This window comes from Cibotium barometz, chromosome 16 (assembly GCF_041138505.1).
Source record: "Cibotium barometz isolate CiBa-2024 chromosome 16, ASM4113850v1, whole genome shotgun sequence".
Taxonomy (NCBI): domain Eukaryota; kingdom Viridiplantae; phylum Streptophyta; class Polypodiopsida; order Cyatheales; family Cibotiaceae; genus Cibotium; species Cibotium barometz.
In genome coordinates, this window is record NC_141061.1 from 30,892,091 (window position 1) to 31,036,269 (window position 144,179).

The following is a 144,179-nucleotide window of genomic DNA, read 5'->3' on the forward strand; positions in this document are numbered from 1 at the left end:
GTTTAAAGACCATGGTTTTTTAAACTAAAAATAACTAAAATTCGCATATAAGCTTGATCCGGTGTCCATTTTAGATACTGTAAAATCCTATACTAGGGTAAAATCATACGTAGATTTAAAATTTGGGCTTGAAATTTGAAGATTCTAAGTAGAAATGGCTTGTTTAATAAAATCACTGATTTTTACACCATAGAAACTCATAAATTCATCTAGTATAGGGACATTTCTTTATTAATGAAGATGGGCATGTTACATCCTTGCATAAACCTTGGCTAATTTCTTTGTATTAGTACTCCTTTCTAACATGGAAGACAATGGCTACAGGCAAATATGCATACGTACAACAAGCTAAACTTCTGAATCAAATGGATCATGCTCACACAAACCTTATGGTGAATCCAAGAACTTGTTCTTGAATATGGTGAAGCTCAACTTGTTCACCATTGGCATGTGACTCAATTCATTTTCTGCCACATTAAATTTACCTCTTTGGGTAATAAAGTTTAAGGTCAAACTCTTGTAGGATCTCCACACACCTTACTTTTCTACCTTTCAACTCATTTTGACTAGAAACCATTTTAGACTTTCGTTGTCCATATAGACCTCAAAAGTAGCACCATATAATGTCACCACTTTCTAAGAGCATGAACTATTGCAAGTAACTCTTGCTCACATAAGTTGAGTAGTTATGTTAGTAAGCACGGTTAAGACTTTTTCTTTTAAATGCAGCTGGGCATCCCCCTTGTATTGAAACTGTTGTAATGGCATCCCCTCTATGATAAACAACTGAGTAGGGTCAATTATTTTTAACAGGTGTGACTGCAATCTCAATCTTAAGATTTTCAAATCTTTTTCAATGGATTTCTTTCCAACGAACTAATTTACCTTTTTTTTTAAATTAATCAGTCAATTGATTCCGATCTTTGCGTAATCCTTTACATACTAGTCAATGGATTCCGATGTTTGCGTAGTCCTTTACATACTATCGATAAAATCTCGACAAACCAAGAAAACTTTGTAATTCTTCTAGCTTTTTTTAGGCTCTGTCCATTTGAGAATGGATTCCACCTTCTCTAGGTCTATCCGAGTTGTCAAAATTATAAGGACATGAGGAAATGGGACACAATGACCAATACATCTAATTAAATGAAGAAGTAAAAATTGAATCAGCACTGTTTATATTTTTGAAATAGATTAGATACAAGAGTGATAAATTTTGACACTAATCTATATATGGGCTAATCTAAAAAACCCTAATCCTAGTACTAAGAAGCTCAAATACCTTAGATCTGACAATTCATACAGTGTTGTGAGTGTCAGCTTAGGCTACACTCAGTACGTGGCTTCTGCTCCCCATCTTGTTCACCTCAACTCACTGTGTGAACTTTGACATTAGTAGTTGTATACAAAAAAGGCTTTTATAATGATCGAGGATGAGAAGTTCGTTGTTGCTAATAGTAGGCGCATTGTGCTTCATCTTCGTCGATGTAGTGCAGTAGGTGTGACCAGAATTCTATAGCTAAATCGTGAAGGTCAGCTATGCAGAATTATATCCTAAGAGGATGGCAACCTACAATTCCTCCTTTGATGTAGGGATCAATTTCTACCAAATAGGCAACACATCTACAAGGCTTAGGAAACCATACTAGAAACATCTAGAAATGCCACTGATAGCATATGGATGGGGATAACAGACGAAGTGATACCAACTTTGGAATCCATCACAATGAGGAACCAAGGGGGGCTCACATAAGCCTTGAGACACAAGAAAAGGAGGACAACCTACCTAGGGCACCTGCAGGTGGTGGTGAGGATCATCTCTATACAAGAGAGGATATACAAGAAATGATCAATGATCCCACATTCTTGTAGAGCATGTAACTCTTGATCGAACAAAGATGGGCTGAGACTGCTAACAATGAGCCCGACAATGAGAAATTACTTGGACCTAGCCATAGGCTTGAACTGAATAGAAGAACCTATCCAAGAAGAGTACGTGGTCTAGGTAGGAGGAAGGAGCTCCTTGAAGTCCAATTGTAGATCCCAACGTAGATCTAAACACAGTCACGAGGGCGGATCTGCTAAACATGGCTACGAAAATGGGCCAAGAAATGATTAGGGAACTAGGCACTGCCCTGGAATCCTGACCATCCCAGATAAAGCCACATATTATTTCAAAGCTTGTGCAAAAATTCTCAGGAGATGGGAACCTGATCCAACTTGTAGAAATATTTGAGTCTACTTGCATGTCAGTATATTTGTATATCAAAAATATCATTTTCTACTTAGAAAAATGGATTTGTGTTAAACCTGCAAAAACAGCAAAGTTTTAATAGTCTCTCTCACTCACTCCCCCCCCCTCTCTCTCTCTCTCTCTCTCTCTCTCCCTCCCCCCCCTATGAGGATCTCTCTGCTTTAGCTTCTTCCTCTGCTTAGCTATGGAGCCTTTACAAGCTGTGTGTGTAGCCCCTTGTGAAGCTAGAAAATAGAAGGTTGATTTACACATTCGTATTCCTGAAGAGTATAGTAGCTCTAAAAAAACCCATCCTACTGATGCACAATCTGTCCAAGCTCGTAGGATAGCTAAGGAGAAAAATGTAGATCTTTGGGTTGATGGGCATCTCTATCCAGTTCACCCTCCATTAAGAGCAAACCCTCCTTTCCGCAATTTATCATCTTTTATGCAATTTGTTGGTGAAGGAGAGCTTGTCTTGTTAGGATACTACAGAAGATTGACTACAAGTGGAGCTTGGCAAACCCATATTCTCCATGTGGAGTACCCAAGGGATGGAGAAATCACATTATAAATAAAGAGGGGTTTATTTTAAAAATACAAGACATGGAGGTGGAGCTTCTGCAGCACGAGGAACACGTACAAACTATCTACAAGAGATGTTCAATTGGTTTTATCGCACAACCTTTGGAAGGGTATTGGTTAGGGAGCCGGCCCAACAATCTAAGCTTGCGCAAGAGGCACGCAAGGCTGCAAAAAGTCATGCTCGTCTTTAATGGTTGCAGACCAATGCTCCCCATAGGCATGGTGCTTGGCATGCACGAATGAGGAGACAAGGGAGGTGTTGGGTTGTGCACGCACCAGCATAAATGTAGATGTAATAAGGCTAAGAAGATAAGTTTAGTTAGGTTTTTTTTGCCCTAAAAAAAACTATTAATAGTTCCTTCTCTCACTTCATTTTCATTTCACTTTTTTAGAGAGCTTGAGCTCAAGATCTACGTAGACACCCACGTACGGACACCAGCACATCACCATGTAAGCATAGTCATACATGGATATGGCACGCACCAACAAGAACACCACACGTGTTACCATGCCTTCACAAAACACAGTACAAGGCACCCAACGACCACAGAAGAGAGTGACCCCTTGGATTCTAGGACATGCCCAATGGGACCACCAGAGTCCAACCCTCCTCCCACAGCAACACCAGTGCACACACATGCAGGCCCTTCTAGTGGGAGCAAGCGTGTGAAGAAGACCCCACAATGCAGCCACCCCAGAGATCAAGACACAGAGAGGCTGATGATGAGCAGTTCGACTAGGTTGGTTAAAACATTCCTACATTGCGCAGCACCATAGGTGGCAAGACCCTACTACCAGGACACAGGGTCCCCTTCCTACCCGGGAGGAACTTGATACACAGGTACCATAGAAACAAGAGGAAGAGGATTCAGACTATGAGAGAGACCAAGAGGAGGTTCCTGCAAGTGCGCGCAAGTGTAGAAAGGTCAAGCTCTTCAAGCCACAGGAAGTCCCAACCTCGCCAACGCACTAACACAACACAGAGAGCTCCAAGGAGAAGGATGCGCCAAGGGCATAGGGCTCTACAAGAAATCAAGTTTTATCAGAGGAACACTGAGTTGCTGATAAGAAGATCCCCTTTTGCTCGCATAGTGAAGGAGATTCTCCAACGATATAGAACAAAGTTCCATGTGCAGGGGATTGCCCTTGAAGCATTGCAAGAAGCCTCCGAGGCTTACCTTGTTGGGCTTTTTGAAGACACCAACCTCCTTGCAATACATGCAAAGAGGATTACCATATCTGCCAAGGACATGCAACTAGCTCGGCACATTCGAGGGGAGCGAGACACAATCTAGAGATCTTAGATGTTAACCTTTTTTTAAAGCAACTCTTTTGTTTCAAACCCCCCTTTGTAACAAGCCTATCTGGCTTTCATTTTAAACCTTCTGATAATTAAAATTTTAAGTTTCTCTTACAATGTCTCGGTGTCATCATGTTTGTTTAACATGGAGTGTCTATCATGTGCCAGTTTGTCACCCAAGGCATTAGAAATGCTCCTGGAGGACTGAGGAAGCTGTGCCAGAATAGTGCGAATTGGGCCTCTGCAACAACGGGCGATGTAGGCTCAAATTCGCACTGTTGTGGCACTTCTCCCCTAGCCACTCAGGATCATTTTTCTGATGCATTTATAATGAAGTTGAGCACACTAATTGTGAGAGAAACAGTAGTTTATAAGATAAAAACACCTTTAATCATGTGTAAAAATATAGTGTTTATCATCCAATGCATCAGAATTGCTCTCCTGGAGGACTGGGGAAGCTATGCCAGAATAGTGCAAATTTAGGCTCTATAGCGGTGGTGCAAGCTCAAAATTTGCACTGTTCTGGCACTGCTCCCCCAGCCACACAGGATCATTTCTGATGCATTTATAATGAAGTTGAGTACACTAATTGTGAGAAACAATAGTTTATAAGATAAAAACACCTTTAATCATGTGTAAAATTACATTGTTTGTCATCCAATGCATCAGAATTACTCCTAGAGGACTGGGGAAGCTAAGCCAGTACAGTGCGAATTTAGGCTCTGCAATGGCGGTGCAGGCTCAAAATTTGCATTGTTCTGGCACTGCTCCCCCAACCACTCAGGATCATTTTTGATGCATTTATATAATGAAGTTGAGCACACTAATTGTGAGAAACAGTAGTTTATAGGATAAAAACACCTTTAATCATGTGTAAAAATATAGTGTTTATCATCCAATGCATCAGAATTGCTCCTAGAGGATTAGGGAAGCTATGCCAGAACAATGCAAATTAAGGCTCTGCAGCGGCGGTGCAGGCTCAAAATTCGTACTGTTCTGGCATTGCTCCCCCAACCACTCAGGATCATTTCTGATGCAACAATAGTTTATAAGAAAAAAATAGCTTTAATCATGTGTAAAATTACATTGTTTGTCATCCAATGCATGAGATTTGCTCCTAGAGGACTGGGGAAGCTATGCTAGAATAGTGCGAATTTAGGCTCTCCAGTGGTGGTGCAGGCTCAAAATTCACACTGTTCTGGCACTGCTTCCCCAGCCACTCTCAGGATCATTTCTGATGCATTTATAATGAAGTTGAGCACACTAATTGTGAGAAACAGTAGTTTATAAGATAAAAACACCTTTAATCATGTGTAAGAATATAGTGTTTATCATCCAATGCATCAGAATTTTTGTTGGAGGACTGGGGAAGCTATGCCAGAACAGTGTGAATTTAGGCTCTGCAGCGGAGGTACATGCTCAAAATTCGTACTATTCTGGCACTGCTCCCTGAGCCACTCAGGATCATTTCTGATGCATTTATAATGAAGTTGAGTACACTAATTGTGAGAAACAATAGTTTATAAGATAAAAACAGCTTTAATCATGTGTAAAATTACATTGTTTGTCATCCAATGCATCGAAATTGCTCCTGAAGGGCTAGGGAAGCTGTGCCAAAACAATGCGAATTTGGGCTCTACACAGCAACGGTGCTCGCACTGTTCTAGCACTGCTCCCCCAAGCTCTCCCAAGGTCATTTCTGATGCATTCACAAAAACATTAATAGTACAAACTAGAGAAAACAATGATATACTTGATGAAAATAAGTTTGCAAAAATTGTATGGTATTTTATAAGAAGTGATACATCATCTTTACAAAAGCTTTCTTACAATATTGAGCATCCTTCTCTTGTTATTTGGCAGAGTGTGCTCAAGGAGTGATTGGGCTATTTGTTTGGTGCATTGGCATGGAATTGAACATGTGCACAAAAATATGTAAGGGACAGAACCAATTTAGCCCTACTGACCTAGATGCCTTTGAAAACTTGAGTGATGTCTTGATATCACTTACCATCTTAAACTTTAAGCATAAGATGGTCCAAGCATCAGGTTTGGGGGGCCATTCCGGATTGTTAAGAGGGGGGTTGGGGATCTCTTCTAGCTTGCCAAATAAACCTGGTTTTTTGTCTACAAAATATGAGTGAGAAAAGAAAAAGATATTGTTCTGTACAAGATCACTTGGGCTTTGAGATACAAACATTGCCTCTCCAATGGATGCATGCATAGCATAGAAAACTCCGGTGAGGCTTTGGAGTGGTTGTTCCTCAACATAATTAGAGGGAAAAATATCTGTAGAGAGACATAAGAAAATGGAGAATAATAAGAAAATTTGAAACAAAAAATCCAATATTAGCATGTTGTTAAAGCTGTGTTTATGTTACACTGACAATTTGAAGGAAACCTTGGTTGTTGGCCTTGAATGTACAGGTCTCCAAGGGTATACACATGTTGCACTATGGCAACCAGTCCTTCCTTCTTAGTATGCTTGAATCCTTGTAGCCGCCCCTTCTAATGATGTAGCATATTCCCCAGTTGATGCACTCGATGTGGTCCCTTAGAGCTTGGCTGCATGTAGACCCAAGCCCCAACCCTGAATCTTGTTGGAGCCCAAACTCCCTTCTCATCTCTTGTGTTATGCAGCACAAGCTCTTCCAACTTCTCTCTAGGTCTTCTCACATTACTAGAAGAGGCCATGGTGGTAAGGAAAGAGAAGAAGGGAAAAGAAAATCTTGTTTTACAACAGAGGAGTGGAGAGGAGAGAAAGTTCAAGGTTTTCAGTGCAGCAATGGAAAGCTTAAAAGAGGGTTAGAGTTTGAGAATAGGCTTCCTGAACCTAGAGTAGACTAAAGAGGGATAGAGTTTCTGCAGCAATGGCGAGGGAGAAATCTTGAGAGAGAGAGAGAGAGAGGGAGGGAGCTTGAGAAGGAGGGAGAGCTTGAGAGGGATGGAGTTTCTACAGCAATGGAGAGCTTAGAAAAGGAAGAAAGAGGGAGAGGGAGCTTGACAAGGAAGGAGAGCTTGAGAGGTATGGAGTTTCTGTAGAAATGGAGAGCTTAAATGCGGAAGAAAGAGGTTCAAAATGAGCTTTCCAAACCTAGAGTATGTTGGGGGGAAGTTTGAGAGTGAAAACACACTTTTGGGAAAAATTTAAAAATTTTCAATTTTTAGGATTTTTAATCTGCGCGATTCTAGGTGGGGGGACCTCTAAGTTTGGGCCCAAGAGGTAGGGGGACAAGAGTAGTAATTAGGCCCCATTAGCAAACCAAATCCTAGGCCCCTTAGGGGGTCAAAGAAGTCAAAAATGTACACCCAACCCTCTTCCTATTGGTCCATTCCTAATCAAAAGTTAATCCAAGAGGCCCTCTTTGGGTCCAAAAAATTCCTAATGTGTGCATCCTGGGAGTACCACGCCGTTGAATGTCCTGACTCGAGCACAAAACGAAACAAGTGCACAAAGGGAAAAACCCAGTAGGTGTTACAACCTCTAAAACTAGGAGAAGAAGAAGAGTGAAGAAAGTGGGCAAAGGTGATACCATGGTCACAATTCAAGATGGATCCGAAGAAGATACCATTGACACCGGATCCACCCAATCAAAGGAAGGAGATGACCAAGTGGCAAAATAGGATGGGCATGCCCGCAAGGGAGAGACCAGCTACCCCAAAGGGGATTGGAGAATATCCAAATGCTCAAGAAGAAATAAGGAAGCTTGAAGAAGTTAAGGCTCTGGTTGAGGAGTTCCAATGAAATCACGAAGCCAAATTAAGGTCTAATCGGGCTAGGGATATAGTGTATCCAAGAAATGAGTTGTTGAATGAAAGGAAATTGGATGCGCCTACTCCAATTCTAGAAGGGTCCGAGGAAGGGACTCAGAGTGACCTCATGGCAAGAATGTTTGAGGAAGCAGAGCAAGAATTGTCCACCCATTCATTCCCTAGAGTTGAATATGCGACAAACACATGGAAGGAACCATCACTTGCCACCAAGGAGCCTAGAGACATAGGCAGTCTCGCAGCCATACTATCCACAACCGTCAAAATGCTCCTGGGACCATTGTTATGTAACATGCCGGCATTGTGGGAAGATGTCAAGGATTGGATAGAGGGAGGATTAAACCCAATTTCCACTACAGAGGTGACTCAATCACCTCTAGCAGAGAAAAACCTAGTGCATGAGAAGGGGGGAACTCCCAGATTTGTCCAAAATACTTGTCAATCAACTGGGACGGTATTATGAGTGATGATACAAATGCCACAATTCTAATCCACCACAATGGGTACCAAGCACTCATTATCTTAGATGGAGGCACGGGTGTAGCATTACTACCAAAAGGTGTTGGGAGAACTGGGAAAAACTAGAATTAGAAAGAGTAGATCTAATCGTCAAGATGGTAGAAGGAACCTCCTCAAGACCGATAGGGCTATTGAAAAACGTAAGACTTAAGGTCTTTTTGTTCTTCTACCATCATACATTTGTTGTAATGGACTTTCTGCGGTGCCAACTAGATTCATATGACATTATCTTGGGTAGACCTTTCATGAGGAAAGCCAAATTGATGCATGATTGGGCATTAGATCAAGTGCATGTTCGAAAGGACTCGCAGATTCTAAAGATAGATCTACAAACATGGAAGGCACACCCACCAATGGAAGGGAAATTGTTTGGAAATGATTCGGTCACCACCAAATGAACCATGTCCCTACAAGTCTACCAACTAGTGGTGGACGAGAATTCACTGGAAGAGGAAGAGGCCGCAATGTACGTGTGGCTTCCACCTCCAGATTTTAGTGAAAACTGGGTGCATGTGCTTGCCACTATAGACGTGTTGCCTAGAGGAACCTAGTACATTGAATCAGGCAACATTCCTACCACCTCACTGCACATGGTCCCAAGAGAAGAAGAAATAGAGGATGAAGCCTCCAATACGGAAGGTGCAAGGGTCTGGTTGAAGTTGACTGCAAAGCTAAGAAGGTGATGGCTTAGACAAAAGATGAGGAGGATGACAGGCCAGACCTAATCTTAGTGCCAGACCATTTTAAAACATACACCATTAATGAATGAAAAGTGGTCCAATTGACAACTAAAAGAGTAAAGAAAGCTAAAAGAGTAAAGAAAGATGACCAATCCACATCTTACAACGGTCTAGCTAAAGTTAAGGAGGTTGATCTTATAGAGCCAGGGGAGGATCCCAAACCTATCTATATTGCTAAGGACTTAACTGCGAGCGACTGAAGAACAAGAACTCATTGCTCTCCTCAAAGAATTCAAGGATTTCTTTACTTGGAAATACACTAAAATGAAGGGTGTACCACCGGAGGTGGTTCAATACACAATTCCAATCATGGTGGATGGATCAAGACCATCCAGGAAAAAGCCATACCAGATGAATGCAAAATATGCAGATTGTAAAGGAGGAAATTGATAAACTCATTTGTGGATTTCACTAGGAGATCTAGCACACAGATTTTCTCTCACCAATCGTGATTATTCCAAAAAATAATGGAAAATTGAGAGTCAGTGTCAATCTCAAAGAGGCCAATGCAGCCACTAAGAAAGACCACTACCCACCACTGTTGTATACTGCACATGTATTGAAATGGGTAGAAGGTGAAGAAGCTTATAGCTTCTTAAATGGGTTTTCAAGTTATAATCAAGTGTCCATAGCACCATAAGACAAGCATAAAATGGCCTTCAATACGATGTGGGGAACATATGCTTATAAGGTTATGCCTTTTGGCATCACGAATGCCCCAGTAACCTTCCAATGATTGATGTGCATGGCCTTCAAGTACTATTTGCAAAAGTATCTCGAGGTATTCATTAATGATCTGTGTGCACACTCACGCTGGACTGAACATTTGTCTTTCTTGAGAAAGGTGTTTGAGTGATGTCGATTATATCATAAATCCTTAAATCCTTTGAAGTGTCAATTTTGGTCAGGCACGGTGTAATCTTAGGGCACATTGTGTCTAAAAATGGTATTTCCCCATAGATGAGAGCAAGGTAAAATTGAGCTTAGAATTACCCCCACCAACCAACTACAAAGGTGTACAAAGGTTTATGGGCCACATTGGGTATTATCGATGCTTCATCATATTCTATGTTGAAATCGTCAGACCATTGTATAGACTACTCATTGTCTTTGAATGGACTGAGGAATGCCAAGAAGTATACGATAAGTTGAAGAAAGCACTGGCAAGTGCACCTATTCTAAGACCACCCAAGTTAGATCTTCTATTCTATGTGCACATCGATGCATCAAATTTTGTGATAGGATACGTATTGGCGCAACCTACGAAACTCAAATTGGATTACCTAGTTTGCTTTTGGAAGTCGTCAACTAAACGATGCAAAGAGAAACTACACCACTACGGAGCGGGAAGAGTTGGCCATGGTTTATGCTGTAAAGAAATATCGACATTAACTTACTAGCCAACAAATTTGTATTCTTTGTGGACTATCAGGCCCTATTATATTTGGTGAACAAGCCTTGCACCACGAGAAGAATCACACGCTGGTTACTTCTACTCTTGGAATTTGACTTTACGGTTACGATAAGAAAAGGGACACAACATGTGTTGGCCGACCATCTATCTAGAATTCCAAATGGAGAATCTGCAACTGGCACTGATGATGATGACCTGCCAGATGCTTGTCTATCCCAACTTGACATAGTGCCTAAGTGGAGTGAGGAGATTTTAGACTATTTAGCTCATGGTTTTCCATAAGATCGACCGTTGAACAAGGATAAAATGAGTTGACTTATTAAGCTGGCCACATCCTATCAATTGATTGTTGGAGAATCATATAAGCTAGGCAAGGATGATATCCTAAGAAGATGTGTGCGAGAAGATGAATTTGTCATGATATTAGAATAAGCACACTCAGGAATAATCAGGAGGACATTTCGCTAGAGAAGCTACAGCTCACAAAGTGCTTCGACTATGGTGGCCTATGTTATTCGAGGACACCATAGAGCTTGTGAGAAGATACAAGAAATGTCAGAGATTTGCCATTCTACAACAAAAAGATAGGATGGCAGCCGGTAACAACGTGGAGGTGGAGCTCGGAGGAGTGGAGCTTCCAAAGCGAGCTTGGGGAGCCTTAAGGGAGGTGAGCTTGAAAAGCAATGGTAACTACCCAACGATTGTTTTGTTTATTGCTTCTCCCATTTACGGTTGTGTGGAGTTCCCTCTTGGGAGGTGTGGTAGCCCATAACAACAATCAAATTGGGAGTACCTGCCACTTTTGAAATTTGCTTATATTAGTTCAAAAAATTTGGTGAGACTAGATTTAGCCCAGTTATGTTGTTGTATGGTTTCCAGTTGAGATCTCCTCTAGTCGTAGGGATAGAGAAGGAGAAAATTTAGTCTTTTAAGGATTTCCTTGAAGGCATGAAAGATATGCTAAAACTAGCAAGAGATAGCATTCATAGTACACAAGGTCATGCAAAAAATTATACTGATAAGAGCCGCAGAGAAGTGACCTTTGAAGAGGGTGACTTTGTTTTCTTGAAAGTCCCTATGAAGTCGAAGACTCTGAGATGGGAAAGTTTCAAAAGATTTCTGCTAGATGTTGTAATCCATTTGACATCCTTAAGAAGACATCTTGGTGGTTGTGGTGGCATCCTTTGGGTAATGTCACAAGTGTACTTTTGGCAAATTTAGCTCCAAAATCAATAGCCCAACAATATCAAAGACCCCTCTGAAATATCCCTTGGGCTCAAAATAGCCCCTAATTTTTTTCTTGGGTTTTATGGATGATTTGAAGTTAAATGCTTGTAGAAGCAATATCCATCTCAGCAACCTTCATTGGATCACCACTTTGTTATGTACAATAATGCCTAGTGATCAACATAGAACAAGAAGAAGATAGGAAGTAGTTCCTAATTTTTTGGACACTCTATACCATCCCAGAGCCTCTTGCTTTGTTGTTATGTACAATATGATCAAGAAGAAGATAGTAAGTACGCGTTTTGAGCACCTAAGTTTGAATAAGCATCAATTGTATCATTCATAAATTATCTCATAATGAATGGACACAATCCCCCTTTGTGCTAAAATGAGTTGTTTACTATGACCCTATCTATATATGCCCATAAAGAGAAAATACACTCCACTAAAGTTTCAAGGTGAGAGAGAAATGGAGTCCCATCTTTGCTATTAGTTTCCATATGTTTAGCAATGTTCAACACAATACATAATCAAAAGAAACATACACTACTTTGGATTAGAGCTTGGCAAAAGATACCCAATTTAGTAGTGGTCACAACACGTAGGCCCTTGAAGCTGATTGTGGTACTTATTGATAGTGAAATGAAAGGTGTGAGGCCTTTGACCTGAAGATTCTCTCCTTTTACATGAATCGAGGCCCCACAAAAGAAGTAATGATGTACTACTATCATTGAGAGACTTTGATGCTTGCCAACATATATGTATCAAATTTTTAAACATGTGGTCGATAATACTGGCTTCTACGGATGCCATATCCATACTTGAGGAGAACACTCAAGAGACCCTAGGAATGTCCCCTAGGAATGTCATAATCACTATCGCTAAAAACTTGATGATGAAAGTTTTAGGTTGTAAATATATTTCAAGGACAGAGTTTGCGACACAATCCCCCTTCGTGCTGAAAATGAATTGTCTGAGCTTCTTACTTACTCTTACACTTGTATGTGCACGTGTGTATGTGTTTGTGTGTGTGTGTGTGTGTGTGTGTGTGTGTGTGTGTGTGTGTGTGTGTGTGTGTGAGAGAGAGAGAGAGAGAGAGAGAGAGTTGAAAGTAGAGGTTAGTTTGATTCTTAGTACATGTTTCTAGCTTTGTGTGTGAGAGAGAGTAGAGAGTACTTGAAGGTGAAGCAACTTCCTTAGTGACAATAATGAAGAGAGAGCTTGAAGGAGAGGACATGGCAAACCACTAGTCAAACTTTGATAGCTTCAAGACCTGAGCCTAGATGCAAGGTAAGTTCACCCACAATGAGTGTTGCTTGTTTTTTGCTCTTTGCCGATGAATGAAAGAGTTTTTGAGAGAGTTAAAATGGACCATAACAGGGGGCTCGGGGGGGTCACTATATGTAAAATATCCCTATCGCGTATATTTTAAATCCCTTATTTATGAATTTTTTAATCTATATAATATCCCCTTTTCTTTATGAATCTGTAATTTTTTTTGAAAAATTTTAAATCATACCCTTATGTAAATATATTTCTATAAGTTTCATAAATTAAAATTATGCTTCTGTTGAACGCATGTGATATTCACATTTTTTTGTGAGTGACCCCCCTCCCCCCCCCCCCCCCCCCCCCCCCCCCCCGAGAATAGGGGGGATAATGCCATATGGGTGATTTGTAGTCTTTTTAGCTTGCCAATTTACATTTTCAATAATCGAGGTTCTAAGAGTGCAATTTTATGCTTACTAATAGGGATTAGCTAGTCTCATAAGAAGGCTAATGGGTCTACTTTTGATAATCCAAAAAACTCTCAAATATAATGCAAACTGGAAAAGACCGTACAAGTTATCCACAAGTTACTCTAGACCTTATATGATCTTGTGGATGTTCAAGTGTACTCATTGCATGGTGGATGTTTGTGTGTACTCACTAGTACTACATGGTGTCCACAATGATCATTACATGGTGTACATAGCAATTATATTACTTCAAACGTGTTGCTTGAGCTTTCTTTTGTGACTATCAATCTTCGATGGACACATAAAACAATGCTGATTTCATATATTATGGTTTCCAAAAAGATCACTTGCAAGCTTTTAACTGTATATAAATTGTCTACATGTCTTGAGCAAAAAAAAAAAGGTGTCACTGAGTTGTCTTTACATTATACTTTAAATATTGCAACCTTTAACATCAAGATAGTCAATAACAACACTTATAACTCAAAATATTTTGTCATCAACTAGAACTTTCCACTTAAAAGGCCCCACTCTAGCTCGCACGTGACGTTCAATGTCATTATCACCACACTCCCTCCATTCAAATCTATGTTCATTAGTAATTGAAATATTCAGAAGAGCCGACTTTCAAGGGAATCTTAACCAGGTATGCCACGGTTGAACGTTTTTATATTTTAACCAAGTATGCCACGGTTGAACATTTTTATTCAATCCCTACATACAATATGCAAATTTACAATCTTTCAAAATGTATAGCTTCTAATAGAAGAACCATAACTTCAAACTTTAAGCCTCTATGCCATATTCAGCTCCTTCTCATGAATTTCTAGGCTTTTTAAAAAAAAAAAGTCTTTCACTATAGAAGGGTTTCTGTTCAGAATGGTCTTTTTCTTGCTATGGGAACGGCCTCCAGTCATGAGCATTGCTTTGCCACAAGAATTCTGGCTAAAGCGTCGTCGTAGCCAAACAAACGGATATGCACTAAATTACACACATGATGCCAATAACAAAACCTTGTATTTTGTGCCACACTGCGAGGCTACTGCTTGGCTTTGTATCAGCAGAGTGCTGCTAAGAATTTTGCATCGTAATTAAGCCACATATGATTACCTGGGCCTTGTTGAGACACGGGCAAAGTGATTAATGATCGGATTAGACCCTTGATTAGAGGGCTCTTTGGCTTCAAAAACGGGTAAATCACGCCTGTAGAGTCCCATGCCAACCGAAGCCAAGGTCTCTATCTCAAAGAGATCCGAGCTAGAATCGCTGTCATATAAGCTTGATTCTTCGTTTTCTATGTTGAAATGCTGAACTTGCTTAGCTGCTAATCCAGGCGAGCTATATCCAGAATAAGGAGCTATATTCGGAGAGTCATTAATCAAGCTGGCTTTAGAAAGATGCAATTGATCGTATTTTCGGCTGCTGTATTCGGATACTCTGTCAGAATAGCCATTGCTGCGTTGATAATTGAGCCTGTTGATCATCCGATCAATGTTAAGCTGATGATTAATGTTGGAGTTTAGTTTGCAGTGATTAACAGTCGATTGCTGATCTTTAACTACTCTGAGCATCCCCTCTGCCAGTTCGGCATCTTTGTCCTCGACCACTAATTGATCTTCTGCATGCAACCACCTCCGCCGCCCCCTCTCTTCTATATCCTCGGTGATCTTGGCCATTCCGCTCTGCCGGACGCTGCTGTCGGGAGGCGCTCCAGCGTTGCCGGAAACCATACTTAGCTTCGGTAGCCCCTGCTGCTCATGATGAGGACGGAAAAGATCACTTCGCGATGGACGGTTTGCAGACGGCTTCATGGCCATCTTGCCAGACGCCGTTAGGCTGCCGTCTTGCTTGCCGAACCGATTATCGCTGGCTGGTTTTTCCGGCATGAGATAGGACTTGAGCTTGCGGCTGAGCAAGGGGAGCTGCTTGAAGCTGGTCGCGCTGCCGAAATTGGGACCCGAGCTGTTGCGCCGTCCCGCGGCCGGGATGGGTTTGCAGCTGGAGGCGGTTCCTTCGTTGTTGTTGGAAGTTAGAGAGGTGGAGCCGGAGCTTGATCTGGTGATCCTGCCGAAAGTAGGGGTGGTGGAGGCGAAATGGGTGACAGGGGAGTAGAGGTCGGGAACGGAGCGCCCAGTTGCCGGCGAGACGGGATAGGAAGCGGCGACGGACGCATGGGCCGCAGCAGCGGCGGGGAGGTGACGAAGGGAGTGGCCAGAGGGCAAGTGTTCGGCACACGAAGAGGATAAAGAACGGAGGAACCGGCCACGAGGGGACGGCGGTTTGCCGTTGGGCGGCAAGAGTTGGGCGTGGGAGAAGAAACTTTTAGCAGGGCTTATGGCGGTTGGAGGCGGCGTAGTGGCGGACATTAGATGCAGTATTGGGTTGGGATTTGCGCGAGGTAGGCGCCTTTCCATCGGTGGAGATTTTGAACTTGGCCAAGAAGCTAGCGAGCCGGGTAGAAGGCGACGCGGGCTTGTTGCTTTTGCTTTTCCTTTTCGATTTGACTGCTTCGTGGACGCGCTGCGGCGTCTCCAGCTCGCTGAGGCTGCTGGCGGAGGACGTCCGAGGAGATGTAAACTCGCTGCTCTCCACCCGCCGCCGCGCAAAGGAGGACGCCGCCCACCCTCTCGCCTGCGGCAAGCCAGCCGCATCGCGCCATTGTCCTATCTTGGCCTTCCCAAATTCAAGGAGCGGGCTCAAAGGCAAGTCCCCACCCCCCTTCCCGTCTTCTAAAAGCTGCTCCACTTCTTCTCGCGTCTGCAGCTCGACCGCCCCAGCTCCAAAATACCTTTCTGCATCAAAAACGCCAATCTCACCGCTCTTTTTGATTTTGTTCCCACCTCCTACTGCGCCCCGTCTGCCCACGACCAACTCTTCACCCAAACTTGTCTCTACCTTGTCTTCACCCTCCTGCTCTTTTATTGTCTCCTCCCACGCCTTAACCCTTGGCGCTGCCCTCCCCCTCGTCGCCCTCTTGGGTTGCATTACCACCTCCTCTTTAGCCCTGCCAAAACTCCAATCCCTGCCATTCCCTTGCACAGCAATACTCCCCTCTTTTCCTAGCTGCTTCAGCTGCTGTCTGCTTCTCACCTCAAACTGGCTCATCTTCAAAGAACCACCACCCCCTGATCAGAACGCACTCATGCTAGCTTATTTCTTCAAAAGGCTCAAAGTATCCTAGAGCTTTCCTGATTCACGTCTACATCAAACAATCTATTGCCTTTGCTAGAAGAGGGCCCTTCTAAACATTTCTCATAATTCCAGCCACAATGGCCACATCGATCTAGAAAGGAGATGATCGTATAATGAGGCCTAGGGCGAAGGAACAATAATGAGTCCCTTCTTCACTGATCAGAGAACCTCATGCTGTTTAGAGAAGAATAATCCACTGCATGTGCTTTAAGCTTCTTCAAGAGCTGATTAGAGAACGGTAGGCTGTATAATTAGAGGACCTGAAGAGGTATAATTAGAAGAAAAAAGGCGCTAAGCCAATAACCACTGAAAAAATAAAAGCTCCACTATGCTATTGAAGAGGGGGCAATTAGTGTGAGTATTCACAAGCAGCTTCCTTCCAGTTTGTCACGGCTCCTAAAAGTGAGCTCTTGTCAAGGCTCGTCTTCTGATACTCCAACTTTGGCCATTCACTGCAACAGCAACAGGTAGCATCAAATTGAAGAAAAAGGTCCGGACAATCATAGACTTATCGAAGGCCCAGGTTGGCACCCAATTTTCTACATGGTGTGCATCTTTCAACATATCAAATTGCAAGCTCATAACCGAAGAGACAGTGGCCGGACGGTTCTTTGCATTTACACCAAGTCTAGCCACATACAACAGTCCCATAGGCAGATAAGAGGGCTGAATATACAGGTCCAATGATGCAACAGAGTGTTCGTTCGAGTATGCTATCACGCTCTCTACCTCTGAACATGTACTGCTACAAAAGCTATCTTGCAGTTAAGAGCATCCCCCACTATACTTTGCCAGATGGGAAAAAACACACACACACACACACACAGTACACACTTTTTTATATAGTAAATACACGTGTGCACACACACAAGCAAGAAATTATTTGGATGCTGAGAATAGGGGAGAAGAAATTATTGCCTTTTCAGCAAGTCTAGGATAAAGGCTTTACCTGATTACCATCCATCCTATCTATGGAACAAGACCCCTCTTGCATCACAATCTTCACTATTAACAATGGAGCTGCAGAGATTTTTTCCCCATCTGCAGGGTTGGTTATAACTTTGTCTAAAACTCTGCAAAATTGACATTTGAAGCTGTTACTGAGACAACTCCAGAAGGCTCGTAAAACTTAGTCTAAGTTTAAATAATTATGGCTAAAATCTCTGCAAAATTTGGCAAGAAAGACTATAATATTTTCCTTTGGTGTGTTGTGCTCGTTGGGGCCACAAACCCAGCTGCCCCCTCTTTTTGCATGCGGACACAGCTTCACGTTTATGGCGATGGTGGGCGACGGGGGATGTGTGACGTGTGTGTGTATATCCTTGGCAAAAAAAAAAGGAAAAAGAGAAAAAACGTCTATTTATGTGCTTCTCCGAAGCAATGTTTTACTTCCGATAATCATGAGGAGGAATTACCGTGTTCTTTTTATTATTTAATGTTAAAAAATTAAATATATATGTGGGCCCAGAATATATTGCTTGTTAAATTGCGTCTTATTGAAAAGTTTTTCTTTCTCTCTCTCTCTTGTATTTTGATGGTTTATTTATTTATGGTGTATGTATAAGTTCTAACCGTGGTAATCACCTGCTCGGAGAATGTGACAAACAAAAAACCTACGGAGGGTGAGGCCAGGACGACCACACACTTCCCTTCGGTATTTATTTAGAAAAATGATCCTGCAGCTTCCTACCCAGGAAAACAATTTTCGAGGAAATAGCCTTATGCATAGGCTATGCATAGCTTATGCATAGCTATTGTAATAAGGCTATACATAGGCCTTATGAATAGGATATGCATAGGCCTTATGCAATCGGGCTTTATGCATGCCTATGCATAGGTTATTGTTATGCATAGATATGGGGCATTGTTATATGCCATCTAAAATGTTGCTTATGTCAAGTTAGGAGTGGTTATCTGCGAGAGTGGGTGGTTATAGTGGAGCCCACGGGAGTCCTCAATCGTCTCACTAGAGGAGTTGCCTTTTGCTTTGATAGTGAGGAGCGTGTGGAAAGTTCCCAGAAGCTATCATCCGAAAGGGACACTATCCACCCTGCTTGTCTAAGAAGTATTATAGGAGGTCTTAACAATGTCCTAATATCACATGTTTGTATTTTTTATCTAATCTTGTGTTGTTGTTTTCTCTTGGTTACACCACCTTCCTCGACTAGACCCACCCCCACTCCCTCACATCCGTCTTCACCACGATGACGACGTATTAGGGAGTCTGGGGGGTAGTAGACGTGCTAGCGGGCGGGGAGCAAGCTGCTTTTGCTTTGGCAAAAGTAGCACTAGGTCTCTTGATGTGTCTCCCCAACAGGGGGGCTCTTCATCTACACATTATGAGCCAGGAGAGCAAGCTGCTTTTGCTTTGGCAAAAGTAGCACTAGGTCTCCTGATGTGTCTCCCCAACAGGGGGGCTCTTCATCTACACATTATGAGCCAGGAGACCCATTCCACCCTTCGATCCACACATCCTACCATACACCGTGGATGTGGATTGGGATGTGGATTGTGCCCTCATGATGGATACACAAGGAAAGCAAGTCATGAACTTTGTGCATGTACTTGCAAACCTGGAGTTCGTAAACTCCTTCAAAAAGCGAAAAGCACAAGATGAACTTTTTAAGCAATACGTTATCGATGTGCTTAAGTCAGAGTTCCATGTACCACGTGCGAGTCTTTGCTTCTCCGAGGAGTGGATGAAGAGGCGGATCAAGAATTTGCTCTCTAATAGGAGATAAAAATATCAAGAGAGCGGCAAAGAATAACTTGGAGAAGCCTAGCATTTTCACGGCCGAGGAGTGGAGGCACGCACGCAGCTTCGTGAGAGAGCACCCAGGTGCTTTTCAACAACAAGTGGCAGGGCGAGTGCTTCCCGACTACGGAAGAGAGGGGCTTTACACTTTGGCTCTAGTAGAAAATCTTCCTTTCTTGCTCGTATAATCATTTCTTCTCTTCTTTCCTTTTTATTTGTACTATATTGTTTTCTTTAAATAATTGTATATTTTCTTAATTGTTTTTTATAGAGAGAGGTTGTTGGGCGTGACCTAACAAAGGAAGAATATGACTATGGGTATAAAGCCCCTCGTCCGCAATTATGAGCATGGGTGCGTATGCGAGACGTACTCTTGGATGAGTCTATCTTGGGGACTCAAGCAGATGAGGTAAGTGAGTCTAAAACATTCTCTTTTCTACATCTAATTGTATTTTAATGCTCTTGCTTATCTTGTGCTTAACATTGCATGTATGTAGGAGAAAGGGGAAGATGAAGAGGAAGATCTTGATTATCAGCATGAAACAAGTGAAGAGAATGAGGAAGACGATGATGATGATCACTCGGAATCCAATGAGGATTCCAATTAGATACCTGTTCATTGTAAAAACTTTATGTATATATGGCCAAAGGCCCAACACTTTCAAAAATATAATAAATTTTTGGACTCAATTGCATTCTCTCTCCACGATGTATGTGTTTCTTATATAATAAATTTTTGGGCTCAATTGCATTCTCTCTCCACGATGTATGTGTTTCTTATATTTGTGTTTGTGTTATAAATATAAAACTCTGACTCTGTTTTAATATTTAAAAAGAGCTAGGACAGACTCGGGAGTCCTGTGCAGACTCCCCAGTCTGCCTCGGGTCTTTTTTTGCTGTGCAGAGCTTTCTCTACTCAGCAGCAAACACGTTGTAGCGAAAATAGTAATGTTTGTAGCAGTGAAAATGGTCTAACATATCTACCTACCCTTCTAGTTATAAAAACGCTACTATTTTCGCTACTAGACCCTCATTCTGTTATAGTACAATGGAAACGATGGAAGCTTGCTCCCACCTGTTCTTACTGTAGTGGAGTGCAGACCTTCACCTCCGCCTAGTCTTGCACTCAAACATATAAATGTCACTGATGGAGACCTTACCATGGTATACTCCGCTTTGAAATTCAAGGGTTCCGTGAACTGGCTAAACCGGCTAAGAGCTACGAAGGGTTTTCCTGTAGATCCGGACCTCAGCATTGAAGAGTTCTTGACGTTGCGAGGGTTTTCATCCAAAGAAATGCAGGGTTCTTGTCATAAAATAAAAAATGCGAACATGAAGGAGGCTAAGGTTGATGCTTCTCTCTGCGTACCTCTCTCTCTCTCTCTCTCTCTCTCTCACACACACACACACATACAAATCGTCACCCACACACATTACGCCACCCGTTCTTGCTGCAGTAGTGGAGTCCAGACCTTTACCTCCGCCCACCACAGATTTTGCTGCCACTCTACCTCACGTAGCATTGCCCCTCCTTTTCTACAGAGAAATGACATGCTTGCCACCCATCACAAACTTCCTTGTGCTAACCTCCACGATGATGAGACAGCCATCTCCTGCTCCTGTTGACATACATTGTGGAGCTAAGCCTTGCTTACTGCTACACCCACCCGCTCACCTCTTCCTTGTACTAAGTTGATAGCTTCCTTGCTTGCACTGCACCATGGCACATTCTTCTTCTCTCCGACTGGGTAGCGTGCCTTGCTTCTCAGCTCATTCATCATAATGGCCAACCGAGCTCATACCAAAGTCGAAGAAGAAGAAGAAACCTTTTCCTCCTTGTGCTGAAGAAAACGTGGAGTTTTTGTTGTATGGTGTTGCATGCAATCCTCCAATAAGGCAGACAGAGAGGACGACCCAAACATCTAGTTGAATTTGAAATCACATATTTTTAATCTAATGAAAAGAGAGAGAGGACGTGTAAATGTTTCATACTCTTTAATATTTCAGACTACTGGGTCTTGACTGCCACCTAACAGACAATGAATTCAAATTTCGAATTTCTAGGAGGAGAATCAAGAGACCCCTAAAATGTTTGCCACGTGAGGTGAAGCCCTATAATATACAGAAAGAAGCTTCAAAATCAAAACTAAATACTAGGGTTAAGGTTTAAAGGGGCATACAAAGTTTTTTTTAAAAAATTTGCGCAACTAATTCCTAGTTGATGAGAGAACTCCTCTCAAGCCCCACATGCCCTTTTACAAACACCACACCCTGGGTAGCATCATTCGGGGTAGCAAGCATCATTCAGGGTCCATACAAAATATTTATATACATACACACACACACATAAAATTTTGTCTGAAATCTTAATACTAATCCGATTCGAGCACTAAGTAGTCCACCCTCGAGGTGTGACCCTCCAAGTTGGAGAAAGCACTAAATTATTGTAAAAATTACACTAAACTCGAGGTTAAGGAAAAAATTATGCTTAACTCAAGCTTAAGGCATTAGCAAGCTTGAAATCATATCCCAAGTTCCCTCCAAAACCAGAGTCACAGCTCCACATCACGTTAAGGTCCTAACTAAACAAGCCGACAACTATCCTTACAATCACGTTGGGCTTCTCTAGGTTTGCTTAAGCCCTATGATAAGGTGATGTTTGGAAAAAGGAAGCCCCAAATCAATGCGAAGGTGGCATTTTGATACCCACAAGAGATGGCAAAAGGGTCTCTAAATTTTTTGTGAAGGCTAGCCTTGGACTTTAAATTTAAGGCATGCTTGGCCACAAGATGGCAAAAGCATCTCAAAATTTTTACATGAAACCTAGTCTTGGGCTTCAAATTTAAGGCCTACTTGGCAAAGTGTTCGGAAACCCTTTTTTTTAGGGACACTTCATCATTTTTCACCAAATCAACAAAAATCTCAAAAAATAAACCATACCTTTTGAAAAAATTACACGATCATTGTATTCTTCCATTGTAATTCCTTTAACTTATAAAGATCTCAATTGGCCAATTATACATTCTAATCAATTGAGGTTGAGGTGAGGTACACGTTTCTCAAAAACTCCATCTCTTAAAACTATTGATATTTCTTACAAATTTGAAGGTATTCATAACATCTTTGTATATATCAACTCCCCACCACCACCATCAGTATATGTATGTTTTGACATCAATAGTATTCAAAGAAAGTCTTAACTTGGTGGGTCTTTTTTCTTTCAAAAAAATACTAAGCATCAACCAATTTTATAATTAGAGAGGAATAGTATAGATCGTCTTTTGTTTTGTGGCTTTAACATTGGGAAGAAACTCCATGTTGCAAGTGTGTTTAAGGCATAATTAAGACCCCCTTCCATAAACTCCATTGGGCTTTAACATTGGGAAGAAACTCCATGTTGCAAGTGTGTTTAAGGCATAATTAAGACCCCCTTCCATAAATTTTGAGAAGATAAAAAGTCCCTTGTCTATATTTCAAATGCTACAAAACCCTTTATGATAAAAGTGCCTTTTCTGTACAATTCGAATCCTACAAAACTCTTTGCATATGTAAAGTTTTTGCAACTCCACGAAGAAACATAACCCCCTTATGTTGAAGGTACAAGCTATCTTACATATTATTTATTGAACCCCCTCACGTTCTTAACAAGTTGGATGACGGAGTTATATGATGATCTTATAGAGCACGATTACCCATGTTTGCCATAATATTGCTTATGATGATCTTATAGAGCACGATTACCCATGTTTGCCATAATATTGCTTATGATGATCTTATAGAGCAAGATTACCCATGTTTGCCATAATATTGCTTGCTAGCATTGGGGCAAAGAGTGTTGTTCTTGAACCACTACTACTAGAGAATTGATATTTGAAGGTTGGAGTGGGCTTCAAAGACTATTATTATTATTATTATTATTATTATTATTTTAACCACCTTTAAGAATTGGGTTTTAAGAAGAGGCCAGCCAAGGTACAAGCACATTTTGTTAACTGGCTTTGAGTTGAAGGCCAAAGTACCGTGAAGGCTTTCATAAAAAGTCTGGACAACGTACCTGTAGGCCTTCATATCAACACATTTACAAGTTAAGCCCACATATTTACAAGTTAAACCCATGCAACCCACGCCTTGATTGGAAGAGGTTGGCTGATGTGGGGCCGCCCAATTGGAGGCCTGCTTGACGACGCCTCTGCCAGCTTTGCAAGGCAATCAAAACAAGGTGTTGGCACGACCTCTCTCTTAACCCTCACTCTCCCTCCTTAATCTTAAAGATTTTGACGGAGTTAATTAGAGGATTATTAATCCCGTATTCTCCCAACTAAAACATTCCCTTGGAGCCAATAAGTTGTTAAGATCTAGAGATTTCTGCTCAATTATTGAAAGGTTTTCACTCTATCCATCTTACGGTACTAAATTCAAACGATCAATTCGTTTTTGAGCGCATAATGCGACATGAGGAGGGCCAGTGGACGAGGTCCCCACACTTCCTTTCGGTAGCTAGTGGAAATGACTCTGCGCAGCAAGCCTGATATTTGAAGGCCTATCCTGGACTTTTCTTTTAAAGGCCGGAAAGAGGCTTTCAACAAATTTCTTTTAATTTTTTTTTTCACAACTAATTCTTAGTTGTTGACAATGCCTTTTTACAAACACCACACCCGCATGCCCTTGTAATGTTGCCCCCAGTGTGTGGCCTTCAACAAATTTTATAAGTGTAGGTCGGTTGGTGACTTCTTATATAAATTTATAATTATAGAAAATGGGGCAAATGTTTTCAAAAAATACCCTAAAATGTCTAAAATTGGGCGAATATTTTCTAAAACCTTTCAAAATTGCCAAATAAATTTGGGTGAATATTTTAAGATGTCAGGTGATGTTTTTTGGAAAAACTCCCAAAAATAGCCAGTTGTGTGTCGAAGATTAGCCCTTATTTGTTTCCTTTCATCATCTTTAGTGCTGTTTTATTTTTAGAAGCCATGCTCACAATAAGATATACTTATTAGAATTAAGAGCATTATTTGCCAAAACCTTATCAAGTTAGGGTAAGAGTCAATATACTCAACCTCTCCATCGCATTGCTCCCAAGCTTCAATGAACCCATAACTTGGATAGGTCTTAATAATGGTTGTAAAAAAATGTTCCATTTCATTTTAGTTGTTTGCAACCAATGCTTTAACAAGAGCTCTATCTCAAGGTGGCTCGAGAGAGAATATACTTCCTTTCAGTAGCTAGTGGAAATGACTCTACGATCGCAGACATACAACTTTCGAGAAGATCAAATAATTGAAGAATAAAAAAGATTCTCTATATCCTTAGCAAAGACAGTTAAAGACTATTAAAACTGTCATTCCAATCGCTCTTATGCCTTGGAAACAATGTGTGAAAAAAATCTCTCCACCCAAAAAATGGTTTTAGAAAACCTTTACTTCTAAATATTGGAGGTATTTTTGGTAGATTTCTACAAACTAAAAGGATCGAATTTCAAACCTAACTCCCATTTTTGGATACTTGGGTTTTTTTCACACTGGTAGGAAATTGCAAGATTATAAACAAGAGAAAAATTTGCATAGACTCTAACAGGTTCAATAAAAAATACCTTCTCTCAAAGGCAAAGGAAAAAAACTCCTCCTCAAAAAAATCAAGATTTTCAAGATTTTAGGTATGACTAAATTAAAGTGTGAAGACTATGCTAGTTTAATATCCTCTTCAATTCATGCAAATGATTAACATAATTCTTAGTAAAAATCTTTTCCTAAACACTGGTTAACGTTTATAGATGTTAAAAAGTTATAGATATTTGAATGAGGGACCTTGTAAAAATTGAAAATCAATTACTAATTAGATCATAATTAACTAAAAACTAGAGGTGGGCAAGGAGGAAGAAAGCACATGAAATAAGCCAGATAGGCCTCAAGTTGCTTGCCTTGTCAACAAAACAAGGATCCCATGCATAAGCCCGCCGGTGGTTTGCTTCAACCTTTGCCTATTCCCCCCGATGGCAAATGGACACACATCTCTATGGATTTCATCATTGGGCTTCCTTATACAAGGAGGGGATGGGATAGTATATGTGTGGTGGTAGACCACTTGACAAAAGTAGCACATCTTATTTCTTCCAAGGTCAAATTTTCAACATCTATGGTTGCAAAATAGTTTGTGGATCATGTGTTCAAGTTACATGGAGTGCCACAACAAATTGTTAGTGACCAAGATGTGAAGTTTATAAGTTCATTTTAAAGGACATTGTTTGAGATCATGGGGGACTGTTTTGACACCTAGCACTGCCTATCACCCCAAAGCTGATGGACAAATGGAAAGGGGGTGGAAACTTACTTAAGGCACTATTGCCATAATACGCAAGGTGTTTGGGATGAGTGGTTTGCTGCTTACCGAGTTTGCTCATAATAGCACCCATCATGAGAGTATTGGCATGTCACCTTTTGAGGCACTCCATGGGTACAAAGTGAATATTCCAATGATGGTTCAAAAACAAGAAGGGGTGAATCCTAATCCAAAAGAGGAGATGGAAAAGTTGGATGCACTCTTGCAACAATGCAAGCTAATATATGAAGCAAGCTCAAGAAAGAATAAAACATTATGCTAATGCTCATCAGAGGCCATTGGAGTTCATGGAGGGCGATTCGGTATTCTTGAGGATTCCCAAGACAAGATATGGTTCTCTCAAGAGCAACACAAATACAAAGTTAGCTCATCGCTACTATGGGCCATACAAGGTGGTGAGGCATGTTGGCGAAGTTGCTTATCGATTGGACCTAAGGAAGAATATTCTTGGCAACCCGCCTCTACATTGGAAGGATTTGAAGGGTTTTTTAATGCATTTTGGAAGTCCAACAATGGTCATAAAACAGTGAATTAACTTGCTAGAAATTACTATAAATTCACTATGGACAGCCCTATACCCTTGGAAATTGGATGCATAATGATTGGAAGCTACTCAAGGTTCTTGTGCCATTATGGGACAGAAGTTATGGCTTGTTTTGATTGAGTAGTTCACAACCATATACATGTGATTTTGGTCTCCCATTCATGATGTAAGCATGAGCTTCAAGTTTGACATGAGTCCATTGACATATACTCCATCCATGAGGATTCTAATTGTACATATCAATGGTTTCAAGGACGAAACCTTTTGAGTGGGGATGGTTTGTAAACAAAGTGGAATGGTCTCATATGAATAATGGACCCAAGGCCAATTGACCATGCCCATGGACAACACTTATGATAGTGTAAAAGGGGAGTCATGTATATAGGTCACATATGCCATATTTTGGGTACCTTTTGACAATCATCAATATACAAGTCAATTACTCTCTCTTCTCTCTAAACCTGGACTAATCATCTTAATCTAGACTAATCCAAGTCTAATTAGGCTAAATCATGGCTAATCTAGATGCTACTTTCTTTCACGATAACAATTCATCATGGATTAACCTCTCTCCAAGTTTACACACCAAGATTTTATATATTTAAGTTGAGAGACATAATCCCTCATTGACTCATGCTCTTATTGATATTATGAATGTGTACCATTTAGCTCTATTTATCACCACTTGTTAGCATGAGCACATTTTTAAATCTAAGTGAAGTTAATTTTATCATAGGCTTCATGGTTCTATACCATTGGTAAGCCTTCCCATCTGACATTATGGAAAATGAAAGAATCTTCATTAGGTCATCCATCGGCCCACATGTCTCGCAGTAGAGCCCCAAAGATTTCTATACATTTAATTAGGTCTCTATCACTCATAAGTGTGTTGGCCTAGGTGCATGAGTTGTGCACCAACTCCCGAGTCACCCTATCAAGACCTTAAGACCCTTGGAGAAGGAATTCTAATTTTTCAACATAAAAATTAGAACATAATATATATTTGTACAAATTAAAAACATAAACCTTAAGAAACAAAATTAAATAAACAAAGAGAGAGATGGAGAATAGAGTAAAATTCACCGTCCACATAAGATTAGGTTGAATCTCCCCCAGGATAAGTGTGGCCATCTTCCAAAAAGATAATTTCAAAACAAAGCACAAGTGCTTTATACCACTCACCCATATTTATATGTATTAGGAAAATCTCTTACTTTCTAAAAAGATCATTTTGAAAACAAAGCACAAGTGCTTTTAAGTTTATGAGCGTGTAGCTCTATAAAAATATAGCAAGAGTCTTGGGCCTACCAAAAGTATAAAATACTATTTGGTATGTACAAAGGTATGAGGCCTTAGTCTTACAAAAATATTTATGCCTAAACATGAAAGCATAAAAGGTATTCACATGTCTTTTAAAATATCCCATAGTGGTCCCACACATGTTCTACCCATGATTAACACATGATCCACCACTCAATCATTACCTTAATCCAAAATAGTATTGATCAGTACACACATCTGATTAAATACATTAATCCTAACCATAGCATACCATCGCTCATACCTGATTAAACACATTAATCTTGGTAGACATCATAACAATGCACCCAAATTTATTAAATACATTAATTCTAGTAAATTCTATAAAAAGGTGCATCCAAAATAAAATATCTCAAAATAGAATAATGGGCATCCCCATAGAGGCTACATTCCCTCTTGCTTGGGTTGCAGTTAACCTCAATTGCATGGATGGTATGAGTGGATGAGATTTGGTAAGAACGAAAAAACTTTTCTCGCATCTATTTGGCATTTCAATGGTATAATTCTTGAAGGTCATAAGATACTTCACATAAGTGTTGCTTGTGCGTGTAGTGATATTCTCATGGTCACTGATAGACTCAGGTATAAGATATTCTTGGTGTATAATGTTGAAAAGTCCATAAAATTTATGAGATAATTTTAACATATGTTATTTGGTTTTCCTTTCTTTTTTAAAATTTTAAATTTTATTATTATTATTAGAAGCATATGAGGTGAAATTTTATTTTCAATAAGTTTAGGCATAACATGGATCATCAAAAATATTTTTATATTGAGAATTACCATCTTGCTCGAAAGAAAAGTCGTCCATCATCATGATTGAATCGTGGAGAAAAAGATCTCGTAGAAGCACGAAATGTTAATGTTGAGACTAGCCATGAAGCTTTCATTTAATGTGTGAAGCAACCTTCAAGAAAAAACTTTTGAAATTGTCGTCTTGCTTATAGCTCTTGATTTGCTAGAGATGTAGCACTTTGGAAGAAGTGTCAAAAAGAAGCATGAAAAATGAAGGACATTTGTTGATGATATATTGCCTTTGAAATCCTTGATTCTGTTGGTAAAAATCAATCTCGGATTTAACTTTTAAATTTATTTTCTTTCTTTTCATTTTTGTTATCCACCTACAAGTAGCTACTTCTCCACCCACATTCTAATACCATTAAGATATCATGATCTTGATTATTATGGAGGGGTTTTCTTTTTGGATGAAATGGAAGGGTTGGGTCTCTCCCTCACATTGGTTGGCGCTAAGGTTACGGGTTTGAGACTCATGGGCTGTTAACCCATTCTTGGGGTTAACGAGATCAACTACCATTATCTTATATCAAGGAGTAAAGGTGGATACACGAAAATGTCATACATTCAAGCTATGAAGAAATGGTGTGCAAATCTACAACTTGGACGGGTGCTTGTAATGGTGTGACAGAGTAATTATGGTGATTCCCTGCTTCAAGAGCATGTCGTAGTAAACTAAGATGAATTCCCAAGTGATGTACTTCATGGATATATTATGATAGTAGTCATTGTAATAGCATTATTCCTCTTATAAGCAAGTGCATGACCGGCCACAGTTTAAGTGAGTGTGAGCACTTATGGCCATGTATATACGTGAATTTCTCTCATAATACAACAGACTCTTCCATTGTGCAATTGAATCTTGATCTTGCTAATCTCTTCCTAATGTATGCTAGTGAGTGTGTGTGAGTGAAGTGAGGTGAGAGGAGGGACGAGTACCCATAGTGCAACGCGATGGTGTGACAATGCTCGTGGGAGGCATGGTAGATTTGCTGGTGGGGGGATTGTTTCTCTAGTTGTCATCATCATCATCATCATCAGTGTCGTCATCTCCCATTGGGGCAGCAGTAATAGGTCCTTTTTGGAGGAGAAGAAGGCTTTGTCATGTTGAGCCTCTTCAACGGTGAAGTATTGGGAGAAGCCACATGTGAGTCATCAAACTATATTATGGTGGTGGATGCAGTGATCTCTAGTTGGTGATAGACCCTACTATAAGGTACAAGGAGACCTTGGGGAGCAGGGTTTGATGGCACAAAAAATGAAGAGCTTTGTAGGCCATGTAGATATTGGGCCATCCTTTCCATTCCATATAGGCGAGGGTAGTGAGTGACTTGGAGGAATCATATGGGTACGGACAAAGGCCAAGGGGTACGGTGAGCTCGATGCATCATTGGCGTGTGGCTTTTGTATCCTCCATGAAGTGGGCCCAAGCAAAGAGGTTGGTGGTAAGAAGATGTATGGGGAGGGTGAAGAGGATTTTGGGGTTGTCAAAGGAGATTTTGCTCCAAAGGAAGAGGAAACATGCAGGTTGATGGAATGGGGAGGGATTTTGGTGATGAAGTAGGAGAGGGTGGAGGCACTGTTGATGGGTTCCTCCAAAAAGATATTGTGTTAGAGAAGGTTGAACTGGAGGGCCTGAAAATGAAGCTCGAGGATGTTGGTAAGGTTTTGGGGTGGGTAATCAAGGTGCCAACCTTGCATTCTATTTCAATGGATGCCTACCCTAGAGCTATTGGTTGCACTTGGCTAGTGCATTCCTCATCTACCGCCAGCTAGTTGTGCATCCTTTTGCACCATCATCTTCTCTATGACATGTTTGTAGGAGTGTAGCAGGGTTTCCTCTAGGAATTGGGAGGCTTATCAAAGCTCCTCCTCTTCGGCCACCTTGCATTGTGCCTCTTCTTCCTTAGTATCAAGGTGTTTGGACAGGGGAGTGGTGGGGGAAGATTGGCATTTAGGGATGGGGTGAGGTATAGTGGTGTCCCCCTACAAGAGGATATTGGGTAACTCTTCCTAGCCAGCTGCATGATATGTAACTTTGGTTAGAAGGGATGAGACTTCCATCTTGCCTTGTGGGTTCGAACAGACTCCAATTGACAAGAACGACTTGATGTGTTGAAAACAATACACCAAAATATTACAATGTAACATTGGGGATAAGGGCATATGGTCCAAGGTTCTTTTAGCATTAGAACATCTCCATAAACTGTTGTTAGGAGCATCTTTAGAGGAATATTCTAGGTACCTACTTGTAGTGGACGAGGATCTCCTTTGCATTCAAATCTAGGATTTTGGGTCCTCTCTTCAAGAACTTATTAGGGTTTTTCTTAAGGGTTAATCATGCCTTAATCACTTCTACTCCAATCTATATATGAGGCTCACATCTAATGGAAGAGAACATCTCACTCACTTTATTATCATCTTGTTGTCACTGCCCTTTTCCTTAATCTTATGTGTTGTTCCATCAAGTGGAGAAGCCATAGTAAGCAGTTTCTCAATCGCCCCTTCTCCACAAAAATCGGTGCCTACAGCATGTTTTTTGATAAATCCTTTAAGGTGCCTAATCTCCATCATAAGGGCACTCCACAGTTAAATTTTGGTGAGCATTACTCAAGCCATTGGTGAGAGTCGAGCATTTCTCTCAAATCTGTAAAATTTGCTTAGCAATGTCATTAGCACTAATCATAGTACTTAACCATCTATTTGGGCATTCAAACTTAACATAGGGGACTTTCTCTAGCATTCCATACCCTTATTTCATAATACCCCCTTGATTTGGTTCTTGAAAATTATCTCCCAAATTTGCCCTATTTTAGCTCTCATAATAGTGGGTTTCCCTCACTAATTAAGGATTTATGAGCTTGTATGCATCATGAAAATCATTGATCGTGCTCATTAATCAGTTATACAGGGGCAAGACACTAGTCATGGACTAAGAACCCCTTATCCATATTTGTTGCATTATCTTTTGAAAGGAATGGGCATCATCATCATGTAGGCTTTATAAACACATTGTTAGATATCTGTAACGCCGCTACGGGCGTTACCACAAAAGGGGACGGCCTCTGGCTCACCACATAGCCATAGAGGAAGAATGAGGATTGCCCCTCATCCCCGAGGCTATATAGTGTGTGGCCTACCATCCACACTAGCCTGGCCGCCCATGACTCCGCATGGGCGTCCTCTCCCACTGAACCCCGGACATGGCCATCCGGTCTGCCGCGTCGATCACAGGCATTACAGCCTACGTGACATTACCCCCCCTTAAGAAGAGTTTTCGTCCTCGAAAACAAACTGCACAATAAGGGCAAGTACTCTTTCTCCCAATTAGATTGCTTCTTACTAACATAAGAACACAACATATCCTCTAGAATTTGGTTAACTCTTTCAGTTTGACCATCAGACTCCGGATGATCTGCCTTACTCATACTCAGAGTAGTATCCAACTTTTTGAAGATTTCCCTCCAAAAATGACTGTTGAGCTTTCTATCTCTATCCGACACTATATCTGCGAGCAGACCATATAGTATGTGTGGAGATGTTTGATAAAGATTCTTGCATCACTACGGGTGTTTGGAGTTACATCCAATCACTTACAACTCTTTGTTGCTATTACCAGACACATCCCTTCAAGTATTGTCTAGACTCACACAACTATTCGAGTTTATGTGATATTTGAGGATATCCCTCCTTTCCCTCAAGAAAGGTTTTTGTCCTCAAAAACTCTACTCTCAAGCGGACTACGCGCTAGTGTCATAGGTCCAAGAACAAATCTAGACCATGTTTAATATTATATGTTATATCTGAACTCTGTAACTGGGTTTTATCCCAACTTATGGCTATATTTGGTAATTTTCAAAGTTTAAATTTTATCTTGCACACTATCACTACAGACAAGTGTACATACAGACCTGCCAAAGAGTCAAGTTACATGCACAAGCCTTGGCGTCCCATTCCACCAAGACTACAATCCGTGAGAATTTGATGTCCCATACCATCAAATTACCATCAAACCAATTGATGTGACATATAAAAAGGCTCTTTCCCCCCTCGAAAGATCACCACAAACTCTCGAGCAGTGGGATGTCGACGCATGGCAATAAAAAGAAGAGAAAACCATGCTAGTAAGTTTAAGAACAGTTCTCTTCGTCGATCAACTTCTATAAGGGCATTGAGCATTACATCTCAAGACTATACCCCTTCAGATTTACCTTTGATTTCTACAAATCAATCCTAAATCTGCTATTATTATCTAGGCGTATGCTAATCCTTCAGATTAGTACTCCTAGATAAACCATTCAATTGAGTACTGCTAGCAGCACTGCTAGCCCCTTTATCCCAAGTAATACACACCTTAGGGATTACTTTTACAAGGCAATCTACGTGACTAAATCAAACTAGTCACTACTCTGTAGGCCCAAGTAGTGACACTATTTTGTTACTACCAAGCAAGGGCCAGCTTGCCTCTACGGGCCAAGGCTCTTTTGTTGCTACAAACAGTAAGAAACTTGTTTGGACACAAGGCATAACCACATCAAGACTACGCTTGTACATGGTTCTCATTTGCCAAAGTTTATCACAATCTTCTAGCAACTGTTAAAAGATTGTGAAGGGTTATGAGCACTACGGCTCAATTAGGCTTACCTTGATTTCTCGTGATAAGCACTTTGTCTAATTTGGGCACAACTGATGCCATTGCCGGTCCTCTTAGCCCAAGTAAAACACACCACAGTTTTAGATTTACACTATAGCCAAACTACGTGACTTTGATGGTCAATACTAAGTCTATGCTCAGCTTAAATTTAGTCTCTCTGAACCAAATGTGTGATCACCACATGTGCTACCCTTAATTCACTTCGAACTAGGACCAAGTCACTCCGGACTAGACCTGAGTGGTGGTGACACTGCAGAGAAGGTGTGTCTACAGAAGAACACATTTGTTTGTCACTACAAAACAAACACAAATTTGTCCGTAACAAAAACTTTAACTCTAGCAAGACGACGTTTGCAAAAGTGTAAATTGAAAGCTGGCGAGGCTACGCTCCCAGAGTCTTCATAACAAAAATAAAAATAATCGAGAGGCTGTGCCTTGCCGGGATTATCCCTTGCGGGGATTATCTTTCCTCCCCATCCGAGAGACGATTCGTTTGAAATATTCTCATTTTTAATTTCATAAAAATGAATAATGAAAATATATTTTTAAAAAAATGATTTTTTAACCTTTTTTCTTTTTCTTTTTCTGGCCGCCTGCAGCGCTGGTTGGCTGGCCTGTTGCTGGCCCGCCACCGGCTGCTCTGGTGGTCGTTTTGCCGCCGCCTCGCTGGCCTGGCTGGCCTGGCTGGCCGCCGTCGCCGCGCCTGGCTAGCCTGGCCTGGCCGCCTCAGATGGCGCCACGCAAGTTTCTCGCTAGTTTTCTCTTCAACGCAAGTCGCCGCCTCTCACAGTAGAGAGAAAGCTTAAACGCAAGCTTCCAGCAGTCGCCCCCCTCATACGATGCTTGCACTGTTCCAACACGGTGCTCTTCGCCCCACCCCACACCAAACGTTGATTCCTCCAGCCATTTTTTTTCACGCAGACTCTTCGCCCACCTCAAACGGCGTAAGCAGGCGGTCTTCGGAGCTTCCTCTTCAACGCAGAATCGCTTTTCAGCATTCTCCTGTCCACGTGGGGTTGGTCTCCGCCCCCCCCAAACAATAGAGACGGGTCGTGGGGCTGGTCTTTGCCCCCCCCACCCCCACACACAGTAGAGACAGAGCTTCGCCACTCACCAAACGATTTTATTTTTTTTTGCACACAAGCTTCAACGCAGCAAAAAAATGAAAATTGCTTACCTCGAATTCGCTTGCTGTGTGTGACGGGGAGAGAGAGAGAGAGAGAGAGAGAGAGAGAGAGTTCTTCCCTTCCATTCTTCTTGGCCACCTCTCTCCACACACTCCATTGGAGATAAGGATGAGGAGATGAATGGTTGAAAACCATTGAGTGGGCTCCGGTCCCCCGTTCACGCGCGGACTCTGACGATCCCATCGAACCATGCTCTGATACCAGTGTTAGATATCCGTAACGCCACTACGGGCGTTACCACAAGAGGGGACAGCCTCTGGCTCACCACCCAGCCATAGAGGAAGAATGAGGATTGCCCCTCATCCCCCAGGCTATATAGTGTGTGGCCTGCCGTCCATACTAGCCTAGCCGCCCATGACTCCGCATGGGTGTCCTCTCCCACTGAACCCCGGACATGGCCATCCGGTCTGCCGTCGGGCACAGGCATTACAGCCTACGTGACACACATTGAGAAAATGTTTTATCTTTGCCTACGTGGATTTCATAACAATGAAATCAAGGATGAATACCAAGAGCTACATCTACAGAAACATGAAGAAAAGCTACATAGACAAGATCAAGAGCTACTTCAACAAGAGCATGCTTTCAGTTTGGTCATCACCTAAGGTCAATTTTAGAAAATTAATGTGCACCATTGAGTTGGTCAAACAACTCATCAATGCAGGGCATTGTTCTTAATCATAATCTAATTAAGAGCATGATAATCTATGCACATATGCATAGAACCATCTTTCCTTTTTAGGTTTTATGAAACCTTTTCTCACATAATCGACCAATTGCCACTCCACCACCTGTGCTTCAGAGTGGCTAAGTCTATAAGCAAGCTTGCTTATGGGCTTGGAACCTGGTAGGAAATCAATGGAATGGTCTGCCACCCTAGATTGTGGGACACCATCTAACAAATTTTTGAGAAAACATCTTGATACTCTCGCAATAAAGAATTTAAAGTATCTACATACTCACTATTTTTTATTGTCTCATTTTCAGCCTTGGATTTTTTCAAGTTTTGCTCATAAAATAGGGTTCAAAAAATAGGGGTCTTGTCCAAGGCCATCATCTATGGAAACAGTATTCACCGCTGTTTCATCTACGAAAATTAAATTATACAAAAGGTTATAAATGTATACCTACTACTAAATGTCATCAAGTTCATAGGCACAACATAAATCCATGGATGATACCAAGGGTGTAGTTGGCACATCATGCTTACCATGTAAAGGAATACATCTAGCCTTATGCATGAACTCTGGGCTATTATCCTGGTAACTATGACGTAGGGTAGGGCCACCAATCCTCCCATGTAGATGAACCAAATGATGTGGCCAAAAAAATGGCTATCACATGTCTAAGAAACACAACAAACATGGGTGATATTCATATGGCAGACTGTTACCTCTCTAAACTCTGCGGATTGAATAGGTAACACCTGCATTGTATCAACTTGCCACCAAGAGGATTTACCATCCTTCTTGGCATTGCTAGAACTCCCTTTAGCTCCAGCACCCATCTTAGAGGAACAATCCGCCTTGCTATGTCGTGCCTCAAAGTATAGTGAAAGCACATATTTTATTTCTTTTCTTTCTCGTATTACTACTATTTTTGGAGTTTTGTAGGGTTTTTAACTCTATTTTTTCATGGTTTTCTAGACCAATATCTCCCTTGTCTCCATAGCTCACCCTGACCATGTCCCTTGTTGCCCTAAAAGAATTTTCTTTTAAATTGTGTACCCTCACTCTCATTTGTCATCTTCTTAGGACCAGATTTTTACTTACAAGTTATATCATTGAATATTTGAGCGCATTTTATTATCTCATTGAAATCCTTAGGCTCCTTAGGTTGTACGTAACTCTTATAGTTTGGGTTAAGACCTCGCATGAACCCACAAAGAGTTTGGAACGTATCAATTCCCTTTAACTTCAACACTATTTCTCAATAGTTTGAGATATATTGGGTGAGTGAAATGCTATGCATACAACATTTGTCCCACTCATGCCAAGATCTATGAAGCTCATCATTAACTAGTAAAAACTCTTTGCAGAATTCTGTCTCAAACTCTACCCAAGTATGAGGGTGTTTGGTGCTATTGGCCAAACTCATCCACCATTTATATGCTTTTCCCATTAAGGACATGCTTGCCTCGATGGTCTCCTCACATCCTATGGTGGTTATGTAAGTCTAACCACTTATGTAAGAAAATATTGACTACATCTTTATTGAGTTCCTTTTCCTCTCCCCCAAATCTTGGTGCTTTGATATCCTTGAAAATCCCAACAGATGCTATGGACTTCTTGGCAAACTCTACAGGCCGTCGTGTAGAAGTCCCAAGCTCCTACTGAGAAAAATTAAATTGTACTCTTCTCTACATGGGCATAGGAGATGCAACATGGAGTGGCTAGACGTGAGTCTACACGTTGGTGCAATATCCTAAGGATGGTTAAAATTTGATTTTGATTTAGTTCTAAGGTTTGGGACCTGGCAAAGCTGCAAAATGGACTCTCGTGAGACCTCCTAATCTGACACTTGAGCCTCAATCATGCATCGAGATCTACATCACCGAACTTGTTCTCATTAAGGAAGCCATCATATGTGCCCCGGTCCAATAGTGTACTGCTAGTCTCTACGAACTGTTTGACTATCAATGGTGGGTAGTGTTCAGTCTTTGTGGATGGAGCCATGGAGCCATCTATACAGACAAGAACAAGGTCAGGGACATGCCTCCTACACAACTTGGCTCTGTGCACCAAGTCATGAGGTGGAGGGAAGACGAACAACCTCTATATCTGGCATGCAAGGATAGCTTGCCACATGTGCCTTGGCCTATGTAAGGCCAAAAACAGCCAATAACACTTAAGGCACACCCCCGAACCCATGGAGGTGGGTATGCTACCCAAGTCGCATTTTTTTAAAATAAATAAAAAGGTGGGAGAGAGAAAGAGTGCTCCTTTCGTGTGGGAAACTGGTTCGCTATCATTTTCTCTCTATAGATATGCTTTGATGACGAGTGTGATGGTGCCTACATTTAGAGATCCATCTCACTCATAAATAAACGCCTTTAGCTGCTTCAAAGAGGGGCATAACTCCTCCCAATTATGATGGGGTGTGTGTAGAAGCTTACACATGGCCAGAACATTGTTAACCACAATGGTTAACATTACTCTTATCATTTTTTATCAAAGCATGGTTACACTTCATGGAATTTATTTCTATGTAAAACCTCCCTAATTGCTTCATGTTAGCTTGATTACACCATTAATCCTAGGATACTAGGTTAAACTAGGCATTCATTGCATCATTAGGTAGCTTAGGACTAGCCTAAGCTATGCGGTAACATCAAAATAATTTTCCATGGCCTCAACCCACTTCTCCACCACAGCCTCGCCCAAGTTCTCCCCTTCACCTTTGAAGGGTCCTGGCTGAGTTCTGTGAAGAGCCTTTGCGCGAACGTCGGGGTCAAGCTCTTCCTCATCAGTGAGAGGATCTGGCTAATGGCCACGGTTCGCTCGCCTCATGATTCTGCCAAAAATGATACATTATTAAATTTTTATTTTTATTTAGTCAACGAGATCCTAAGACTTAAGAGGTTCGGAAAATAATTTCTTAAACAAGATAAAAGATCTCATTGGAGATCTATGACATATGTCCGAGTAGCACATTTTGCTTCATCAATTCATCATATAATAAACAATCACTTATACAACAGGGAATTTTTCCACAAAACATTTCTTTATTTATATAAATGTTGCAATATGTACATAGAGCATATGGCTCCAGAAAGTCAAAACCTCCTCGAGAAATGCATAAGACGGCGATATTGGGCTACAGACATGCCCCGATACAAGCATTCCCTTACTGCCAAGGGAGTTACTATCGTCTCCTTTGGAATAAAGCAGCTAAGAAGTCTGTAGATATGGTAGAAAAGTCTGAAATCTTGAGGCATAGGGTGATATAAAATAACACCATGAATCCCTTTTAGCCTCATCAGAATCATGGCCAACGAGATATTTTCCCTCAGCATCACGCACTGGTCGCAAGAGGCGTGGACATATTGCCCTACGAACCACTTGTGCTGCCGTCTCTCCTCCGCTAGGTCTAGGAAATATAAATCCTCGAAATGGCTTGCGAATCTCGCTCGGCTCGTTTGAGTTGTAGCAGAAAAGATGAGATGCTCAAAGGCGAAAGTAGTCATATCTTGTGACTGGGTGAGATCGGAAATACCGGATAAGTGTGGAACTTCCATCTATAAAACCAAATTCTTTGATTAAAAATCTTCATTAATGAAGCTTAAGGAAGGAAATACCATACATAAATGCTCTTTCTGAGTTTTTATTATAAATTTTTGATAAGAATCAATTTTTCCTTATTAGCTTTCAACAAAGCTCTGATACCAGCTATGATACCCCCACCCCCTCCGTGATGCCCCCTCTCCAAGGGCGCTGGCAGTGGAAGCAACGAAAGCCTTTCGCGCAGGGCAGGGATCCACACTCGGGGCCTTGCCACCCACGGATATCCGGACAAGAGACTAGCCCGGTGGTTCCTCCAAAATCGAGCCCAGAAAAACATCCCTCGCCCGGAAGGCACAGGCGATTCCGCTAGGAAAATCATCTAACGGGAGAATTGATCTAACGAGTCAAAGTCTTAACTATCCAAACTGATCCGACCGAACCTGAAAGTCACATGGTCAACTTAAAGAAGAGACTTGCACTTGGTCCATAGAATCACCACTTTTTTTCTCCTTTAGCGAGGCACAGCTGGCTGATTCCCTCCCACAGAACAAGGGTCTTCTAGGACTTAATCTAACTAACATAACTTAATCGTAACTATTTGTATCGCAGGAATCTCCCGATCCAGCCAACCCGCCCAAGCAAAATTTAAGGTAGGCATACCACTTACACACCCAATATGAAATTGCCATTATAACAGATTCGGCTATCTTTAAAACAATCTTTCAATGAAATCATAGTATTACTGATCGTAACAAAATATTGAGTCAATTGTTTTAAAAAATATATCATCCAGACTCTCCGTTGAAGACCAGCTGGTCAACCAACGAGATCCAATATCAAAATTCAGTTCACAAAAGTCATTCTTTTCAATTCATCTGTATCTTCCTCGACGTACGTATGGGTGTCCTAGCAACCGCAAGCCTATGCATCACCTAGTCAAAATAATCTAGTATCCTACTAAGGTGTCCTAGCACTTCACTCAGGGACCGCTTCGTCAGTCCTTGCCCATCGTACCGGAAGCGCACCATTTTAACAATACCGAGGCTAGTCAAGACCTCGGCAAGTTTTGCGCGGCAACCGACGTACCTCAACGACTCCCCGCCAGCTGTTGCAAAAACGAGTCTCTCCTTAGTTAAACACACACCAAATTCTTCCTCCAGCATTCTGGCGTAAAACAATCCTTTAAAAGAAAACAGAGGTTCTATGCAAGTAGAATTCCCGATTCGCAATTGGTTCCACAAAACCCTTTTTTCTTAATCCATATTTTCTTAATGAGAATCATTGATCTCTCATCAGGGTAATCTACCCATCATTGATCTCTCATCAGGGTAATCTACCCATCATTTGACTGAATTTCCAACTAGATTCGTGGTGATTTTGGTTAAGGGAAAACTATGCTAATTCAACGGTATTCTATTCTTTGTGTCAAGAATTGGAATTGGTCACGAGGTTTTTGCTTGATTTAGATTCAAGAGATGGGCAAGTAGTTTACTGGCCGTCCCTCTCGTAGTCGTGGTCTAACCAAAATTATTCAGTTTACTTCTAACTTTGATTCCTAAGGATTTTCTTCAGATAAAAATATATTGAACTTCTAACCGTAAGGAAAATTCAAACTTTATGAATTTCATTCTTTCCTAATCATAATAGATTAAGAATTGGTTCTATATAAGAATATCGGGTTTTTATAAAAATACTCTTCTTCCATTAATCGAATTTTGGGTAAATATCAATTTGGTGATTTATCCACCTAAAATACCTAAGAACACTCTTTCTACCTATTTAATTATCAATCCTAAGTTTCTAGGTGGAATTATGGTGAAAATTCCTCTTTTGTCACCAAAATTTAATTTAAACCTTTCTCTACTTAAAATACCATAAAATTTCTTATTTTAATTAAATATAAATATCTTTTTTTAAATATGCTTAAAATCCCTCTTTTTGCATTTAAATGATTGAATTCCAAACGTCATGGAAATTCCTCTTTTTTTATCATATAAAAATTTCTTATGCATAAAATAAATTTATCTAAAAATTCTCTTTTTTTAATTCAATAAAAATATCTATTATTTTAAATACACCAAAAAATTCTCTTTTACTATTTAATTACTTGGATCTCAATTATCATGGAAATTCCTCTTTTTTCATAAAAATAAATTTACCAAAAATTTCTCTTTTCTTTTAATTAAATATTTATGCATAAATACTAAAAGATTATTTCTCATGAATATGATGAAAATCATTCTTTTTGCATAGGACATCCAATCCTAGAATATGGTAGGAAGTCCTCTTTTAACATTATGCATAAAAATAAGATATGTATTTTTTTTAAAAAAAAAATCATAGCTTCGCTGCTATTACTGATAATTTTTAAATTTTTTCTTAAAAGAATAAAACATTGTAATGCAAATATGATAGAAGATCTATTCTTAAAGTTAAATCTAAACTATGAATTTAAATTATAATTTTAACCATAATCATAAACTTAATTATAATTATTCTACTAGATTAAGCTATTTCCATTATTCCTCTTTTCTCAAATTGAATCCAAAAGAATTTTCCATTATTTTGTTAACATAAAAGCATAAAAATAGCATTTTCTTATTCTCTAGCTTAACAAGCTTAGAGTTTGGTTTTGAAATAAGAATTTATCAATGCGAAGCATTCTTTTGTTAAAGAATTAGCCATAGGAATGACTATTCTTTTTGAGAGAGAGATATACATAAGAAAGCATTCTAAATAAGCATAAAGATTAACTTTTTCTTGATTGCACATTAAAATTCTTAGGGAAAGCTTGACAAGATTTAAACCAATTTGTCTCCCCTTTTGATCCAGTTTGATCCAGGAGAGCCTGAGAGATAAAAAGATCACAATTTTCTTAAATTAAAAAACCCTTCCATACATGTGAAGGAGGCGCCTACCTCAAAGGTCCCCCTCGCCTTACCAAGGTGTCAAAAATTCATCTTTTCTCCAAAATAACTCATTTTTTTAGTAATATCTCTTAATTTTTAACTAATAAACCTTGTACTCAGTCGACTCTTCATCGTATGTGAGCATTTACTCATTTTTGGGTATTTTCTTTTATTCATTAGATTTTTCTCATCCTAACACTTGGATTAATCCTATTGGCCGATAGGAACCTTAATTGGACCATAATCTAGAAATTTCTAAAAATCTAGATCCTTAGGCTAAGGTCCCTTATATCATTTTTAATTGATTCCTAATGCACATTGGAGAATTTTTTTTGAACTTCTGTTTCAGGAAAATATATTTAAGATATTAGGATAATTTTTATATCTAAAAATATCTCAAAATTGAATTACCTCTCTCTAGAATTTTTCTTCTCTAGGCAAAAATAATAATAAATAATATTTTCTTGCATTCTAAAATAGGGAATGATTACAAGGGATTGAGGTAAAAGCTTTTTCATTATTCAGGCTGAGGAGAAATCTTACAAGGAGGATGTACTCTTTGTTGAGCCCGTGTGGATATTAACCCGATCGTCTCCGTGGCCAACGTGCTTAGAGCATTGTTTCTTTTGGGATGTTTCCTTCTTAAGCTTGGCCTACAACTGTGTGATGACATTCAATAGGACGGTGGATATCTTCCCATGTTGAACGCTCAACACGTTAAGGGATGGCATGCCTTTGACTGTGGAATGAGAAACTAATTTTGCAAATGGCAATCCTTATAGTAATGGTCAATTCCACAGCCATGACATTGTGGTTACATTGGCAGACGTTTCTTTTGAGGGCATTCTGCCAATTTATGGGATCCTTGTTTGGCAAAGGAAACACATAAGAGGTGGTTTCCTTTTGTTACGGGTGCACCTATAGTGTGCACAAGTAAGTGGTTTAGGGTCCATGTGAGGCACCAGCAAAGGGAGATGAGGTGTTAGGAGTGCCTTGGGGATGACGGAGCGCATGGGCTCCACAAGTTTAGCAATGGACTTGGTTGGAATCTTTCCATGAGAAATAGGGTATGCCTGGAGGCAACGGTTGGGATGGAAAGATTGGTAGTGGAGAGGGGCGTGGTGGCCAATTGCATGGAATAGCTTTCTCGCTATTGTCATCAAGAAAGATCACCCATTTACATGCTTGTTGCTGATCAAAGGTGGAGGGGTCCTTGACAACAGGTGGTCGTGAAGCCTTCGATTGTGCAAGCCTAAGAGGAAACAGTCCATTAATTGCTTATCTATAAATTTTTCCCCCTCTTTGCAAACTGATGTGAGCAATGTAGTCGCGTAATGTTTCTTCTGGTTTTTATTTCAATTGGAATAGTTGGATGACGGGGTTCCATTTGGGCCCGTAGGGTACAAATCTGAGAATGAAGAAGAAAATTTAGAAAAAAAAGTTCTTTTTTGAAGATTTGGTACAGTCGTACGCCCGTAGCTTTAGGTTGGTACGACCGTGGCAAATGTGGAACGACCGTGGCAAGTTAGAATTTGAATCTGGAATTTGGAATTTGAATTTCAAATTGGAGGGAAGTGAGTGGGAGACAACTAAGACCCCCTCATTAATGCCAGGTAGGTGGGGAAGGGCTAAAGTTAGAGACTACCTCTAAATTAGTGGATTTTGACTTATTTAGAGGCACTCTAGCTTAACTAAAGAATAATTCTCTTACTCTCACTGTTAATCACTCCTTCACCCTCTTCTTTGCTCTCAAATTACTCCTAATTTGTGAGGAGTTTAAGCATGGAGATTTGATAGGTGGATTAGCAATGTTTATGCTAATGCAAACATGTGATTATCCCAAAATAATTTCACTAATTAATCCACTCAAAAGAGGAAAATTAGACAAAAGAGACCAAATTAGTACTAATTCTTGCTAATTAAGGCCTAATTAGAGTGAACTAAACATAGATTTGAGTCAAGGCAAGTGTTTAGAATACTAATACCACTCCAATTAGTCTAATGACATGCAATTAGGCTCAATTTTTTAATTTTTTGCTCTCTTTAGGTCCACTAATCACACTAACCAGTAGGTTAGTGATAATTAATAAAAAATTAAGAGATAGTTTATGGTTTTTTTGATTTTTTTTTATTATCTAGTAATGCTAACCTACCTATGCAAAGGAATTAAGCAAAAACAAAACTAGACTAAGCTAAAAATTAACAAAAAGAGTTTAGATCTAAGCAAAAACCCCCTTGATTAAGCTCTCTAATCACCCAAATCTCAAGTTTTCTCACTCAAACAAGCGATAATCCTACTCTAAACACAAATCTATACGCGAATCTCAACAAAAACATCAAAAACAACCAAACAGAACATTAAAATACAACAAAAAATCAAAAAACCGCATGCAAAAGAACTTGCCTAGCACTAGGCTATGGGAGCTCCATCGGATTCAAAGATGGCATAGACAAGTAGCGGATGGCGCTCTTCGGAAGCAACGCCAAAGATGTTAAGGAAACCCTACCTAAACGTGTTGTGGGAAGTTGCTTATCTGCCAAGCTCGACCTTGGCTCAAGAGCTCCAACGTAGCCACTCGTCACACCGCAGTCCTCCCGCACTCATTGTCACACCGAGGCGGTTGCTCTAATCCAACAGGTGATGCAAGCTCTCTCACAAAAATCGTGTGGGATGTCCGCAAAGATAATCGTGTTGGTTAGCCTAATCACTTGAGAGAGAGAGAGAGAGAGAGAGAGAGAGAGAGGGGGGGGGAGGGAAAGCAAGAGGGAACAAGTGATTAGCACTAATTACTCCCAAACCCTAACCCTAAGCAAACCACACATGCTAGATTAGAGTTGCAAGAGAGAGGGAGAGATAGAACACTCCACTTCTATTGCACAAATGGGAGAATAAGTTACGAGCAAGAGAAATTGGATTTTATAGTTCCAACCCTTTTCCCACTAGGCCGCCCAGGAGTAAGTGACCCAAGACGCAAAAACATAGTTACAAGGCTTTTCTCTATGGTTTAGCCAACTGACCAAGATCCTCTTGTCTTTCCTTTGAAGCTCAATACTTGGGAGCGTCTTTAGGGCATTTCCCTCATCAAAATGACAGGATTTACAATATAGCACGGGTGCCCATTACATAAGTGTGCAGACATAGTTGTCATAGGAATGTGTTAACCATTATGTGGTTAACAAAGAGCAAGTCGGGGTCGCCGTCTACTACCAGTGGAGAGAAAGGAGGCCCTGCCTACTTCTGCCAGAGGAGATGGAGTACCCAGAGAACATGGTTAGTTTTCTCCTCTCTCTCTCTCTCTCTCTCTCTCTCTCTCTCTCTCTCTCTCTCTCTCTCTCTCTCTTGTGAGACGCCTTGTGTGACCAACCGATTCTTTCTTCATCTCCTTTATCTACAACCATTGACCTCTCTCTCAATGAAACCCCTGCAAAGATCAAGCGATATGTCAAAACAAAACCTAAACACAAATTCTAAGATTGCAGGGTATGGTCAGAAGGGGCATGGTCAAGATGCGCTAAATTGTTTTGAATAGATGCACTAAAATGTTTTGAGTAGATGTCGCATGAGGGCCACTCTCCAGATGTAATGACCTTTGCTTGCATCAAGAAAGCTTGTGGCAGCATAAGGACAGCTAACAAAGAGAAACAAATTCATGATAAGATTGCTAGACAAGGGTTGTTTGGAAATGATATGTGCTTGGCAGGATTGTGCTTGATATGTATGCCAAGTGTGGTGCTCTCACCACAGCACTACACTTGGCAATGTTGTACATATCTTGAAACAATCAATGCACTCCAAGATATAACATCCCAAGAAAGAAGCTCCTCAGGTATGCCCTCTTTAGGCTTAGCTATTTGATCAAGCTGCCTTGATAGCCACTTGCAAGAGAAGCTTTGCTTGCATCTTATTTTTTTTTCTCTTTTGAATATTTTTTTATAAATTACGGCTTTGTTTATGAGGTTGAAGATAACTTGTGCACACACCGATAGCAATTATAGCTCCAAATTAATCAAGGATCATGAAATAATATCACACGAGACTCGTTACATCATCGACTTTAGTATTGAGGCTGACAAAGGTATTCCTATTTTTCTCTCTTTTATATTTGAAAAAACTAATGGCCTTTTTCAACACTGAAGGTGTATCTTTGGTCCACTTTCGATATCGAGAGTGTTATTTTGGAAATGAGCGAAGGGCATGCTCCCTTATGTTTATAAAATTTTGGGAGGACTGTGCCAACTCCTTACCATACTTTATGTATGGCTTTTTTTTAACACACACAAACAAGCACAAAATTTGTATGACTTTAACAATGACATGTAATGCAAACTCATATGTGCTAAACAATTTGTAATTATCCTTTTTGCGAGGTACTTCAAGATCTCCATTGATCACATAAGCGTAGGTGTGTAGCTCATCTCGATAGTGGACGTACCTCTAGCACCCTTTCCAAGTATGTTTACAAATTCATGTTCATTCGATCACTTCAAGATATTTATAAGTAAAACTATACGGTTGCATGAGCATCATTTCCATGGTGAATGCCATTGAAAGAGGCATTCTAGAGAGAAGATCTATACTAGATAACTCCCTAATCTATTGGTCAAGTGATTTCAATGAGGCTCGCATATCAAAAGACCTAGCCTCCGAACTAGTTGCAAGCATACTTGCATACAATATAGTGAGCAGTACAAGTATAAATAAGTACAAGACACTTGCAAAACGTCCTCACACAAGGCTGGACCTGTGTGTACTTTTGCCATACATTGTAACCAACATCATCAAGAACCACATATAAGATGACCCATTTCAGCTAATGACAGAAGCAGACACATAGTGAACTATCACTGTTGTAAAATTTAGCGGAGCCTTCAAAATGAAGAGCGTTATGTACATCAACAAACGTGAATATCACTATTGAAACTGTTGTTTTCCTTTTCTTTTACCCTTTGGACATGGAAACTACCAAGAAGATGTCCATATCAGTGACTATATTAGAATGAGGATTGGAACATTGTTCTTATACAAGTCGTACCTGCTAATGACGTACCAACTCAAGTAAGCAATATTGATTTGCAAACAATTCAAATAGCACGTTGTTATAGTAGTGCGACATCGATACATACAAGAGATTGAATAAGATAGCAAGTGATCATGATGCTATGAGGAACATCCTGCGCTACAACTTACCAATATCTTTTCCAGGCACACCATCTTGGCATGGGGAAAACTTAAAAGACTTGATTGCCATAGTGTTTATGTGGGGTCTCCCAGACTTTTTTGTGACGTTCACAGCAGACAAGGTGACTGAAACGAATTGGCAAGAGATAACATCAATCGAGAACATAGCTCATGAATTCAACCCAATTTTCACCTGGAAAGACTGCCCAGTTGAGTGTGCTCTGCTATTTCATACATGGCTTCACAACTTTTTGAATGCAAACATACTTGAAGGAAATATAGTTTTTGGCCATGTAGAACATCACCTGATCAAGTATGAGATACAAAACAGGGGTTCTCTACATGCACATATCATTCTCTTGATGCATAAAAACGATGCGCAATGAGTCTCAAATGAGATAGCCGCATATATTCCTACAACAGAGGCAGACGGTGCATCCAACATCTTCACAATATCTATGTGCCAACTTGTTCTCTCCAAACAAATCCACATTTTCGGGGAATCTTGCAAGACAAGAGATCACAGTTCTTCATGCGAATATGGTTTCCCATATGAAACGCATTCGCAAACGGAGCCTACATTGCACCCACAAACTTTAAAGTGGTTGTATTTCCGCCCAAGCCATGAGCACCATAGCGTGGTGCAATGTCACTCAGCTGCATTATTGCTATGGAGTGCGCACACGAATATACAAAGAGTGACAAACTCTTCTATCTCCCACTATTTATTAAAGTACGCAATGAAAACTGATCCACAAGGAACATTGAATATTTTAGCAGAGGATGCTACAAGGCTTGGACTACAAGGCCTTAACAAAGTGAAGTTGAAGCTCATCGTCGCGACTAGAATCATGTCAAGACCGACATCAGCTACTATAGAAGCAGCCTTGAAGTACCTTGAAATACTAATAATCACAAAGAGCGATAGTGTGCAGTACATTGACGTGTCACCACCATCGAAGCTATGACAAAGGTTGGTTTCACGTGGGCTGAACATTATCATGCATCCTATTAATTTGTATTGCGCACAACTAGTGACCTTGGAGAATGTCACTTTTTGTGACTACTACAAAACGTACAAAATTGACAGACAACTCCACATCAATAAAAAACCAATTGCATGATGCATACAAGAATGTTATAAGAGAATGCAAAAGGGTTATCAGATTCAGAATGCAAAAGGCTTGTCAGATTCATAAAATATCATCCAGGCCACCAAACAGAAGGTTTCTTCTTCAACAACCTCTATAAACAACGGCTTTTAGGAATGAATCAGAGCTATTTTTGCTAGAAAACACATCATCGTCATACTTTGTGAAATCTCAACTACGTCGTCTTATATTATTAGAGGAAGATCTTGAAATATACGTAACAAAGTACATGCAACGGAACATTAGGCAAAATATGGACTCTCATTTTTGCCCCTTAAGGATTTCCACACCTCCTCTCTCTAGAAAAATGGGTTCATGGTGAAATTTTTGCAAATCAACTCAAAAGTGAGCGGAGTTTGGACATTTGGAATCTACTCTTCGAGACCTTTCCAATGATATATAGCATAATAAGCAATTTTGAATATTCAAGAGGTCCCCAAATTGGTGATGATGTGGCATATTACATGCCACATCATCACCAATTTGGGGACTTCTTGAATAATCAAAATTTTTTATCATACTATATATCATTGGAAAGGTCTCGATGAGTAGATTCCAAATGTGCAATCTCCGCCAACCTTTGATTTGATTTGCAAAATTTTCACCATGAGCCCATTTCTCTAGAGAGAGGAGATGTGGAAATCCTTACGGGGCAGAAATCAGAGTCCATATTTCACCTAATGCATGATGCTTTGCGACCAAATGGGCCACATGTTCAATTTGATTCAGTAGAAAGTATCATTGAACTGTGAAAAATCTTCGACAACAACAGCGAATGCAGAGCCCAAAACCAATAAGGAACACAACCAGAGCAAAATGTTGCTCATGCTCCATGAGTTCCATGAAGTTAAAAGCATAGCACTCACATCAGACCAAGTAACAATCTACACACAACTAGTGACCCACTCGCAATAATGGGCTACACATCATAACAGGAACACCGAGTAGTGGAAAGAGTTTCCTCATAAAATATCTGGCATGTTAACTCATAAAAGAGAACAAAATTGTCATTAACAGCACATCTACTGGAGCTGCAGCTACACGTCTTAGCAGTATTGCTACAACCGTCCATTACCAATTCAAAATCCCAACAAGATATCAGTAATAGCCATTGTCTATACACCAAAAAAATGAAAGGTTCATAGCGATCAAAGAAGTCGATGTAATAATCATACGAGATGTCGATGCTAACTAAAATGACATTTGACATGGTTGTTTGTCAAATTGTTAACATCACAGAGGGTACACTTCTAAGCCCTTTTAAGACAAGTTGCTTCTCCTCATCGGGGATTTGGCACAGCTCCCACCAGTATGCAAGCATTCAACTAACCTATGCACAGCATGCCATATTACCTAATCGGTCCACAATGCACATGCAATTGTGCACAACATAACATTCTCTATGCACCATGCTAGGGATATTCCCTTGCTTGAATTCCTACAAGCAATACGCCACAAGCAACCACAAAAATTGGAGATTCAAAGAACTCTTTCCAACTACATAGTGCATAGTGCAAGAACTCTTTCCAAGTGCATAGTGCAAGAAGACGATAAAGAATAGTCCATCGTCGACAAAACCAGACCACTATCATTTGTACTCACAAGGAAGACATTCATTGATACAACGGCATAATGCTCACAAATTTGTAGTCAAAAAAAGATATAGTCACCTTCATCTTGAAAACCAATAGCCTCGATGAACCTTGCTTGTTGCAGCACTGGATTGGCATTATCAACTTCAACAAAATACATAAAGTTGCAGTAGGTGCTAAGTGTATGATAACCGAGAACATTGACTTGATAATCAAAGCAGCAAACCAAGCATCATGCAACGAAGAGCAGATACTTGAAGATCCTAACATAATAGTTGCAGCAATACACATCAAAATTGACACAACACAAAGCACAATAACACTATGATGTATGAAGCATGCCAGAAGGGCCGTCAATGGTATATGGTATCACAAGTCCACATTCCCATTAACATTAACATATGCCATTAACAAGACACAAGGCACAAGGAGCAACACTCTTAAGAAAATTCATCCTTGTGATAAAAGAAGTATTCACACCAGGACTAGCATACGTGATGTTCTCACGTTCACAAAACATCGCCATTTGAAGATCCTACAGTTGCCCACACCCAAAATGTTCATCCCCATGCCAGACCTTTTTTTCACTAGAAGACTCGAACGACCCTAAATTCAAGTACAATGCAAGCACTATATATCCTTTTTCTTTGTTTGAAATCAAATAAATGCAAAATAGAAAATACAAACACAACACTCACTATACCATGTACACATAATTCGATTTTGCACTATAATAATGAATTGCACTTCATTACTTTTCGTTCATTTATTGTCAGTTAACTTACATTTTTATACATCAACAAGGTCCACACACTAAAGTCATCAACAGTAGCTACGGACAGTAACAAGGTATGTTTCGAACACATTCATTCATGTAATTATTAATATAACGATGCAGCACATTTTCGAACACATTCATGTAATTATTAATATAACGATACAGCACATTTTCAATAATAACATCATTTTTAACATACTTATATTTGAATTATTTAAGAAAAATGCAGCAACCACTCGACACCCCAAACCAAAGTCAGGCCCATCATGCTACCTAACAACAAACCACATGTGGCTGGCAAACCTTACTGGAGATCAACCAATAACATATATCAATGGATTTTTCAACTACACTGAGCTACACTCATACATGAACAACTACAGCAAACATCTAAGTGATGACAAGAAGAAAAACTTGAAGCTAGCAACAATAAGTGAGCTGCTATTTACATAAATACAAACTTTTTCCTCCCCTTACCTAATAAATCGCTAACTGACCAAAAGAATTGTAATATTACCAACATTTTGTAAGAATACAGAACGAGATACTTGCAGAGATTGGCATTGAAATAGAGGAGACAACTAGACAACTATTAGACATAGAAGCCCAAAAACTTATGGATGATAAAAGCAAAGAGATAATCATGTACACAATGGAAATGCTCCGTTATGGATATAACATCAACATCAATCAACTCTTGGATGTTGACAAGAAAATCGTTAGAGCTAGATATTGTCCCATATGATGAAAGAATACGACCACACGATGACAATACCCAATCGTTAATAAATGATGAGAAAATAACTTGGCACGTCGGTAGAAAACTCTTCAACCAATGGTTCAGGAAAAACACAGATCCATACAAGAAGATTAAGAATACATCAGGTAACTAAATGACCAATGACATAAAATGTAATACGAAAAAATACATATAAAATGTACTAATTAAAAAACAATTCCAGTGCAGCTAAAGCATTAGAAGAAACAACAACCGATAAAAAGTATGACAACCTAAAAGGACATCTGACACTGCACCAAATACTATTATTTGAAGCATCATAGAGAATGATAGAATTTAAATTTTTGTATGTACTCGGATCTTTCTTGAACACTTAATGCGTACGTTTATCGTTGCAACATGATTAATCAACAAAAAATGGAACGTCCGTTTACATCTTCTATTTTACATGATATATCTTTACATCCCAAAATTTGAGAAAAGATTTATTAATTTTGAACAACGCTTATCTTTGAATGTTCTGAGTTAGCATGAATTCAACTTCATGTCTATTCGAGCACACTCGTGCACTTGTGTAAGCGGATAAGGCAACCAAGCATTCTAGTTTCACACATCATCACTTATGTCATGGATGGGTGGCTAAAGCCCTTATTCCCATGCGCATAACACACATATATAAATGGTCACACAAATAGTGGTACACATGTCGGGAAACTCACTTATACGGCTCTGATTCTCCCAACAAATCTCCCTTTGGAGAAAAGGTAAAAGTGTAATAAGGAACTTTCACTAGGTAGGAATACACATGCTCCAACTTTGGTCCGAAGTTGCATGTTCTAGTTGCAGGCTCAAAGTCTCATGTGACTTGGCTCAGAGGCTGGTGAGCTTGACCTCAACAAGCTCAGAGGCTCAACACTAGCATGGCTCAGAGGCTTCTCATGGTTGTCTCAAAGGTTCATGTAGCTTGCCCCCAACTCTGACTCAGAGGAGGCCAGGGTAACACTGGGAGTTAGTTGTCCATGTCTTACATTGGTTTCAATCACAATATCCCCCCTTTCTTTAAACAGGGGTAAACAAGATAAAGGAGCATTACAACATATAAAAACAAAAACATACACAGAGATTATTTTTCAGATTTTGGGAGACATCTCGGGCAGAGAAACCTTACGCACACACATTATATGTTGAGATAGATTCCCCCTCGATGCCGGTGATGTTGCCCTTTTTTACAGAATTGTTTCCATGACTCCGAGACTTGGGTCTCGTGCAGCAAAAAACATTTTGTCAATGTAGACTTTTCAATGATGATAATGTAGATGAAGACCCAAAATAGTACGGAGATGACAGTGTGGAAGCCCATGAAGACCTCAATGTGAAGGTATTTAAAATACCCATGTGAACACCTCTTATGTGACACACCAAAAATTTGAGACTATTTTTTAAACATTATCTTTCTAGGTATTGTAGGCGATGATAGGCGGTGTCAAAAGGTGACGATGGACGGCGACGAGGGCAGCAACGAAAATATGTCAATTGAAGCAGCGCTAGTATGTCATGGCGGTGGTGGTGGCCAGTGATGCCCTTCTTAGGGAGGAACAGTGGCAACTGGCAGAGCCGAGTTAGTGCTGGCAGCGCCGCTCAAAGATTCAGAAAGCAGCAACGAGATACTAGAGGCTGTAGATGATGCTAGTCGACCTCCACTGGCAGCATCAGTCGTCGTGGTAGGCAGGCCAAACCATAGAAATGCTCGCGCACAGCTGAAACAAGAGGTGAGGGAGTCGGCCAAGTCAGTGTGTCGATGGGCACAACAATGATGAAGACTCTGCAAACTGCAAGGGCAAAAGGCATGCAGTAGAGATAAACAGAACCACTGTTGGACGTCGACGGACAGTTCACAGTCGACGAAAAGCTTGATGGAAATAGTGATGAATAGAGACAAATATTGCTGAGGTAGAAACCCTAAAAATGTAACCCTGAAGCCAATGCTCTGATACTATCTTGGCCTCCTAGGGTCAGCAAGCTAGGGTTTAGCAACTATGGTGTCAAATAGATCCATGGTGTGTGTTGAGAGATAGAGAGAGAGTAATGCTACCAAGCTCAAGAGAGAGACGAGTTGCACTACTAATGAAGATTAGATTTTGATGGATACAATAACTTCATAGTACATTGCTTTTATAGGCAAAGCAACCTTATCTTTTCACACATCATCACTTATGTCATGGATGGGTTCCCATGCACATGAAACACACATACAAATGGTCACACAAATAGTGGTACACATGTCAGGACACTCACACATACAGCTCTGAATCCCAATAGCCAAGATGTCCCGAACTTCCATCTACCACTCATTCCATCAATCACAAGGTACGGACTACTTCTACCAACTACCTCATGTTGAAGGGTCCACACCACTTCCATAACTAACGGAGGCCCGACATGAAGCACCTCTACATTGCCCATCACTTCCTACACCGCCTTGACAAGCTGCCTATCATCAGGGCTGCCCAAACCTTCCCATCACTTTGTTATGTATCTAGGTGCAGGTACCACCTAAACTTGGCCACCAACTCTGTGGCATATCCTAGACCATCCATGCGATCCACTTCCCGTAGCCACAAAGCAATTTCACCACCGAATTTGGTGATGCGAGGACGTGATCGCCATTAAGAAGGGAGATATGTTAACCACTCCGTTGGTTAACACGGTTTCACTTACAATAAGGCACTTCACCATCTTACCCACGTAAACAGACATTGTCTTTTGTAAGACGTCACTAAAACCTATAAAGCAACGTTACTCTGCGCTTAATGTCAAATAGGAAGAGTCTACAGACTTCATGTACATAGTTACTTAAGACTAGAGGTTGAACTATTTTTAAGTTTGACCAAGATAGTATAAATGTATGTAAGTCATTTTTTATAATAAGCAAGACACAATCATTTTCTTGCAATAGTTTTCTTGTGAGGTCTCCTTCTTCCCTCTTTTGAATTCATGCTTGTTACATGGAAGCATGCTTGAATAAGTTTGATCATAAGTTTCCCTCTTCGATTACCTTCTTCTTCCCTTGCTTTTTGTGAGAGAGAACCATTTGAAGGGCCATCTCCTCTTGCCTTCATCTAGGCATTGAGAGCTCTTCCTTCACCCCTTTGGCAAAGGAGCATTCCGATGTGAACGGAGTGAGGAGACGATGGGCAAGCTAGCGCACCTACATTGGGACGTTGCAGATTACGGCACTAAGGCAAAACCCAATGACACATCTTCAGCAAGACTAAGATAAGCTCTTGACTTGAACATAGTGGGACCTCCCTCGCATCTCGTTTTATATTGGACACTTGAAAAGGCTCTTATAGATCTCGTCCTCCCTCAAAAATGCCCTCTACTCAACTCTCGGACGATGTGGCGAGACTCAAATTTGTCCAATTGCTATATCAATAGCATGTGAAGTGTCTATTTGCTATATGAGGTGGTCAAAGCATAAACATGTGAAAAGGGTAAGAAAGAGGGTTAAAGACAACCCTGATTTGTTACACATTTAAGGCCGTCCATTGCCGAGCCTAGCCGCTACTAGATGAAATAGATGATTCAATAAGTACCAAAATCAACCCAGCTCCAAGGTAAAAGCTGCTCTGATTTTCTTACTTCATGTGTAGGTTATTAAAATAAAAGCATTTGGATTTTTAAGCACACTACACAGTTCCTACTGTACCTAAGATAGCACGTTGCAGGTTCCTGCAGCCTTGTGCCTCACCATAATTCAGCCATTTCCATTGCAGGACATGATGATACCTTTATACATGGGAGAACCATACTTCATTGTGTACACCCAAAAAAATTCAGGTACAATTACATGATTTACGTCCCTCTTCTGTTATAAGATTATCATACAGCACCAAAACATACATGACATACTTTTATCTGTACATGGTACCTCTTTTGTTATAGGACTATCATACAAATACATGATTTACATCCCTCTTTTGTTACAAAAATTATCATATAGCGCACAGCATAGTGGCATACTTTTATCTTATACATGGTACCTCTCATAGCTTCATAAACAGTTATCCATAGAAATGAACTGTTAAAAATGTATCCCTAACTCTGACAAGGTAAGAGGGTTCCCTCCCTATAAAGCATCTTCAAATGCAGATGCAAAAATACAAGCCCCTATTTAGCACTCCTATCTTCTTCTATGTATTATATTTTAGTTACAGTGCATCCAGCAAGTTTAGGCTAGCGGATATTGAACCAGGTCCTTCCCTTGGAAGGCTAAAACCTCGTTGACCACTGGGCTTACTTGCAAGAGGTGCATTTTGTAAATTATACGTACAGCTTTAAGTCATTTGACCTACACGTTCTTTTGTACAGTTGGAATGTTTTGTCGAGACCAACCAATGTGGCTTCAACATATACTACAGCCAGGTAAACCCATGCTGGTTTGTGACAGCAACGGCTGCTCTGCACTCTTTCTGAAGCTTTATACGCTCATAAAAGACACAGCACGCAAGAGAGATGCAGCCAACTCCCTCTTCAATGTCCTTTTCATCACCGCCTCCACAGTGTCTGCATATCTGTAATAAAGGAGTTCAAAACAAGGTTCAATCAATGCCTTCCACATAAAGCTTCATAATGGGTGCAACAATTCATACTTACTGCTTGGAGATGCTTGAACTCCCTCTCCAAACGAGAAGATCTTCCCAATAGACTCATGCCAACAACCACTTGACTAGCTGAGCAGCTCTCACAGACTGCATTGGAGGCCTGAATCAGGTCCCCGCACACCATACAATGCTGTGAGAGATAGTAATGATCTATAGTGCGTTTATTTAAGGACTTCATTTGTCCACTGTCCATTTCATACATGGCAAGCTTTCCATCATTCATATGCTTCGGAGCCTTCCCAGATCTCGAAAATGGAGACGATGGAACCGGCCGCTTTGTTATGAGCGGCCTAAACAGACGAGGCATTTCATTGTACCAAGCATTCAAATCAACACCGATGAGACCAAAAATCCTTTGTAGAGCCGGAATAATTTGCTTGGTTATGTAATATGTGTCATGTAGCCGAAATGCAGAGCTTGTGCTTACAAGCACATAAGGATCAACAACCATATCAACAAGGCGTGCACCGGGCTCTCCATGAATCACAAGGTAAGGAACCCTTTCTCCGTAGCGCGGCTCTGCACGAGGATCAACTGACATTGCCTTGGTCGCCACTATTGCTGCCGGAGGTAGAACTGAAGCTCTTGTACTATAGCTTCCCAAACGAACTTCCTTGGCAAATATGAAATCTTTAATGGAAATGCGGCCACTCAAAATTCTCCCCCATTGCCTTCGCAGGTAATCTTTCACCTGTTCAAATGCCCCATTAAAGTCAAACAAACCTCCCTCCCTCTTCGAATCCTGGTTTGTGTCAGATAATCCTTCAAGGGTTCTTGGCATAGTTGCCACGACATTAAAACGGTCTTCTTCTTCTTCCCCCCTCCCCAAACCACCCACCCCCCTCCCCCCTTCCGCCCATTTTCAATGTCAAACAAACCTCTCTCTCTCTCTCTCTCTCTCTCTCTCTCTCTCTCTCATGTATAGGACAAACATGAAGTTGGATGCCGACTCCTTCAAGCTACTGTACTTCATGGCTGTTTTGCACAGGCTTGCTCACAAGTGTAAACCAAATGTTGCGTAGATTGTGCATGCAAACATACAAATAAACAAATATGCAAAAACCCACGCAGAGAAACATGCAGGATACACATCTCCACACAAATATAGATGTATGCATCCATGCAGAGATGCACATGCTCAGGTACACATGATGGTAAAATGCTAATTTTTTTATTATAAGCTGCAACACTCACTTGCGATATGTCACGGGTTTCAAAGAGGATTCTCAGTGACTTCTCCAAGGTCTTAGCAACAGCACCACAACTATCTCGCCGCACTGTCTCAATCCCCTTTGCATCAAAATTTGGTCCGGCTTGTTTGGGACTCTCATAGCTGTAACCGACATACCTTTTCTTGGTGAGAAGCACACATGGATGGTAAACCTTCTCCATTTTCAAAGTGACAGGATGTGGATTCAATGCTGTGATGGCTGCAGCAATCTCCTCGCCAATTTTGAATGCCTCCTCCCTTGTACGGCCTCTTAAGAGGACAAACATACTGCACATACCACATGTTCCTTGGAGATGCCAATATGAAAACCTTCCAAAAGGTTAAAATCTGTTTACTATCTAGAACGTGAAAGAAAGAAAAAAAGATCCACAAATTCACAGTGAGCTATACCTAGGCTGGAGAAATCATTCATTGCCACGAAAAGAGAGAGAGAGAGAGAGAGATTATACACTGGATGCAAAATACAGGCTATGGGATCTGATCCCACATTGCAGGACCCCTCCCTTTCTAAGCACAGTACGTGCATGCATGTGTGGGTGCAATGAACATGGTGGATGCCAGACCTTGATGAATTTTCTTCAAATGCTCCTTGGAGGGCCGTGAACTCAACGCAATGGGATTACAAAGATGCATCAGAATCTCATCTTTCGAGGGGCTGTGAGCTCATCCTTTCATGCATTTAAGTGCATGTCTGTGGTCGTGGTCGGGGAGATCCTTGGTCCAGAGGCCAGGGCGCTTGGAGGCAACAAGCTGTCTGGAGGTTGTGACAAGGACTCTTTATGGGAGGGGTCTCTCAATTCGTGCTCTCGTTGAGTGTTCCTATGTCTCCTCCTAGCATCTGGCTCTCGAACTTTACACTAGCCAATGTTCTGGAAGAACAATGTAAGCAGTGTCTGGCTTTGGTTCAGGCCCCTCGTGATTCTACCTTAATGCCTCTTATCACATGCAGAAATAGTGGCACACATCTTTGGTCCTCATATTCTATGGCCCGTCCACAGGGGCCCCCCGAAGAGGCTCTGAATCAATAGTATGCTGGCCATCTAAGATGGCATGCTCCTCAATCTCTACCTCATGCACATCACAATTTGTGGAGAGAGAGAGAGAGAGAGAGAGAGAGAGAGAGAGAGAGAACCCATGGAAGGCCAAAATATGGCATCATATTGTGCAAGTGTTGGGCTGCATCCACGAGTGCATAGCCTCACCAGAGAGTTACCCTTCCATCTCTAGTCTATGCGCCACATTTACCTCATGCACGTCACAATTTGGAGAGAGAGAGAGAGAGAGAGAGTCCATGGACGGCCAAAATAAGACATCATATTGTGCAAGTGTTGGGCTGCATCCACGAGTGCATAGCCTCACCAGAGAGTTTCCCTTCCATCTCTTGTCTATGTGCCACATCTCCTTAGAGGACACCAGGAGATGGCACATAAACAGAGCAAAGCACTAGAGATTTGATAGCATCCAATCTTCGAGTTAGACACTTCTGCGAGTTTGATATTTTCAGGACTTTGGGTATCTCATTTCACTAAGAATAAGAGCTCTGTTTGGGAGAATCTAGTTTTAGACCACACGAATAACACTAGGGTAAGAAAAACGAAAACAAGCTTGTCAAAGAAAAGCACATTAACCACGTAATCCCTAATGTGCAAATTTTCGTAAACAAGGCTGACCGACAAGGGGAGACTAAGATAAAAATGACTATTAAACTAGCTTGCTTTAAACAGAGATGTAGTGCACAAATCGTCAAAAAAAAGGAGGGATACCTATCCGTGTCTCCATAGACGACCCGAGCATTCCATTGTGTGTTGGAGTTCACAAAGTTGATTGCATTTTCAAGTGTGTATCTACCACTTTGCACAATACTATCAGCAAGCTCTGCACAAGGCATCCGACCGCTGAATCCTGCTGCTGTATAGCCATATGTTACGTTTGAAATCAGCTTCAAGGCAAGTTGCCTCGCATTGAGCACCTGAAAAAAGCCATGAACACAGCACGTCACTAGTAAGCTTATATGATCCTTCACAGATAACAATCATCCACGGGCATGCAATTAGGCTGGCTTCACAAAGGGAAACCTCATCAAGGCTCACAGCTCGATTTCTCTCCACCTGGATGGATTGCTACCCATGAAAATGTAGAAAAAGGTAAAAACAGTGGTGGGTGGGCATTCGTTTGAATGCCATCCTTACTCTTTGTAAGACTTTTTGAGTAGGCATCAACTTCTTCATTGACTGTTTCACCATGATCCGAGTTGATAAAATCTCATCTAGCAATCTTGGGAGAACACCAGGACGAATCTGCAAGAGAAGAAAAAATGAGCAATAGAAAGGTTGACTGTACAAAGGAAAAACAAGTAGCCATCTGCGATTACAAAACTAGAAACTAGAAGTACTCATATTATAGAGCCTCGATTCCATACTTATGTATGTATAAATGCATATATACATAATACACACACACACACACACACACATATATATATATATATATATATATATATATATGTATGTATGTATGTATATGTGTGTGTGTGTGTGTGTACACACACACACACACACACACACACACACATATATATATATATATATATGTATGTACATATATTTATTTATTTATTTATTTATTTATATGTATGTATGTACATTTATTTATTTATTTATTTATTTATTTATGTATGTACATACATACATACATACATACATACACACACACACACACACACACACACACACACACACACACACACACATACATATATACATATACACACACACACACACATACATACATACATATGTAATATATACACATACATATATATAGATATAGATACACACACACACACACACACACACATATGTATGTAATATATACATACATACATACATGTATGTATGTAATATATATATATATATATATATATATATATATATATATATATATATTACATACATACATACACACATACATGTATGTATGTATGTATATATACATACATATTTCTATATACATATAGATATGTATACACACACACACATACGTACATACGTACGTGTGTACATACATACATACATACATATATATACATATATATGTATATGTATATATACATATATATGTATATGTATATGTATATATAGACATATAGATATGTATACATACATATTTCTATATAAATATAGATATGTATACACACACACACACACACACACTTTTTTTTTGTGAAACCACTATTTACCCGAAGCGGGTGGAACTATGAGAACGAACTAGAAAAAATGGGAAAATTCTTCAAAAACTGCTGGAGAGAAAGCTCATCAAGATCATAGCAAGCTCAAAGAGACTGGAATGGGGCAACACGAAAATAGGGGAAGAGATGAACAACATCACCAGAAAAGTGCAGATGATTTCTAGTGGAGTAGATGGTCCAAAGAGCCCAGAAGCGCACCCATGCGAAGAAATCATCATACCCCGGTAAAGCCAGGGACAATCTGCCAAAAATCCAAAAAAAAGCGCCCAAAGCACTGTTGAGGGAATCTATACTACAGCAGTGCTGTCAAATGTTGAAGAAAATCGCGGGAATGCAAGCAACTCCACAACAAGTGAGGTGCGGTCTAGGGCATAAGGTGGCAGCACCGACATAAAGCTGGAGCAATACGCCTTTGGGCCAGTAGAGTGCCAACCTGTAGCGCACCCGTAATGCATCGCCAAAAAAAGACCCGCTACTTAAGTAACAACTTTGACTTCCACACCTTTTTTAAAGTCGATTTCCACCAAGGCAAAGGCTTATCCAAGTGCCATAGCCTATTCCCATGTTCCACTATCCAAGGCTGAGGAATGAGCAAACGGTAGGCCTTGGAAGCAATGAGGAGATGGAATGGGAATGAGGCATAACCCGGTTGTTGACGATCAAAATGCCAATTCTGTAATGAATCCTACTCATCAAGAGGGGGTACCGGCTGAAATGGAGCCAAAAGTTCAGCTATGGCACGCCATATCGGCCTATGATGCATGCCCAAATGCCATTGCCTGGTGGCCTTGGGGAAAGAGAGAACCATACCATGCTCATCAACCACATCCTGTACCATACCGTATACGTATTCCCAAAGTCGATAGATGATAAGCCTTTCTTGGGTGATCCAGCGCTAAAGGCCGAGGAAAGGCTCAACTCCAATGAATGCTCTGGCATCGGAGTGAGTTCCCTGTATGTGGAGGTCTACCTGACCAATGGATGAAACATAAGATCTATTGCCAAGCTGTAATCAAGGAAGTGGCATAAGGGCAACCAAGTATGCACCCAGTAATATGACCAAAAATGACATCCAAGTGATCCAAAACCCAGTGACCATAAGCATCTACTTTCATGTGTGCACACATGGCTACCAACATCTTTGTCCAGGGCTGCGTTTGACAGACAAAGTCAATAAGCAATGTGGCCTTACGTGCCAGCATGTGATACTGAATGTCAAGAATGATCAAGCCCCCGTGCATTTTGGGCGAGCACACATAAGCACGTTTGAGTAGATGAAGCCCTTTGCGATCCGATTGTGTTCGCCAGAGATAGGCAATGGCACGAGACATAAATGTATCAATCTGCTTGCTAGTCCAGGGTAACAAAGGAAGGTGAAACTAAATGTACGCCATGATGATCGACTAGACAATTCGCAAGCGGACACGCAAAGGCTAAGTGGATAGCTGGGAATACCCCATTTGCAACAAGTCTCGCCTTGAAGCGATCAATGCTACCATCTACTTTGCGTTTTAACTTGTAAACCCACCAATCGAGTCAGCACCCATGCCACCTCATCTTTCAAAGAAACATCCTAGCCGATCGAATATCCCAAATGCCTGACCAACTAACTAGTTCGAACAATCTGACCTAGCCAAAGATTAGAATGCCAAAGATAGTGGCGAACAGATAACAGCTTTGACTTTCGAAAATTGACATGCAACCTAGCTGCCAACCCAATCACATTTCGCATTTTGGGTCCAAAGCCCATCCGATCCATCACCCCACCTTTGAAGTCCCAATGGACAGTGTCAAATGCCTTAGCAATATCCACTTGCACGATCAGGACATTCTGGTCAGTGTACTTGGCATACTCAATACCATTTATGACGTATCAAGCTCTGATAATCCTTTGTAGGTGACCACAGCAATACATGAGTCATTTGTGCCCCAAAGTACAATGGCAATTTTTCCAATAGCATTTGCTTAAAACGGGGCTCAAAACACAAAACCTCATAACACTAGTTGGGCGGGCACGATGCTCGCTGTACACTGCAATAGGCTGCAAAGAACTGGAAGCCATTACGAAAAGGAAGAAAACGCAGCTACTCCTACCCACGCACTTTTTTTCTGCTCCTGCACGCACAGTCACTGTTGTTCTTGCTACATACACATGCACATGCATGCGCGCAAACACACCCACACACACACACACACACCACACACACATATATATATATGTATTTTCTAAGGATCTTGCTATAGACCATCAGATATATAAGTTTTCCAAAAGAAACGCATTGTGACCTTATCAGACGCAAACATGATACCGTTGGGTGTGAAAGTCAAGCAATCCTTCAGATCTTTTAAAATCCTGGGTCCCAAATCCAATGATGTGACACCCAAAACTTTTGGATTATCAGGTACAACTTTCCCTAAGCAAGTTGAAAAGCACAGATTGTAGGCAATCATCATAGATGGGTACAGAGATTGGAAGTCCAACACAACCACTGGATCTGTATAGAATCTTGATTCTGGCTCCATTACAAGTGGCAGACATTGCATTGCTGGTTGTGATGCCACCTGCACAGAGATGCACAAGATGTTTTGTGATTATCAAGACTTGTGCTCTAAAAATTAGCTATAGAAAGACCTTTGCCTTCATGGGCTACAGAGGATGGCGATGTGGTGCACAGATATGCATTGTGATTATCAAGACTTGTGCTCAAAAAATTAGCTATAGAAAGACCTTTAACTTCATGGGCTACCAAGGCTGGCAATGTGGGGGGTGTGGGTAACTTCGAAAAAAAGAAAAACGACTATTGTTCAGTTCAACAGGCACAAATATGAAAGCAACATGATATAAATATGTAAAATAAGCAGCTCTAGTTACAAGTGCTTTGTTTGGCTGTGTGATCGTATGAGTGTTTCTCCAGTCGCTGTGATGAATACTTGCCCTGCTCACTCATATGGACAAAAATAGAAACACACTTAACAGACTCCTCTTCAAATTAATTTAGAAGAGACCCCTTTGGGAAAGGTATATGAACATCTCGCATGCAGCAAGTTTTATTACATAATGTCAACCTGATTGACCTCTTGGCACTGGAACCATTCAAACTCCTTGTTCAAGAACATTAACACAATTTACACCTTTTAACACAAGCTACACCAGACGAGTTTGCTGATCAAAATGCTTATAAGAGCTACAAGTGAGGCTTAACTTGAATCAAAATGTGTCTGTGTCCGACGTGCACTCGCGCATGCACTCACACACACAGACATGCCCAGCAGCTCAAAAGACATGAACATGTTTGATCAAACCTAAATAAGCCTACACACCACACTTGCCATAAGCTATCAAAAGTCATGCTGGGGCACTCACTTGTTGCCTGCTTGGAGAAATCAAAAGATAATTTTGAGAGTGTGCGATTCTGAGCATCATAGACTCAACTCGATATTGGGAGCCACGAGACAGCACAGAGAAAAAATCAATGCCAAACACACGGGCAAGCTCTGAAGTGCGGTTAATCTGATAAGAAGGTCAAACCTTGATTAGTTGATTGGCATGACAATATGGGCACAGAGCTCTTGAGCTTGGACGGGTACTATTACCCATCCACTTAGCTACTTGCCCGCTTATAATTTTCATTATCTCTAAACACCATAAGAGATTGGATGTCAACAAGAAAACTTTCATGACCTACCAAATCAAGCTGATCTATTATTTGCAGATTTAATCTTGCTCTATCCATGCAGTATTCTATGCAAAGATGCTGCTTTCTCCCAGAGCCACTTGAGAACCACTGTGTCAATGTGCGCCAAGGAATCAAAGGTACTTTCCTCTTCAGAACTGCTTCGGCCACAGCTTCAAGGGTATAAATTCCCAGCTTGATTTCGCCCCGGATGATTCGCCAGAGGTTCAACACGATCCTGCCACCGACATGTATCCCGCTTCCATGTGTCCGGCCCCACTCGTCATCTATAAAGGATGCTTCTGCAATTCCCGCTTCTATACGAGCGTTGGCAAACAGATTGCATCCAATTTCCCCACCTGCTACATTTTCCATGTCATGCGGGATTGTTCTACTTACAGGTAGTCTGGAAATCTCTCTCAACAAACCTATACCAAAATTGGCGGCTCGTTCTGCTAGGAGACCCAATGAGAACCCTTGGATCTCCCATCCCACCAGCATATCTGGATCATATATCCGGATGAGCCAGACAAACATTTGCAGTAAGGAAGCCTCGTCCTTCATCATGACTACTTCACAATCAATGAGAGCATCATGGTTTCTGCACAGCAAGCTGAGACGTAAGCGCACCCTGAGATCAACTGTGCTTGCATACTAAAAGTACTGTATAACATTACAAGACAACCGACCTGCATGCTCCTCCATCCTTTTGGTCATAAAGAAGTGCTATGGTATGACTTGCAGGCAACTGACGATCACTAGTATCGTCCTGCAGAACCACTGTAATGCAATTGATTGCATCATATCTGGGATCAGGCCGCAAGTCTCCACGAGTGCTTGCAAAGACCTACATGTGCACTCACCTCTTGTCAAGCTCAAATAGAAACCAAAATACACATTCAAAAACAATGCATACAAGGCACTAATAAAATCGACCTCAACACTCATCACAGAGATTTGTTGACCGCATCCAGTGCTGGCCGGGTCTCTGAAACCAGCTTGACTAATTGGTGTGAAGTGATTTTCTGCTGCAGTGGGACCCGAGATTTGTGACATATCCCCCCTACTTCTAGATGGCTGTGCCGGCAGTTTCTCGGAGAAATTCCCTTGAAAATCAGAACCTTTGTTTGATTCAGTCCCTGTTGTAAGTTCTTGTTTCAAAGTTTGGGGGCTACTGTCAGTTGGACCTGATTCTGAACTCAGAATCCTGGATTGTTTTAAAGGTTGGCAGTTGATCTCTGCAGTGTTTGCCCTGGTGACTTCATCCGATGAAAATGGAAGCATGAATGTTTCATCATACTTGGGAGAAGAGGGTCTAAATACTTGACTCGGTTGCGATGCATCTTCTATCTCTGTCCAGCTACCCTGACTATCCCCTGTGCAGTTGCCACTCTGTTCACACACCACCTCGTTTTGTGGAGACTGACCCTTAGGCCATTGCCTTAGCCAGCCACAAACCTCATTTACTGTGGGCGGTAGCTTCGCTGGAGACAGCAAGAACAAAACAGTCCCATCATTTTGAAAATGTGAAGGTAACACTATGGAGTCATCTTCCACTGATGGTTCCCATATGTCAGTAGACGCATATGTTCTGGTCAAAGATCCCCCTTTTATATCCTTGGCAAACTGATATGGAGACAAATGTTCCACATCCTTGGACATTACTGATACCAAAAGCAAAAACAAAACAAAACAAAACAAAACAAAAAAAAGAAAGGATGTGATATTCCACATACAAACCTATGGCTTCAGAGATTTAGAAAGGGTTTAGACTAGTAACCTTCAAATACCATGCCAGCCATGACTGCAGGCTGGTCTGGTAAATCCTCTGGTTTTCCATAAAACGCATGTCCATGATCAGCCGAAGAGAGATTGTAGCTCTCAAAAGTCATACCCAGATGTTCTGCAGTCGGCGGTTTCTTGCAGAATGCTAAGGTGAAGGGTCCCTCTTTCAAACTTGGACATGAGCATGCCTCCACTTTGTCGTCTTGAGGCGGTTCAGATTTTGTACTTGATGTCGTATTAAGGCTGATTCCTTCACTCCTGTTTTTGCTATCTACTAAATCACAGTTTTCACAACCTGCTGGCAGGGCAGATGCTTTTGCAGATGCATCACGCCCAACAACATCCTCATGACAAGACATTTCAGAGCCTTGCAATGAGCTTGTAAGGTTTTTTGGGGACTTCAATGATGGATAGCATTCTTCTACAGCAAGTTCCTCTTGGGCTGTAAAACAAGGTATGGAGCTAGCAGCAAGAAGGCCTGTTTTCACAAGGGGCAGACGCCCGAATCTTGAAGGATGATCCGACAGTGGTACAGGTTTCCTCTGTGAATGATACTTGCGTTTTGCATGCACCTCTGGATATCTGGATAAAATCGATTCATTTTCCTCCAAATATCTTATCACCAATGATGAAGACGCCAAAGCATCACGACCATAACCATCTGCTGCACAAGCTCTTTTGCCTCTGACGAGACCCTCCTCTGTGTTAGCAGGATTTAAAACTGGTGATGAACCTTCTGATACCACTGTACGTGGTTGTTCTCTCTGCATTCGCTTCCTCCGCATCATATTGCGCAAAGACTGCTCTTCTATCTTCGACCTAAGCTCTAGATCTTCCTTCTGTCCCCCGTCAGAAGTGTCCAAGACATCCTCTTCATGTGAGTCTAAATTTCCTCCCTCCAGTTTGGAAACATTGGGCTCTTTGCTTGCAATAAACTGTTTCTGACGCTTTACAGAAAGTGGGCCCCATCCAACTTGTTGGTTCCTATCCCCATACACAGAAGGATCTATAATATCAAGGAATGTATTGCCTGACTTGGATGCTTTTTTCCGTTCACCAATCAATGTATGTTCTCGTTCTTTTGGCTTCACCCCCATAACTTCTTGAACAGGCATTTCCTCCTCACAAGAACCATCAAACTGCGGTATCCCAGCCATAACATCTCCCCTTTTTGCTCCTACAAAGCCTGAGAATACATCAACCTCTTTATTGGTTACTTCTTGAGGAGGTGACCCTCCAGCTTGCCGTTCCCCTGCATCTTCTTCTAAACATTCGATAATTGCTTGGCACTCTTGTTGGGAACAGAGTTCATAATCTGAAATAGCTTTTGCTAGAGCTTCGTCTGCACACTGGAATACTTGACTCCATGATGTTTCCTCGTCCACTTTCTCGTGGTCGCTTTCATACCCTGTCAGAGTATCGTCTTGCTGTGAACTTATCATCCATCTCAAAAGCTCCACTGCCTCCTCATCTGTGTCCTACCAAAAATCAATGAAAATCGTCTCTCTCTCTCTCTCTCTCTCTCTCTCTCTCTCTCTCTCTCTCTCAGTTTTACCACCTTGAGCACCATGTCACAGCGGCCCATGAGGGATGTATTAGGGTGATATGAGAGCTCTCTACTCATGTACCTAGATCAGATTATATAGTTCTAGATTTTTGTTATCTTTATTTATTACTATTTTGTACCCAGGATGATGTACCTCATGGATATGATGTAACCTTTTGGTCTCATAGGTCATTTTGGCCTTTTCAAGACGTTAATATAACTCTCTCTCTCTCTCTCTCTCTCTCTCTCTCTCTCTCTCTCTCTCTCTGCCTGCCCGCCATCTGATCTGCCCTGCTTTGTGCGCACCCACCAGCACGCAGCGCCCTCTGCCTGCCCGCCATCCGATCTGTCCTGCTCTTTGCACACTCACCTACGCGCAGCATGCTTGCCTCCTCTATGCGTAGGCACTGAGTCCGCCTCCCTTTTCCCACCCACTCACCCACCTACGCACCCACCCTTGCTCAAGGCCCCAAGGCAGCAACTAGGGGGAAACATGTCTCAATCCCAGGAGGGAGAACAGGATGGTGAAACAATCTTTCACACCCCCACAAAGGCACCAAATGCCTACCGTAGAAGACTGAGGGAAGGGATCATGTCCCCTGGCTCTCAAAGGCTTGCAAAGATGGCCCAACGAGATGAGGCCCTTTATGAGGAGAGACAGTTGCACATAAGGACATAGATGAGCTCCATGCGACAAGAGCTTGAAAAGGAATGGACTGAGCAGATGCATGCCCAAAAGAAAGTGATATACGAAACGCTGAAGGAAGAAAGATATGCCCAATTGAAGGGAGAAATGCAAGCTCAAGTACGGGTTGAGATGGAATTAGCCCAAGCCTTGATGCTGGAAGGATGACATGCTCCGGGACATTGGCACAACGGTTGCATCGTACGAAGGCACCTTGAAGACATGTATGGCTAACCGCGAAAAAGACATCACAAAAATGCAAAACACTTTGAAATCATGTAAGCCAAAAGTGTCTGCAGGTGAGAAGGAAATGCATTCATGGGCTGAAATTGCCAGTGCCACAAAGAAACAAATTGAGGAAGTCAGCCCATGGATTGAAGTAGTAAAGAAGCAGTCAATAAAGTAGAGGTGATGAATGCTACATTGAAAGAGGAAGCCAAGAGACGGCCACGTGCCTTACATGTACGCTGGGAAGATAAGGGAAATCCCCAAGGGATGCAAAAGCTCTTGCAACAAAAATTGGAGCCATTGATATACCCATTGCTGGAGCATGGCAAGTAGACAGAGATGAAACCAGGGTGAAGATATTGATAATCAAGTTTGGTGACTTGGAGAAGAAGAAGGCCTTCCTCTCCAAAAGGATGGCCCTTAAGGGGGAAAAGATTTATTTGGATGAGGACCTTACACCGGCACAAATAGCACACCGGAAGGAACACATACCGCGTGTGCTTGAGGCAAGGAAAGAGGGGAAATGGGCGGAATACAGAGATGGCTGAGTCATCATTACGGAGAGGAGGCCCGCCTGACAGGGCGCGGCCTATGAGACCTTGCGATTCACACTGTGGAATTGCAATGGAGCCCTTAGAACCATAGTAGCAGGGGAACCCCGTTTCCCCCCATGGGGAACGGTGGAATGCATTCCCCCATGGCCAACATGAAGGGAACGATGGAAACGGCGCTTAGGAACGTCCAAGTGGCGGAACGGCTGTGGAACGCCAGACAGAACGTTGGGCTGCCATTCCCCCACGTGGAAACGATGACATGGATTATTATTTTTTTAAATACAACCCGATGCCCGTACTGCTTTGCGTGTATTGCTGTCGCCGACCTGCAGCCTGCCCATACTGCTATCGCCAACCTACGTACTGTTGTCGCCGACCTGCGTACTGCTGTCACCGACCTACGTACTGCTGTCGCCTGCCTGCCCGTACTACTGTGTACCAAGCAATACGTCTAGCCGACCTGCACAGTGCAGCCTGCTGCAGCTGCCAACCAGTCTTGACCCCTGAGTTGCCCCAGCCTCCAGGCCCCGAGCCCATGCAAGTTGCCATGTACAATGTACACTGGTGACTGTACACTACAATCTACTACAACTTACAAGTCTACAACAGTAGTACATACTACACTCAGCACCGTGCCTGGTACCAGCCTACAAGCAGCAACAGTGCACACTGCAACCCGCCTAGGCCCTATGCAACAGAGTGATCAAGACTCAAGTTCAAGTTTACATCTTTACAAGGCAAGGCAGCAAGCTTTTCTCTTTCTTCTCTCTCTCTTTCTCTGTTTGAAGTTTGAACTTTTGGTCTTTTAAAAATTACCTATGTCACTGTTCAAACTTCACAGTCTGGACTACAAAGTCTCTCCCCATTAAACAATAGACAGAAAAAGGACTCATTTCTCTGTAATGGTTAACTTTGAAAGTCTATTCAACTTTTTGCCTGAATTTGCAGAAATCGTGGCTTACTCGGGTTCAATGCGATCGGCTTCGAATGCTACTTGGTGGGATGAAGTTGAAAGGCTAGAAAGGTATTCATCAAAGGGAGGTGCGTACATCTTCCCCATGTCTACTGAAGTAAGATGCATCAATTGCCGGTTTCTTTCATGCACATGCTTTCTCCTCTTCACTTGGGTACTTTGCCAAAAGCTCTCTACGCATTTCAGGTGTTGTCCTTGGGCATTTGTTCACTTGTGCTTTTGAGATGGACAGCAGTATGGAGGACTTGGGAGCTTTGCATTTTCCCAAGATTTGCAGCCTATGGGTGCAAGCTCCGGCAAGGAGCAAACCTTGGGAGCAGCTTGGAATCCCCGCAAGAAAGAGAGGGTAGATGCAGCTGTTGCAAGGTTCTTTTATCATGATCATGTAGCATTCAATGTTGCCAGGTCTCCATATTTCATTGAAATGGTCCAAGAGATTGCACGGTATGGCCCAACATACAAGCCTCCTTTGTATGAGACACTACGCACCACCTTGTTGCAAAAGGAGAAAGCTGCAATTGAATGTGCTTTAGAGTCTGTGCATGAAAGTTGGGCAAAGAATGGTATGTCACTTATTGCAGATGGCTGGAGTGACTCGAAAAAGGTCCATTCATGGCATGGTTGCTTATACTCGAGGAAGAATGCAATTCATTTCCTCTCATGATGCTTCTGGGACTGGAAAACTACAGATCAGCTTGTGGAAGAGTGGGCCGAAGGTATTGAGAAAGTTGGACCAGAGAATGTTATTCGATTCTTAGCTGATGGTGAGGCAACAAATAGAGCAGCTGGTCTTAAGCTTGAAGATAGGTATCCGCATATCACATTTAGTCCATGCTTTGCTCATTGTTTGAGCAACTTATTGAAGGATGTTGGCAACTTGCCATGGGTTGATCCACACATTCAAAAAGGCAAGGAGATAATAAGCTTCATTCAAAACCATCAGTTTATTTTGAATGAATTCCGCAAAAGATCGCCCAAAAAGGATCTCTTGAAGTACTCAAAGACACGCTTTGGTTATAACTTTCTCATGATGAAGAGGTTATCCAAAGTGCACTTGCCTTTGAAGCAGTTGGTTGTATGCAATGACTGGATGGAATGGGCTCTTTCTCGGTCAAGAGCCGGCATAGAGGTTGCAAGAACCATACAAGACTTCACATTTTGGGATGAAGTCAACACTATCAATGCTATGATGAAGTCGATCATGCGCTTGATGCGGATTGCAGATGGACGGGAGCCATGCATTGGCAAGGTTTATGAGGAGGCTGACTGAATGATCAAGAAAATAGGGGAAATGGGCTTGTCTGATGAGAAATATGCAGAGGTTCAAGAATTATGTGAAGCACGATGGAATGGTTATCATTCTTCTATGCATGCTGATGCGTATGTCTTGGATCCCGAGTTCCAAGGATGTGGACAATAGGCCGATGATGAGGTGATGGATGGTTGGGAGACAGTGCTTTCTAGGCAGGTTAGTGATGCAGATAAACGAAGGTTGGTGAAAGACCAACTTGGATTTTATCGCAGCAAGTTGGGAAGGTTTGGATCGGCTGATGCACAGAGAGATAGGTTTAAGATAGGGGCTGCTTTATGGTGGGAGGATTATGGGGCTTGTACACCACAGCTTCAATCATTGGCATTAAGGATCTTGTCTCAAGGTGCAAGCTCCTCTCCAATTGAGCAACTATGGCGTGTGTTTGGCCATGTTGCATCCAAGAAGAGGAACAAATTTGGGACAAAACAAGTCAATGACTTGATTTTTGTAAGTGCTAATTCGCGCTTGCTTGGGGATATGGCTTCTCCCAAAGCAGAGAAGTTTATACTGCTTGATGAGGAGTCCTCGGATGATGAGCAGACACATGGACTTGCAGATCCTGGTCAGGATGGGGTTGAAGATTTGGATGCTGCAGATGTTGGTCTTGATGATATGGCTTTCTTGGATGACATAGATGATAGTCTCCTTGATGGCATCACTGGCAGTAGCCATGCATGATATCTCCTTACTATTTGCATGTCACCTTGAGGCTTGGACTCTGGACTTGGGTTGTTTCTTTTATCTAGGCCGTGGGCCACATTTTGTGCTTTTTGTCACTTATGTCATGTATGATGTCACATGTGGGCTAATTTATTTTGACTTGTGAGATCTGTTCACTGTTAGTATCTAGCCATGCAAATTGTGTGGTACACTAATTTGGTTATATAAATGAGCATTGTATGTTAAGATTTATGTCATTTCTAGGAATTATCTAGGTCGTTCCCCGTTCCCGTTCCCCCCTTTTTCCCGTTCCCGTTCCCCTGGTGGTGCTTTCATTCCGTTCCCGTTCCCATTCCGTTGCTACTATGCTTAGAACAGATGCAGGATACTTTGAGGATACTTTCAGACACAGTGATATTGCTATGTATACGAAGACCCATCGGTGCACAAACAAGAGGCTTCTTGATGTGCGGTGTTATAGATAGGAATCAGTGTTCCGCCCTCAGCCACGCACAGTGGGAGGTACTAGAGGATCTGGAGGAGTGGCAGTACTTTTCAAGGACAAGCTTCGTGACAAAATACATGTGGTACATAGAGATGCAGATGCGAGGTACGTGTGGGTCTGAGTATGCAGAGAGGGGCTCCGTGAGCTATATGTGGCGGTATGCTACTTTCCCCTAGCCCACTCCAGGTTTGCACCATCAGGAGAGTCGTCCTATACTCCACTATATGATGATATCATGAGGTTTGCCAACATGGGAGACATATTACTATTGGGAGACTTTAATGCACGTACAGGCACAGAGCAGACAGAGCTATATGATACTCAGGAGGCTATGTACCGGGAGATCACAGCAGAGGATGTAGGGTTGCAAAGATCAGCACAGGATGAGGGGGAGATTACAGATTATGGCAGGCATTTTCTCACACTTGGGAGTGCACATGTGTTGGTCATATACAATGGCCTATCGAGATGGCAGGGATCAGATGCTCTCACACACTGAACTCTAAAGGGGGAGCGAGCACAGTGGACTACTTGATGGGATCTCCTTAATTGATACCTGAAGTGGAGGGTTTCACGATTTCCAGTCGGCCCATTGGCATAGCAACCGATCATGCATACCTGAGTTTCACACTAGTAGGTAGATCCCCGAGAGATGGGCCAGCCACTCATCTACCTAGGTACCCGAGATATCAGTTTATACGTGAGACAATTGGGGTTTACCGAGATGTAGTATCTAATGGCTTGTTTGCTTTAGACCCGCATAGCCCTCTAGACGAGATTACGAGAGGATTGGAGCATGATGGTGCAGGCGCGTGTGTGAAACGTGCCTTGAGGCGTCATCAGCTGCGACAGGATGCTCAGCGGTTCAGAGATGCGGGCCACGTAGTCGAGTGGTGCTCCCAACATTTGTGTGGGAGTGCAGCATCATCGTACCCCAAACGTGATGCTCGGATGAGTATCGTGAAACATGGGCACAGCTACAGCGTGAGATTGCCATTGGTACTCACACACATACACAAGCCAGGATGATCTTTCAACGCCTTGTCCGGAGGAAGAAACGAGCCTACCTGGCTAAGTTAGAGGAGGAGATCTACCAACTCTTCCCCGGGAAGGGCATGGAAGATGTTTCAGGAGAGACAACCTGGTACTCCAATTACTGCACCTGAGGCATGGCATGCTTATGCTAGAAAGCTATATGATGCACCAGGACAACCCCCTACCCCCCTCCACTGGGAGCCAGACTGGCTAGCAACACCTTTTTTACTATGCTGATGGTGCTAGATGTGATAGACAAGTTACAGAATGGAAAGGCACAGGATCATGATGGGCTAGTTGGAGAGCACTTCTCATATGCACGCGATACTTTGGCTCCACTGATTGTACATGCGTTTAATCGTGCCATTTGTAAGGGTTTCCCGGCAAGCTCGACAGAGCATATCATTGTGCCACTCTTTAAGAGTGGGGACCCATGGTACCAGGCAACTCTAGGACGATCATGATTGGTCATTACTTGGCCAAACTATATGGCTCTATATTGGAGTCGGAGCTAAGCCACTGGGCAGAGAGGCATGGTCATCGAGCACAAGGCCAGGTCGGCTTCAAGAGAGGATTTACTACCTTGGATTACATACTGACACTTCGGGCACTTATTGAAGAGGGCAGGGCACAGAAGAGAAGGATATACTGCTGCTTTGTGGACTTCCGCAAAGCCTTCGATACCATACCACGTGCCAGGCTTATGCACAGATTGCATGACATTGAGGTACCTAAGGATATGCATTGGGGGATACATGCTTTGTATGAGTCTGTGACAAGCAGAGTCCGAGCTCCATGCGGACTATCCGATATGGTGACCAGCACAATAGGGGTGAAGCAGGGATGCCCGCTATCACCCACCCTCTTTGGATTGTACATTGATGTGGTCTCCGATTATGTAGACAGATGGGGAGGCCCAAGGGCATGCCTGGCAGAGGTGTTGATACCCATCTTGTTATATGCTGATGATATTGTTCTAATCTCAGACTCTCTGGAGGGATTACAAAGACATCTGGATGCATTACAGGCATTCTGTGTAGATAGAAATCTAACAATGAACCTTGGGAAAACCAAGGTTATGGTGTTTAACACCACACAGGCATGGGTGACAAGATCAGAGCCTCAGTTCACTTTCCAAGGGGAGCCGGTTGAGTACGTCAGGTCATGTCTATTTGGGAGTTACTTTCACAGGACCGCGTTTCTCCCTGAAGAAGGCAGCAGCAACTAGATTAGCTCGAGGGCATGCAGCCTTGGGGGCACTTGAGAGGCAGTGTGCACACATACAGTTTCAGGAGCCGCGCACCAAATTGTGGCTATTTGATACACTTGTCACACCGACCCTCCTGTACGGAGCTCCAATTTGGGGGCCCGGCATACATCACATATCTCAGAGAGAGACGGATGAGGGATGGAGGCATATGAAGAGACCACTGATTATGATGATTGCCCACATGATTCGGAGCAAATCATCGGTACCACATGAGATTGTTCAGGCTGAGCTGGGTGCCGCACCAGTAGTGACCGAGGCCCTATTCCAAGCAGTTACCTTTTTACAGCGGCTATGGGAGCTCCCTCAGCAAAGGTACTCCCAATCGGCATTGACCTCATCCATACAGTTGGCAGAGGATGGAGATACTCATTGCTGGTATGCTCATATGAGATCATGATTTGACCTACATGGTTTGCGGTTAGAGGTACTCCCACCCTTTCAGTACAGCCTGGATTGTCCATTTTTGGATCTCACCCGCTCAAAGTAGAACTGCGTGATTAGGATGGATATCGTCAGAGTGGACACAGAGAGGACATAGACTAGTCCCCTTGAGCCCTTAAGCACGAAAATGGCTCATTACAAGAGCCATTTTCCTCTCACCAGATGATTTTATCACCCGCCCAGCGTACATGGATACACACCTATCACATGGGATACGTTGTGCCATTGGACAAATCCGGACCTCATCACACCAGCTGCGGATTGAGACAAGGCGATATGTGCATCAGATCTCGATGACCGCATTTGTCAGCTATGCTACCAGGAGGCAAAGACAGAGGAGCACTACATTTGCCGATGTACACTCTATTATGAGATCCAAGGGAGATATCACTGCCTTTCCAAGAGGGTTTTGGGCCGTTGCGCAGGGTCATGGAGTTTGAGGATCAGAGATGCCTGGGATTGTTCCTAATTGAGCTCAAGAGACACAGAGAGACCCTCTTGGCAGACAGGAGACCGAGCCATGATGTACCTAGACAGAGAGAAACCGATCCCGTCAAGTGGGAAAAGACTCCGTTGGACACCCACACGCGTAATAGCACAACTTAATTATCACAATTTGAATGGACAACTTAATAACAACTGAAAGTTAAAATGAAATGAAATGTTGATAGATGGACACCAGCACTGGGGCCATAACGGGCCGACCCCCCCCTCAATATATGATATATTATTGGGAGTATTTAACAAATACAATGCTCCATGGGTTCAATGAACCAGATGATGTCCATGTACAACTGAGATGAATACAGTACCAAACAAAAGACTCGAAGTAGACGTTCGAAGGAGTGTGACCCACTTGAATGATCAAGTCTCTACGGTCCTGTGCCTTCACTGGAATCCGCGGAGAGCGCCCCACTGGTGTTCCACGACCACGCACAAACAGGCGCTCCCGTACTAACGCCTGGCTCTCCCGATCTCGGCACCCATGGATCGTGGTTCTCCAAAAGCTTGGACTACCCGGCACCGAACGGGTGTTAGCGGTATAGAGAGAATCCTTTATCAGATTTACAACAAAATCCTTTACTTAAATCTGAATCCACTTGCTTGTAGCTCGCTAATGGAAGACAAATACCCAAGGCGTTTGTGTGCAGCTACTTGAGAGGGACACCAGGGCACAGCACCCTATCGAGGAGGATGAGGAGCAGCTGCCTGTGGAGAAGGTGTAGCCACCTGAAGAGGGGAGATGCCGCCTATGGAAGGGAGGCGCAGCCGCCTGCTATGCAGGACGCAGCCGCCTGCTGTGGAGGAGGCGTAGCCGCCTGCAAGGGGAGGTTGAGGAGGCGCAGCCTGCTGTGAGAGGCGCTGCCGCCTGGAGAGTGGAGAGGAAACCTAGCTGCAGCCACCTGTGGGGTGGCGCAGCTGCCTGCAGGGTTAGAGGGCAGCCTGCTGGAGAGCAAGCGCAGCCACCTGCAGAAGGCACAGCCGCCTGCTGTGGAGGAGGTGCAGCCTGCTGGGAAAGCACAGCCGCCTGAGGGATGCTGAAACCGCCTGGCTGCAGGAGCACAGCCGACTGCTATGGCCGCCTGCAGAGGAGGGGGCAGCCCCACGCAGTCTGTAGAGGAGAGTGCAGAAGCCGCCTGTAGCGTAGAGGGAGTAGTCGCCTTTGGAGTGGAGAGGCGCAACACCCTGCAGAGTGGGTGTGCAGCCGCCTGAGAGCCAATGAGGAGGAGATGATCGCCGGCTCTATTTTCAAACGGGTGGGGTGGTCGCTCCCTTTTGTAGAAGTTGGAGAGGAAGCACACGACCCCAGCTGGCCGGCTCCCCTAGCTTGCATGGGGGCGGCCAGTTTCAAGGTGTGGTGTGGGTAGGTGGCCATGCACCCACCCCCACACACATGAAGGGTTAAGTGTGGGGTTTCCCTCCCCACCTTGGCCCACACGTGGGTGCCCATAATGGGTGCCCACTTTTAAATGAATGTGAACTTACAACCTTATAAATTTAAAGGTTAGAAATAAAACTATTAAACAAACAAGTGCAATACACTTACCACCTGTTCACACACAACAAAACTCATCACAGAGCAAACTTCACGACTCACTGGCAAGCGTCCCCGCTCAGTAAGTGGCACGTCAAACAGGCAAACACAAGAATACAAGTCATGCGAAAATAGTTCCAAACGTGCAAAACATGAATGCATGTGCAAATAGTATCATGGACATATCTCCCATTCATGGAACAAGTACAAAACATCTGTTGGGCACAAAAATGGCACGACAAAAAACATAAATCCCGGTCTTCCTATGGAGTGACAGTCCCATAGGTAAGACACAGATCCAGGCATGAGTGACAATCCCATAGGCAAGACACGGCACAAATACTGGCTCTTCCATGGCGTGACAATCCCATGGATAGAACACAGTCCACGTCATACACGAGTGGCACCAGTCTGGCTCCCGTCCATACGACACCATCCTGCTAACACACGGGTGGCACCAGTCTGGCTCCCGTCCATGTTAAGCAAAAATACTGGCCTCTTCACATGAGACACCGGCCTGGCCTCAAGTGAACGAGACACAAATCTGGAGATGGACCAAATGGTCGGCCAATTGGTGACACAGAGGATCCTGACAGATTTCTTCAACACCAGCACCAGCAACCCAGCCCACACACCTCATGAGGCCTCCTCCATCGGGCCATCAGGGCACCAACTGTGTGGGAGAAGGAAGAATTAGGGTTAAGAGTTCATGTGTGGGAGACATACACAGAGAGAACAAGGGGGAGAGAGAGAGAGAGAGTTGTGGGGATAAGTCAACTCATGATGATATGAGTGTGTGACTCCCCTATCACACATGTATATTGCACTAGTACACATAGTGCACTTAGTACATTAAAAGTACTAAGTGTACTATGTACTATAACTTATGGGCTTGTACACACTATAAGGGTGGGCATAACGCCTTTACCCCAACAACCTCCCACTTAAAGGCAAAGTGCCCTTAAGGAAAGGAAAAGGAAAAATCAGCATGTACATGATAATATACAAGGCCATATCAAGGCTGAAACTGGCCTCATCCAATGCCCATCAAGTGTCTGCAATGAGCAAATCGCTCCGGAGGCAAACTCTTTGTCAACAGATCAGCCGGGTTGTCATCCGTATGAATCTTAACAAGCTGAATTTGCTTGTTCTCTATCACCTCTCTGATGAAGTGATACTTCACATCCACATGCTTCGTCTTTGCATGAAAGACAGGGTTCTTTGCCAACTGGATGGCACTCTGACTGTCACAATGCAACAATGGAACATCCCCTGTATAGCCCAAATCAACCACTAACCGAGATAGCCATAATGCCTCCTTGCAAGCCTCTATGGCTGCAATATACTCGGCCTCTGTAGTAGATAAGGCAGTGCACTTCTGCATCCTGGATATCCATGACACAGCACCTCCTGTGAATGTAAACACATAACCGGTAATAGACTTCCGGTTATCTGGATGACCGGCATAATCCGAATCCGTGTAACCATGCACTAATGCATCCTGTTTGCCAAAGCAAATGCACATATCCTGTGTGCCTTTCAGGTATCTCATGACACCTTTCACTGCTTCCCAATGCTTCTTGCCAGGGTTGGCCATGTATCTAGAAACCACTCCCACTGCAAATGCAATGTCCGGCCTAGTAGCAACCATGGCATACATGAGACTGCCACAAGCTGAAGCATACGGAATCTTGGCCATATCAGCCCTGTCTCTATCCGACTGTGGGCTGTCCATAGCACTGAGTTTCACATATGGAGGCAAAGGAGTACTAGTCTTCTTCCCCCCGTCCATATTGAACCTTTGCAAAACTTTGCCAATGTATTCCTTCTGAGACAAATACAACACATGCTGATTTCTGTCCCGAAGTATCCGCATACCCAAAATGTGATTTGCATCACCCAAATCCTTCATATCAAAGGTTTGATGCAGCCTCTGCTTCAAGGTATCCATCTCCTTACGAGATTTCCCGGCAATCAACATATCATCAACATACAAGATGAGGATCAATAGACTGCCATCCAAAGCTTTCTTGGTGTACAAGCAGTGATCTATGTCACTTCTCCTGAATTTCTGGGATTTCATGAATGTATCAAATTTATGATACCATTCCCTTGGTGCCTGTTTGAGCCCATAAAGACTCTTTTTCAACTTGCATACAAGCTTCTCCTTTCCACTCACTGCATAACCCTCTTGGCTGCTGCATATATATCTCCTCATGGAGATCACCGTGAAGAAAAGCAGTCTTCACATCCATCTGAATCAAGTCCAGATCATCATGCGCAACCAAAGCTAACACAGCTCTAAGTGTGGTCACTTTAACCACTGGAGAGAAGATCTCATCAAAATCCACACCATATTCCTGCTTGAAGCCCTTAGCCACTAACCTGGCTTTGTATCTTGGCTTTGCATCTGGTGCAACTTTGAGCCTGTATACCCACTTGCATGGCAAAACTTTCTTGCCTGCTGCAGGCAAATGCACCAACTTCCATGTTCCATTTTTGTGCAGAGAATCCATCTCTGACTTCATGGCACGCTCCCATAGAGCTTTGTCTGCCCTCTGTAAAGCCTCTTTGTAACATGAGGGCTCCCCACAGTCAGTGAGCATCAAGTAGTCAACCCCTGGAACAAACCTGTCAGGGGCTCTGGAGGGTCTAGTGGACCTCCGTACCCAATGACCATCATTTGCAGGTTGCTGTCCAGCCTGCATATCACCCATTGGTGGCTCCTGTTCCATGCCATAAGGCTGAAATATCATGCCCGGTATCTCCTCTGACTGTGGTATATCCATAGGGATATCTTCTGCCATCTCTGGCTGTCCATTTGGACCATTTTCAGCACCATTTAAGGGCTGGTTTTGCTGCTGTAATGGCTGATTTACAGCCCTTGGTTGTTGTCCATGATGTCCATCATCATCAAAGATGACTCTGCTAGGCTCCTGTTGCCTTGCAGGCTCCTTATACATGCATGTTTCATCAAAAATGACATCATTGCTGCGTATAATCTTTCTATTCACGGGATCCCAAAGTCTATACCCCATTTCACCTCTGTCACCATATCCTAGGAATATGCATTTGTGAGACTTAGGATCAAGTTTGGTGCGCATTTCCCTGCGTATGTGCACGTACGCAACGCAACCAAACACTCTCAAGTGCTTGTATGACGGAGGCTTCCCTGTCCATACTTCCTCTGGCACTTTCCCACCAAGCCTCGTGTTAGGTGACCTGTTTATAAGGTGAACGGCTGTCATAACAGCTTCAGCCCAAAAACCATGAGGTAATGCAGCATGTGACAACATAGAACGGACCTTCTCCTGAATAGTCTTGTTCATCCTCTCTGCTGTCCCGTTTTGTGGAGGATCATAAGGAGTAGAGAGCTCCCTCTTGATGCCTTTAGCATCACAAAAGTCCTGAAACTGTTTGGACATATACTCTCCACCATTGTCGGAACGCAAAGCCTTCAGTGTTTTGCCAGTTTGATTCTCAACAAGAGCAACAAACTTCTCAAACACTGAGAATGTATCGCTCTTCAAACGAAGAGGATAAACCCACACCTTGCGTGTGGCATCATCAATAAAAGACACAAAGTATTTTGCCCCTCCCAAAGAAAGCTGAGGCATCTCACATACATCTGTATGCACAAGCTCTAACTGAGCATCTTTCTGTCCAAGAGCTTTCTTGTGGGGGCACTGCAGTTGCCTACCATATATACAATGCTCACAAAACTGAAAACTTGAAAACTTTAGAGAAGGCAAGTAACCCAAACGAGACAATTGCTCCATTTCCTTGACACTCATGTGTCCCAACCGGCTATGCCACATAGAGATTTCCGGCAGCTCGGTTGCATTTACATTAGCATGGTGACAAACACCTGCATGCATGAAATAAAGAGTGTCCACCTTAGAGCCTCTGGCAACAACCAGTGAACCCTTACAAATCTTCCACTTTCCACGACCAAATGTGGTCACATAATCAGCATCATCAAGCTATCCAGTAGAAAGCAGATTCTTCTTGATCTCAGGCACATGCCTGACATCATGGAGCATAAGCTGTGAGCCATCTGAAAACACAAGCCTTACATCACCTCTGCCAAGAATCTTGCATGCATGGTTATCACCCAAATAAACCACTCCTTCATTGCCAGCAGAATACCTGACAAACAATTCTCTGCAACCTGTGACATGAAAGGAGGCACCTGAATCAATGATCCATGAGTGCATACTATGACCACCTGTAAGAAGTGAATGGGCATCAAGTGAAGACGTAAATAGGACCTCATCCTCACTGTCACCTGCATGTGACACATTGATTTCTTCAATCTTGACTCCACTTTTGCCCTTTGGCTTTACATCTTTGGCTTCATCTTTCTCTTTGTCTTTGCCTTTTTCCTTTTCCTTTTGATCATTTTTCCATTTGTAGCATTGCTTTTTAATGTGTCCCTTCTTGCCACAATAATGGCATTCCAAATCCTTTTTGGAGCGAGACTTGCTCCTTCCCCGTTCTTGGCTTTTTCCCCTTTGTTGGGATCTCCCACGTGAATTCATTGCATTGGACTTTCCAACAGAGTTGTTTTTCCTGTTCATCTCTTCTTGAAGAAGAGCACCCTCAACATCTGCATATGACAGCATAGCATGCGAATTGCTAGTGGCTATCCTAAATGTGTCCCAACTCTCTGGCAAAGTGCATAACAGAAAAGTGGCTTTGAACTCATCGTCCATTGCCAACTTTTGATTAATGACCTGGCTGACAATACCATTAAACTCATTTAGATGGGCTGTCATAGACGCCCCTTCCTTCATCTGAAGACCTATGAGTTTCTTCAACCAATACACTTTGCTTTTGAGGCACTTTGTTGGACATACAAGTCCTGCAATCTCTGCCACATTCCCCAAGCTGTCTTCTCTTCACGAATGCTGAAAAGTAATGAGTCTGACACAGACAACATGATAGTAGATCTTGCCAGCTCATCCATATCTTCCCACTCTTCAGCAGTAAGAGAAGCGGGCATTACACCCCTTTCTTTGATAGGCTTGTGCTGCTTTTTCTGGAGCAACACATTGTAGCACTGGGTTTGCCAAATATCATAATTATGCGAGCCTTCAAGCTTCTTGATGTGAAGCAATGAAGAGCTCTCACCTGTGGTTGCCATAGCAATATGCAACCTGTCAATGCCTGACTCCCTGCAAAATGTGCAAACACTGCACCAAAAGCACACAAAGTGCTCACAGTTGTTCTCCCAAGCTTTATCTCCCACTGCGGAAGCACAAATGCAACTTTTCTCCCACTTTATGTGATGAAATCACCAAAATCTGGTTGCTGCAGATTTAGGACAGCACCTTAAATGTGCTCTATTGCCTTTCCAAATTACTGTACAGCAGTACTAAGTGCTCACCAATGATGTACCAAACCTATACCGGCAAGTACAGCAACTGAAATTGAACCTTTTCCTCACTCAAATCAGTGTACAGCCATGCCAAAACTTGCACAAAGCTGTGCCAAATCTGTACCAACAGGTACAGTAGCAATAAATGCTCTCCTGGCTGTCCAAATGAGTGAAAATCAGACTTTTACAGTCCCGTACACTGCATACAACAGTCCCGAACAGAAATTGGGCAAAAGCCCCTTGACTGCAAGCTGATTTTTGAGGATTCAAGGCATAAATGTCTTGCCTGCTGCTTTGCCAAGCTCAACAAGCATACGAACTTGAAAAGCCCCTTGAATTCAGATCAATTGCTGATCATACATGGTACATTGACGTACATGAAGGCATCCAAAGTCTTCACGATGCTTCCCCCTGGCCACATATACATCCAATACATGAAAGCCCCTTGATTTACAGGCACATTAAGTGCTTGTAAGGCATCAACACATTATCCACAGCATCAAATGCGATTGCCTGCATGCAAATCAACCCAATCGGCACAAAAGCCCCTTGATTTGCACTGCAATTTTGCCCAAATGTGCGATTTCTCACATCATACAGCATGTATGAGTGCTTAATTGCACAATTACATCAAAAGCCCCAAATTTCGACATCCAATTTCCTGCAAATTGATCCTGATTGTGACCAATTTCCTGCAAATTGATCCTGATTGTGACCAATGTCACCCAATTTTGCCAATTTTGCTCAAAATTGAGCAATTCGGCACCTATACCTGCTCAATTGATGATTGTACTTGCTCAATTGCAAATCCCAAAAAAAAATTGAAGCAGAATACCTTGTAATTTCTGATTTTTCTTTTTGTTGCAGAAAAGGGGGGTTTGCTGAATTTGGTGCTGCTGCAGAAATCGTGATGCAGAGAAGGGGGGGGGGGCGCTTCTGATGCTGATGCTGATGCTGATGCAGTTGCTGCTGCAGTTGTACGATGTACGGATGGCTGGGCTCATGTGGAAGCTTCCCTACGGCTGCACAGACGCTGCTGCTGTGCTGAGATAGATCATCGAGTGCAAGAAGACGTACCCCTCCGCCTTTATCCGTTGTGCGCTGGAACTCCACGCTTCGCTCTACGAGCTTGTCTCCACGATTACACGCACCAGGTATGCGCCTGCCTTCGCCGTCTCCGCCTAGCCGGCGCTACACGCGACAAGCATGTTTTTATTGACGTCGCCTCTTCGCTCACGCCCAGCAGCCAGCCTACGCCCAACGCTCACGCCCAGCAGAAGCTTGTATGTTCGCCTTCATTGGACGCCTGGCTCTCGCAGCCTGTGTTCGCCTGCCTCCCCTTCGCACTAAACGTGTAGACGCCTGGCTGTGTGCAAGGCAATGTTGGGCAGACCAGCGTGGCTGCTGGGCAGCCCACGCTCACACTGACTGGGTCACACCGACAAGCTACTTTAGCCCTCCAAGTTCCATGGAGCTACACACACACACACAGCCTGCATAGCAGAATTTGAGCCACGCTTTCCTCTTTGATGGCAGGGCGTTTCTGAAGAAACTCAGCTACAGAGGATCAAGACAGCAACCTATGCTCTGATACCAGTTGTGTGGGAGAAGGAAGAATTAGGGTTAAGAGTTCATGTGTGGGAGACATACACAGAGAGAACAAGGGAGAGAGAGAGAGAGAGAGAGTTGTGGGGATAAGTCAACTCATGATGATATGAGTGTGTGACTCCCCTATCACACATGTATATTGCACTAGTACACATAGTGCACTTAGTACATTAAAAGTACTAAGTGTACTATGTACTATAACTTATGGGCTTGTACACACTATAAGGGTGGGCATAACGCCTTTACCCCAACACCAACCACGCTCCCAGGGAGTCACCACTGATAGAGCAGTCGTCTTATGTTGTGCTCGTCGGCCACGCCCACCAAGATCCCGACCACGGCATCCTCACCATTGCCACATCAAAGCCATTATTGCTCGACATCAGAGGCGCCTACCTCGCTTCTACGACCTCTCCATTCTAGACAGCCCCATGGCGGAGATACTTGATCTGAGGAGAGGGCAGCACTTCAAGTGATCAGCATACATGGATCTACTTGATATACATTTTCCAGTATTTTCTACTAAGTATCATCTAGGAGTCTTACTTACAATTCTTATAACGGTAAGATAGTCCCAGTATTTTCTACTAAGTATCATCTAGGAGTCTTACTTACAATTCTTATAACGGTAAGATAGTCAGTTTATTATACTTTTCAGTTTCATTTGGTTGTTCTCTTTGATGAGACACCAACTTCAGATGTACTCTCAGTTTTGGTCTCATAGGCCATTATGGCCTCTTAGAGACGTTAATATATCATTTCATTTCATTTCTCTCGACCTGGACCTTCTCGTCAGCTCCCAATCCGGGACATTCTCCAGCATCACCCAGCAGCTCCTCCACAGCCGGTGGTGGACATTGATTCAGTCATCGGAGAGGATGATCCATGAGGTTCTTTTTTTATGAGACGCCTCCACTGTACACACAGGACCAGCCTGATACATTGGCCCTTTTTTCTTTCTTTGGCAGTTATTTTCCTTTTTTTTTCATGTTGCTGATACAGTTTACTCATATGTGACATCTTTTGGTCTTACAGACCCTTTGGATCTTTTGTAGACGTCTCTCTCATTCAAACGCCAGGTTACTTGGAAATACATAAATCACGTGCACTTAAAATTGGTGGCAGCTTAGGGTCTTATCACACACCACATGGAGAGTCCAGACGGAAAGAGAGAGAGAAAGAAAGAAAGAAAGAAAGATAGATTTTATTAACGTCTTCCAAAAGACCGAACTCGGCCTATGAGACAAATCGGAGTACCTGTATGGGGTATCCTCTGTCATCCCAACAAAATGAAAAAGTACTGAACAAAAAAAAAGCTGAATCTGGGTGTGCGGGGGATGGAGCTCTACTACTAGGAGAAAAATGCAAAGCTATATGCATGGAGTATACAATCATGATATGCAACCTAGCTAGCTCCATCCTGTACCATACTGGGGGTATAGAATGGTATACATCAGTGAAGGGGGTGTCCACAGCTCCCTGAAGAACATGCCTGGGTGTGCTCTGAAGCGAGCCAGTCGCTCCGCACCCTCTCTGTGAAACTGAGCTCTGATCTCTGTCATCTCTCTCTGGTATAGGCGTGGTGTCCGAAAGCCAGGTGCCCTCTGTCTCCTGCGGGCTCTAAGTGTCTCTGCTCTCTGGAGAGAGAGACATGACACAGGAGAACCATGACCTACAGATATTGCTCATGTGTGACATGCACAAGATAGAGATGGAGAAACATGCCATCCTGCAATGACCACAATACTATGTGATTCAAAGAGATATTTCATTAATTAAAATGCAGGGATTTGGTTCTCTTTGCCAAGTCATTGACTATGCGGATCAAAAATGTGTGGCCTTACACTTACATGAATCCGGGACACAGAGACACAAATTCATGAAGCATACTAGAGGACGAGAGAAAACACTGCTGACATCCTTTTTCCAGAGCAAACAGAACACCGAGATTTTTTATTTTATTTTTTGAGAAAAATTGACATCTAAATTTGAACCAAAGGTCAAATAATAAGACCTACAATCTCAGCAACTTAATTACAATGAGATGGACTATTCCAACTGGGAATTCAACTGCAAGATTAAGCTCACACAAGTGAGCTCATAACAAAGATAGATGGATGGACACACACACATAACTTTTAACGTGCGCAAAGGCAATTTCAAACATGCTGCAAAGGTAGCGAGGATAATTCAAACCCATGACCTACCCACTTACTCTATCCACTAGGCTAGAGCTTGACATTGCTGAAGAAAGCAAACATATACACGACTTTGAACCATGTCTTCCTTCCCTTAATTGAAGACATCTTTGTTCTGAAGCTAAAAGAACAAAGATTTATAGCTCTGTACAAAAAATACATTAAGGAGTTAGCCTACCTGGGAGCTTTGAGTGACTTGATGCTTGATCATATCTTCATTAAGAAGGGCAAAGTCCTTCTCGTCTTTTTCCCCTGTATCCCTACTCCAACTCAAACGATACCTGGCCTCATTATCATTATAGTCTTTGCTCAGCATGTTGTCCTTGGAGTGTGCCGCCTGTGTGCACAAAAGCAAAGCATTCTTCTCGAATGTTGATGCATCCGGACTTGCCATTCTTGGCTCATGGGCACCGCACAGACTACTATCCTTATCACTAGATGATTGTTCATGAACATCAATAATTTTTTCAAGGATCTTTTGGAAATCTTGTTCATATGGAGCAGCTTGAACATAACACTTATACGGTGCACTTTTTCCCTTGCCTGTAACAGGCACATCCCTCTTTGCATCAAGCTCCTAGAACCACAAACAGGCAAAATTATAACAGTAAACTAGACCAAGTAGTGTTTACAAGGGGTGTAATGAAAAACACCCAGCAAGCACATACCTCCCATATAGGTATGAGTGATTGCACCATCTTGACTTCTGGGCCTGCTTTCACCAGTGGTATGTATAAAAGTTCATGTCGGTTCAGAATGGCTGTTTCATACAAGAGAAAAAGAATATACTCATGCTCTAGCATTGCCTCAGAATAAGTCTCACACACACCACATGAATAAGTCTCACACACCACATTTTCTGGGCAGGTCCTTGTGTACCTTCCACTGATGCATCTCCCTCCAGTTCACAAGTACTCTGTTTCTCTGGCAATATTGTTTGAAAATCCTCTATTGTATCCACCTTTGTGCACCATAACTCCATTGGACTACCAGATAAACCTTGTGTCTCCGCGGTTAGGCCTTTAATGGAAGCCATGTGTTTGACTAGCATGGACACCACACTGTTAAAGTTTGGTCTAGAAGTACGAAGCTGAACAAAATTATTCTCTAACACGGGTTGTCGGAATTTGATATCAGATAGACGGACATGACCCATTCCAGCTAGATTGTGGTCAATCTGCACATGCAGACGAACATCAGAAGAAGACAGCAGTGAAGACATAAAGCATAACATTGTCTTGTTTACGAACTAACGCTTCCACCTCTTTCCAACAGGACCAGTTATCACCCAAAAAAAAAAATCAAGTTAAATTTATTTTTTCTATCTAAGAGCAAGTTGCCCCCTTTATGAGGAGTAGCGCTGGCAGTGCCCAGCTTAGACACTGGATGTCGGCCATAGGTGTCTGGATGGTTAGGAGACGGCTCATGTAAACTCGGCACCATGCCAAGTAGGATGCATGTAAGTGCAGGTCGATAGACCACACTCTAGGGTAGGAGTTCTTCCCAGGACACCTTGTTCTCGGGTTGCATAGTGTTATGTGCAGCGCGCATTTGGATGCCACGTGGCTATATCTTTATAGCAAGTGCAGGACCTAAAGTGGTAACTAGCCCCTTGTGAGCCCCAATCCTGGACGAGTCCGCTAGGGATCCACTTTAGAGTCCATGGTCAAGTGCACAAGTCCCGTACATGGTCATGGTCATGTGTGCATGTCCCACACATGAAAGCCATGTCCCGAACTCAGTGTCGTCCTCTGAAATGATGTAGAGGTGTACCAGGCTTTGCCTGGACACCAGATCTAGGAGTCAGGTTCTTAGCTGCATGCAGATGGGCATCTAGGCAAAGGGGCAGCCCTATGAGCCACCCCATAAGGCTTTAGAAGCCTTGCCTATAAGGTGGGCAACCCTTGGGGGCTCTCCTAGGGGCCAAGTGGCAAGGAGGCTCTCATGCCCAAGCAACCAGCGATATGAGGGCTGGACAGCAGCAAATACAGGCCAAATACCAACCGACCAGCAGTATGGGAGCCCTTATTCATTTTACTCTCCTACAAGTGCTAGAGTCTCCAAGCCACGACAGCCAAGGGACTGCTCTTGCAAGGTGGTTGAAGTAGGTCAAGGGCAGAGGTAACACTCAGCCAAGAACATCTTAGTAGATGATCACTTCAGTCCGGGTATTTCCAGCCCAAGTCAGTCTTTTTCTACACATTCAATAAAGAAAATACACCATCCTTGGTGGGGGCCTTCAGAGGGTGTTTTTTTTTCCCCCCGAGAAAAAGTTCCTTCTATTAGTTACCGAAAAACAGCCACATTGACTGAGTAAATCTGTCCCCAAAGGGAAACGCTAGTCAAGATGATCAAAGGGAGGATGCACTTCTCCTCCAGCTGGCCGCTCTAGGAGGAGAAGGCTATCTCATACAAGGGGGAGGGGGGGCAATAACCACAGGTGGTCTGTAATGCCAAGTGGGCTCGCTACCTCTATTTATAAGAAAGGGACCATGCCGCCAAATCCTGAGGAAGGCCTCCCAACACTTCCTCGTGCGGTTTGAGCCACCCTGAAGCTGCCCCCACTGACCATGGAGGGTATGAATGATATCGAGCCAAATGCTCCTCATAGACTCATGGCATGTGAACATCCCCGCTGGGGAGGTGAGGGTGCCTTCTATGGCTTTGCTACATCGAGATCTCCATATATGCCACACAGCTATACTACTACAAATCTCCCATCTCTAGCAAGAGCCAGTAGGCTGAGCTAGAACTGGCACAGTGGAAATATGAAGGTGAGAGACTTGAAGGGCTGGTCCCCCACCTTCCTCCTCGTACGGCATGATGATTGCGGCCTCAGTGGCCCAAGCCTCTCCAAGCCACCTTGGCCCTAGCTGGTTGCCAATTCATAGTAAGTTCCGGATCAAACATTGGACCTGACCAATACATGCCTGAGAGAAAGACCGGCAAGAGGTGATGTACGACATGGTGGCATAGCCAGTCTCCCATCACTGCCAACCCATGGAACAGCTCAAACGCTGGACTTGATTAATACATGCCTGGGAGAAAGACCAACAAGAGGTAATGTACCACATGGTGGCATAGCCGGTCTCCCATCACTGCCAGCCAATAGAAAGTACCACCACTACCCGACTGGCTAGGGAAAGCCTGGCCGAACTCTAGTATAGCACCTTCTTCTGAATGCTCAAAAGAAGGGGGCAAGCTGCTGCTCTCAAGGCAAATGTCGATGCCAACCTGACATCCCAGATAGCAAACTGGGGTTCCCCTCAGGACCCACTGAAAAGCCTCAACTGGACGCCAAGTAGGGGCAGACGATGAGCCAACCCAAAATCCCCACAACTTGTGCCAATTGATCTGTGCTCCGGATGCACGACAAAAAGTCTCAATTGCCTCCGCGAATCTCTGGAGGTTCCCTCAATAAGTATGTTGCTGTGTCATTGGCAAACTCGGAATCAAAACGCTCCTCCTGCACTCGGATGGGGAGACGCAATCCTTGGAATCCAGTCTCTTGGGCGAAGAGAAAACTGCTCATGGCCTCAACGATGAACAAGAAAAGATGAGGTGCTAGAGGGCACCTTTGTCGGACTGAGCGTGAAAGAGGAAATCTATCACCTCTAGCACCCTGAATAAGAACCCGGCTATGAGAAGCCAAGTAAAGTCCCGATACACCTTGGACCCACTCCTCCGGAAAACCCATGCTGCACATCGTCCCCTCCAGAAATCCCCAATCTACACTCTTGTTGGACTGAGCGTGAAAGCGGAAATCCATCCTCTAGCACCCTAAATAAGCACCTAGCTATGAGAAGCCGAGTACAGTCCCGATACACCTCGGACCCACTCCTTCGGAAAACCCATGCTGCACATCGTCCCCTCCAGAAAGCCCCAATCTACTTTGTCATAGGCTTTCTCGAAATCGAGGAGCACAATCAGATCCTGTTGCTGCATCCTACCCGACGCGATGGCCTCCCAGAAGGTGAAGATGTTGTCAGAATACTCCGATCCTAAACGAAACCTATCTATGTACCATGAATCAAGTCAAGGAGAAAAGGCTGCAATCTCTGGCTAATCCAGAATTTTGTAGGCAATCCATAGGTCTCCACTGCCAGTTCTCCAATCTATGACCACCCTCCTTGGGAATCAAATGAATCAAACCCTCCCACAGCCTCGCTAGCATGGCTCCTGTAACCATTATCTCATCCCCGAGGTCAAGAGGAAAGTCCTAAGAGAGTCAGGGACAACCTCTCTCGTTTGTCGCCACACCTGCTCCCGCGCATCCATCACCTGTGCGGAAATTGAATGAGTGCATAGAGCGGAAGCAAATAAGCACTAGAGTGTGCTGAGCAGAGAGTGAGAGAGAGAGAGAGAGAGAGAGAGAGATGGAGCAACTATGATGAATATACTGAAATGATACAGTCCCAAGCAAGAGACAAAAAGTGTCTCATAAGTGAGGGAGCAAAAGAAAGACTAGACTAGATGAAAAAGTGAGAGGCCAGCCCACCTATTTATAGGTAAGAGGGGCTGGCTGACTGGACAAGGTGAACTGGGCAACTAGGTAAAGTGAAGCTGGCCGATTGGGAAAAATGCATCCAACATGGGAAAAATCCTAGAAAAATATACAAAAAAGGGGGTGGCCAGTCCACAATCAAGGGCCATGAAAAGGGACCAAAAGGGACACCAAATATGGGCAGAAACTGGGGATGAATGTGCTAACACCCCCTCTCAGCAGATGCTGAACATACTCCGAGAAGCCGAAGGTGAGGAGCCAAGGAAGCCTGAGAATCCGGCTAGGTGAACAAATCTGTTGCATTCTCCGCTGAAGGACAATACTCGAAACGCAAATCTCCAACAAGAACCCATTCACGAACATAGTGATTCTGTATCTCAATGTGTTTCGTACAAGCATGAAACACAGGGTTCTTGACGATGGCGATGCAACTATGATTGTCGCACCAAAGAAGAGTAGATCCGGTAGGAGGACAGCCAAGCTCCTCCAATAATCTCCGCAACCAAATCGCCTCACATGCAGCATAGCAAACCACACGATACTCCACCTCTGTAGTGGAAAGCGCCACAATAGGCTGCTTTTTACTGCTCCATGAAATGGCTCCAGACCCAAGTGAAAAAACACAACCGGTGATCGAACGCCGAGTATCTAGATCTCCAGCCCAATCTGAATCAGACCATCCAAGAAGAGTGCATCCCTGGCCATAGAAGATGGCTAAGTCCAAAGTGCCACGCATAAGTGAGGGAGCAAAAGAAAGACTAGACTAGATGAAAAAGTGAGAGGCCAGCCCACCTATTTATAGGTAAGAGGGGCTGGCCGACTGGACAAGGTGAACTGGCCGACTGGGTAAAGTGAAGTTGGCCAACTGGGAAAAATGCATCCAGCATGGGAAAAATCCCAGAAAAATATACAAAAAAGGGGTGGCCAGCCCACAATCAGCCCACAATCAAGGGCCATGAAAAGGGGCCAAAAGGGACACCAAATATGGGCAGAAACTGGGGATGAATGTGCTAACAGAAATGGGGGCACAAGTGAGAAGAGTGCTGAAGAAATCTGTGGCAAACAATTTGGGCCTCGCAACCTGCAGATACCCTCTCTCCGTCTATGGGGGCCTACAATCTCGAAGAAATCTCCAGTGACCCAGTCTCTTGCCTACGTCCAAAAAGAGGCTCTGGCGTGGTCTCTATACTCCACCCTCCGCTCCTCAATGGATTTGAGCTCCGTACAAGCAGCTTCCAACTGACTCTCAATCCACGGGCTATCTGATGCACACTCTTGAAGCCACTGTAGAGAGGCAAGACCCCTATGATTACTCCTCTCCTGCTCTCGGAAGCCAACCAATCTACTCTGCGCTGCGTCCTATAAAAGACTGCTAATCTCGCCAAGGCCTACATTCAAGGCTCTTGCAGCTGCGCCCGAGTGAAAATCCAAATCCCCTCTATCCTGTTGCAAATCTTTGGGTCCTAAATGAGGCTGTCTGAAATCCGGGAAATCCGAGTAGTCATCTATCTATCTTGCCTCTAGGGGTCATCTAGGGAGAATAACTGGAGCATGGTCAGAAATGCCAGCCGAAACACCAATCATGCCACCGCAGCCACAAGCATAGAACCGATCGAGTCTGGATAGGTTAGGGCCGATGTGCCTCTGTCAGAATGCACAGCTGAAATGAAGACAATTGCTCTAGAGAGCAATACACAGATGAAAGAGAGAGAGAAGCTGTGTAACTCTACTAAATACACCAATAAAATCCCGAAAATATACATACAGGAGTGTGGAGGCAAGGGGCCATTTTATATGGCCCTTGATTGCTAGTCGGCTAGCCCATAAACAGGCCGACAGCAGCCTGGTTGCTCACGACTGCCACCTGGACCAGCAAATACCTCGACGGCCAGGTGCATGCAGTCGGCCAAGACTGCAGGACACAAGTCAGGCAGAGAAGACACAATCGGCCAACATCTAGGGTAGCCGACAACCCATACATAGCTCCAAAAAAATAGGAAAAAATAAGGAGAGTGAGGAAAAATGGGAAGACAATAAATACGGGCGGGCATATCCACAACAGAGGCCCTGACATAGTGTACAAACAGGAGATGACTGCTAACACCCCCTCTCAGCTCCTGGATGTGGAACCAACCCCAGTGAGCTGGAGTGCCGCCGGAGCATAGCCTGAGGTAGAGACTTCGTGAAGTGGTACGCCACATTGTCCTCCGTCGAACAATAAAGAAGCAAGATGTCACTAGCCAAGATCTCTCACGAACAAAGTGATATTGTATCTCTATGTGCTTGGTCCGGGCATGGAAGACCGGGTTCCAAGCAATAGCGATACAGCTCTGGTTATCACACTGGATGACCGTGGGCTCCTCCTATGGAAACCCGATCTCGCCAAGCAACCTCCGCAACCACACAACCTCGCAAGAAGCACCACTGCCTCTTGCTGCTCCATGAAACAGCTCTTAAGCCAAGGGTAAAATTGTAGCCTGGTGTAGATCTCCTCGTGTCTAGATCTCCTCCCCAATCTGAGTCACTCCAACCTTGGAGTCGAACTCGTTTCTTCGTTTCACCTCCAGTGGTGTAGAAGAGTCCAAGATCCTTCGTACCCTGCAGTACCGCAAGATCCGCAATCCTGCGTCCCAATGAGACTTCAACGGCGTCTGCATAAACAAGCTCAACGGCCCCACAAGAAAGCTCAAGTCCAATCTGGTGTTCAGCAACCAGATCAATGAACCAACCAGCTTTCGGTCCAGTAAGGCATCAACTGTCTCATAAGGATCATTCACTGTAAGCTTCGTGTTCGGGTCCATCGGTGACGTGATAGGCTTGCAGTTCTCCATCCCAAAGGCCTCAAGCAACTCATGGACATACCGCTACTGAGAGACAAAGAACCCCCTTTGGGTCTCTGCCAGATCTCCAATCCCAAGAAGAAGTGGAGTAAGCCTAAATCGGTCATCTCAAACTCCTTTGACAAGGCAACCTTCATCATTTCAATGTGCTCCATATGACCGCCAGTGAGAATGAGGTCATCCACATAAAGGATGATCAACGTGACCATGCCGCGTTCCCGAAAGAGATATAGGTTAGGATCTGCAACCGATCTCTGAAATCCAGTCCGTAGAAAGAAGGAATCAATCTTCTGATTCCAAGCCCTGGGAGCCTGCTTAAGACCATACAAGGCCTTCCGCAACTTGGAATCATCATCAGAATCATCTGGGTCTCCAAGAAGTGGCGGCTCATCAACACTGGAAACTGGAACATGCTCATTAAAAACCACATCTCTGCTAACGATGACCTCATTCCTCTCTGGATCATACAACCTATATCCCTTGGAAAGAGTTATATCCCACAAAGACAAGCTTTTGGGACTTTAGTCGAGCTTCCCCCTCTGCTTCTTTGGAATGTGAATATATGCATCACTCCCAAACACACGGAAATGGGAGACATCTAGTTTCCTGCCAAAATATGCCTCAAAGGGAGTCATGTTCGGTACTAAAGTCGTCGGAGAACGGTTGAGGATATGGACAGCCGTAGCCACAACCTCTCCCCAAAGTGGACGAGGAAGATCACGATGCTCCAGCATCGTCCTCGCCATCTCCACCACAGTCCTGTTCTTTCGCTCAACTACTCCATTCTCAGAAGGCGAACCTGTATTGGCCAGCTCTCGCTTGATGCCATGTTCCGCACAAAACCGCACGAATGCATTGGAAGAGAACTCTCCTCCTTTGTCAACCCTAAGAGTCTTTATCTGCAAGCCAGACTCTTTCTCCACCATCACATGCCACTCCTTGAACCGAGCAAAATCTTGGTCCTTCTGTGAAAGAAAATAAACCCAAGAGAATCTGCTACAATCATCGAGCAGCATGAAGTACAAAGAACCTCCCAAGGATGGCGTCTACATAGGTCCACACAAGTCAATGTGTACCAACCCCAAAGGTTTCGAAGCTCGTCTCGAAGCCTGCTTGGGAAAAGATTCCCTGTGTTGCTTACCACGAATGCAAAGAACTAAAGTGTCCTTGCCTGTTGCCCCAACATTTGGCAAGCCAACCACCATCTGGTCCCGGAAAGCTCGCCGCAACGCATCCACATTCAAGTGGCCAAACCGAAAGTGCCACAAATCACCAATCTAAGAACTTGTCAAAGAGGAGAGTGTTGAGAGTTTGTATATACCATTCTCCACTCCGCCTTCCCAAACAACCTGGCCAGTCTCACGGTCCCATAGAGCAACAGAATGCTCCTCAAACTCCACCCGGAAGCCAGTCTTGCACACCTCATGCATTGACAACAAATGAAAACTGATAGAATGTGCAGCGGAAGTGTAACATGCGGAAGCTTTGGGGGAGATCGGTAACTTCAATGCTCAAAAATCAGCACACTTGTCGCGAAGAAAATAACGCACAAAACTGAATGTAGATGTGCAAAAAAATAGAGAGAGAGAGAGAGAGAGGGAGGGAGAAGAGGACACAGTATTGGGTCCCGAATACCCTCTGTAGGGCCCCCACCACAAATGGTGTATTTGCTTTTATTAGAATGATGTAAAATACTGAAATAAAAGACTGACTGAACCTTCTTGGCTGAGATGAATCTCTGGCCTTGACCTTCAATCCTTCACCCCTTTTGCGCTAGCTTGATCTAGGCTGCCCTAGCCCTTGCTTCAGCTTTGGCACTTGGCAAATGATGAGATGAATAGAATGACTTGTGGGCTGGGTATTTATACCCTTTCTGGACAGCAGTCGGCTAGCTAAAAGGCTAAAACACCGCCAATTGCGATGTTACTCGCATCGGTGATCACCTGAAATGGCTCGTCCCACGAGGCAAGTGCTAAACAAGGCACTTCTAATAAAGCCACCTTGAGGTTCTTGAATGCCTCCAACACTCGTGGAGTCATTTGAATCCGTTGCCTTCTTGTCTTGACACCCTTTAGCAGATCAGTGAGATCCGCCGAGAGGTCAGAAAACTTGTCTATGTGGGTGGAGTATACTTGGCATGTACCCACAAAGGATCTGATGTCATAAGCTGTCTGAGGTACTTCCCAATTGACAATCTCGGCCAAGTCGAATGCCTTCTGCACTAATTATGTATCCAAGGTAATGCACCTAAAACAAATAAAATTCCGACTTCTTCTCATTGATGTAGAGCTCATTGATTTCCAGCAACTTAAGGACTTTCTCCACATCAATGTCATGCTGCTCAACCGTAGCTAAAAATACCAGTATGTCGTCCAGAAATTTGAACACACTTTCCAATTAATTCCCGAAAAACACGCATCATTATGTGGTTGAATGTAGCTGGGGCGTTCGTCAAGCCAAACGACATGACCACAAATTCATAGTGGGTCCGTTTCGTACGAAAGGCTGTCTTGGGGATGTCCTCCTCCACAATCCTCACCTGGTGGTACCCACTCTTTAAATCGAGTTTCGAGAACACCTTAGCTCCATTCAGCCTCTCGAGAATATAATCTATTCGAGGCATCGAGAATCTACTCTTGATAGTCAACTTATTAAGTGCACGATAATCCACACACAAACGAGAAGACCCATCTTTTTTCTTGACAAACAAGATCGGTGCTGCAAATGGCGACACGCTAGGGCGGATGAAGCCAGATTGCAACAATTCTTGGAGTTAGCGGTCCAACTCCGATTCCATTGCCTTGGAAAGGCGATACGGAAACTTGCTCGGGGGTTCTAGGCCTGGGAGGAGATCAATCTTGTGGTTCTCCGGTCTGGACGGAGGGAGCTGGGGAGGGAGATTGTCCCAAAGAAAAACCTTCTGGAACTTTTCATGGAGAGCCAAATACTTCTCGGAAGCACTGGCCACCGTCTGGGCTGTCTGGATGTATATCATCGCACAAAATACGCCCTTCCTGACCACTCCCTTAGCCTGCAAGTGGCTTAAGAGCGGAAAGTTCGGAATTCCTAGCTCACACTAATTGGACACTGAGGCGTTTGACACATTCCGATTAATCTGGAACATGTGCTTGTCCCACTTGACATCAGGAAGAAACTTGTGAAACCATTGAATGCCCAAAATTATGTCTGCTCCTACAAGAGAGGCAACCATAAAATCACACAAATTCTATGCCCTAAATAACCAATTTAGCACCTAGAGCTTCATACTTGACGCTCGTTGTCATGCTTGTGCTAAAACCCTCAACTTGTTTGTCCACCGAGGTCAGGACGAACTGGGCACGCCAAGCTGCCTGTTCCGTGACCACGTCCTCTGTGCTGCTGTCAAACAAGACGACGACTCTCTGGCCACCTATGTAGCCAAAGGTTTTGAGCAATTCATTGCCCTCATACTCCTGGTCATGGGCGCCCTTTTGCTTATCTTCGAGCTCCCGACTAATAATTGCTCCAACTGAAGCATTGGGATTTGAAGAACTAGGGACAGCCACTGGGTTCTGTGTGGGAGTTGGGCTCACCACGAAAGCTGTGGAGGCTGTGGCGGCGGTCTTTGGACACCTGACCTTGGACTCATGTGCAGGACAATGCACACCTGACCTCGGACGACTGGGATGGAACCCTGGCAGACTCGTCCCGGCCTGGGCTCACATGGGACCAGTTTACCATCCCAAGTCATGCACCTTCTGTACAGATATGTCTACGTGGCATCCAAGTGTGGGATGCACGTGACAAGAAGAAGGGAAAGTGGAAACACAGGAGAGAGAGTGAGAGAGAGAGAGAGAGAGAGAGAGAGAGAGAGAGATGGAGAGGAAACACAGGTATAGACCTGCTCTCAATATCATCAACCAAGAATACATGTCCCGAGCAAGAGGGGAGAAAACCTCGTATGTGAGGGACTGCAGCAGACAATGCCAAGCAAGCAGTGAAGAATGAGGGAGGCAAGCCAGCAATATATATGCCCATATGAAGGCGGCCGACTAGGGAATAAATCCTCCACGACTGGGAAAAATACCCAAGACTCCATAAAATGGGAAATAATATGGGAAAACATATGTGAGGGGTCACAACAGAGGCCTGCCCTCACATAGTGTATAGACAGGAGATGACTGCTAACGGCCTCCTCTCAGATCTCGAGAAACACAGACTCCCGGGACTACGTCCGAACTCTAGAAGATGCCAAAAGTCCTAGCAAGATCAACTCCTCCCATGGCAAGTACTCTGCACCAGATATAGCGGCCATGCCACCTCGGAGTCTGTCATCGGTCGACTCCAGCATGTTAAAGTCCCCGTCCATACACCAAAAATCTGCCTACGGCAGGGACTAACAGAGTGTACTCCAGAACGTGGCTCTACCGGCTTCCGCGTTCAGCATGTAAATATTCAGTAAGCCAACACAATCCTCCCCTATCCTACTGGTAACCCACTGAGCCCATCTAGTGACAATGGTGCCCGAGTCTACCACTGTCGGCAAAAGCTGCTCATCACTGACGGAAATACCTTGTGTCCCAGAGGGGCAATCCCTCGATGCATCAAGCTCGATGTCCTTAAGACCGACATCAATAGGTGGCCTGGGTTAATACCCATAAGCATGAACGGACTAAAACCAATAGCCGTATGTTTAAAACTGTTATAGGCAAATTCCATCATTGGAAGATATTTTTCCCAATTTGATGCTTTTCCAGAGATATATGCACGAAGCATATCCTCTACAATCTGATTCATACACTTTGTTTGCCCATCAGAGTGCGGATGATCAGTGGAATTGGTTGAGCAGAGGCGATGGCGTGGAGCGGTGCTAGGCATGCAGGGGGGAGAGCTCCGACTTTTGCTTGACACTCCATGTTCTCCTTGTGCATGTTTGCCTTCAGAGGGTGTGTTTCGGTTCCAATCCTCTGTATGTCTCTCTCTCTCTCTCTCTCTCTCTCTCTCTCTCTCTCTCTTTGCACTCTCATTATCATTACATTGTGGTATCACCAAGAACCAAGGGCTGAAAGGTATTTGTCAAGGTATAATCCTGGTCTGTACGCTTCCACATGTTACACTAAGCCCAAACGCTTGGATGGGTGTTGATGCTATATGCCAAGACCTATGGTCTAATGTTTAGTCTATTATTGTCATGATGTGCTCAGTTCAGTCTATCGAGATCACTAGTAGGGTGACTGACCAGCGGACCTACGATACACCCGACCCTGGGCACTATACATAGGGTGGCCGACCAGCCGCCCTACGATACACCCAGCCTTGGGCACTATACGTTTGGCAACCTCTTTGTCATATTGAGATCATTGAGTCTAGATCTATCTTCACTGCATTATGTGCCCTTTCTAGTGCATGACATCCTTTGTCCAGAGTACCTAAATCGCCATCAAAGCTCCCTGCCGGAGTGCATGAGTGGGCAGACGCCACCATTTTGTAATCTGGTTTGCAAACAGTAATTCAGTATTATTCTCCAGCTCTCTTACATCAAGTTCTTTCTCTTGTCAAGATTCTGTTGTTTTGTGCACAAGTCATTTTCTTACATGCACATTGATAAAAAAAAGTCGATAATGTCAATAGCAAATAGTGAAAAGTTATCTAAGCATGCATACCATGATTTGAAGTAGAAAAGGTATATGTGACTCATGTGGTTGAAAACGTCTATTCAACATGCCACCTCCCTGTCAAGTGAATACAACCTAAACCAATGAGAATTAAACTTTCACATTTAAATTGACTATTCAAACATTGATGACAAAAAAATGTAGACTATTAGTGGCTCTAATTGACGTTTATTGAGTAATACTAAGTTACTACTTGATGAACTAGTGTAAAGTGACCTTGAAGTAAGGACACCTTCCACTAGTACCTATGTAAGGGAGGATTGGCTCATCAGTGGAGACCCAGAGAATCAGACCTGGATCAAACCTTGGCCTGCTGGCTAAGTCTTACACTTGGAAGATGGGTTTTGAGCGGTATGGTCAGACGAAAGTATGAGGAGTTCACGCATGGTGTTGGTGAAGCCTCAGGCTGGGGCTCTCGTGGAGAGCTATGGCTGGATAGTGTGCTAGCCATTCCCTCCTTGAAGGTCCATTGAACTAGCTATTGACTGTGTTTTGCAGGCTAGTGCTGGTTGAGAGATCCTCATTAATGGTCTCCAGGTCAGAAACCCTAACCCCTCAGTGTATGTACTTTCCTTTTGTTTGCTTGCTTCATCATTGCCCCTTGATATTTCCTTCCATGAATTCCATAAATCAAAATAAACTCAAGAACTTTGAAAAGCACGTAGCTTTAGAGACTCGATGTGCAAAGATACGAAGGAGGGTATGAGAGTAATTCCCTCCTTGAAGGTCCATTGAACTAGCTATTGACTGTGTTTTGCAGGCTAGTGCTGGTTGAGAGATCCTCATTAATGGTCTCCAGGTCAGAAACCCTAACCCCTCAGTGTATGTACTTTCCTTTTGTTTGCTTGCTTCATCATTGCCCCTTGATATTTCCTTCCATGAATTCCATAAATCAAAATAAACTCAAGAACTTTGAAAAGCATGTAGCTTTAGAGACTCGATGTGCAAAGATACGAAGGAGGGTATGAGAGTGAGCCAGTGGATCCATTCCCTCCCAACTCAATTGACCTGGAGGGTGATTGGAGAGCCTAGACTTGACACGAGATAAACACAAGCACGTAATGAAGCTAACCCACTGTTGGCCACACAGTAAGTGGACACTCCTAATACATAATTCTAAGAAAAGACTGCATGTATTGGCTCATGCAGTAACCAGATTGATTTCGCCCTTGTGTCAGCACTGAAAAGAATACACACAAAGTCAAAAGAGGAATCGGATGCTGAAAAGAAGTGTTTGTCAAACATTCAGGACACCCATGCAGTCATAACTTCATGAAAATCTCCTCAAAATATACATCAGGCATAGCATAGACTAAGAGCTATAGCATCCTCACTCAAAGAGATGCAGGTTTCATGTGTGAGATACGTAAACCTAGTGCCCAAGTTCTCATGCATAAACCACTCACAGGAAAAGCTGATTGAATGAGTCATGATTCTCAAACAACTGAAACAGAAAAAAAAAACCAGCATGTTCTCACCAAGAGATGACTTTAGAAAAGCTCGAATAATTTCATGGCAGTCACGATAGACAGGACAGGACAAAGATGTTACTAAAGGTACAAAAATCACTATGAGATTGCAGGCAAAGATTAACTGTTCTACTACTAAACCAATGTAAATGACTCACTAAAAGAAGTGTGCTGAGACGTGGAACCTCTTGAGGGTAGTATCTGCCTTCATCATTAAGGGAACCATCTGTAAATGCTGAACAAGTATGGCCAGGTCGCAAAAAGGCACACAAGCATGCACCCATAGACGCAGCCCATGCACACACACACACACACACACAACACAACACATTGCCTTCTGATGGCATTTGTGGCCTTATCCTCACTAAAGAATACCTAACCTCTTGTCTTAATAAAGATGTTTATTATTGCCTTTAGATGGCACTTGTCCTCAATGAGCACCATACACCAACTAAACAGTACTTGACCTGTTGTCGTAATGACAACTAAGCTATATAGATCTGGTAAGCACTCCCAAGACATCTTATCCATGAGCCAGCAATTACAGTTGGTGATAAACATTGCAGGCAACTATAAGTACCCTCACGTATCTTCTCAAGTTCCTAAACAAATTCATTGCCTCATTTTTATCTTGCAGCTTTCACTTCAATGCTGACCCTATTTAAGCATAAAACGGTTTCGCTTCAGATATTTATCAATGTGAACTGTGACCGCATGTTGAGCACACGCGCCAACATGCTTTCCACGTCATTATCTCTGTGCATAGAATGCTTCCAGTGAAAGATGATGAGATGAGGGATACAACACTATCTTCACAAAAAGCTGTTCGTGAGTATGAAATCCATAAAACTTCTTCCCACGAACGAGACTGCAGCTGTAGACATGCTGCCGTTTCGCGCCAACACTGCTCGCTAGCTGTGATATCAAAGAAGCAAATCCACAAAAAGGGATATCTTTTAAAGCACCAGAACTTTAAAGAATTACACCTTAAGAGAACTTCAAAAGCTTGAAACCATCCAAGGCTGGCCCCTTTATCTTAACCCTTTGACACATCAATACATAGCACAAACAACTTACCTTAAGTGCCTTTTCGATTGCAGATGCTAAGCAACGAACAAATGCTAAAGCTGTTGGTAAAAACAAACACAAATTTTATATGGTCATACCCTTAAGAAATGAAATCCCTGATCTCTCGCCCAACAGCAGAATCAACAAAACAGTGTTGAGACCATCTGCACGCCAATGATGTGTATTTGTGATATTCATAGTTCCATTCCCTTAAAATTATAAAACTATGATAGCATATCCATGAGAAACGTTCGGGACGATACCTGCGGTGATATCTTGAGGTAGGTCGTCATCATACGGCACATAAAAGTAAGGAAAGGCCTGCACAAAACATTCTATGTCAAGAACAAGTGCCTTTTGGAAATGTCAAAATTCAGCATCGAAAAACTAATATACAGGTAGCCCACTGAATCGGACTGCCTCCACCCTCCTTCCGGTTGCTACCTGTCAGATTCCATCAGAAAAGTGAAAACACTAGAGCATGCACTAGCTGGCTTTGAAACGTTTTCATGACTCACTAGTAAATCCGTAATATCAAACATCAAGTACAACCACCTTCTCTAAAAATCTGTTGGTTTCTTTTTCGGGATATTGGCTTGGGTTTTTTATTAGGTTTACAAAAATCCTCAATGAGCACTCTCCCTTAGCGACAAACTGCCCACTTGCCGTCTTTCAGAGCTGCCCTAACCTTGACTGGGTGCATGTTATCATTTTTGTAAATATAAGTGATTACTGCATGACTACCATGTCTTGAAACTGAGGCAAATACTAGCTCCCGATCAATCATTGCATTATTGCACCTAGTTACTACACCTAAATACCCCTTCCCATCTCCATTCGTGTACCATGCCTCAGGTAAACCACCCACACGGATCTGACTTCAACATTGCACCTAGTTACTACACCTAAATACCCCTTCCCATCTCTGCCTCAGGTAAACCACCCACACGGATCTGACTTCAACTGCCTTAACTCTTTTTCTTCAACTTCTTTTGTGACTTCTGATTGCAACCATCTTGAAGCTAGTAAGGGAATCTTGCTTTATCATTGCTTTCACCTCCGCAACAATTTCTTCTTTGCATGGGCATGTTTGTTCAACCAGAGAACAGGTAGGTACTGCCACAGCTCCCCATTTTCCAAAAGGGAACAGCCTCCCACATCCTACATACTTATTCTGCCAGAAAATGAGCCGCCACTGCCACAGTTCAAACAGCCTACACGAGCTTGAGACAAATAGAAGAGAAAAAAGAAGGCACTGAACTAACCTTGTGCAAGTGCAAGCACATCTTTTGTCCAGTAAGGGTGGTACCAAAAATTCTGACGACCGGAACCTCGGCGATGTGCTGGCCTGCAATAACAGCACTTGGATTTCATTTTTCTTTTCATCCTCAAAAAGGGTGATATGATGAGAGATGCTTTCCTGACCTTGGAGAGAGGAATAGCAGGCGTCAAGGTCAGGAAGAGGACGAGCCATGTAGTAGTCCAGAGTGACAATTCGCAGGCTGAAGACCCTTGTAGGAGTGGAGGCTAGGAGAGAGGAAGCTCCCTCCTCCATTTTGTCGTGGGCGCTCATACAGGCGCTTGTTCCACAAGCTGCTCTCTCTCTCTCTCTCTCTCTCTCTCTCTCACACACACGTTCCCCTCTATGTACCTCACTCTTGGTATTGGGCGAATCCACAAGCACTGGTCGGCAAATTCTTCTCCTTTCTCGTGCTGGCTACGTTCTAGAAGCGTTTCGGTGCCACCATAGCTTGGCTATGAAGTCTCTGTCTCCCTGTCAAAATGTTTACATAGCTTGGCTGTGAAGTCTCCCTCTTTACCATAGCTTGGCTATGAAGTCTCTGTCTCCCTGTCAAAATGTTTACATAGCTTGGCTGTGAAGTCTCCCTCTTTACCATACAACAAAAAATTATACCTTCATTTTAAAATTTCAAAAATCTAAAAATTTTTCTTCAAACATTGGTTACTTGGAGAGGAAGCAATGTTCAAGGAGAATATTTTTCTTCTCAAATCTTAAAACTTGCAATTTTAAAATTTACAAGTTTTTTTTCAAGTTTTTCTACTAAAATATAACTAAAATACTTAAAATTTTATCAATCTTTAAAATTACAAAAATAAAATTTACAAGTGAGATTATGAATTTTGCACATGCGTTGTAAGGGTTTGTGGGTTTTCTGTGCACACTACACTGAGAGGAGGTAAGTTGTGTTTAATAAAGAGTACATTTACATATATTTATATATTTATATAAATAAATATATATGTATTATATTTGTTTGTTTGTTTATATGTTTAAATATATAAAACCTCCTTAGGTCTGTTTGACAAGTTATGAGAAGAAAAGGGTCAAAGGCCAAGAAGAGAAACCTCAACATGAGGAATATGTTTATTTAAATGTATATAATAAATACATCATCAATATACTCAATAACCTAGAGGTTTATACCGACGAAGTTTTGGTAATATATGCATTACGACAAGTGTATTAACAATGTAGGATGGACTCACCCCATGATGAAAGCAACTACGTTAAATAGATAAATTATATTTATATTTAAATAAATAAATATTTACACATATAATATTTATATTTATATATATAATATTATAAAGTAAATATTTATTTATTTATAAATATAATTTTACATATATATATATATGTGTGTGTATGTGTGTGTGTGTGTGTGTGTGTGTGTGTGTGTGTGTGAGACCCCTGCCCCCTCTATGCACCGAACTCAAGAGCGCTAGCAACGGAAGTAGCAACCTCTTGCGCGGGCAGAGCTTCCCACTCAGGGCCTCACCCATGGATGTCCGGGCAAGGGACTAGTCCGGCGGTTCTTCCGAAACCGAGATTGGAAAAACTCTCGTCGCCCAGAAAGCACGGGCAATTCCTCCAGGAAAATCTTCTAACGGGAATTTATATAACGGGGTCAAGAGCCTTAACTAGCCTTTCTATTCCGACCGAACCCGTAGGTCACATGGCTGAATCAAGGAAGGGACTTGCACTTGCTTCATAGAGATCATCGCTTTTTTCCCCTCAAGTGAGGCACAGTCGTTGATTCTTTCCCATAGAACAAGAATCTCCCTATGACTTACTTTAACTATCGTAACTTGAACATAACTGAAATTTATTATAGGAATCCACCGATCTAGCCTAACCCAAATCGGCCCATGGGTTAGCCAACCGCCCAACCACTCTATTGCTGGGATCCCTCATAAAAATTAGTTGTGTTTTGTCCCGGGTACTAGGGAAAATTGTTCCCATGCCCCCTAGCCGGCACTCATACAAAAATATCAATTACACACACCACTTACGCACCCAATATAAAATTAACTATTTTCAAGACTGAACTGCAATAAAACCATAGTGTTTCCATCATAATCCTCAATATTCCAATTCCATTGTTATTACAAAAAAGTGTCATCCGGACTCTCCGTTGAAGACCAGCTAGTCAACCAATGAGATCCAATTTCATAGTTTCCAATTCACTTAAATAATTTCTTGCCAATCCATGAATATCTTCCTCAACATACGCATGGGTGTCCTAGCAACCGCGAGCCCGTGCATCGCCTGGTCATAACCCTCTAGGATCCTCCTTAGGTATCCTAGCACTTCACTCAAGGACCGCTTCGTTGGCCCTTGCCCATCGTATCGGAAGCACACCATTTTTTACCATACCAAGCCTAGCACTTCACTCAGGGACCGCTTCGTTGGCCCTTGCCCATCGTATTGGAAGCACACCATTTTTAACCATATCGCCTGGTCAGAACCCTCTAGGATCCTCCTTAGGTATCCTAGCACTTCACTCAGGGACCGCTTCGTTGGCCCTTGCCCATCGTATCGGAAGCACACCATTTTTAACCATACCGAGGCTGGTTAAGACTTTGGCAGGCTTTGCCACACGAGAGACGTCCTTCAATGACTCCCTGCCAGCTGTTGCAACGTAAACTCTCCCTAGATTAACAATAAGCCAAATGCTTCCTCCAGCATTCTGGTGTAAGACAGTTCTTTACAAAAACAGAGTTTCTATGCAAGTAAGAATTTCCCATTGAGTTTGATTTCACAAGACGCTTTTTTTTCAAAACTCAGACTTTCTCAATGAAAATCACGAATCTCGTATCTCGGTGATCCATCCATCAATTACAACGAATTTCTAACTTATTTCTAGACGATTTCGAGTCTTAGGGAAAACTTCTCTAAATCAACTGGTTATCCATTCTTCGTGTATTGAAGAAATGGGAATGGTCACAGGACTTGGCTTAATTTCTGATTCAAGAGATGGGCAGGCATCTTACTGACCCACCTTTTTCACGTGGTCATGGTCTAGCACCGAATTACTTGAATTTATTCCTAAAGATAATTCTCCATTTATTTGATAAAATAACTGTGATTTCTAATTGTAAGGGTAAATATCCAAAATTATAAAAATTCATTCTTCCTTGGACATAATAGAACTATAAATAATTCTATTCGTGAATAATGGAATTTAACAAAGATATTTCTTTTTCTAATGATCCTTTAAAATATGCATAGATCATTTTATTAAAATATTGATATAGAAATATTCTTTTTTCTAATTGGACCTAGGCATCAACATGGCATAATTATCTACATAGAAATATGATAAAACATTTCTTTTTGATACTAAAATTAATTTATGCATTTTCCTATTTAAAGATACGATGAAAATTCCTCTTTTGACAAATAAAAATATCCAAAAATTTCTCTTTTTGCATCTAGATTTTTATGCATGCACATACTATTTTAAAAAAATGTAACAAAAATCCTTCTTTTAGCATTAAAATGTTTATGCATAGAATATGATGAAAATTCCTCTTTTTGCATTATTCAAATTTATGCATAAACATAATTACATAAAAATATAGTAAGACTTCCTCTTTTAATATAAAAAATCTTCATGCATAAACCTAAACATAATTACATCTATGCATCTTGTTTATTAAAAAAAATACCCAAATATGACTTCCTTATGAAAATAATTATAAGAATGTTAGCATAAGCTCTCTTTCACCTTAGAATGAATAAATACAAATTTTCTTAACATCACAACAAGATTAAATGAATTAATCCTCATTTTAATTAGATTAAAAATCATAAAAATGCTGAATCTCCATCTCCAACTTGTTAGGCCTAGAGTTTTGGGTAAGAAAATGAGATTAAAACTAAGATCTATCCTTCCAAGAAGGATTTAACCATATAAGTGAGTATTCTTTCAAAAAGAGAGATTTACAAGTCAAAACAATACATTTAAGCATAAAAGATTAACATTAATCCATTTAAACAACATTAAAAATAAGAGCATGGTTTTAAGAAGAAACCATAGATTAAAATGCTTCCCAAGCATTAGAGAGGTTGGGAAGAAGATCACGAAGAGAGTAAAACACCATTGTTTTAGGCTTACCCTTGGTTTTTGGCTTGATTCTTTAGAGAGAAGTGAAGCCCTCAAGAAGAAGCTTGGCCACTAAGAACAAGAGGGTAATCTCCAAGAAAAGAAGAGGATTAGTGAAGCTCCAAAGCTTCACAATGGAGAGGCAAGGTAGAGGCAAGGTAGAGGGATAATGGAATTACACTAAATTGAAAATTACATTAGCATGTAAATACACTACGATGAAAATACAAAGGAATGGGGTTCTATTTATAGGAGAGGGAGGCCACCAACCAAGTCCAACTGGGATCTAGAGGCTTCCAGCTTCAGTTTGATCGAATTTGGACAAGTTTTGGACCAGTTAGGCCCACTTTTCTGATCAAGTTTTTGAAAGAGGAGAGATGAAATATCTCATTTTTTAAATAAAAAATTAGGGGTAATGATGAGATTTGAGGTGCCTCCTTCATGAGCTCCTCAGGTGTCAAAATTTTAATTTTTTACTAATAAAACCTCATTTTTTTACTATTAAGTACATGTACTAGTCAACTCTTCATCTTATGTGAGAATTTACCCATTTTTGGTGGATTTTCTTTTATTCTTGCATTTTTCTCATTCCAACACTTGGATTAACCCTATTGGCTCTTTAGAACACTCTTTGGACCTTAATCCATAATTTTCTGAAAATGTGGACCCTTAGGCTAAGGTGTCTAATGCACATATTCAATTAATTCCTAATGCATATTAGAAAACTCTTTTTAAACTTCTGTTTTAGGGAAATTCATCTTAAATAAAAGGGATAATTTTATATTGAAAAATATCTCAAAACTGTATTATCTCTCTTTAAAATATTTTCTCTCTCTAGGCCAAAAACAAAGGAAAAGAATGTTTTCTTGCATTCTGAAATAGGGGAGGGGACTGAGAGGAGAACTTATACATCTTTCAGGGGCTAAGGAGGAACCTTATAGCCTCTCCCACTTGAAAAACGCGAGATGTCCTCATCTTGCAAAGTGGGGGTAGTCCTTTATCAGTTCTTCTTCTTTCTCCCAAGTGGCGTTCTAAAGGGTAGAACGCCACTTGATCCAGAACTCTCTAAGGATTCTATTCCTGAGAGCCTTCTCCTGAACATCAAGGATTTCTTCGAGTTGGAGTTCCATCTGGCCTTGAGTCTGAGAAGTCAACTGTTCATCATCCACAGCACATGACTCGGGCTAGGGTACATACTTTTTAAGTAAACTGACATGGAACACATTATGTACCTTGAGATGGGGAGGTAGAAGAAGTTCATAGGCTAGATCTCCTATTTTCTTTGTAACAGTGTATGGTCCACAGTATCTAGGAGACGGGGAGGTAGAAGAAGTTCTAGATCTCCTATTTTCTTTGTAACAACAGTGTATGGTCCACAGTATCTAGGAGACAGCTTTTTGTATTTCCCTAGAGATAAAGAACTTCTCTTGGGTCGTACACGAACGAAGGCCATATCTGATTCTTCAAACACTCTCTCCGACCTCTTCTTATTAGCATACTGCTTTTGTCTATCCTAGGCAGCCTTAATATCTTTGCGGATTGTCTGCATTTGCTGCTCCATATCATCAAGCATCTATCTGGACATCTCAACCCTGATCAATGGGTCGAACCAAGTTAATGGTGTGAGGCAATCTTGTCCGTACAGACCTTTGAATGGGCTCATCCTGATACTTCAGTAATAAGAGGCATTATAAGTAAACTCAAACTTAAACTGGCATTATAAGCAAACTCAAACTCAAACTCAAACTCAACTAGATGTAAATAGCTTAACCACTTCTTGGGTTCTCTGCCTTTGAATGGGCTCATCCTGATACTTCAGTAATAAGAGGCATTATAAGCAAACTCAACTAGATGTAAATAGCTTAACCACTTCTTGGGTTCTCTGCCACATAATGACCGAAGAATATCGTCAATTACTTGGTTCACTCTTTCAATCTGGCCATCTGTCTCGGGATGATAAGTTGTACTGAGGTCTAAGGAAGTTCCCACTACTTCGAAGAATGCAGTCTAGAACCTTGACGTGAATTTAGTTTCTTTGTCTCACTCACTATTCTTCTGGGTAAGCCATGCAGCCTGAAAATCTCCATGAGGAAGACTCTGGCAAAATCCACTGCAGTGTAGGTTTCTTTTGTTTGCTGGAATCAGATGGGAAACCTTGGTTAATCTGTCAACTACCACAAAAATGGAGTTGTAACTTGATTACACTGATGGTAATCTAGTAACAAAATCCATACTGACACATTCCCACTTCATATGTGGAATGTCTAAGGGATGCAGCTTTCCTGGCATCTTAACCCTTTCTGCCTTGACTCTTTGGCATATTAGACACTGGCGCACATGATTAAGTACATCCCTTTTGAGTCCTGGTTAGAAGAAGCTCTTCTTTTTTACAGATATGTAGGTCTTTATGAACCCTGGATGTCCAGCTATCAGGCTATCATGGGCTTCTCTCAGAAATTTTCCCTTTGTTTACTCATCATTGGGAATGCAAAGCCGATTATTGTAGTACATGCATCCTTTATCCAATTTGTAACCAAGAACTCGACTCATTTCCTGAGGAGTCTTGCTTTCCTACATTAGTAGGGTAGCAATAGGGGTAAAGAATTTGTCCTGCTACATGATCTTCTCTCTTGCTTCACCTGATCACTGGATTTGATACCAATGTTATTGCAAAGCAAGGAGGCTTTCCTACTAAGCGCATTGGCTACCACATTTTCTTTCCCTAGCCGGTACTTAATCTCAAAATCAAATTCCTGCAGGGTCTGCATCCACCTTCTTTAACGCATGTTGAGATCCTTTTAGGTGAAGATCCACTTCAGACTTTAATGATCTGTCTCATCAAGGTGAATGTTTGTCCCCAAGAGATAATGTCTCCACAGCTTTAGATAATAAACTACTGAGAGTAACTCGAAGTCATGGACAGTATAATTTCTCTCATGCGTTCTAAGTTTTCTGGATTCATAGGCTACTGCATGACCTTTTTGCATAAGTGCACCTCGTAGGGCAAAGCCACTGGGATCTGTCTCACTACTTCAAAGGGTATGGAGAAATCTGGCAATTTTAGAACAGGGTTGGTTACTAAAGCTGTCTTTAGCTTATCAAAAGCACTTTGACACAGCGGTCCAATGAAATAGGGTACTCTTCTTGAGAAGGTTAGTCAAAGGGGATGCTATCTGAGCATACCTGGGTATAAAGATTCTATACCACCCGGTTAATCCCAAGAATCCTGTAACTTCTTTCGCTATTTTGGGCTCTGGCCAATCTACGACTACTTGGATTTTAGCGGGGTCAAGATAAATCCCATCCTTAGATACTATAAATCCCAAGTATTCGACATGGTCAGCAGAGATAAAGTGCACTTGCTCTTTTTTGCAAAGAGTTGGTGCTTCCTTAGGATCTCTTGGACTTTACGCACATGATCTTCACGATCAGCTGCATTGTTAGAGTATACCAGGATGTCATCGAAGAAGACAAGAACAAATTCATCCAAGTATTCTCTGAGAATGTCCTGCACGAAGCGATTAAACGTTGCTGGGGCATTTGTTAATCCGAATGGCATGACCGTAAATTCATAATGTTCATATCAAGTATTGATGGTTGTCTTGGGGATATCTTGATCCTTAATTTTTATCAGGTAATATCCAGATTTGAGATCTATCTTTGTGAACATTTGGATTCCACTTAACCGATCCAAAAGTTCATCAATCCTAGGAATAGGATTGACTGATTTAATCCTCTGTAATCAATACAGAGTCTTAACGTTCCATCTTACTTTTTCTGAAAGAAATGGACGCACCCCAAGGTGAAACACTGGGTCTTATGAATCCTTACTCTAGCAGTTGTCTTAACTGTTCCTTCAGTTCTATGGATTTTGGGACCTGCATTTTGTATGCACGTTGGGCTATTGGCTGAGCTCCAGGAATCAGCTCTATCTCATGATCTACTTCACGAGTCGAAGGCATCTCAGTCAGCTCTTCTGGGAATACATCAGCGTACTCACTTAGCCACTCTAGTTCCTTAGCCTTGCATTTTCTGTCTACTGGATTCATTTTAACAACATAGACAGCTTGCTTCTTTCTGAGTCCCTTCAGCAATTTAGAAGCTTTTACTAACTGCAGAACTGGGGATCTGGAAATTCTAGTTCCTTGAACTTGATTCTCGTGAAGGTCGAGGAAACAGATGGTTCCATTGTGACAGTGAATGTCAGCCTGATTCTTATGGAGCGCCAATCCATTCCAAGGATTCCGTCTCATAGATTCCCAAGGGTAAGACTCTGAACTGGCAGTTTGTTACATTCCCATCTAGATTAAACTGAATATGGTCTGTCTCATCGTGCATGAAAAGAATCTTCCCACTGGCCAATTCTACTTGCATAGGTTTCCTTGTTTTCTGATCTAGGACTAACTTACGCAAGCATCCTAGGGCTAAGACATGTGTAGAGCTTTGCGAACGTCAGGGTCAAGCTCATCCTTATCCATGTGAGGATCTGGCTGTCTACCACGATTTGCACGTCTCATGATTCTGCTAAAACGATACATCGTTAAATTTTCTATTCGACTTCGTTCCGAGATTCTAAGACTTAAGTTTAAAATTAATTCATTCAACAAGGTGGTCTTTCTACTATAAATCCACAACATATGTCCGGAGAAAACATAACTTATTCATTTAAACTCAATATTTGGTGTTCATAATCACTTAGACAACTGGAAATTTTATAAAACATTATTTATTTACATATAAAGTTTGTAATATATACATAGAGCAACATGGCTCCAAAAAGTCAATGCCTCAATTGCATCCGCATGAAGTGGTGATACTGCGCTGTGGACATGCCGCGATGCAATTGTGCCCTTACTGCCATTGGTGCTACAATCCTACTCCTTGGAATAAAATGGCTGAGAAGCTTGAAAATATGACAAGTGATTCTAAAATCTCGAGGTGAGGGGTGATATAGCATCACGAACTACCCCTATCCTCAACATAACCATAGCTAGAGAGACGTTCTGACTCATCCTATGTCGTCTCGTTGATTGCAACATGCGTGGACATATTGCCCTGAGTACCACATATGCAGTCTTCTCTCCATTGGGTCTGAAAAATATAGCTCCTCAAAATGATTAGCAAGACTCGCCATGCTCGCTCGAGTCCTGGCGGAGGAGAGGATATGCTCAAAAGCAAAGGCATTCATATCCTAATTTTGGGTAAGATCGGGGATACTAGATAAATACGGAGTGTCCATCTATAAAATCCAATTTATCAATTATAAGTCTTCATCAATGATGCTTAATTTGAATGAAAATACAACATATGAATGCATCTTTCTAAGATTTTATTATAAATTTCAGATAAAATTCATATTCGATTCTTTAGCTTTCAACAAAGCTCTGATACCAGCTGTGAGATCCCTGCCCCCTCTGCGCACCGAGAACTCAGGAGTGCTAGCAGTGGAAGTAGCAACCTCTTGCGGCGGGGCAGAGCTTCCCACATGGGGCCTCACCCACGGATGTCCGGGCAAGTGACTAGTCCGGCGGTTCTTTCGAAACCGAGACCAGAAAAAACTTTCCTTGCCCAGAAAGCACGGGCGATTCCTTAAGGAAAATCTTCTAACGAGAATTTATCTAATGGGCTCAAGAGGTTTAACTAGCCTTTCTATTCCGACTGAACCCATAGGTCACATGGCCGAATCAAGGAAGGGACTTGCACTTGGTTCATAGGAAGGGACTTGCACTTGGTTCATAGAGATCATCGCTTTTTTCCCCTCACGCGAGGCACAGCCATTGATTCTTTCCCATAGAACAAGAATCTCCCTATGACTTACTTTAACTATCGTGACTTGAACATAACTGAAATTTATTGTAGGAATCCACCGATCCAGTCTAACCTCAACCGGCCCATGGGTTAGCCAACTGCCCAAACCACTGTATCGGTGGGATCCCTCCTTATAAAAATTAGTTGTGTTTTGTCCCGGGTACTAGGGAAAAGAGTTCCCAGACTCCCTAGCTGGCACTCATGCAAAAATATCAATTAGACACACCACTTATGCACCCAATATGAAATTTGCCTTTTTCTTAGACTTAACTATTTTCAAGACAGAACTGCAATAAAACCATAGTGTTTCCATCATAATCCTCAATATTTCAATTCCATTGTTATTACAAAAAAGTGTCATCCGAACTCTTCGTTGAAGACCAGCTAGTCAACCAATGAGATCCAATTTCATAGTTTCCAGTTCACTTAAATAATTTCTCGCCAATCCATGAATAGCTTCCTCGACATACGCATAGGTGTCCTAGCAACTGCAAGCCCGTGTATCACCTGGTCAGAACCCTCTAGGATCCTCCTTAGGTATCCTCGCACTTCACTTAGGGACTGCTTCGTCGGCCCTCGCCCATCGTATCGGAAGCGTACCATTTTTAACAGTACCGAGGCTGGTCACAAGACCTTGGTAGGCTTTGCCACACGAGAGTCGTCCTTTGCAACGTAAACTCTTCCTATATTAACAATAAGCCAAATGCTTTCTCCAACATTCTGGCGTAAGACAGTCCTTTACAAAAATAGAGTTTCTATATGCAAGTAAGAATTTCCCATTGAGTTTGATTTCACAACTCTTTTTTTTCAAAACCCGGACTTTCTCAATGAAAATCACGAATCTCGTATCTCGGTGATCCATCCATCAATTACAACGAATTTCTAACTTATTTGTAGACGATTTCAGGTCTTAGGGAAAACTTCTCTAAATCAACTGGTTATCTATTCTTCGTACTAAAGAAATGGGAATGGTCATAGGACTTGGCTTAATTTTTGATCCAAGAGATGGGCATGCATCTTACTGACCCACCTTTCTCACGTGGTCATGGTCTAGCACTGAATTACTTGAATTTATTCCTAAAGATAATTCTCCATTTATCTGATAAAATAACTGTGATTTCTAACTGTAAGGGTAAATATCCAAAATTATGAAAATTCATTCTTTCTTAGACATAATAGAACTATAAATAATTATATTCGTGGAGTAATGAAATTTAACAAGGATATTTCTTTTTCCAATGATCCTTTAAAATATGCATACATCATTTTATTAAAATATTGATATAGAAATATTATTTTTTTCAATTGAACCTAGGCATCAACATGCCATAATTATCTACATAGAAATATGATGAAACATTCTCTTTTTGATACTAAAATTAATTTATGCATTTTCCTATTTAAAGATACGATGAAAATTCATCTTTTGATGAATACAAATACCCATGTACATACATCCCATGAATATACCTATTTTAAAATATGACAAAAATTTTTCTTTTAATATTTAAAATATTTGTGCATAGAATATCGTGAAAATTTTCCTTTTTGCATCTAGATTTTTATGCATGTACATACTATGAAAAAAAATTGTAACAAAAATCCTTCTTTTAGCATTAAAATGTGTATGCATAGAATATGATGAAAATTTCTCTTTTTGCATTATTCAAATTTATGCATAAACATAATTACATAAAAATATGTTAAGACTTCCTCTTTTAATATAAAAATTCTTCATGCATAATCCTAAGCATAAATATAAGCATAATTACATCTATGCATCTTGTTTATTAAAAAAAAACCAAATATGACTTCCTTATGAAAATAATTATAAGAATGTTAGCATAAGCTCTCTTTCACCTTAGAATGAATAAATACAAGTTTTCTTAACATCAAAACAAGCTTAAATGAATTAATCCTCATTTTAATTAGATTAAAAATCATAAAAATGCTTAATCTCCATCTCCAGCTTGTTAGGCCTAGAGTTTCGGGCAAGAAAATGAGATTAAAACTAAGATCTATCCTTCCAAGAAGGATTTAACCATATAAGTGAGTATTCTTTCAAAAAGAGAGATTTACAAATCAAAACAATACATTTAAACATAAAAGATTAACATTAATCCATTTAAACAACATAAACCATGGATTAAAATGCTTCCCAAGCATTAGAGAGGTTGGGAAGAAGATTACCATTCAAGAAGAGAGTAAAACACCATTGTTTTAGGCTTACCCTTGGTTTTTGGCTTGATTCTTTAGAGAGAAGTGAAGCCCTCAAGAAGAAGCTTGGCCACCAAGAAGAAGAGGGTAATATCCAAGAAAAGAAGAGGATTAGTGAAGCTCCAAAGCTTCACAATGGAGAGGCAAGGTAGAGGGATAATGGAATTACGTTAAATTGAAAATTACATTAGCATGTAAATACACTAAGATGAAAATACAAAGGAATAGGGTTCTATTTATAGGAAAGGGAGGCCACCAAACAAGTCCAACTAGGATCTAGAGGCTTCCAGCTTCAGTTTGATCCAATTTGGACAAGTTTCAGATGAGTTAGGCCCACTTTTCTGATCTAGTTTAAAAGAGGAGAGATGAAATATTTCATTTTTTTAAATAAAAAATTGGGAGTAATGATGAGATTCTAGGCGCCTCCTTCATGAGCTCCTGAGGTGTCAAAATTCTAATTTTTTACTAATAAAATCTCATTTTTTTACTATTAAGTACTTGTACTAGTCAACTCTTCATCTTATGTGAGAATTTACATATTTTTGGTGGATTTTCTTTTATTCTTGCATTTCTCATTCCAACACTTGGATTAACTCTATTGGCTCTTTAGAACACTCTTTGGACCTTAATCCATAATTTTCTGAAAATGTGGACCCTTAGACTAAGGTGTCTAATGCATATATTCAATTAATTCCTAATGCATATTAGAAAACTCTTTTTAAACTTTTGTTTCAGGGGAATTCATCTCAAATAAAAGGGATAACTTTAGATCCAAAAATATCTCAAAACTGTATTATCTCTCTCTAAAATATTTTCTCTCTCTAGGCCAAAAACAAAGAAAAATAATTATATACATATATATATATATATATATATATATATATCATATATATATATATGTATATGTATATATATATATGTTTGTTTGTATGTATGTATGTATGTATATATCTATATGTAAATAAATATATACTTTCATATATATATATATATATTTACATATATATATATACTTATATATATATATATATATCTCTCTCTCTCTCAATTCCCATATGCAATATTCGCCCACTAAGTACCGAACTCGCGTAAGTCCTGATACTACCTGTGCATCTTGTGAAGAGTAGTTCCCCTCGAGATCTCGCAAGGTGGGAAACACGTAGGATATAACTTATCGATGCATCAACGCCTTACCAGAGAGAGAGAGAGAGAGAGAGAGAGAGAGAGAGAGAGAGAGAGAGAGAGAGAGAGAGAGAGAGAGAGAGAGATTCCCATATGCAATACCAAACTCGCCTAAATCCTGATACTACCCGTGCATCTTGTGAAGAGTAGTTCCCCTTGAGATCTAGCAAGGTGGGAAACACGTAGGATATAACTGATCGATGCATCAATGCCTTACCAAAGAGAGAGAGAGAGAGAGAGAGAGAGAGAGAGAGAGAGAGAGAGGCTCTTACTAAGAATTCTCATACTTCAGTATGGGTCATAGGTGGTTTGTTGCCTTGGCAATAACGCTAAAAGACTCGTCTCTCTCTTTTCAAAGAAATTTTACACATAGTACATAGGCTTTTCTTTCCATGTCTCTCTTTCTTCCCATATGGATTGCTGATGTAACGTTAAAAGCTGCTTGTGTCACATCAAAAGCCTAACCTCCTTCTTTCTCTCTCAAAATTGATATATATGTGTGTGGGGGGTGGGGAATTGAGAGAAAGCTCATGTCATGTTAAAAGCTTAACCTCCTTCTCTCTCTCTCTCTCTCTCTCTCTCTCTCTCTCTCTCTCTCTCTCTCTCTCTCTCTCTCTCTCTCTCTCTCTCTCTCTGAATTGATATCTGTGTGTGCGTGGGAATTGAGAGAAAGGGCGGTGTTCAATGATGGAGCTTGGTGGAGGGAGCTTCTCTTGGCGACCTCTCTCTCTCTCTACTTTGAACACTCTCTCTCTAACTCTCCCCCCACCATCTCCTCTCTTGGTGGAGGGGCGACCTCTCTCTCTCTACTTTGAACACTCTCTCTCTAACTCTCCCCCCACCACCACCATGGTTCCACATGCTTTATCATTGATGTCATGTATGCATAATGCATTGCATACCCATCATATGTCAATCTCTCCACTGGATACCTAATCCTTTGTGACGACCTCAGAATGGGACATATCTCTCTTGCCTTAGACTTGGAGTACATAAGGCTGGAATTCCAAGTTCTTCATCTAAGCTTTCTGAGCAAGATGACTCATAACCTGTTATGCCAATTCCTTCAACCTTCTTTTTGCCTTTGTCAACAACACTTCCACTTGTGCTCACACTACCATGTCTCAACCTTCTAGACCATGGACATAGATTATCACTTCCACTTAATGCTTCACCTGGCCTACATAATGAAGTAATTCTCTCTTTTGGCAAGTTCACATGCACATCTGCATCTATGTCATCCACCATAACATCATCTTTGTTTTTGTACCAACTTGCCAACTCATCAAACACCACATCTCTAAAAATGAGCACTGGTTTAGCTTCTAGATTGTAACATTTGTGTAAGTCTTTCTATCTTGTGTATAACCAATGAATATGCACTTCTCAGCCTAATTTCCTTCTCCCCTCATATGGCACATGTACATAGGTAATACATCCAAAAACTTTGAGATGCCCAATATGTGTCCTAAAACTTGTCATCCTCAATATAAACATCATCCAATGTCATTACATGCCAAATGTTGTACTCTGTTTTGATAAAAACCTATAAATAGTTATTTATAGTCACTAATCCTACTCTAGTTGATTCAAATGAGATCCAAATTCAGGGCCGAGGCATTCATTAGCTCCGTATGATGTTGCTCCACCTCCGTGTAAGAGGAATTGCTCCAATTTTGAGTAGTGAAAGAGTAATTGATGATTTAGTGAAGCTCTGTTCACTAATCTCAATTAACAAACCTATTTAATCTAGCTTTTTTTTCATCATTGCCTTCAAATTAGTGCTTGTGGGTTCTATCCAAGGGTACATACACATATGATGGTCAATTGCTAAGCTTCTTATGCAAGGTATACATCGATTTGAGCTTCATATATTTTTTCTTCTCCAAGGTGAATTTCTGCACTGATTTTTGGCCTCCTTGTAGATGATTTAATTTCTCCACAATGCAATGGTTGAGTGTGGAAAGTATATGGGATGAGATATGGGACCTTGTGCTATACCCTAATCACATAAATGTGCATAGGTTGACCCTCCAATGGCTCCAATTTCTTGCATACATTCTCTATTCTTGTGTAGCTCAAAAACTAGAATTTGACCTCTTCAATAACACATAGATTTGCTCCAAATGAATCAAGGGATTGCATATGCGTTGCTATTCCATTCACCAATGCCACATACATGTTCCCTTCACATATTACATGCATTTGCCTCTTTCCAAACAAGCTCTCAAGCTTTCCATTAAAGCTTGCAAAAAACCAAATTTTTCACTTGCTTTAGACAACTCAAATCCTGCTTTGCTTGTGTAGTAGTTGAGTACTAACCCATATAGTGTGTACTCTTATCTTTATGTTATGTTGGTTGAGTAGAGAAGAAGAAGATAGAAAAAAATTCAGCTATCCATCTCTCTCTTCTGTCTTGCTCTCTCTCTTGTGTGTGTGTGTGTGTGTGTGTGTGTTTGCTTGCTAGGGTTTGAAGCTGTCCTTGTCTCCCACATTCTCTTTATGGTATCAAAGCCTGGTTCGTGTGAGAGCTAAGGAGGCAAGCAAGAGGCGAGAACAAGCAAGGAAGGAAGCGGTACTACACGAGTGAGAGCACCATCATCTCTTTCCCCTTCTTGGTTTAGGTACAACACCCTCTTAGTAGCTCTGGGAGCTACACATCTTCGATTGAGGAGCTGTCTTTTGCGGGAGCGAAGCTATAGGGCAGGTATATTATTTTATTGGACAGAGTTTTTTTGGCCAGATTCGCGTTTTGGGTGCGTTAGGGGCCTTGTTTTGTCACTGCAGGGTATTTTCATGGACAGTTTTCTACAAGCTCTGGTAGAGAACTGTTTCTGCTCGAAATTTGGTTATTGTAGTGCAGTAGTGCATCTTGGAAATGCAGACAGGGTTTGCACATGTATTATTAATTATGGGTGTATGTACATGTACTCTGGTCACATTTGGTAACACACAGGCAGTGTTGAAGTATCGTTGCTGCTGCAGCAATTATACAGGAGATACCTGCTGAGATACATGCTGTATTACAGGTTGCATACAGAAGTTGTCTGTTTGCAGGTTATTTGATTGCTATAGGAAAACATGTCTAACGGAATCAATTAGATTGAGAAGCTGGAGGAGCACCCATTTCTTGCATGTCTAAAATTTTGAAAAAAAGAGAGCCATTAATTCTATTGCTTGATATGCCATATGTATATTCATGTTATAAAGGACCAATTTGGAAAATCTAAACTTAAATAATTAATATTTGCATCCCTAATCAGTGATTTTTGGTTGACACCTACGGAATCAAACCACCGTGATTTTGGACTCTACAAAATCATGACCGTGATTTTTTGCAATTTCTAGGATTACACATTAAACACGCCTTATCTCTCCCGTGATTTTGGACTCTACAAAATCATGACCGTGATTTTTTGCAATTTCTAGGATTACACATTAAACACGCCTTATCTCTCTGACTGGTTTAATCTTATCCGATCTCACAGATCACGAATCATGAATCACGGTTTGTGATTATCAATCATGCCCTTGATTGCCATGTTATAAATCATGGTTGAAAATCACTGTCCATTGATCGTCGCCAATCATTTTGTAATCGGCATGTCACCAATCATTGTGATAGAACTTGACAATTTGATAAGATAGACATTTGAAACAGTTACCAGGTGTATTAGAGAATTTATTTGAATAATCTTTGGACTAGTTTAGGTGAAGACCATCCCGTGATTCTATAGAGGATTATGGCCATGACTCTCAACCTTGCAAAATCACAGCAATTGATATCTTTAGAATCAACTCATGGATGTTTCTAAGAACTTCTTGACACTAGGGGGAGTTTTGAGCATTTGAGAATAATCAACAATTTTGACATGATTTCTATCGTGATCACACTTGTGATTTATGATCACAACCATGATTCTATAGAAACTCGCAATTGTAGTCCTGGTAATTCCAAGTGTGTGCAAATCAAAAATTTTGGCCAGTTAAGACCATTTCATGTATTTAAGGTAGGGAATACTTGTTGGTGAGACGACATCGCCCCTGTGACGATAGTGCATCTAACCAACCAGGATCCTCCTACCAGAGAAGCTTAGGGTCACTCACATGGCCATCACAAATACACAAAGGAGTGTGTTTTGCACAGGCTGAATTCTTTTGAATCACCAAGTAGTTAGGAATATCCATGGATTATCCTATTAATGAGGAAGTGGTAGGGGAGAAGGCCACTTCTTCTCCAACACTGGTCATGAGCTTGAAAAGGAAGTTCTATATGATGCCAAGGGGAAACCATCAAGATCAAGAAGTGAGCTCACTAAAAGATCTAGAAGCACATTAAGGAGACATTACTAAGGGGATGAGCAATCCTCAATCCATGGTATAGCATACTCCAAGAATACAAAGGGATCCTATAAATTCCCAAAGAATGGGGCAATATACTTCCCCACTTCTAGAGAACTAGAGATTGAGGAAAGAAGGAGAGAAGCATAAGCCCAATTTAGAAGGCTTGAACATGAGGAGCAGCTTAGATCTCCGTACACAGAGTTGGTCGAGAGATGTGCTTATGATACGACAATGCACGGAGAAGATTCTTCTTATCTCAAGGGATCGAGGCATGAAGAAGATTTGGTTACACAAGGAAATCCTAGAGAGGTTGAACATGCAATGGAGAGGGGTATGCCACCTCTAGAGCATATTCCAAAGGAGCCTTGAGAATACCTAGATGCTCTCACATCACCTCTCTCAAGGAACAAGGAAGTTTCACGAGGAGATTTGGAGAAAACTTACACCAAGGTTGAGGTAGATGCAATGTTAAGAACCCCATAGTTGCAGGAGTATAGGAGAGGCATGTTGCTACAAGAAGGGAACCTAGGGGGAGCAATCTTGGATGGTGGTATAAACAGGAATGTAGAAATTATCCCAATAACTGACCCAAGAATTCATGTAAATTGACATGCTGAAGCCACAAGAGGCTAAGGCAAGGGAGGGATAGATAGGATGGCATCATACAAGGCCCCACCAAAGAGGCCAATGAGAGTAACCCCTAATATGGGAGTCGTTAACACCCGCCCGCCGACCTATTAAGGATGGTAGAAGAAATAGGAAGGGGGTTGCTAGGGAGTTAGGTACTACACCAACACCACAAAGAGCAACACCAGTCAAGCCCAATCATGTAACAAGATTAACGTCCAAAATTTTGAGGTGATGGCAATTGGTGTTTGAGACTTGTGAACCGAATTAGTGACTAAACAAAAAAAATTACTTTTTCCTTTACACTAGAAGGGAAGGCACATCAATGGTATTGATCTCTTGAGCAGACTAATTTTGCACAATTTAAGAGTGTGTTCATGCCTAGTTTTGTACGAAGTGGAGCCCTATGGATTAATTATATAACAAGTAAGAGGAGCATGAGTCTATGAATGAGAGATTACATCAAGCAAGAGGAGCATGAGTCTATGAGAGATTACATCAAGTAAGAGGAGTACGAGTCTATGAGAGATTACATCTCTCATCTGAAAAACCTAAACTCAAGGTGTAAGCCTAGGGAGAGGTTGATAGATGAGCAATTGCTACCATGCTTCCATAGTAGGGGAGTAAGGGATACTAAGATGCATGACTACTTGTTATTGGCCAAGCCAACATTGCTTGATGATTGTTGTAAGCTAGCCATCAACTTTCAGGATAACATGCCCGAATTACCTCAACCTAACAACTATTGAGAAATCAAGCATGGTTGAGCTCATGGTGGATCAAAACATATGAGAAACATGATTACGTATATCGATTAAGATAATACATAAAATAAGATCAAGATAATGATAGAAATTAAGGATTATAATCTCATTGCATTAGTTTGCATGTGTCAATAAATGCCCACACTATATTTGCACCCTTGTGCTTTCCATGTGCTACCTTTTTTAATTTGACTTCACCTTTTACAAATGACCATACAACACAACCTTTGACATTAGACCCTTAATCTATTCCTATTCTAATGTGCATGCTCCTCCCCTTGCTCTACACATGTTGCACCCTCACACATTACATTTCTCAACACCTCCCCTCAATGTAATGAGGGTCTAGCACCTAACATGCATTGTCCTAACCTACACTCTATACTTATACGATTGGAGTAGTCCATCTAGGTTTCTCTATGAGCTAGAATGTTGGCTTTGTCTTGATTCTTTACACACTAGGAGAGTGGGGTTACAACTAGGAGTTAGGAGCCATGCTCTATATATCATCTAGAAAAGATTATCGATGTTGCCTCCATCCTGGGAGGCCTCATTGCTATCTTCCTTCTTTATCATTACATTGCTTTTCGGCTCTCTTCTCATGCTAGCAATCCTTTGCCATGTGACCAATTTTTCCACAATAATGGCAGGTCTTCTTTATCCTTGGTCCTTATCTAGTTCACGTTCCAAGTTCTCTTAAGAAGAGTGCTTTCTACTCACTTGATGTAGCTTGAGCACAATTCCCTCAAAGCCGCTTCTCTTCTTCTATGAGTGTTGCTTCCACTCCTACAATGGTTGGACTTGGGAGGTTCTTCAAGGTATCCATCAAGGGGCCATACTCCTCAAGTGTTATGCTTTTTGACAGTATAGCTATGGCATCCTCTTCTTCTATTGGTGCCCCAATGCCAGCCAATTGTTGTGTTATACTCTTCATTTTGTTAAGGTGCGCTGAAAGCGAGTCGCTATCTTTAATGTCCAAGCCAAAGAATTGTATTTTAAATCTTATTTTTGAATTCTTTGGCTTTACTCCAAATAATTTCTCTAGCTCATCCTAAGCACCCTTAGATGTATCTTATTATACAATATGATGAATAAATCCATCTTCCAAATCCTAATGCAATGATGGCTAATCCTTTTTCATTCCAGCTTAACCATTTGATCTTTTCATCCCCTTCATCCTTCGGACACTTTTCCCTTCCATTTACAATGCCCCATCATCTTTCATTAACAAAAAATTCATCTTAACTTGCGCCATGTGTGGAAGGACTCCACTTTAAACTTCTCAAGAACAAATAAAGTAGCCATTGAGGATTTTGAGAAGGCCTTAACACTTAAGTATCACTCAAGGTCAGTGTCTAATCTCAATACAAGAGAGATTTGGATGTAGAGATTAGGGCTAATGTAAGAGACTAAGCATGAAATCCCAAAAACAAGCTCTTTGTTTTATACAAAAAACTACCAATGTTGAAGTGAGCAGTTGACACCTCAAATCAAGGGGGGAAGTGAATGTGATGTTATAGTCTTGTAGAGTAACTTCTCAACTTATAATTTGATCCCTTACTTGCTTAAAAACACTGAGTAATATATTAATTAAAGTGCTTAATCAGAGTTAGTTTTTGAAGGGTAGAGCAAGGTTGAAGTTGAGGTTAAAGCTTAGATAGCTCACCAAATGGTATAAAAAACTATAGGCATACTCCACATAATATTAATTAGACAATGGTAAGCTCAATTTATACCAATGATGAGTGTGAGCTTCAAATTTCACCTTCCTACTAGGAATTCTTACTGGTTTGCTCAGTTTTAGGGCTTTGTGGCTTGATATTGGAGGTCCCTTTGGTGATGTGATAAGCCTTGCCTTGAAGTTTCCTTAGCTCCACATAACTTTAATGAGCTTCAAATGAGATGACTTGATGATGCTCTTAACTCAATGAGTGAGATAGAAGAGAGGGATTAGTGATTGATTAATACAAGGTTAATGATGCCTATTTTAGCTACTAGCTTGAGATGGGATCAATGAAGAGGCATGACTCTAATACCAAGTTAAGAAACCAAGCATGCTTGAGCTCACGGTGGATCAAAACATATGAGAAACATGGTTAAGCATATTGATTAAGATAATACACAAAATAGGATCAAGCTAATATCGAGATAATGATAGCAATTACGGAGTAAACCCTGATAATCTCATTGCATTAGTCTTGATCCAAATACATGCTATATATAGCTCTCATGGATCTCTCAAACCATGCTTTGTGTACACCCTAGTGCCTTTAATGTGTCAATAAATTCCCACACTATATGTGCACCCTTATACGCTTCCCATGTGCTACCTTTTTGAACTTTAACTTCAGCTTTTACAAGTGACCATATAAATCAACCTTTGACATTAGACCCTTCTTCATTTTATAATGTGCATGCTCCTCCCTTTTCTCTACACATGTTGCACCCTCACACATTTAATTCCTCAATAATGACACCAAATCTGTCACTACAGTAGCTCCATCACATGTGTCAAGCCGAACAAGCATGACAACCTTAGAGAGACGAATAAAGGATATGACTCTAGATGAGCTAAGCACTGCACTTCTAGATAAGATAAAGGTAAAAGAGGGAAGGTATGTACCCACAAACCAACATGTAAATCCCCAACGAGAGTTGGTATGGTGCTTAATATATTGGCAAAATCACACGATCATTGAGTGTCCTGCGTTGAGGCCTCACCCATTGATGTATTACATGCATTGTATGGTGACTTGGAAACCATGATACAAGTATGGTGACTTGGAAACCATGATACAAGTATGCCTAGGTACCCATGTTAAATAAAATAACTCAATTGCCTTCAACATGACAATAGCTAGCTTTACCTACACCACCTAGGCAAGGGCTTGCACCAGGGGAAAATTTATCAAACATGTAAGACCAGACGAGGGGAATGTATAAAGTACCCAAAGTACCTATACTGCTACCTGTCTTATCTCCACAACCACTAGCACCTTGCATAATGCTAGTTAATCAAATGAAGAGGCACCAAAGGAAGGAGAATATGTATGGGAGCCTCGGCCAACCATGGAAGAGATAGATGACAATTGTTGGGAGGTAACCCTCGAGTATTTTCTAATGTAAGGGAATAAATTGGTGCCAACTTGGAACACCGGTGCCAGTGTTCCAAGTTGTAGTGCAATGGAAGAGCCGAGATATTAATGCCTTAACAAGAAGAGCCCCACTATAGTGTTACCACTGTCAAGGAACTCACCGAGTGTTGAGTACTCTCATAAGATCAATAGAACAAGTCTACAAACTACTCAACAGACACCCGAGATCGAGTTGTGTAAGTGAAAAATTGACCATCTTGTTGAGAAACATGAATCAAGACTAGGCTTAAGCTAAGGTGGATTAAAGAAAATACTAAACATGATTAAGATAACATGAGCAACAAGAGTAAAGAATAACAAAAAAGAGATGAACTTGATATGCAACCAAATGGACTTACTTGATATTGCTTGAGATGAGTTGATTGTGTTTACATTGCTTGAAGGTGTCCCTTTTATATGAGGTGGCTACTAAGTTGCTTGAGAGCTCATGTCGGATAAATTAGCTTTGATGATGTGGCAACTTGTTTGATGACCTTGAACGTTACTCACTCCCAACCTTCTGGTCTGCTCGAATGGCACCATATTTCTCAACACCCCCCCTTGGTGCCAAATCTTTGGGCTACTCAAGGTGGTCAGATACGAGGTTTTACAACATATTTTCACCCCCCCTTGACTTGACCTATCTTAGAGGCCTAGAGGTCATCTCTAAGAGTGAGGTCCCCCTCTTAAAATAGAGACTTGATCCATCTTTGTGGTCTAGAGGTCTCTTCTAAGAGTAAGGTTACAACATGATTTTGTTTATTACTTTCTACATTCCCCTATGCGCTATGAGCAACTTTGGCCCATGTGCTACTTTGGCACTTCCCCCCCCTTAGTGCTACATTGGTGATGAGGGATGAATTTCCATCTTGGGTACACCATCGGTCCTAGAGGCTAGATACAAGCACTTTTTATAGGAAGTAGGGTTTTTTGCAACAAATTTTTGTTTAGAGAGGGGTAGTGAGAGGCTAGAGTTTTCCTCTGTTGACTTCATGCTTTTCTACATCTCTTTGGCTTTTTCTCCTTGTATTATTTTCTTCTTTTTCATTTCGACGTTGCCCTCTTCATTGTGCCTTTGGTTCTTTTTCTTGCACATTGATGTGACATTATGTCATGCAACAGGTGGTCTTACCATGAGCTTCTTGAGTCTCTATGGAAGTGTCTAAGACCCAATAAATGCAAACACAAATGTAATATTTTTACGGGAAGGTCTTAGCCTGTATGGTCAGTGTCTAATCCCGATACAAAACATGGAAATAAAATATGCGTCACTAGGACATGTAATATGCATATGGATCACACTTATTTTTAATGCAAAAAATGCGTGATTACGAATTAAGTGCACAGGCACCAAAGCATGTCGTCTTCTTCTTTCTTCTCTTCCATGCAACCCTGGCTTAGAGCATAATTGTGAATGACAATGACCACCATGCTGAAATCATTGAAACATGAGTTGTCCAAAGGCATTGGTGTGTGCAAGGCTCACAACTTACCCACCACAAGGATTCAATATCTTCCATAGAAACAAGCTTTAGAAGTATAGATATATGTATGTGTGTGTGTGTGTATTCATAAGATTTTCAATTCTTAGCTTTATGTGTGATTTAAAAAATGCGATTTTATCTCAACCACAAAAATACGATCTGCACTTGAGTTTTCTTATCTACACTGCGCCGCAAGCCTGTTGGGAGGCGACGGTGGCTACGTTATTAGTGTGGAGCTTGATGGCATGTAGATGTTGCCACAGCTGGATCTGGGTGGCTTGTAGACGTTGCCAAAGCTAGAGATGAATTTCAGAGAGTCGCTTTAGCAGCAAATTCAGAGTTGGTGGCGTAGAGCAGCACGTTTTAATAGAGCAACACCTTCAGACATTAGAAGCATAGATCTAGAACTTGCCACGATTGAGGCCACCAAGATGACCATCCATCTCTCTCTCTCTCTCTCTCTCTCTCTCTCTCTCTCTCTTCCCTTGGTTCCCTTGGTTCCCTTGATGCTTAAAATGCAAGTGCAAGGCCTTTCATGTTTTCATGACCATCCGTCTCCTTTCTTGTGTAGCATTCCTTCTTTTTTGAGACCACTTAGCAAGTGTAGGAGAGAGATCTAATGCAGCCTATCAACCTAGACTAATGCACGTCTAACCTAATCACCTTGCCAAGTCTAGCCTACCCGGCTCTGATACCATGTTGAGAAACATGGATCAAGACTAGGCTTAAGCTAAGGTGGATTAAAGCAAATACTAAACATGTTTAAAATAACATGAGCAAGAGTAGAGAATAACTAAAAAGAGATGAACAAGATATACAACCAAATGGACTTACTTGATATTGCTTGAGATGAGTTGATTGTGTTTACATTGCTTGAAGGTGCCTCTTTTATATGAGGTGGCTACTAAGCTTCTTGAGAGCTTATGTAGGATAAATTAGCTTTGATGATGTGGCAACTTGCTAGATGACCTTGTACCTTACTCACTCCCAACCTTCTAGTGTGCTCCAATGGCATCATATTTCTTAACACATCTAATCAAGGACTTTCCTTATGAAGGCTCTGGAGAGTCTTCGAGAACCACTAATCCAACCACCATGGGACTTTGAATGATTGTGGTGCAATCAAGAGTGGTGACAATGCCACTCAATGTCATACCTTGTGTGTAAGTACTAAAAACCCCAAAAGTCAAAGGAGAATTCTTAGCTAAACCTTCTACGTGTATGACGATAAGGTGAAGAAGAGTAAAGCAGGTGGGACATGGAGACTCTGTAGTGGTAATTCAGGATGGTTTGGATGAGGGAATGGTTGACACTTCATCCACCAAGTTGAGCTAGGAAAATGTGCTAAGAAAAACACAAGAAGTAGCATGGAAGGACGCTGAACCGATTAAAGAGCCCTAGACACCGAGGAGTGAATACCCACAGAAAGAGATCAAAAAGCTAGCGGCCACATCAGTCCTAGTCTAAGGAAGGTCAAAATAAGTTTGAGGAGGAACAACGATTGCAGGCAAGTTGGGCTATTGAAACATTCTATCTGAGCAAAATCTCATAAGGAAATCCAAAGGATGTGCATGCTAGATACTGTTTCAGAACATAGTGAGGGTGATAGTGACTCATAAGAAGAAGGAAGGAGTGAACTATTCTCAAGGATGTTTGATAAGGAAGGAGAATATCCTCTTTATGACTCAGAAAATCCTTCTCTAAAATCATACAGTAATGATGTTACTTGAAACCGAGCACCCAGGGATGTGGTTAGGTTAACAACATTTCTCTCTGCATAGGTCAAGATGCTAGTTGGAACCTAGTTGAGAGGAAATCCCCAATTGTGGACTAGTTTAAAAGATTTGATGGAAGGTAGAATGCACCAACCAACAAGGAAGTACCTTTGCCTCTCCGAAGAGAATGTAGACATGGTTAGAGTAAGGGATAACCAACCTAAAGTCATCCGAATTTTGATTAATCAAACAAGAAAGTATTACAAGAGTGATGACATGAATGTAACACTTCTAGTGGTGCTCAAGAGTTATCAAGCTCTTGTGATCCTTGTTGGTGGAGCTAAAGTAAGTATCATCACAAAGCAATGTTGGGAAAAATGGGGAAAGCAAACTTTAGAGTGGACGGTTCTTATTGTAAAAAAGGCTAACGGTACCGTGTTGTGACCTATCGGAGTTTTGCAGAACTTGAAGATGAAAGTGCTATCTTTCCGCTACTACTGCCGTACGTTTATGGTCATGAATTTCGTGGGACACGTAGATTTGTACCTTTTATGAGAAATGCCAAAAGCCAGTATACACGATTGGGCCACATATCACATTTACCTACTGGAGAGACGGAAAAACTCTCTCACTTGTAGCAAGAGTAGTATGATCCACACTTAGCTCAATCCAATGGGATTTGCATCCCTTTCGGAGCTAGGGATTCAACCCGTACCGGTGCACAAAAGCTTATCCATTTGATGGAGAGAATGTGAAGAAAACTACTACTATTGACATAGACTCAACACACACTCAAGCTCAATCTTGCTATTGCTCAACTCCACATTCCATTCATCCATACATCCAAACAAGAAGAAAGCCTAGCTATTGCTTACACAAGATCAAGCATTCTTCATTCTCAAATACTCATTTCCCTAGCATGCACACAACTCTTGAAGCTATCAATAAGAAACATGCATACTAGAGAATTGACAAAAGAAGAGAGACAAATATCAACTCATTGCATTGAATTAACAAAAGAATAGAACTTACAACAATGTAGATGGGGAGTGAGAAGAGCTTGCACCTCTATGGAAGAAGAGGGAGAGCTAGTCTCAAGAGAGCTCAAACATGAGTTTGCCCAATGTCCCCATGCTCTCAAATGAGCCACCTTTTATACAAAAATTCTAGAACTCTCAAAAGTTCCCATGTGGGATTATTGTGAAGCCCTCTCCCACATACATCTACAAAGTGGAACTCTTTACAAGAGCCCTAAGTATCTTTTTTGTTGCATCCTTGTATTAATCTTCAACACTCCCCCCTTCCTATTTTGCGCACGTCCTCGAGCGCTGTAGTAGCAAGAGCTGCAACAAAAAAGCAATTGATACATTAAAGTCTTTTATTGAAAAGAAAAGAAAAGAAAAGAAAAACCAACAATGATAATTTCACACGTGAGCATATAAGTGCAGGGCTGATTAAAGTTTTAATGAGTACTAAAATAGGTGAGTAAAGACTAGTCAAAGTGAGACTTAAGTAGTAGATAATGCTATGCAAAGGCAAGTGTGCTTTGTACACCGCCGGTTATGACCGCAGTCTGAATGTCCTATAAGTATGTAAGTTATTCCTAAGTGGCAACCCTACTCCTAAATATGAGCAAAGGTGATTGGGAATCTCTCCCCCTTTTTTTTTTTTTTGGGATATCTCTTGATATGTGTGTAGAAGGTGATAAAGATTAAGTTTCTATCCCAAAGAGACCCAAGCATTGGCCCAGAGACCTCCGCCAAGAGAATCTAAAGACCGCTAAGTATCTCAAGGGCGACAGACCCTTTTTCTTTCTGTTATGACCTAAGGAGTACCCCTTGAAGATGAAAGCATCGGTCTTGAGGGCCCATAGTGTACCCCCGAGTCCTACCAACATCTATCAAGGCGATAGATTCCTCAAAGTTCTTCTTCTGAAGTTTTTAGACATTAGTGTTCACCCCATGGAAACCAAGGCATCGGCCCCAAGGTGCTAAGACAACCTCAGGTCCTACCAAGCATTTCACATGGCGGTAGACACTTCATGTCTCAATTCACTTTGTATATATATATATATATATTTTTAGGGTATATTTTCATAAATTTTTATGACTCGTAGCACCTAGCTCATATCTAAGAGGTAACTACCACTAGGGATAACTAATATACCTTGAAAACATAAGTACTTAGCATACTCCATTGGTATATATCCTACACTGTCTTTAGATAGAAATATCTTTTACTAAGTCTTCTAAGACTCTAGAATTCACTCACCATATTTTAACAACTAATCAAAAACTGAAACCAGCCAACATTGGGTGAACATGCAAACCATATATTCGAAAGATAAGAGCACAAAAAGAAGTAGAGATTAAGATTTGAATACACCTGTTGTAGTGCCCTGTTGATGTTGTTCGTTTGCATTGATGCATTGCTGATTTTGGTGCAGATTGCTCCTCCTTGATCTTTGTAGGCGTAGCATGTCTCCCCCCTTCCTAATTTGTGTGCAAGGTAGGTGGACTAGTGGGGCGTGTTTGATGCTCTTGTTTTAGCGAAGATCTCTGCAAAATTTTTATTAACAAACAAGAAAAGAAAAGAAAAGAAAAATTAAAAAAATAAAATAAAATTTGCCATTGGTGCCAAACACCGAATATAGCCGAGGGGAAAAACCCAATGGGAGAAAAGTGCCCTGGCTTGTCGATCTTATTGTGGAGTCGATGTGCTTACCCTTGCGCTGGTGGTGGATCCGTGTCCTCGTCTGCTGGAAAGATGGTATCAATTTCCTCAGGATGCAGAGACAACCCCTCACAAAAACCTGCCGCTGGAGAAGGTGGTAGAGGAAGGAGTGCTTCCTCACTAAAGTATGGCATTGGTTCTATGGGAAGGTTAATCAGACAGTTTCGATTTTGGAACTGTGCAATGTAGGTACTCATATTGATCCAATATTGACATGTGGAGGCTTGGGGAAGGAGGGCTTGCAAGATCGGTGGTTGCAAGTCATTTAGGCTTGTATCCCTCCATTGTTGTGCTTGAACCTCCTCAGGTAATCTACGTTGATTTGGTCCTCTCTCTGGTATTCTCACATTAAGAAGATTATGGCGTTGGGGTGTAACTCCCACAATTTGCTTCATTAAGCCCGTGCCATATCGTCTAAAGTAAGAGCGGCATATCCAACAAATATGTGAAGCTTCTTCTAATACAAGCCGTGCACACTCTTGACAATGTGGAAATGGGTGATGCTGTTGATAGAATAATGTGACAAAGTGATGCCCACAGCAATTTTCACCTAAGGGAGCATAGAAGTACCTAGAATGTGTTTGAAATGGAGGAGCACTATAACCCCTGCGATGATCTGGTCGAGTACTATCAGGGTCAATGCATGGTGGACATGTATCTCGCCAAATATCCATTAGGAGTTTTCTGGACGTAGAACAATGAAATTTAGAACACTCATATCCATCATGACAATTCCAATCAAAAAACAAGATTATCTCAAAGAAAACACATCTTCTAAAGGCATAAGGAACTACATTATTCAAACATTGATTTACCAAAGAGCTTTAATTGTAGTGTTAATGCCTTATCTTTAGTTTTTGGTATATCCTTTTTAAGAGGTGGACACTTTAGCAATTGTCTTGGAATTTGAGCAAGATAAGAGGATTTAGGCATTGAAATGCTAGAATCTATGCTCAAATGAGACTCCTTTGGAGTTGGATGTTTCTTAGGTACACCATTGGAGGGTGGAGTTGTGTAACAAGGAGAATTTGGGACAACAGGTGTTTCAATACATGTTTTAGGAAGATCAACACAAGTAGTTTTGTAGGTGCTATCACAGCCACCTTTTCTTTCTTGAAGAGTTTGCGTTGATTTCTTTTGCACCCACTGATATGGACAATCAAGGGTGGCTTTTGGAATCTTTCTGAAACACTCTTTTACCCCTGTCAAAGCATGGCATTTTGGAAGCCAAATTGCTGTTGCACCCTCATAATAGCCTTGTGCTTTGAGCACATTTTTTGGGACCCATCGAGTAACAATCCGAGGTTTGGGCTTGGAAATGATGTGCTTCTTAAGAGGCTTAGCAACTGGACTAGATGTTACCAGTTTGTACGTAGCTTTGGGTAGCCACATTGATAATTCCTTCTTACCTGGCCTTCTTTGAGCAGCAATTAGAGTAGTTGGAACATGCCAGCCATGGCCCTCACTTGAGTACTCATCAATTATCCACATCATTTGTTTTGGAGCTTCAAGAGCAGATTTTGATTGTGGGTCGGGTAAGGTAGAACATTACCCCTTTGACACGATAGAGCTCGTGGTGTAGCAGATCCCAAGATGCAATCAGAATCAATTTGCAACTTGTATTGTCTATTCTTCCAATCTAATGAGCAATTGGTAGCACTTAACCACGATCTACCGAGAACAACCTCTACTACCGCCTTGGACTTACGTGCCACATAAAAGGGCACTGACATCTGGTGATCCTGAATGGTCATCATAATGACACATTTTCCCTCTATAGGGTTATCTTCTCCGGAGAAGCTTCGTAGGTCCACAGGAATTTGCACAAGTGGTGGTTGACCCAAGGCTATCCAGGTGTCAAACGAGAGAACATTATAATCTGCACACCAGAGTCAATTAAGGCAGAGACAAAGTAGGTAGTCTCATGAAGATGAAGGCACACTTGAATATTGAATGGTTCGACATATGGCTCATCAGTAGCCAACTGTATGGCCAACATAGAAGCTTTGCGACGCTCCTTGGCTTTTGCAACTCTAGCTTTAGCCTCCTCTTGAGCCTGACGTTTAAGTAGGTCAAGTGTTTTTTTCCGTGTTTGTGCAGCATGCATCTGTTGAAGCATGGCTTCAGTTAATGGTTCATTGTATTTCTTGAGATGACTTCCATTAATGAAGTTAGGCATTTGCTCACCTTCTAGTGTCTCTAAACGCACTGCACCACTTGGGGTAAGCTCATTAATCACAAACGGTCCTAGGCCACGTTTCTTGAGCTTTCTCTTATGCTTCTTAAGTGTGTATAAGAGCACTAGGTCTCCTTTTTTGAATCGGCCAGTTGTTACATTTCTATCATACCATTGCTTTTGTCTCCTCTTCTCAGCATACATCCCCATTACCGCCAATAAGCGGGTCTCATCAAGCTTTTCCAATTCGTCAACGCGTTGTGAAAGTTCATGACCAGTCCAATCCAATTGTTTAGCTACTCGTAGAGTAGGTACAAGAAATTCAATGGGAAGAATTGCGTCTAGCCCAAAAGCAAGTTCAAATGGGGTTGTGCCCACAGATGTTTTATAGGCTATCCTATATGCCTAGAGAACTGAGTGCAACTTTTGCTCCCAATCAGTCCTATGTCCCTCAACAATCTTTGTGAGTGCTGTGCAGAGAATCTTGTTAGTACTCTCGGCTTGTCCATTGGTCTGGGGATGATAGGGTGCAGAACGCTTGTGAATTACCATAAATTCTTGAAGCAAAAATTCTATGACTTCATTTACAAAGTGTACACCTTGATCACTAACGATCTCAATTGGTAAGCCATAGCGTGTAAACACGTACTCATACAAGAACTTGGCTGTGGTTCTGGCATCATTTTTGACTGTTGCCTTTGCCTCTACCCATTTGGTCAAATAGTCGGTTGCGACTATAATATATTCTGCATGCGTGTTACGAGCTGGAGGTTTAATGGGACCGACAAAATCAATACCCCATTTTGCAAAAGCACGTGTGCTCAACATAGGCCGCAATGGCATATTGTCCTTTGTGATGGGAGGTTTGGTCCTTTGACAATCGTCACAACGTTTCACATATTCTTCGGCATCCATTTGTAAGGTTGGCCACCAAAGCCCAGACCACCTAATCAACTTAGCTGTGGTATTACCAGAAAAGTGTCCACCACCAACACCTGCATGTGCATGAGTTAAGATTTTCAGATAGTCAGCTTCACATACACACATGCGTAAGTTGCCATCCTTGCCCCTCTTGTAGAGTTGGCCCTCTATTAGCATATAGTTTGCCGCTTCAATTTTAATAGCCTGCTTTCGATGTTTAGGAATTGTTTGATCCGTATGACCATGCTGAAGATAGTCCACAATATACTTACTCCAACTTGGTGTAGTTGAAATTTGGAATAATGTGACATTATGAATTGGCTTCTGAATTTTACATGAAGCATAGTTACGAACAAATGTTTCAGCATCTGCATGCATGGTAGGCCACCATTGCCCATCTTGAGATATACGTCGCACACAAGTGGTAGCTGATGCATGGATTCCATCGATACCCGCATGTGCCCATTCCAAGATCTCCTCATATTGGTCGGGGTTACGTATAAGCCTCAACACTCCATCATTACCCTGACGATATAATCTCCCTGAGATTAGCTTGAATGGTCGCCATAGGTCCACATTAGGACCCGCTAGTTGTATTTGCCCACTTGTCAAAATTTCTAAAATGGATTCAGACCATCTAGGAGCTGTCTCTACAAGGAAAAGTGTTGAATCTAACATATCATCATCCACACCCACAGGAGCTTCGCCAGAGGTGATTCGAGACAAATGATCTGCCCTTAGATGAGTTGTTCCTTTTCGAACTGCAACTTCAAAATCAAACTCAAGAAGGATGATAAACCACCTTACTATCCTTCCAGTTGCACAAGGCTTATTCACCAAATATAGCAATGCTTGATGGTCCACAAAAAATATGAATTTGTTTGCCAAAAGGTAATGGCGAAACTTTTTCACTGCATATATCATGGACAATCCTTCTCTTTCTGTTGTGGTGTAATTCCTCTCAGCATTGTTCAACTGTCGACTAGCATATGAGATTGGGAAATCCTTATTGTGTTCTCCCGATTGAGCCAAAATACATCCAATCGCAAAGTTTGAAGCATCATATGGACATGAAAGATTTGGTTCCAATCTGGTGCCCGTAAAATGGGTGCAGTCACTAATGCTTGCTTCAACTTTTCGAAGGATTCCTCACACTCATCAGTCCAATTAAACTTTACAAGAAGAGCATATAACGGTCTGGCTAGGACAGCATACATGTAGATGAATCTACGGTAATAGCCACAATGTCCCATGAATGTTTGTACCCCTTTAGGGTTGATAGGCCGAGGTAATGAGACAATGACATCAATTTTATCCATATCTGTTGAAATCCCATTGCGAGAAACAATATGGCCCAAAATTTTCCCTTGTCTTACCATGAATTTACACTTGTCGGGATTCAAGCATATACGATAAAGTTGACACTTTTGAAACACAAGTCTCAGGTGTTCTATATGATCATCACGCTCTTGTGAGTGAACACATAAATCATCCATGAAAATTTCAAGAAATTGCCTAAGGTACTCCTTGAATACATGACTCATTAATCGCTGAAAGGTTGCTGGTGCATTTGTTAGACCAAATGGCATAACACGATAGGCAAAGATGCCATCTTCAGTAGCAAAGGCTGTCTTGTGTTGATCCTTTGGATCAATTGACACTTGATTGTACCCGGAGAATCCATCCAAGAAACTATATGCCTTTTTCCCTGCAACTCGTTCCAGAACATGATCCGTGATTGGAAGTGGGTAATGATCACGCACAGTAGCTGCATTTACCTTCTTGAGGTTGACACATACTCGAAGTTTTCCATTTTTCTTGGGCACCACTACAATAGGGGAGACCCATTCAGTGTGTTCAATCTCATAGATAAATTCTGCCCGCTAAGAGCTTGTCTATTTCTTCCTTTATCTTCCGTGCAAAATTTTCATTGTAAGTATAAGGACGTTGCTTGGAGGGTTTTGCATCCTCTCGCAATGGAATTGTATGTTGACATATGCTTGGATCAACTCCTTTGAGGTCTTTATAACTCCAAGCAAAAACATCACGATACTCCTTTATTGTTTGTATTAATAACTTCTCCTCATCTAAGGACAAGTCTGTGGCAATCCACACATAGCGAGGCTCTTCTCCTGGCTTAGCAATATCAATCTTTTTTGCATCCTCTGGACCATCGTATGAAACCCCTGGCACGCTTGGTTTTTGTCGCATGGGCTGTTGAAGAACAATCTTTCGATCTTGAAGAGTGTACTGTGTGAAATTGGGAGGAACATTTAGACCTTGTTCTTGTCCACTTGAGTCTTCACTCATTGAAGACCATGCTGTTTTGAGCTCTCCTTTGCTATCTTGCACCGGATTTTTTTGTTCAACCGTTGTCTTTGCACTTCCCACACTCTTTTTTGAATCGGTTTTAGACTTGAATTTTGATTTTTGTTTCTTCGTCTTTTTACGATTTTTGCTAACAGTTGTTAGCTTTTCCCCTGCTTGGAATCCATCTGATCGTTTGACTTGGTCTTTGATACTATCTTGTGCTTGGACATAGTATAGATATTCGTTCTTCCTTGAGAAGTGAGGTGGTGGTCGAGAGTTTTCACTCTTAGACTCCTCCTTTTCTTTCTGCAGTCTCTCACGTTGTTCACGCTCATCTTGTCTACGGATTCTTTTATGGCTCTTACAGCATTTACGTTTAGGTCGGCTTCGAGGGATCTCTACTTGAACCTCCCTTCCTCTCAAGAGTAGGCGTGCCTTTCCTAACTCTTCCTCAGGGATTGTCACATCGTTATTAAAATCAGAGTCCCATCCATCTTCCTTATCAGCATCATTAGCAGATTCGAGTGTCAAATCCTCTACTGAGACTTCATCGACATGCATAGCTGTTGTGGATGTATCTCTATAGTACAAATCATCTAGAGGGGCACGTGGTTGTACCATTCGTATAGGAATAATATCATATCCATCTGAGTCACAAAATTGAATTGGCTTCGGTAAAGCACATGTCGATAATGTTGCAAGGACATGACTCCATTCTAATGGATCAATTAAATGCTCAGGGAAGGGTTGTGGAATGTATGCCTCGTCTGATACACTTCGATTACCCTTAAGTCTCTCAGTGTTGAAATCCCTACATGAGGCTCCACACATCCATAGATCTTCTCGCCCATCTAACAATGTAACTTTTGAGCCCTCACATGAAGCAGAATCAAACTCATCTATCGGAGACCTTGTTACATCATGATATGAGTGATTCCTTAGGTTGATCCTTGTGATGACAGAATCATGTCGGAGGTACAAGTAATTGTATCCCCAATCTTGAATCATTTGAAATTGTCGCATGAATGGTCTACCCAATATCACTTCATAGTTTGGATGCTTTCCAAAATCCACTACTGCAAAGGTGTGCTCATATTCAATCCCACATGTGGTGACCAATATGTTCTCAAGCAGCCCAAGGGGATGTTCTAAGCTTCCATCTGCTAGCTGCAAGCGCATCGTTGTACTCCTAATAGCTGGTTTGCCCCACTTTTCCCAAATGGACCTTGTCACAATGCCCACTCCTGCGCCACTATCAAGTATTGCAGTTGAAGATACTTTTCGCACTTCTAATGGGAGGGTAGCATTTCCCTGATCGTCTTCACAAAATTTTCCTACTTTGTTGATAGGAACTGGCATAACATGCTTTGTCTCAGGGTGTATAGTACACTCTTGGTGACCCTTTTGTAGCAATACCTGCTCTGACAAACATGTGGCAATATCATTCCACAACTCAGGTTTAAGCTTTATCAACTCAAGCAAAGGTAAGGTACAAGCCACTGGTGCTCAGAAAATAGCTTGCACCATACTCATATCCTTCTCCTTTGTCAACCTTTTATGCATGGAGGGTATCCTCAAGAATTGAGAACAGTTCTCATATTCTCCCAGATATGATGGTAAGGTTTTCATTGTATGCTTACTTCTAGGAGAAACAATTGTTTGAACTTCCTCCTGGATGCTTGGGTGTCTAAATTTGTTTTCCGAGTCTCTGGTAAAATCCACCTCAGAGAATGGAGGCGAATTAACAGAAGACATGTTCTCATTAATTTTCTCAGTTACTGCGGCCCACATTTCATTTGCCATGTCCTCATTAGCATCAATAACTTCATCATTGCATGGGAAGACAAGGCTAGGTGGTGGCAGAATTTCATCTTTCAATGGAGTGTCAATTGGTGCAGACCTTTCGCTATGAGCTTGTGAAATGAGCTCACTTTTCATTTCTCTACTTGATGACACTTCCGGTATGGTTTCTAATGTTGGCTTAAGAGAGGCTGGGCCCCGAGGAATAGGTGGTGGTGGTCCCTCAAGTATTGACTGAGCTTCCCTAATGAGTTGCTGATGTACAGCTAGATTGATCTTCTCCTCACGAGGGTTTGGGTATTCTTGAAGCTTCTTGGGTAGTTCAGATAAGGCTGTAATGCGACTTCTATGAGCATCAATGATGGCCTCTAGAGTCTCATTCACTTTATCCACAAAAACAGAACCCCCAGAACTAACCTCAGTCGTACTAGCCTCATCTTGTTTAACACTAGGCTCAGGTTGAGGTTGATGTTCCTCACGCACTTCTTGGGATGTAAAAGTTTTATCCCTTATGTTTTGTTTAGAGGTTTCCTGAGAACTAGTGGATGTACTTTTAGTTTGTTTGCTTCGGTTCTTCTTCCTCCTAGTGGTCTTTTTTCTATTGGACTGTAGGGTCTTGTCCACTAGATTTGTCTTTGCATCCCTAGTTCGAGGTGTCTCATCAGTTTGCATTTCTGCATTTCGTGTCTGTGATCTAGTCATGACTCTAAGTGGCACGACATCCTCATTCTCAGATGAAGGTGGCGATGGAACTGTACCTACAAGGTTGAGTGAGACCTTTGGTTGAGAGGTGCCTTCCTCATGTGGTTTCAGCAGACAATCCTTTGGGAAGTGTTCTACACAACACCCTAGACAATATCTTTCAATTGGTGGAAACTGTTGTATTGTTGTATTGGATCGAGATGCTTGCCTAGAGCGATGTGGACAATCACGAGCCCAATGGGGTTCTCCGCACTCATAACAGGGGCACATTGGTTTGGCCTCTACTTTCCTTGGCTGCCATTGACCTGAGGGGCCTGGAGTCCTAGGTTGGTAGCCGCCTAGCAACATTAAAGAGTTTTGTTCCCCTGGTTGAACGTCCAGTGCTGGGCTTGGGTATGCGGGACTTTCAAAAATATTTTCTTTGGATGAATATGATACATATTCTTCTTCCACATAGCCTGGGTTTACCAAGTCTCTACACATATTTGAATTATCATAGTCCACAACCCTCACAGGAGCAGTCCCTGGAGCAGGAGGTTGAGCACCAAGAACAGGTCGTGCTTGCTCATGTGCCATCGGTGGCTTACGTTCAAAACTAGTATACTGTTGATACATTTGTGGAGCCACTCCACCCCTCGGCTGCTCACGTTCCTGTCTCATTCTCGCAATGCGAGTACATTCCTGTGTAGTGTGGGTAAAGTTCCAAGCACAGGCTTGGCACCATTTTTTTGTGGGTTGGTTTGTGACTAGAGGAGAAAAGGTATTACAGTCCTCTGTTTTATGGTCACCGCCACATGCTCCACAAAGATGAGGGCCTGTAGGAAGTACACTCCTCATTCTCTGCTGCTGTTGTTGTGGCTGCATGGGTGGACGATAGGTCTGTCCCAATCTCCGTAGTACAAGGTTAGCTATCTGGTCGGGATTTACTAGCGCTCTAGACCCTGAACTTTGGTCGTCTCCCCACTGATCTCTAGGTTTCACCTCAGGGCCAGAACCATCCTGGAATTTGAAGTTATCGGTGAAATCCATAGCATCATGGCAACACTCATTGAAACTTGTATGTTTCTTCGCATAGAGATGTGTATGCAGTGTCGAATTTTTGAGGCCTTTTAAGAAGAGAGAAATTAATCGACTTTGGGCGGGCTTCTCATCTTTTGGGCAACGATTAATGTACTCCTTCATTCTATTTACACAGTCTCTAACACTCTCGTTCTCTCCTTGCTTGAAAGAGTAGATGTGTGCTACCGTGTCATGTTGAATTCCCATCAAGGAAAAAGCAGCAATGAATCGCTCTTCCAAAACTCGTAAAGAAGTTTTGTCTGAAGCTTCTAATGCCTGAAACCAAGCCAGGGCTTTTCCCTCAAGAGTGAGTCCAAACCCTTCAATTTGAGTATGCTTATCAGCAACTTGCTCAGCTCGAACTGCTTGCCTAAATGCTGCTACATGGTCGTATGGATCTCCCGACCCTTCATACTTCTTTCCCAGTTTCTGAAGAGTTGATGGCCTTACTTGTCTTGAATACTCATCATAGGGCCTACGGCCTCTCATTCTCAGTGGGAATTGTTCCTCTCGTTGGAAAGATGGTCCACATGTTTCCAAAATTGGTGTGGGTACCCTATTACCAGCCTCACCAAACCCCTCCAAAGATCTTGTCACCCGCATTTCAGGAGGTGCATTTATAGGAGGCCGAGTTGGCTCCCCTATCCTCCGATTGTTATAATGAGAAAGATGTTGTTGTGGTGTGACCGGTGGTCGCACATTTGGTGTAGGACAATATCTTGGTGCTAGAGTTGGGCTACTAGCTGTGGTCCACCTGGATGTTGAAGGTCCCTCTCTAGTGAACTCTCGTAGGGGAGGAGCAACAGTTTCTCCAAGAAAGGCTGTCTCTCCTGGTTTGGCTGTATTTGTTGAGAACACTTCCATGAATAATGGTTGTCCTTTCCACGTGAGTTCCCGAATCTCTTTCCAATCTAAGGTTCGGTATTCATTGGCCCATTTATCAATTATTCTGTTCATGTGTCCTGCAAGCTTCTCAACTACCACCACATGAGCTAGAGGAAGATCCAGCTGTGGCAATCTAGTTGTGGCATAATATCCCTCTAACGAGTCCTTATAGACCTCTTGAAGTGGGTCATCCTGTAAGACCTTTGTCACAGGAATTTGTCGTACAAACTCCCATCGGCATTCAGCCCCCTGATCCAGTTTACACTTGCCTTTCCTATCCCTTTCCAAATTTAGATCTACAAGAAGTAAATCATCTATGGTGGATGGCTTTGAGGACTGGGCATTGGATGGTCCAGGCATGTCCGGCTCGATGAGCCAGTCATCTCTAGACTCCCTTGCTCTGGAAAGTTCTGATAAGTCTAAGAACTCGGTTTTAGAGAGCTCCCCTAATTTGTCTACCTTTTCTGGATGGTAGGTGACTTCGTAGCGAACTCCATCTCCACCCATGTACATGTTACCCTGGTCATTGACTAGAGGTGCTCTATCAAGTTCTGAGAATATGTCGGCGATCTTAACAAGATACCGTTGTTGTGGATCCCTAAAGATCTCAGCTCCTTGAGCATTTGTGTAGACATATTGGAGTCTCACATTGATGAGTGTTAACCCCATGGTGTCGGCTTCAAATGGATTAAAGGATCTTGTGGGTGTTCTATTTGGGGCTACGGGATGACTATTTGTCGGCCCTAGATTGTCCATGGACAATGAACTAGTTGTTCTGGAGGAAAGGGTATCGGATTGGGATTCAGATAGGGTTTCAGCAATATCTGCCAAATTGCCTACCGATTGGGTCCCACTTTCTTGCGTAGGCACTCTAGAAGGTGCCCTAGGTCCTATGGTAGAATCTACACGACGTCCCGACCGCAAGTGCATAAGGTCAAAATTTTGTTTTGGTTTTTTTATGTGTTTTTGTTTCGTTTTGTTTTTGTTTGTTTTGGTTTTGGTTTTTGTGTTTTGTTTTTTTGATAAATATATATATATATATATATATTTTTTACCCTACCTAACCACTAAAGGCAACTAAAAATGGGTATGTGTGGTGTAACTATCTATCCTATTTTTTTATTATTTGTTTTTTAAATGTTTTTTTTAAATAATTTTATGATTTTATGATTTTTACTTTTTTTAACACAAAAATTATGAATCACACTAAAAAAATACTAATTATGCACAAAGTTACAAAAATTTAAAAAATGCAAGTTAAACTAATTATGCAAAAAATTAAAGAATGAAGAATTACAAATTATGCAAAAAAGTAGACTCCTAAAAAATACTCAATTTTTTTTTCCTTTTATTTTTTTAAAATTTTCTTTAGTTTTTTCTCCTTTTGTTTTTTTTTAAAAATATTTTTTTTTGGTTTTGTTTTGTTTTGTTTTGTTTTGTTTTTTTAAACTAATAAATTTCGTGCCTAATTACAAAAAATATAAATCTACTAATTATGCACGTAATTACAAAAATAAAAAATAAAAAATGCACACTACTTTACTTATGCAAAAATTTAAATAAGGAACAATGGATTCAAAGTAAAAATAAAAATTGTTTTTTTTAAATTTAATTGTTTTTCCTCCTTTTTAATTTTTTTTTTACTATTCCTTTTTTTCTTTTTTTTTAAATTTCTTTTTCTCTTCTTTTTTTCTTTTTTTGAAGAAATTATAAATTTTTTTTGTTTTGTTATTTTTATTATTACTTTTTTTATTTAAAAAAAATACACAAACATGAAATATAAATAAAATAAAAAATCAAAAAAATCAAAATCCACTAACCTTATCTTCTTCGCTCGCTCGCACGCCGCTCGCCGGCTTCTTCGCCGGATTCTTCGCCTGGCTCTTCAATGCTTCCTTCACAGCTCTGCAGCCACCGCCTACGCCAGCTTCGCTTTCTGCCGGCGCTTCAGTTGCATACGACGCCTTGCTCTCACTCCTTTTGCTCCTTCACAGCTCTGCAGCCACCGCCTACACCGCTCGTCGGCTCTCATATGCTCTCCTACCCGCCTACGCCAGCTTCGCCCACGCCTCTGCTGCTGCTGCTGCTGCTGGTTCCTTCCGCAGGAGACAAGACCTTGTCCACACCTTGCACAGAGATGCGGCCGTCCTTGAAAATGTCGATGTCGATGAGATGCGCTTTGCTTTCGCCGTCGCCAAACACAACCGTTCCGTCCTCCTCCTGCGCCACAGCTTCGCACCAGACTCTCCTTCACGCGGCCGGCACGATTTTGCTCTTCTACCCGCCTACGCCAGCTTCGCTTTCTGCCGGCGCTTCAGTTGCATACGACGCCTTCGATGCAGCTCCACACCGGCCAAGGTTGCAGACGATGCCTTCGATGCAAACGACCAGCGCCTCTCGTCTTCTTTCAGCAGCCTTTCCACGTTGTAGCTTTTGATGCAGCTGAAAAATATATATATATATATATATATATATATATATATATATATATATATATATATATAGATTTATATTTTCTTTCTTCCACAGTGCTTCAGCGCTTCTGCAGCCAACGCCAGCTTCAATGTATTATATATATATATATATATATATATATATATATATATATATATATATATATATATATATTTTAAGCCGCATTCGATGCAGCCTTCGTTTTCACAAGGCCGCCCTCACTGCCATCTCCAACGCCGTCTTACAGCCGCATGAAATAGATCTATATATATGTATATATATATCCATTTTTTTCTTTGATATGCTTGATGGAAACGCCTCCCCACACCATAACAACACAACAAAACAATAGAAGAAAGGTCGCCTTCTACGCTTTCAACCTACCTCTCTTCCTTTCATCCTTCTCTTTCCCTCTCTCCTCTCATCCTTAAGCGGACTTCATGCTTGGGAGTCTATGGGGCTTGCATAAGCTATGGAAGAGCTTAGCAACGCACCTCTTTTCTTTTTACTTATTTATACTAATTACATGTTAACGAAAAGCATAAAAGCAATAAAACATAAAAAACATTGCGGGAGAAACCTCAACCGCTCAATGGTTTTTTTTCTTATCCTAACCTTATCTACTCACACCGGGATCGCACACCCGAACTTAACCTAATCACTCAATGGTTTTGCAACCAAAAGAGGAAATAGTGGTGGTTTCCACACACTCTCAACCGGATTTGAGTCTTCTCCCCGGCAGCGGCGCCAATGGAGAGACGGAAAAACTCTCTCACTTGTAGCAAGAGTAGTATGATCCACACTTAGCTCAAACCAATGGGATTTGCATCCCTTTCGGAGCTAGGGATTCAACCCGTATCGGTGCACAAAAGCTTATCCATTTGATGGAGAGAATGTGAAGAAAACTACTACTATTGACATAGACTCAACACACACTCAAGCTCAATCTTGCTATTGCTCAACTCCACATTCCATTCATCCATACATCCAAACAAGAAGAAA

At 42.0% G+C, this 144,179-nt stretch overlaps 1 protein-coding gene and 1 pseudogene across 8 annotated transcripts; one reads left to right on the plus strand and one right to left on the minus strand.

Annotated features, from left to right (window-relative positions):
• Positions 1–48,984: 48,984 nt before the first annotated feature.
• On the plus strand, positions 48,985–49,696 carry LOC147630547 (uncharacterized; annotated as a pseudogene).
• A 5,001-nt stretch (positions 49,697–54,697) lies between these two features.
• Positions 54,698–103,388, minus strand: REV3 (recovery protein 3). 8 transcript variants are annotated; one of them, XM_086810451.1, is made up of 22 exons: positions 102,877–103,329; positions 102,717–102,799; positions 101,715–101,772; positions 101,461–101,510; positions 101,186–101,298; positions 100,542–100,584; positions 98,903–98,971; positions 86,796–87,093; positions 86,585–86,676; positions 86,095–86,493; positions 65,482–66,964; positions 64,638–65,365; positions 64,391–64,548; positions 64,136–64,302; positions 63,714–64,060; positions 63,392–63,538; positions 62,314–62,589; positions 58,970–59,077; positions 58,544–58,749; positions 56,744–57,089; positions 55,542–56,240; positions 54,698–55,459 (listed from the first exon to the last, which is right to left on the minus strand). In XM_086810451.1, exons 1-22 carry the CDS (start codon positions 103,022–103,024, stop codon positions 55,301–55,303), a joined length of 6,177 nt encoding a protein of 2,058 aa, XP_086666577.1. In that variant the 5' UTR covers positions 103,025–103,329; the 3' UTR covers positions 54,698–55,300. The 8 variants fall into 8 exon arrangements, 6 of the variants coding, with proteins under 6 accessions (XP_086666577.1, XP_086666575.1, XP_086666580.1 ...); XR_015267662.1 differs by lacking the exon at positions 56,744–57,089; XM_086810449.1 differs by having other exon boundaries at positions 63,714–64,302; positions 102,877–103,388.
• Between the last annotated feature and the right edge of the window lie 40,791 nt (positions 103,389–144,179).

Bases quoted from the DNA above. Each gene is read 5' to 3' on its own strand.
- REV3 (XM_086810449.1), bottom strand. From the start codon at position 103,024: ATGAGCGCCCACGACAAAATGGAGGAGGGAGCTTCCTCTCTCCTAGCC. The intron at 100,585-101,185 runs GTATCCCTCATC...TGATGAAGGCAG, and splicing joins CTTTTTGTGAAGATAGTGTT to ATACTACCCTCAAGAGGTTC. The intron at 57,090-58,543 runs GTATCCCTCCTT...ACCTTTTGGAAG, and splicing joins GTCTATGGAGACACGGATAG to GTTTTCATATTGGCATCTCC.